At 42.5% G+C, this 144,179-nt stretch overlaps 1 protein-coding gene and 1 pseudogene across 1 annotated transcript; both read left to right on the forward strand.

The window, feature by feature from the left end:
* Window positions 1–37,213: 37,213 nt before the first annotated feature.
* Window positions 37,214–85,768, forward strand: LOC126173427 (apolipoprotein D-like). Its single transcript, XM_049920955.1, has 7 exons — window positions 37,214–37,295; window positions 52,346–52,474; window positions 59,880–60,010; window positions 65,549–65,640; window positions 70,590–70,685; window positions 74,456–74,741; window positions 85,563–85,768. Exons 2-7 carry the CDS (start codon window positions 52,358–52,360, stop codon window positions 85,714–85,716), a joined length of 876 nt encoding a protein of 291 aa, XP_049776912.1. The 5' UTR covers window positions 37,214–37,295; window positions 52,346–52,357; the 3' UTR covers window positions 85,717–85,768.
* LOC126102154 (5S ribosomal RNA) lies at window positions 46,941–47,058 on the forward strand (annotated as a pseudogene).
* Window positions 85,769–144,179: the final 58,411 nt, after the last annotated feature.

Here is a 144,179-nt window from a genome sequence, read left to right on the forward strand (position 1 = left end):
AAAATATCGATATGTTTTTACTGGGCGGTTTTTCCCATACATATTCGATATTCATGTGAGCAGCCGCACCTTCACTACCAACAGCAGCCTCGGAAGCAGATGGCATTCCCTTCCACAAGCACTTCGTCAACCTAGGTATCCCGCACCCCGCCAGACAGGTATGGATCTAATATCAAACCGAGTGCCCGGCCCACAGGAAGCCGTTGACGCAAAATGACGTGGACAGCTGGACGGCGACCTACCGGCGCGAAAGCAACGTTATGTCGCCGTCTGGACACTGTTATGACGACCGTGATTGCCATAATGTTCAGAACGACCACAACTACGCCGCCAACGAGAACGAGAAAGTCCCTTGGTCCGTCTCCAATTGCAGGGCACTCAACGAGAGACTGGTACACGCTCGAAATGTAGAAGCACATCCATGTAGATATTACTGGTGTGTGCGGGACCAAAAAGTTCCCGTGCTCCAATACCAAGAAATGTTTCCAAATTCTCAGTAGGGACTATTAATTCTATTTGGCGTTCGAGAACTCGGAACTGTAAGGAATACGTTACGGAATAGTTAAGCGACAGTGCGCTTAGGACCAACGTTTGCCTATTGTTATGGGAGCAAGACCTGAAGACTATGCACGAACTGGTTCACTCCGCTAAGGAACTGGTAGCGTATTTGCATCAACTTGACACTTACGATGAGCTGTATGATTCTTATTTCCGTTGGAAGGGCATTGGAAAGCATAGAGCCACATACTTCGTCTGTCGCCTTTGTGCATTACTTCATGATGATTTACCAGCGAAGGCATACCGTGATATAAATCAGTGGTGGCGAAGTGCTAATGGATCTTGGTGTAACGCTGTCAATGAAAAATGAAACCTGAGCAAAGAAGCTGATTTGAAAGTGAACCAGTTTCGTGTTACTGACTGGTAACGTGTTTGCATGTTAAGTCTTATACCTGCGACATAATCAAGCCGTGTACGGACGTTTAAACACGAACGGCTGTCATTGTCAGGGATAACACTTCGTCGCTTTTGCCCTTAATTGCGGATTGAAAGTAAAATAAATAAATTTGCCCCTGGTGCTATTAATCAGCAAGACATATAATAAATCGGTGCAAATTAGGTTAAATAACGGGTCTCAACAACAATATTTAATATTTCACTGATCAACTTTAGTGTCTTTAAATATTCTCACCTTTAAGTGGTAGATGAGATTAGTAAGTGACTCGAGCCCCCAATATACTCCTCAGACTTGCGGCAGTTATCATCGATCTGTTTGAAGTAGATCTTACGTAGCTCTTTAACGCAAGATAGAAGGAGGTAATTCAGAAAAAAAGATTATGCAATGGACACTGAGTGACATATAAGCACATAACCCCCCCCCCCCACCCAAGCGTAAACAGGGAAGTGAAAAATGTAAAAGAGAAGAATATTTCATTGGTAGTTTTCATAACAAAATAAAGTTTTATTTGGCAGATATCACTTTATCATACAATGATTATGATTTATTAAAAAAAAGAGATATAAATTGCGACAATCTTAATGTTTGATGATACTCAGAGAAATGGTTGTTTTGTGACGTTAGACAGAGGAAAACTGAAAAGCTTTAGCACTTTATTTTGGTTTACTTCGTGCAGTCAGTTTTCTTAACCTCATGCTATTTTTCAACTCAGCCATTTCTGACAAATGGACTACAGTAGATTAGCGTGACTGTGGGGGTAATAGTGAAACGTCCCCTTAGAACAATTATACAAGACTGTGCTTAAACTGACACACAATATTTTTAGCGCAACGCAATCTGACTATCAAAGATCCCTGCAAAAGAATGGCCCTGAATAACATTAAACTATACCTTTCAGAAATCACTTACCTCACAAAAATCTTCGTTACTCGAACTACTGCAATACAGCGAGCGCCCTTACTGCCAGCTAAATAAAAGATTCAAACTACGAAAGGCACTAACTACTGATAGGGATAGTTAGCAAATGAAAGATATTAATAGAGAACAAACAATGTATTTACCTTAATAGTCATAATATATATAGCAGTTCATGACAAATTACAAAACTCCGCCATCTCTCTCCCCACATCCACCACTGCTGGCGGCTCACCTCCAACTGCGCAACGCTACGCGCTGTTCACATCCAGCTGCCGCTGCCCAACAATAGTCTTTTTCCGTTTAATAGTCGAGTCCGCATCTTCTTTTTCAGGGTGTTGATCCTCCAGCCACTTAACGAACGCTCTGCAGTTCTTAGTTTGAAAACAAGAAACTTCATGTTTATCTTCTTTGGCTCATCATTCACCAAGTCCTGTGCTAAATCCAGCTATCTGGAATTCCCAGATCTATGCAGTGAGAAATAGTTTTCACAGTCCACTTTCTGGTTCTGTTGCAGGTCGTGTAATAACTTACTATCCTGTCAACCAGGTCTCTGCAACCCATATTCTTAATGTAGCTACTGGACGGGGAACCTGAATGTATCTCCCATCTTTATTAGACCAGCTTTTACATTGACGAATAGGATACCTCCCAGTTTTGGTCAGTGCAGTTATTGGCTTTTAGTCACACCATTTTAGCAGTAGGAATTAGATCGTCTTCTCTCACTGTCTCTTCGAAAGACCAACGTCCTTGATTTCCATAAATCTAGTCTGTTGTCAGATGGACTGCTTTGGGTATTCTTGACTTCGTTATTGCTCCCGAAAATGAATGTATTAACTTACTCCCCACTTTGTTTACAAAAAGTAATAAATGTGTATTAGATAATGCCATTTAGCAACAATTACAACAGGAAATTTGTTGGAAATTAGCGAAGATAATCACTATCGGTTCTTATGAACCAATGCTCGAAAACGTGGCATTAAGTCCCAGCGTCCATTACAGTGGACATAACTATTTTGGACCCATAGTTAGAGAAACATGCAGTACAAGCAACACTAATTACACAGCAAAGCCATATAACCAATAGGTACAGATATTTTCTACAACTTGTACATACACTCCTGGAAATGGAAAAAAGAACACATTGACACCGGTGTGTCAGACCCACCATACTTGCTCCGGACACTGCGAGAGGGCTGTACAAGCAATGATCACACGCACGGCACAGCGGACACACCAGGAACCGCGGTGTTGGCCGTCGAATGGCGCTAGCTGCGCAGCATTTGTGCACCGCCGCCGTCAGTGTCAGCCAGTTTGCCGTGGCATACGGAGCTCCATCGCAGTCTTTAACACTGGTAGCATGCCGCGACAGCGTGGACGTGAACCGTATGTGCAGTTGACGGACTTTGAGCGAGGGCGTATAGTGGGCATGCGGGAGGCCGGGTGGACGTACCGCCGAATTGCTCAACACGTGGGGCGTGAGGTCTCCACAGTACATCGATGTTGTCGCCAGTGGTCGGCGGAAGGTGCACGTGCCCGTCGACCTGGGACCGGACCGTAGCGACGCACGGATGCACGCCAAGACCGTAGCATCCTACGCAGTGCCGTAGGGGACCGCACCGCCACTTCCCAGCAAATTAGGGACACTGTTGCTCCTGGGGTATCGGCGAGGACCATTCGCAACCGTCTCCATGAAGCTGGGCTACGATCCCGCACACCGGTAGGCCGTCTTCCGCTCACGCCCCAACATCGTGCAGCCCGCCTCCAGTGGTGTCGCGACAGGCGTGAATGGAGGGACGAATGGAGATGTGTCGTCTTCAGTGATGAGAGTCGCTTCTGCCTTGGTGCCAATGATGGTCGTATGCGTGTTTGGCGCCGTGCAGGTGAGCGCCACAATCAGGACTGCATACGACCGAGGCACACAGGGCCAACACCCGGCATCATGGTGTGGGGAGCGATCTCCTACACTGGCCGTACACCACTGGTGATCGTCGAGGGGACACTGAATAGTGCACGGTACATCCAAACCGTCATCGAACCCATCGTTCTACCATTCCTAGACCGGCAAGGGAACTTGCTGTTCCAACAGGACAATGCACGTCCGCATGTATCCCGTGCCACCCAACGTGCTCTAGAAGGTGTAAGTCAACTACCCTGGCCAGCAAGATCTCCGGATCTGTCCCCTATTGAGCATGTTTGGGACTGGATGAAGCGTCGTCTCACGCGGTCTGCACGTCCAGCACGAACGCTGGTCCAACTGAGGCGCCAGGTGGAAATGGCATGGCAAGCCGTTCCACAGGACTACATCCAGCATCTCTACGATCGTCTCCATGGGAGAATAGCAGCCTGCATTGCTGCGAAAGGTGGATATACACTGTACTAGTGCCGACATTGTGCATGCTCTGTTGCCTGTGTCTATGTGCCTGTGGTTCTGTCAGTGTGATCATGTGATGTATCTGACCCCAGGAATGTGTCAATAAAGTTTCCCCTTCCTGGGACAATGAATTCACGGTGTTCTTATTTCAATTTCCAGGAGTGTATTTTTGTGAAATAATTTTCGAAAAATACACAATAATGAAGAATAAACTTTTAATAACTTTTCTTATGTCTTGACCACACTTTTATTTTTGCAACAACCTTACGCGTTTCGACTTAAGTTATTTTCAAAGGCAGTGTTATGTCAGTGATCTAGAATATTGACTTGATACAATGTATCTAATGAACAATTTTATGTGACTGTCTTTGAAAATTACGTAAAATCGAAACGCACAAGGTTTTAGGAAAAATTGTCACACGGCATTTTCCCGCAAATTGCAGCTAATAATGAATGAGTATTCACCTGTCATGGCAGCGTGTCGTAAAGAAAGCTGCCACTTGGCGCCGAGTGACCGTAGTGACCGTTCCTGCCGCCGGAGGGCTACACTGTATTCTCTATTCAAGTGGACCACAGGTAATACGACGGAAAATATGGAATTCTTTGTAGTAGGAGAGAAAACTGTAAGTCATTGTAATGGACATCAGGTATTAGTACGATATAGCAATCAGCGAACCTGCTTTATACAATTCAATAAGTTAAAATCAAAAGGCAAAACACAGACTGTGTTGAGGATAACATTAATTGCAGCTAAGTGTCATATCAGCTCACATCTAATCAGAGTCCTACCGACACATTATGATGTAACGTAAGTGTTGATTAGTAACCCTCACGGGCAAAATGAGTCAAAATCTAACTCCAGTGTACAGAAACAGTCCCAAACTCATATCGCAAGAAATATTCACAAGTTCTGCCGATCTGATAGCAGAAAACACTCAGAGAACTGGCTAGCGTCGAATGATTCAAAGCCCACCGTGATCCTTCCCAGAATGTTTCCGTCGCGACTACGAATCCAAACGTGCGAGGCTGGAGCATGTTCCAGACCAGCACTGTAGCTGCCCCGATCGGGCCGAACCGAACGCTGACTCTTAACGAGATGACCATTGTTCTTTTATAGTTTCGTTTCACCCCTCCACGACAAAACCAACAGCTACGTCAGTTAACGAGTTTCATAGACACACCAGCCCAATTTTCATCTTTCGATACATAAGAAACGTTGAAATTCTGATTGCGCTATTAGATGCACGCAAAATGCTTGCCCAATCGATATATTACTTTTAATTATACGTGCAATATTTCGCCAAATATTTAAACTGAAAAAACTGCAGAACTTCATTGCAGTATTTGAAAACATTTGGTACTCTCCATCCCGTCAAATATGTGGCACCACTTTCTAATCGGATATTTACGTGTTTGTCCATAGCACTATTCGGAATAAAGATATCTATGATACTTCCCAAAGTTATTGTCAAAAGTACGCAAATTAATTTACAAATAATAAAAACCCACATTGTCTGTATTAACGTCCACGAACGCATATGCTTTGTTCGATATGTACTTGTGTTGTATTGAATTTTGCATCATTTTAAATAAAATACGCTTCACTGGTTAATAAATTATGCTACAAATCATGTGAACATATCGCTGAAGGGCCTCGTTGAGAGCTATAGATTGAGTGCTCGATCTCCTTTGTAGTTAAATTATAATAACGTTATTAAACATTTACTGATTCACGGTTACGTAAACTTCTTAGTGTTATATCTTTTTACACATTCCGATTACGATTAATGTCTGTACACCGGCTTACTCGTGGTGCTTTCCTCTTTAGTGTTTTGATTGCACCTATTACGGTTTAGGCTGTAGGTGCGCAGACGTGAACAATACCTTAATGTGACTGTGTACATTAGCGGCGGAAATGACGTCACGTCTGCCAATTTCAATGTCTAAAAGTTCCATATGGCCACCCGGTCAGCAGTCAGCCGAGCTGGGCTGGCAAGTGGCACCGTGGCTACCGAATCTCACTCAAGGAGCAGTCTCTAATCAGCAGCGGACACGCTCCCCCAGCCCTGAGACTGTTAGCCCGGAATCAGAGTCGCGGAGCGTGCGCAACTCAAACGCCGCTCGCGACCAAAACCAAACCTCTGTGCTCAAATACAAGTCTGTCCTGTGACAATACCTTCGATTACCTTATCTTTCTCGAAGTGACTAAGATGAGGGAGGCAGCACTGGGAAGAAAAACAGCTTATCGAAGATACTCATAAAGTAATCAGCGAATTATAAGAAACATAAAATTGCAACTTTTGGACACTGGCGAGGTCAATATGGGTGGTGCGTATTTTCATCATAATCTAAATATTTATAACTTTCTCGGTGCAATACTTCAATACTAGATAGAACAACATATTTACAAATTAAAGACGTAATAAACAAACAATGAAGCTAGTCGAGAATTTCTATTAGAGCTGAACTTTTGATGAGGTTCTTGTCAAATTCAGCAAATGAGCTAAATTTGTTCTTCGGAGAAATCTGGAAAACAGAAAAAGCCCTAGAGGACTGCAAAGTTGCCATGACACAGCCACTCCACAAAATAGGTAATAAACAGGATGTAAATAACTACAGAGGAATCTCTATGCTGCCAATAGCGTATAAAGTACTTTCAAATATTTAATGAAGCAGAGTAGAAACAGCACTAGACTGCCATTTAGGTGAATATCAAGGTGGTTCTAGGAAGGGAAATATTTAATCTCATGTCAGTAATTTACCACAGATTTCTTAATTCAAATGTCATTGTAATTATATTTGTGGATTTCAGAAAGGCTTTTGACTCTGTTGACAGAGAAACTATAGATCAAATAATTCGAGAATATTGCGTGAAGTCTAAACTGGCAAACGTAATCCGTGAAACACTTACAATACAGTCTGTAAAGTAAAATTCATGGGAGATATTTCATAGTCTTTCCAAATAAAAACAGGTGTACGTCAAGGTGACGGCCGATCTCCAGTTCTTTTTAATAGTCCGTTAGAGAAACCAATGGGACTTAGGAACGAAAAACTTATTGAACCCAACATTTCGCCGAGAACGTTAGAAAGAGGAAGCAAATGTCTTGCATTTACAGATGAATTTGCTTTACTTTGCGAAAATGTGGCATCTGCTGTACCCCAAATATATGTAAATCTCCTGGGAGGAATAGCTAGCAGAGGTGACTTAAGAATTTCTGCAGAAAAACAATTTTTTTACAAACATGCTCCAAAATTCCTGAAAACAGATATTGGCTAAATAGAGAGGGTAAAAAAATTCAACTACCTAGGGGAGATAATAAAAAAAAATGATTTGGAAAAATTTGCAATAGAAGAAAGGTTGCGTAAAATGGATAGAGCTTATGGTATCATCAAAGATCTCTACAATAAAAAGTGTCTATCCAAAAACGCAAAACTAAGGCATTACAACAAAGTAGTGAAGTCAGAACACGTATATGGAAGCGAATGCCTGGAATTAAATTATAATTTAGATAAATTAGAAGCATTCATTGGACAAAAATATTATCCTAGAACTGACATGTGATTACATTTTCACGTAATTTGGGTGCATTGATCCTGAGAATCAGAACCCAGAACAAATTATGAGAAAAACATTGTTGTTGTTGAAGTGGTCTTCAGTCCTGAGACTGGTTTGATGCAGCTCTCCATGCTACTCTATCCTGTGCAAGCTTCTTCATCTCCCAGTACTTGCTGCAACCTACATCCTTCTGAATCTGCTTAGTGTATTCATCTCTTGGTCTTCCTCTACGATTTTTACCCTCTACGCTGCCCTCCAATGCTAAATTTGTGATCCTCTGATGCATCAGAACATGTCCTACCAAACCGGTCCCTTCTTCTAGTCAAGTTGTGCCACAAACTCTTCTTCTCCCCAATTCTACTCAAAACCTCCTCATTAGTTATGTGATCTACCCATCTAATCTTCAGCATTCTTCTGTAGCATCACATTTCGAAACCTTCTATTCTCTTCTTGTCCAAACTACTTATCGTCCATGTTTCACTTCCATACATGGCTACGATCCATACAAATACTTTCAGAAACGACTTTCTCACAAATCTATACTCAATGTTAACAAATTTCTATTCTTCAGAAACGCTTTCCTTGCCATTGCCAGTCTACATTTTATATCCTCTCTACTTCGATCATCATCAGTTATTTTGCTCCCCAAATAGCAAAACTCCTTTACTACTTTAATCGTCTCATTTTCTAATCTAATTCCCTCAGCATCCCCCGACTTAATTCGACTACATTCCATTATCCTCGTTTTGCTTTTGTTGATATTCATCTTATATCCTCCTTTCAAGACACTGTCCATTCCGTTCAACTGCTCTTCCAAGTCCTTTGCTGTCTCTGACAGAATTACAATGTCATCGGCGAACCTCAAAGGTTTTTATTTCCTCTCCATGGATTTTAATGCCTACTCCGAATATTTCTTTTGTTTCCTTTACTGCTTGCTCAATACACAGACTGAATAACATCGGGGAGAGGCTACAACCCTGTCTCACTCCCTTCCCAACCACTGCTTCCCTATCGTGCCTCTCGACTCTTATAACTGCCATCTGGTTTCTGTACAAATTGTAAATAGCCTTTCGCTCCCTGTATTTTACCCCTGCCGCCTTTAGAATTTGAAAGAGTGTATTCCAGTCAACATTGTTAAAAAGCTTTCTCTAAGTCTACAAATGCTAGAAACGTAGGTTTGCCTTTCCTTAATCTTTCTTTTAAGATAAGTCGTAAGGTCAGTATTGCCTCACGTGTTCCAACATTTCTACGGAATCCAAACTGATCTTCCCCGAGATCGGCTTCTACCAGTTTTTTCATTCGCCTGTAAAGAATTTGCGTTACTATTTTGCAGCTGTGACTTATTAAACTGATAGTTCGGTAATTTTCACATCTGTCAACACCTGCTTTCTTTGGGACTGGAATTATTATATTCTTCTGGAAGTCTGAGGGTATTTCACCTGTCTCATACATCTTGCTCACCAGATGGTGAAGTTTTGTGAGGAATGGCTCTCCCAAGGCCGTCAGTAGTTCTAATGGAATGTTGTCTACTCCCGGGGCCTTGTTTCGACTCAGGTCTTTCAGTGCTCTGTCAAACTCTTCGCGCAGTATCGTATCTCCCATTTCATCTTCATCTACATTTCCATAAGATTGTCCTCAAGTACATCGCCCTTGTATAGACCCTCTATATACACCTTCCACCTTTCTGCTTTCCCTTTCCGGAAAAACAGCAGAATGCTAGAAATAATGAAGTAATGCTGAAATATATCAAAATACGGAAAATAATTTCAAACGTAATGAGAAAAAAGAAGACTCATGTTTCTTGGACATTATTTTGAATGCAAGACAGTAGATAACCTAATAAAATTTTCAAATATTTGTAAGGTAAGAAGCCCACAACAAGCTGAGTCTACGAATTGGGAAAGTATGTAGAAAGAAACAAAAAACAGAAGATATAAGCAACAGAGAAGCCTCTAAGGAAAAAGTATGGAAAATGGAAGGGTTACAAGGCAAGGTAAGTAAAAAGACTGGTACAGAATGGTCTGAAGACAGAAAGAAGAAACATAGTGAAGAGATGAAAGCATACTGGAAGAAAAAAAAGGTATAAAGAATGAAGAACCGAAATTGGAACGTGGTCCTCAAATGGTCTATCTGCAATAAAAAAGAAGAAAAAACCTGATTTCGTGTGTACTTGTTTGTGAGTCAGAATAACGCACTGTATACAAATAAAACATTTAATTACCCTAACTGGAAAAAATTGCAGCATCAAAAAATAATTAATGCGGGATAATGAAATTTTGGGAATACATTTATCTAGGTAAAATATTTAAGTGATTAACGTAGCAAGATCACAAGTCAATGTAAGCGCGAAATAAGCCATTGAAAATGTGTAATGTCGGTACATTAATAACCGGTGTAGGACCTAGAATGTTGAATGCAAGAGTGCAAACGTTCTCGTCCGATGATGTCCCACATGTGCTCAGTTTGAGACATATCTAGGCGTCAAGCAGGCCACGACATCTCGACACTCTGTTGGCATGTTGGGTTACAACAGCGGTACGTGAGCCAGCGGTATCCTGTTAGGAAACACTCCCTGGAATGCTTTTCATGAATAGCAGCACAACAGGAGGGATCACCAGACTGACGTACGAATTTGCAGTCAGGCTGCGTGGGATAACCACGAGAGTGCTGTTGGTGTCACGCGAAATCGCACCTCATACCATGCAGGTCCAGCGTGTGTAGCGAGTAGACACGTTGGCTGCAGGCCGTCAATGACCTCCTTCTAACCAAGAAACGGTCATCACTGGCACCAGCGCAAGACCAGCTTTCATCAGAAAACACAACAGTCTTCCACCCTGCCCTCCGATGAGCTCTCTCTTGACACCAATGAAGTCGCAAATTGCGGTGGTTTGGGATTAGTGGAATGCACGCTACAGGGAGTGTGGCTCTGGCCTGTTCTTGAAGTAACCGATTTGTAACAATTCGTTGTGTCACTGTGGTGCCAGCTGCTGCTCAAATTGCTGTTGCAGATGCAGCACGATGCGCCATGGCCATACGTCGATCACGATGGTCTACCCACTCAGCAGTGCCACGTGACAGACCGGAGCCCGGTCTGCTTATGTCTGTACATTCTCGTGACCACCTCTGCCAGCAATCACGTTCAGTGGCTACATTCCTGCCAATCTTTCTGTAATATCGCAGAACGTACATCCAGCTTTCCGTAGCTCTATTACACGACCTCGTTCGAACTCAGTGAGGTGTTGATAACGGCGTCTTTGTCGCCTTCAAGACATTCTTGTCTAAGATCAACTCACCGCGTCCAATCTCAAAGGTAAGTAACATTCACGACCGTTATAGCGTGTATTTAAACAAATCTGATTTGCATATCATCTTCAGATGAAGAAACACGCCTAAAAACTTTCTTTTATGTCACACAACTCCTTCTCGGTGTTGCGATTTTTTCCGTCAGGAAATATCAAGACACTGCATCAGATTTTACTAATCAGTTCCTGGCTCCAATAAAGCTGCTTAAACAATAAAAATTAAATTACAAAAACTGTTTATCTGGCATTATGTGCCCCTTTCTCTCAATGATTTAGCTTTTTGTAGTACTCCACAATTTGTTCGTATTCGTCAGATCAATTAAATTAGTTACACAATTTACAAATCACACTCACTCAAAGTAACACTCTAAGTGACAAAATGCTTGTTGTGTATGCCATGCGTGCGGTGACAGCAGGGCCAGTGCAGCCAGCAATGCTGTGATGCCTTTATAGCTCGGCCACCAGACCAATCTCTAGCAAAGAAACAAACGCAACCCAACTATCTAATCCTCTGATATATGTAAGACAACACGTGTCTGGCGGTTACTGCAGGTTATCAGGATTTATCTGACTTTTTATGTGGTGCTGTAGTCGACGCACGAGTGTTGGAATACAGCATCTCAGAGGTAGCGACAGAGTGGGGATTCGCCCTGTAACAATTTTGGACGTGTGGGGTGTCGCATTGTCCTAGTGGAGCTGCCCAAGTCCGTCGCAATGCACAATGGACATGAATGGATGCACGTGATCAGACAGGACGCTTACTAACGAATCACCTGTCAGAGTCGTATATAGAGGTATCAGGGGTCCCATATCACTCCAACTGCACACGCTCCACACCATTACAGAGCCGCCACCACCTTGAACAGTTCCCTGCTGACATGCAGGGTTCATGGGTTCATGACGTTGTCTCCATATCCGTACACGTCCATCAGCTGGACACAATTTCAAACGAGACCCGTCCGACCAGGCAACATGTTTCCAGTCATCAATAGTCCAATGTCGGTTTTGACGTGCCTAGACGAGGCGTAAAGCTCTGTGTCGTGCCGTCATCAAGGTTACACGAGTGGGCCTTCGACTCCGAAAACCCACATCGATGATGTGTTGTTGAATGGTTCGCAGTCTGACACTTCTTAATGACGCAGCATTGAAATCTGCTGCAATCTGGGGAAGTGTTGGACTTGTGTCACATTGAACGATTCTCTTCAGTCGTCGTTGGTCCCGTTCTTCGAGGATCACCGAGCGAGGTGGCGCAGTGGTTAGCACACTGGACTCGCATTCGGGAGGACGACGGTTCAATCCCGTCTCCGGCCATCCTGATTTAGGTTTTCCGTGATTTCCCTAAATCGTTTCAGGTAAATACCGGGATGGTTCCTTTGAAAGGGCACGGCCGATTTCCTTCCCCATCCTTCCCTAACCCGAGCTTGCGCTCCGTCTCTAATGACCTCGTTGTCGACGGGACGTTAAACACCACTAACCTAACCTAACCATCTTCGAGGATCTTTTTCCGGCTGCAGCGATGTCAGAGATTTGATGTTTCACACGATTCCTGATGTTCGCGGTACACTCGTGAAATGCTCGTACGGGAAAATCCCCACTTTGTCGCTACATCGGAGATGCTGTATTCCATCGCTCGTGCGCCGACTACGACACCACATTAAAACTGAGTCAAATCCTGATAACCTGCAGTAACCGCCAGACACTTGTTGTCTTATATAGGAGCTGCCGATAGCAGCGCCGTATTCTGCTTGTTTACATATCTGTGTATTTAAATAGGCATAGCTATACCAGTTTCTTTGGCGCCACAGTGTAGATCAGGAACAGCAAAGGGCCTATAACACTACCTTGAAGGACGCCAGAAATCACTTCTGCTTTACTCGATTACTTTCCGCCAATAACTACGAACTGTGACCTCTCGGACAGGATATCACGAACCCAGTCGCGTAACTGAGATGATATTCCACAAGCACGCAATTTGGTTAGAAACGACACTGTGACCTCTCTGACAGGATATCACGAACCCAGTCGCGTAACTGAGACGATATTCCACAAGCACGCAATTTGGTTAGAAGCGACTTGCGAGGTACAGTGTCAAAAGCCTTTCGGAAATCTAAAAATACGGAGACAAACTGGAATCTCCTGTCGACAGCACACAACACTTTGTGTGCGTAATGAGCTATTTGTGTTTCACAAGAACGATGTTTTCTAAATCCATGTTGACTATGTCTCAATAGACCTTTCTTCTCGAGGTAGTTCGTAACGTTCGAACGCAATATATGTTCCAAAATCCTGCTGCATATCGACGTTAATGATATGGACCTGTAATTTAGGGGATTACTCCTATTACCTTTCTTGAATATTAGTGTGACCTGTGCAACTTTCCCGACTTTAGGTACGGATCTTTCGTTGAGCGAGTGTTTGTATATGATTATTAATTATGGATCTACTGAATGAGCATACTATGTACAGTTTGGAGCGTAAGGATTGCTTTTATTATGTGATTTAAGTTGGTTGACTATTCTGAGGATATCTACTTCTGAGTTACTCATGTCGGCAGTTCTTCTTGATTCGAATTCTGAAATATTTACTTCCTTTTCTTTGGAGAAGGAATTCCTAACACTCGGTGTAAATTACGTTAAATAACGAGCTGCAACAAAAATTTTTCCTTCTTCACTGATTTAGTTTATTGTCTTTAAATGTTCTCACATTCAGTTGGTGGAAGTGATCAGTAAGTGACCCGAGCCCCCAATATAGCAATAAGTAAACTCGCTGTGTAAAATTAAAGAAATTAAAACCAACTGAAAAAGCACAACTAATATTAATTCATGCTAAGTTTCACAGCAATTCACATCTAATCAGAGTCTAACTGACACATGATGCTGTAACCATGGTGCTGATTAGTAGCAGAAATACTCTAAGTCCCTCACAGTCAAAATGAGTCAAAATCCAACCACAGTGTTCAGAATCAGCCCCAAACCCGCCTCACACAAAAAATTCAGAGCTTCACAGATGCTGCCCCAACCAGGCCGCACCAAACACTGTCCTTTAGCAAGACGGCCACCGCTCTTTTATAGTTTCGGTTCACCCCTCTACGGAAAATGCATCATTAAGCAACGGCTAATTCACAGTTGCAAAACGTCGCGATGCCGTAGCTTTTTACATATTCTGATTATAATTACTACCTGCGCACCGTAAGAAACGTGGTACTTCCCTCTTTAATATGACGTACAGTCCTTCGTTGTATCTATTACGGTTTACGCTTTAGGTGTGCAAATGCGAACAATACAAAGATGACATTGTGTATGCCTGCAGAACTGACGTCACGCCCGCCCGTTTGACGTTTTGAAAGTTCCGCATGGCCGGGCCGGTCAGCGGTCAGCTGTTGTGGACGGCCAAGCGGCACCGGCGCCGTGAATCTCAGCGTAAGAACCAGTGGCTAACCAGCAGCGGACGTGACCCCACGGCCCGGGCTGCACCAGAGGCCGTGTGCACTCGAAATCTAAGTCGCAAACAGCGCACAACTTGAACTCCGCTCGTGACTATACCTGAACCTTCCTGCTCAAAAACTAGTTCGTCATGTCACACACTACTACAAAGTGCTACATTATGTGCCTGCCCCTTGTATCCTGTAATATAGAAAGTAACACCATTCTGTAAAATACATGAAAGAAAGTCAGCTATTTAGAAAAAAATAACAAGTATATATTCTACAAATGATCAACAAACAGAGAACGTGCTATTTAGTGTCTAATGGGAGTAGATCATCTAAGGAAATGTTTTACTTTCTGATGTCTGTGTGCTTAAACTACATTCTATTTCTTTGCAAGTTGGCTTCATAGTAACGGTAATTGGCATAGTTTCACTCCAATATAAATTGCCGGGAAGAAATGCAACACCCACAAGAACAAGGTCACTCTATTGAGAAGTGACGTCACTGGCAGTTTATCTTTATAGGAGTCTATGATAACAAATAACCCAAACAGTCCCTTAAGTGCACAGTGTACCCCTCTCTGCCAGCAACCCAGGCATGTATTCTTGTACTCAAACTACCATAAAAGTGGCGAACTGCATCGTGTCGTCATGCGATAGATCATCCGAAGCATCTTGTGCATATTGTTGTAGTTCAGCAATGCTTCCTGCAGGCCCTGGAGATGTACCGTACATGTTCAATCGTCATCTGGTGATTTTGCTGGTCAGGGCAGTTGTTGTACATCACGAGGAGCACTTTGGATCACAGCAGCCCTATGTGGAAGAACATTGTCCTGCTGAAAGTGAACATCATCTCCCTGTCGAAGGAATGGCAGCATCCCGGGGATAACAGCCTGTGCAGTGTAGCAGGCGCTGCTTAATTTACTCTGCAGAAACACCAAATGTGACCAAGAGTTGTGACTCATGGCCCCCTAACCGTGAAACTGGAATCAGTGTGCCGCGGGCGAATGCACTGTGGAACTGGGAACTCGCCAAGTGTTCGCCATGCGTGATTACACCCATCATTCACATGCAGACAGAATCCACTCTCATTACATACTCGTAAGACAACAGAGCACCATTCAGCTCTCTGGTCAACCCTTTCTCGACACCAGAGCTGCAAAGCCTGGTGCTGTCGTGGTGTCAATGGTAGTCTCGCCAGAGGAACACGTGATCTTAATCTTGCTGCAGATAGACGGCTGCCAGTGACCGTTACCAATGATGATGCAGCAACTGCATCACGTGCCCGCGTTTCATACCTGGATGATGTTCGATCAGTCTTTGCTCCTCGCTAAATGCATTGATTTAAATATGCATCTGTGCTCCCTGGATGACCAGAACCTGGTTTACAGCCATGGAAATATTCTACACACCCCTGTTGAAAGCAGCGATACACCACCTACATATTGTGTCCAACATGTGCAGCAGTCCATCGATACGTCATTTCACCTTCCGACAGGACGACATCGTGACCCCATTCAAATGGATGAACCACTTCAGCATGAGTACCTACTCATCTGTGGGGCAGACTTGTACCTACAATGAATGTTGCAGCCACTGTTCACCGCTAAACTTAAGCGCAGTTGCTGCCTGAAGATTCACAGCAGAGGGTGCACACAGAGGCCTCCTCAGTGCAAGGTGACCGCCAATGACCATGACAAATAAATCACTAACACTTCACCCTGGTGCAGCCGAATATAATCCTTGAAGGTGTTGCTCTTTTACGGTGGTATATGTTGTTGTTATGGTCTTCAGTCCAGAGAGACTGGTTTGATGAAGCTCTCCATGCTACCCTATCCTGTGCAAGCCTCTTCATCTCTGAGTAATTACTGCTACCTAAATCCTTCTGAATCTGCTTAGTGTATTCATTCCTTCGTCTCCCTCTACGATTTTTACCCTCCACGCTTCCCTGCAGTACTAAATTGGTGATCCCTTGATGCCTCAGAACATCTCCTACCAACCGATCCCTTCTTCCAGTCAAGTTATGCCATAAATTGCTCTTATCCCCAATTTCATTCAGTACCTCCTCATTAGTTATGTGATCTACCCATCTAATCTTTAGCATTCTTCTTGTTCTATAGCACAACATTTCGAAAGCTTTTATTCTCTTCTTGTCTAAACTATTTATCGTCCATGTTTCACTTCCTTACATGGCTACACTCCACACAAATACTCGTACTTTCAGAAAGGAATTCCTGACACTTAAATCTATACTCGATGTTAACAAATTTCTCTTCTTCACAGACGCCTTCCTTGCCATTGCCAGTCTACATTTTATATCCTCTCTACTTCGACCATCATCAGTTATTTTGCTCCCCAAACAGCAAAACTCATCTACTATTTTAAGTGTCCCATTTCCTAATCTAATTCCCTCAGCTTCGCCTGATTTAATGCGACTGCATTCCATTATCCTCGTTTTGGTTTTGTTGATATTGTTATTATCTCCTCCTTTCAAGACACTGTCAGTTCCGTACAACTGCTCTTTTAGGTCCCTTGCTGTGTCTGACGGAATTACAATGTCATCGGCAAACCTCAAAGTTTTTATTTCTTCTCCAGTGATTTTAATTCCTACTCCGAATTTTTCTTTTGTATCCCTCACTGCTTGCTCAAGATACACATTGAATAACATCGTGGATAGGCTACAACCCGGTTACTCCATTCCCAACCACTGCTTCCCTTTTATGCCCTTGGTTTCTGTACCTGTATTCGACCCCTGTCACCTTCAGAATTTGAAAGAGAGTCTTCCACTCAATATTGTCATAAGCTTACTGTAAGTCTACAAATACTAGAAAAGTATTGCTTTCCTTAATATATATCTGAGATTAGTCGTAGGGCCAGTATTGCCTCGCGTGTTCCAACATTTCTAAGGAATCGAAACTGATCCACCCCGAGGTACGCTTCTACCACTTTTTCCATTCGTCTGTACAGAATTCGTGCCAGTATTTTGCAGCCGTGACTTATTAAAGTGATAGTTTGGTAATTTTCACACCTGTCAACAGCTCCTTTCTTTGGGATTGGAATTATTATAGTCTTCTTGAAGTCGGAGGGTATTTCGCCTGTCTCATACGTCTTGCTCACCAGATGGTACAGTTTTGTCATGGCTAGCTCTCCCAAGGCTATCAGGTTCTAATGGACTGTTGTCTACTCCCGGGGCCTTGTTTCGACTTAGATCTTTCAGTGCTCTGTCAAATTCTTCACGAAATATCATATCTCCCATTTCATCTTAATCTAAGTCCGCTTCCATTTCCATAATATTACGTTCAAGTACATCGCCTTTGTATAGACCCTCTATACACTCCTTCCCTCTATCTGCTTTCCCTTCTTTGCTTCGAACCTGTTTTTCACATGAGCTCTTGATATTCATGTAGGTAGTTCTCTTTTCTCCAAAGGCCTCTTTAATTTTCTTTTGGCAGTATCTACCTTACCCGTAGTGAGATATGCCTCTACACCCTTACACTTGTCCTCTAGCCATCCCTGCTTAGCATTTTGCACTTCCTCTCGATCTCATTTTTGAGACGTTTGTATTCCTTTGCGCCTGTTTCATTAACTGCATTTTTATATTTTCTCCTTTCATCAATTAAATTCAATATCTCTGCTCTTACCCAAGGATTTCTACTAGCCCTCGTCTTTTTATCTACTCGCCGGCCGGTGTGGCCGTGCGGTTAAAGGCGCTTCCGTCTGGAACCGCGTGACCGCTCCGGTCGCAGGTTCGAATCCTGCCTCGGGCATGGATGTGTGTGATGTCCTTAGGTTAGTTAGGTTTAAGTAGTTCTAAGTTCTAGGGGACTGATGACCACAGATGTTAAGTCCCATAGTGCTCAGAGCCATTTGAACCATTTTTATCTACTTGATCCGCTGCTGCTATCACTATTTCATCTCCCAAAGCCACCCATTCTTCTTCTACTGTATTTCTTTCCTCCATTCTTGTGAATCGTTCCCTAAAGTTCTCTCTGAATATCTCTACAACCTCTGTTTTTTTTTTTCAGTTCATCCACGTCCCATCTTCTTAAAATGTCACCGTTTTGCAGTTTCTTCAGTTTCAATCTACAGTTCATAACAGATAAATTATGGTCAGGGTGCACATCTGTCCCTGGATATGTCTTACAATTTAAAACCTGGATCCTAAATCTCTGTCTAACCAGTATATAATCTATCTCAAATCTTCTATTCTTCCCAGACCTTTTCACTTATACAAGCTTCTTCCATGATTCTTAAACCAAGTGTTAGCTATGATTAAGTTATGTTCTGTGCAAAATTCTACCAGGCGGCTTCCTCTTTATTCCTTACCCCCAGTCCATAGTCACCTACTACTTTGCCTTCCTTTTCCTACTATCGAATTCCAGTCCCCCATGACTATTAAATTTTCGTCTCCCTTCACTATCTGAAAAAGCCGGAACCGCGCTGCTACTACGGCCGCATTTTCGAATCCTGCTTCGGGCATGGATGTGTGTGATGTCCTTAGGTTAGGTTTAAGTAGTTCTAAGTCTAGGGAACTGATGACCTCAGATGTTAAGCCCCATAGTGCTTAGAGCCATTGAACCACTATCTGAATAATTTCTTTTATCGCATCACAGATTTTTTCAATCTCTTTATCATCTGCGGAGCTAGTTGGCATAAACTTGTACTACTGTAGTAGGCCTGGGCTTCGTATCTATCTTGGCTACAATAATGCGTTCACTATGCTTTTCGTAGTAGCTGGTCCGCGCTCTTATTTTTTATTCACTATTAAACCTACTGCTGCATTACCCCTATTCGATTTTGTATTTACGTGTATAACCCTGTATTCACCTGACCAGAAGTCTTGTTCCTCCTGTCACCGAACTTCTCTAATTCCTACTATATCTAACATTAACCTATCCATTTCCCTTGTTAAATTTTCCAACCTACCTGCCCGATTAAGGGACCTGACATTCCACGCTCCGATCCGTAAAAGTGCAGTTTTGTTTCTCTTAATATCGACATCCTCCTGTGTAGTTTCTGCCCGGAGATCCAAATGGGGGACTATTTTACCTTCGGAATATTTTACCCATGAGGATTCCATCATCATTTAACCATACAGTAAAGCTGCATGCCCTCGGGAATAGTTACGGCTGTAGTTTCCCCATAGTTTCAGCCGTTCGCAGTACCAGCACACCAAGGCCGATTTGTTTAATTGTTCAAGGCCAGATCAGTCAATCATCCAGACTGTTGCCCTGCATCTACTGAAAAGGCTGCTCCCCTCTTCAGGGACAACACGTTTGTCTGTTCTCCCAACAGATACCCCTCCGTTTTGGTTGCACCTGCGGTACGGCTATCCGTATCGGTGAGGCATGCAAGCCTCCGCACCATCGGCAGGGTCCATGGTTCATGAAGGGACGGTGGTATATATTGGAGTGAAGCTGTGGTGTTCATCGTTAATGAGCGGCTAACTTGCAAAGAATTTGTTAGAATGTAATTTAAGCACACATAAACTAGACAAGAAAGCAGTTCCATCAGTGTACATGATCTACTCCCATTTGACACTAAATATCACAATTCCTGTCTATTGAGTATTTGTAAAATATAAACTTTTTTTTTACATGGCTGAGTTGCTATAATCTATTCTCTTCAGAATGGTGTGCCTTTTTATCTTACAAGATGAAGTCACTGCATTTCATGCAGTTTAATATTTTTTTCAATTATATTCACAGAGCTGAGTTATTCATCATTTGTCCACGCTTTAATCATGAAAATGGAGATCCTACTAGTTAAATTTTCACTGAAACAAGTGAAATTAGTTATATTTGCAGAATGAATAGATCTAGAATTTGGTGGAAATATAAAGAATTTGAGACTGAACCGAAGAATTTTTGGTCACAGGTTTCTTCACCAGAAAAGAAGAAAGAAAACACAAAAGGAAAATCATACTGATGAGCATAAAGCGTAGAAATGAAAAGTAAAGGCAGTCATAATTATAAGTCCAACAGAAGGAAGGAAAGAAGACTAGACTTTCACACACCGTCTACAGCGATGTCATTAGCGACGGAGAACTGGCTCGGATTTTTTGAAGGATGGGAAATGAAATCAGCCGTGTCCTTTGAAAGAAAGCATCCGGGCACTTTTCTGGAACTATTTACAGAAACCAAGGAACACTTAAATATGGACGGACGTGGATTTGAATCGTAGTCCTCCCGAGTGCAGTGTGGTAATCACTGCGCCATCTTTCTCGCCGTATGTCTAACAGTCACACTCTCGACAATCAGTTAGTAGTTTTATCTGCGGAATTGCCCACAAGAGGTACAGAGTACGAATTAGTTGTCAAAGTATTGTTACTCTCTTAATGCCTGAATAAAAAGTAAAAAAGTCATATTTTTAGCCAGTAATGACATGTTATAGTGTACATAAAGTCAAATGTAAGACACGTTCTACTCGCCAGGTGTAACTGAGTACGTCGCATATTTGAGGCAATTGGTATTTGAGACACTGAACACTTACAACACGTCATTTAGCAAATGATTTTTATTCAACATTTTGATGATATATTGCTGTTGTCGGTTTTAATTGTACATTTCTTTTTTTACTGTAGGGTATGCTGAAACTGTCACAGACTCTCTTCGCAGGTGGTACACGAGATTTGAAATGTCCACTTGTATTTCGTCTAGCATAAACCCTCTGGGATCCATCGCTGGTAAAATGAAAGCTTCATGGTGTTAGTAGTTCATTAAAATCTTCACACTGCAAAAAAATGTGGAATGTGATCATTCAGAACAATGAATTATAATATATTTGTAGTAAATTAACGAATATGTAAGTAAATAACGATCACACTTATTAGTCACTGAAGTATTCTGCTGCTACAAAGGAACGAAAATTTTTGCCTTCACTTCATTTGATTTGGTCTCTTGCATGCGCCCACAAAGGAACACAAACATTGAATGATATGCATTTTACGCTAACAGTGTTTTTGAATTCAGCTGCAAGTACAGCCAGTTTATTACATCTAAAGATGATTTACGCTCCGTCACAGATACTATAGAACAAGCAAATAATTTTCAGAACAGCTCTTACCGCTGTACTTAGTTGCAATTCTCCAATCAATCGCGACAACTTCTAGTGTCTGTGTAATGAGCAAGAATGCGAAAGTCAAGTCGCTGTATGTGTTACCTGAAACATTCAGGAAATCGTAGCACATGTCATAGGCGGTGGTAACTTCGTGTAGATTCTGTACCTATACCCACTGGCTCTCAAAAAGAGTCACTTTTGTTTTTATTAGTGGCGCATTGTTATGATGCGAATTCGCGACACGCGGCATTAAGGGCGTAAAAATTTCAAACGATTAATAACTGAATAATTTACAACGGTGTCTGAGAAGGTAAGTAACACTAAATGCGTAAATGAAAAGAAAATTGCAGTCATTAGGTACAGACTCAACCAAAATTGTAAACTAACGAATGAAGTAGTACTGAGATGGAGAGATAAAAGAAAAAAAATGTTGACTAATTGAAAGGGGATGGGAGAGGGTAAACGCATGAAATGAGTTGAAGATTGGCGAATTAATAAGAAGCCATTATTGACGAAATTTACTGGTTGCAGTCCTCGGACCGACAAGACGTCATTCTCTCTTCTCTCTCGCTGTTTCACCTAACGATTTTCCGATATTATTCCTTCGCAGATCGACACTTTCTGTGACCCTCTTCACTGGCTAGTGGTTTGCCCGTGAACTCAAGGGCGCGCTCAACTGTAGTTCGAACTGGACAATATAGTTACATTTTACCTTTTACTCCTTGTGTACTGTTTCGATCTGGCTCGGATCCCCATAATTCCTAACAGCCACACTGCCATTAGCACATCATTAGGCAATTAAGAGGGGTGCTGTTAGATCTGTTACCGTTAGGTGGGATCAACACGCGAGAGCGAGAGTTATGGATACGCTTCGTGAACCCAGATGGATATCGGAGGACGTTCTTTTCGCGAAAGATTATTCAGAAAATTTAGAAAACCGGTATTTGCTGTTGGTTGCAGAACTGTTCTGCTGCCACCAATGTACATGTCGCGTAAGGACAAGATAAGAGCAATCAGGGCTCGTACTGAGGCACATAGACGGTCGTATTTCCTTAGCTCCCTTTGCGTGCGCAACAGGAAAGGGACTAACTAGTAGTGGTACAAGTTAACCTCTGCCATGCACCGTATCGTGGGTTTCGGATTATGTATGTAGATTTAGATATCGATGCCCAAAGCATGTAACATTTCTTGATCTCTAAGGCCTAGCGCCATCAGGTTTAAACCTAGAACAACTTTTTAAAAAAGTCTGTAATTGTTAAATAAATAATAACACAACACGCTAATGTGACTGTTGGCTACATTTCAGTGTTAACATTTATCTTTCTTAATATACAGAATTATTAATTTAATGCCGTAGTACATCACTCTAACTCAACCTCTTGAATTATACCAAAAGTTCTAGAAGTAAATATGGCACCATATCCAATTATTCACTCTATAATCAGATATTTAAAAAACCTGCAGCAGTACAAAGACAGTAACAGCAGTAAAGGAACAGATGAATAGAAAACAACCTCGCTTTCCCCGAAAATATGTCCAGTGTGGAAACACTACTCTACCTTCGTCCAAAACGCGGTATGGGATTAAGTCGTAAGTAGAACAATTTCTGTGGCGGAAGCCCGTGACCGGGCTATTGCCAGACTTCATACTGAGTATATGCTTTCTTCACCGTGACAACAGAAGTGGGATGGTGGCGAACCCATCACCAAGGCCACCTTTCACTCCCAGGAAAGAAATTTCTCATTTAATAGCAGACTCGGTGGAACTGGGGCGTCCTGGAGGGACTGTAACGAGGAAGACGAGGAATCCCCGCTCCTAACTGGAACTGAACCCAGAAACCGCCAGAGGCGGTGCCTTGCGCTGTGTCCACTAGACCACCATAGCCACAGGTCTTCGTTATGATACAATCGCAAGAACATTTTGCAAGTTGGTCGTTGTGATACGAAGTTAACTACTCCCATGAGGATAGAATAGACAAGCCCTGAAGTTTTAAGATATGGAGTAAATCTGATAGATTACAGACTGAAATCGGAAATGCAGTGTGGTACGTAATGTTTAACAGAATAGTCACACGCAAAAGTTGTGGATCATTAAGATAATGAGCAAGAATTGGTTAAGTGTTTGCTTTCTGCCTATAGCGTCAACCAATGCACATCAGGCTGTCCCTCGAATTTACAATCGTAGATTCGAAGTATGAAGGTATAGTTGTACCATCAAGTTACGAATATGATTTCCATATAGCATCTCTATAAGGTGCCCGATCACTCCGCAGCACCTTTCGTAAGTACTGATCGTCTTAACGGCAGTTGCCGGCCTGCCTTTGTGCATCTGAAAACTAATTTCGTGCTAAAAGACAATACATATTTCTAATGTTCTGCAATTGTAAACTTAAGTCAGTTACTGGCCTCTGATGTACCTAAATATCCGTCGGCCATGATTTGAATCAACAAAGTAGAGGAATACAGTCGTGTAGCAATGTATCACGATTAATAATAAATAGTCGAGAAAGAAAGATGATAGCAGAACGACAGAACTGATTTAGAAGCCCACATAGATCATCAAAGAAAAAGAAACAAGAGTGAATTTCGCAACAACCAAGCTGAATGCTAAGTTCTCAGCACGCAACTTTAAATACTACAAAAACTCTTTCATATTTCAGGAGACGGTGATAACTTCGATCACACAGAGCAGTGGATTGAAAAGAGAAAATTTTTCGTCATACTCAGCTCTCATTTAATCAATAGTGAATAAACTATGTGTTTCTATTTTACTATGTCGAAGAATACAGCTACAATCCTGAATGTGTAGTAATTGTGAATACAGCGTGCATAAATTTAGCAATCCGTCCTGAAGTAACCAAATCACTTCATTTAAACTTACCTGCAGCAAGTAACTGAAATGATCTTACCCAATTGCTTAATCATTTCAGAAGCTCCATATCAGCTCATATTGACTACAGGCAAACTCTGTCTTCCTCCCGAAGCGGAAATAGAATTGAACTTGAAGCGATGCATTAGCAGAATTGCGAAAGCTTCTTCTAATATGGAAGACCGCGTGGCTTTCAAACTGCGAAAGTTCCAATGGCTAATAGAGAAACCTATACTGCAAATAGAAGTTTTGCAATATACTAAGAATAAAATATAGTGGTTGAAAATGAAATCGACATATGATTAGACAACTTCATCATCCCCTCAATGATAAATTAAACAAATTTGTCATTTACTCAGGAGGAGACCGCCAGATGTCATTACAAACAGGTAGATGACATCCTAATGCATTTCAAAAAGATTAACTTATTTAAGAAAATTAATTAAAGTGATTTTTAAATGAAATTGATCAATGTAACCTGATGGAAAAGACCTTTTGCTTGACATTAGATAACACTAACTCATGCTTTACCAAAAATTCAGATTTTATTGTTTAACCATACTAATTATCATCATGATAAAACCTTCAGGTCTGTTAAGCACAAAACCGCAGCCATGTGCATATTTTGTATGCAAGACGGATTAATATTGATTAACTCTGACAATACAAAAAATAACTAGACAATTTGGGTTACGAAAATGTAAGATGCTCAATCTAAATAATATTCAAAGAAATAATGCTGAACAAAAGTGGGAATTTAAGGTGTAAATTAATAACAGAAATCATTCTTTTTCATGGGTAAAATTAATTGCAAAAGGTACAGATACAACATTCCACATACAAATGTTAAGTAAAAACATTATACTTAAATGAAATAATAATAACGCTAGATATTCTGTTGTGTAAATGTTTCCTGTACATATATGTGTTCGTTAGAAATAATATTCTCTTGTATTAAAAGAATTAAAGAGGAGGAGCCCTCTAAAACAAGGATTTAAAGAATGTTTTGAGCTCAAGAATGTAAACATTTTGGAGTGGTACGATATTATGTTAGCACAAGAAGTCGCTCAGTAAACAGTGGCACAAATATGTGTAAAGACATTAGCAAAAGTAATGTAATAACATGGAATTTTGTCCTATGACACTGACTGTCAATTATCTTAAATGGTTCGTAAGCATCTCCACTACTGGAAGTTCATCATAAGCTTCTGCATTTAAAATATATTTTTGACTATATTTTTCAAAATATTTCAGGTTTCACTGCTGTGAATGTCAGCTGAATTACATTTCATACGTGAGTTTTCGATAAAATTACTGAAAAATCATTTAATACAAAAAAACATATTGTTATGGGTGCACTGAAATGTCAAAGAGTTTGAAAGGGGACTAGATTCTTTTGTCACAGTGAAATACACAGTAAAACACAGATATATTCCCAAAAGTTTCATATCGCAACAAATTGTTAGTTATTGTGCTACAGGCCGGAATAACGTAATATTTGATACATCTCCTTGATGTATAGTACTAGTAGTCCATGTCTCTGAATTTGAGATAGTCTGTGACATGCTTCAGGTACAGGTGACTTATTGGAGTTTATGGAGGGATTCAAGACCTCATACTCTACAGGTCATATCAGTGACATGGCTACTACTTCATCTGGGGAACCATGGGTTTGGTATGTGATGAGCTCCATTCTGCTTGGCAGACTCATGGGCCACTGTGTTCCCTGATAGGCTTAGTCATCTGTGGCCTCAGCCAACAGCTGACCAGACAGCATATGTATTGTGTGATAGTGTATCAGCCTGACTGACATCAACCACGCCATGGTTTGACACATGGAAGTATACAAAGAAAATTAATTGATAATACACACTTATTCAGCAGTTATACATATCACCTACGAAGCTGAAAGTTGTGTTATAACAGATAGTTAGTCTACTCCTATACAGTATTTACAAATCTTTTCAGATCATAACAATAAATGTAAGTTTTACTGTACATGCTTTCACTAGTAACCAAATTACGTTATATCATAAAATAGTTCTGACATTACAGCAAAAATAAAACAAATAATATCCACGACAGGTGCAAAGGTACTATCTTAAATGGAAACAGTAGATAAAATTCATGTTATTAATGGTCTGGCATGGATCCATGAATTGGTTAATTATCCTTCATCCCACAACACATAGCTCATTACTGCCACACAGTGTGTAAATTAATCATCACTTATACTTTAATGATACACAGATATAAAATTTTACTGCTACTAGGTAACTCCAGCACCATCTATAGCCTACTTATCCTAATTCATTGGGCCTCTTTTCTGTGGATTCTTCCTCGGCAGGAGAATAACATGGAATCTCAATCAGATTCCCACTACATCATCATAAATTAGATATGATCTGGTCATAATTCCACAGATTCCCCCTTTCAACTTTAAATTAACGAACTCCTGACTACAGTACTCCACCTATAAATGAAAACTGGGCTAATAAACATTTTACATTGTCCTCCGACTCTTCTCTGCTCCCTGAAGTCACAACCGGTATTTGACCTTTCTTTCTATGAAGTATTATTAACGAAGACAATGAGTCACAGCGCAATATTCATTACCAAAACTTAAAATTTCGTGTATAGAAGAAAAATGTCATATATACACGTAGATAGTTAGCACTACACATGGAAATTACGCTATTTATTATCTTAATAAGGGTCAACTTTACTTAACTCTCTTTAGAAATAACTCATTTTCTACTTATAATTCACAATTAAATTTCTTCATTAATCTCAAATCAGTTCTTATTATTACTCTCATTTTCTATGTTTTTAATACTTTGTATTTTTTTTATGTCAATATTCTTCCGTTTGTAGGATGATAGATATGCTGGCAAGAATTCGGTCAAGTTAAAATTTAAGGTGTTCAAGGCAGATTTCGCTGAGGTGAGCTTGACTGGTGCAGAAAGCAAAGGAATAGGGGCCCTAGAGGATGGTCTTGTGCTCACTGACAATAGGTCAGCCAGAGACAGCGAATAAACAATTTTTTTCACCAAGTGCTCCTGGCTGGCAACATGAAAGAGACAATGAAGCAAAAGTGTATAGTGCTGGTGTTAGCCACTTTTTGGAATATGCCGCGATTTGAGCATTTTTTAGTTCTGCAATAATTCGATGGTTCGTCATAGCATAAATACAAACATACCAGTGTAATCTTGGCACTGAGATACATCTATTGGAATATTAATATTGTGTATATCTAAGAATCTGCAAGAATTAGACGTCTGCAGCAAACGAATGTTGTCATGCTAATGAATGAAAATTAAGTGCTTCAAGCCACATGACAGCCATATAAACAAGGTGAGAGATGATAGCCTAACACTATGGCTATCATTCCCCAACGTCTAACGTTCATATTATTTGATATATTGAGATATTACTAATTTTATATCTTTATTACTGAAATGCGTCAGATGACTGAATCCACCAGAGTCACGTACTAAATGAATGCACTGCGGCAAGTCTCACATTGTACCGTACATTAAAATATTGTATTTGTCAAGAAATCATTAAATTATTAATATCTAATTTATTTAACAAATTGGAGTCAGGCTAACATTAAAAACACTCTAACTTAAAGATGGAAAATTAATCAGATAGTGTGATGATGAGAATAGAATGAGTGTGAGACGAAATTTCAGTTGAGCAGGCCAAGATCAGTTATTTATATTTTCTAAATGTTTTGTCTTGTTCATTTGTTATGAGGGCGAAAATGCTAGTTACTTTACAAAGTACTTACGTGTAAACTTTTATAAAATGTTTGGGTAACCTGATGGCAGGGTCGCAGATAAACTACAATAATCCTGTGGAGTCTACCGCTGGTCATGAAAACAGATGTGCAAAACACTACCTTATGACTATACTGCGTCACATTTGTTAGTAACGTCATACATCGTGCGAGTATCAATCCCAAAAGATAGTCACACATCTTAAATTCATTCCACACAATTCCAGAAGTTTCTCTGGAATTTCTCAATCATAATGATATAGTAACCTCGAGAAGCTTCACTTGGCAGTGATAAATCATGCAAAAGTTTCTATCGTCCATAAGTTTTCCACAACAGTAAAGCTTCCCTTACTAATAACTGAATGAAAAAGTGGAGCCAAATTTATAGCAATTTCATAATATTCCTCAGTCCGAAAAATGCAGTTATAATGAACCAGAATTTACACATGAAAATACACATCCCATATGAAAGAGTATATAAACAAAAAACAAAAATCATAGCTGCAAAAAATTTCTATTCTCAGGGCACAAAACTGCTGCTTCAACACTCTGTAAAGTATGTTTCTCATAAGCATGAAATAATTCAATAAGAAAATAGCATTACCTCACCCAGCAACGGTCTGTCGGTAAGCTCTCACTCATTTGATTCTCTACTTGCATATACTTTCAAACAACATGAACAAAAAAACTCGATTATACTCCTATCTCCTTCAAAGACGGTGGTTATCGATGTTAACCACTTATTTTATGAAATATGGTGGCCGAACTCGGCACCAATAGTCGTTGTGAGTCACACAGTTAGTTGAGGGAGTTCTTTTAGATGGCATAACACTGGATTTTACGCATTTCGCTTTCCTACTGTCGCTACATTACAGTTTATTTGTTGGATTGCAACAGTTTTGCTTGGTTTAGTTGGTGTATGTTCTCAAGATCAAATGTGGCGCATATATACTACTTTTATTTTCAAATAAGTACTTTCATATATAAATTTACTTCATGGTTATGAACTTAATCGCAATAGTTATGTAAAACAAGTTTATTTAATTCATATTTTTATTACTTTTATCTCAGTTAGCGCTGCCAACCATCGCTCAATTGGCATACACCTTTCACCCAGTAGGGCTAGGAGACGTCTTACTGACGATGAAATTCGAAAGACTCAAATAGTGAAATAACTTTGTATTAAGACCGTGACAGTGACCCTACATACGTTGTCGACAGTGATACAATTGTGTTATCATCCCTTCCAAAGAAAGTAGGAATGAATCAGATGATAATTTGCCGAAACATAATCGTCACCTGTAGCTCAGTGAAGCAGTTCATGAGAGACAAATCTGTGAAAAGAGGCTATAAAATATGGATGTGCCTGATGGATCTGCATATAATTTTAAGTTCCTAATTTGTATTGGAGAATTAGGTAAAGAGAAGTCTGAAATGGGACTGGGTACATGGGTAGAGACAGATTTATATCAAAAACTTTATGGTAAATATCATATTATTTCTATGGATAATATCTTCACATCTTATAATCTCTTTGTCCTACCAAAAGCCCAGAAAATGTTTGCAGTTGGTACTGTGAACCGTACAAGTAAATTCCTCCCAAAACTAAAGGAAGATAAAAGGATGATATGATGGGACTTTTACAACAGAGTCAGCATTTTACAAACTAGCTGTGACCCTGATCTCCACTATGAATGATGCAAGTCATACCAAAATTTTAAATAGGAGGGATAAATGAGGATTAACTACTCTAGTGGCCTTTCCCCGCGTACCGAGTGATTGTAACAGGAGCATGAATTTTGTTTTCAATTTTGATCGTCTAAAGTGAGATTATAGTTGTGATCACAAAGTAAAAAATGGTGGCATAGGCTTCTCCTTCACTGTACTGATGTGGGTAGTGAATGCATTTAGCACCCACAAAAGGACTGAGATGGAGCAAATCACGAATAAGGACTTCCGAATAAAAGTGTAAGAGTACAAAGGACTGCTTGCTAAAGTGACTGTTCACAGCAGTGACATAAGTGAGAAATGGAAGAACATGACTCTCAATAAACATAAAGCGCATGTGAACAAACAAATCAGTTGGTAAATAGTGCATATCAGCCAAAACAGGCCACATCTAGAAGAAGTGCAGTATGCAGCACACGTGCTGTTCCTGTTAGAACATTACTGATGCGTTCAACATGTATGCGCCTATTGAGACGTAGCGCCTGACATTGCAAAAGCTGCGAACAGACGTGCAGAATGGTTAGGCGCAGAGGGATGGCTTCAGATCCCGGTGTGTATGCTGTTTCTGCTCAGTCTGGTAGACGTCACTAGCTGACGGACACTGAACTGCAGTCAAAAAACTGTCATTTTTATGTGCAGTTCTGTTTGTTTAATTTTCTAATTGTTTATTAATTACTATTATAATTGTGCTTAGTTACGAGAGTGGATGAAGATGTATGTAAAATAATGTTTTATGTAAAGTTTTATAATATACAGTGAAATAACTGGTACCGTGAGCAATGTTCGAGAATGACTTGTGTGTTAGTCATTCGTACTGGGGAATTTGTTATAAACTATTTCGTGCTGGTGAAATGAGATAATGACTTCGGTAAAGTCTTTTTGTTAACAGAGAGTTAATTTTATATTTATGGGATTTCAAAATTTGTCTCTTAATTTTATCCATATTCTGCAGCTTAAAACGTGACTGTATTCAAAACATTGGAGGTATGAATTAAACAACGCCTTCAGTCACAACTTTTTCGTGTTTTATTAACTACACGATTCATTTCGGACCCTGTGGGCATTTCACCCCATTCAGCAGAAGAAATAAAACATGTTTTAAGACAAATTACACCTGACGATGGACGCACAGGGTCCGAAATGCATCGTGTAGTTAATAAAACACGAAAAAGTTGTGACAGGAGGCGTTGTTTAATTCATACCTCCAATGTTATCTATGTTAATTTACTGTTCTGTTTCAGTGACAATTTTGATTGGTTCTGTATACATGCGCGGAATTAAGCTGGTTTGATGCTGCTTTCCCATTGGCTGTGAAGTTTGTCTGCCATATATCTTACTGGCGCGTATTTTGGTAACTAGAAATTTATTTTGTGTAGAGAGAAGGGTAGAATTGGGGCTTGGATCTCGTAGTGATCACATCTACGATATGCGCTCCGATGAAAATTGTTAATATTGTGATACTTTGGTACCGAAATGTTTGAGAAGCAGCACAAAGTGTGGAAGAGAGTTCAATTTAATGCACAGCGTGAAATTCGGAACTTTTGCCGACATTTTAAATAACTGTAATAAATTCCGTGTGGCATGTTGCTTATTCGCGAACTTGAACATTCTGTTACGTGAGACTGATTATAGCAACATTACTTTCATTTAACTATTCCTTCCACCGACAAAACAATTTTTAGTGCGACTTGAGTTACGAGATGTACAGCGCTTTTTTCTATAGATTTTCCCGACTGAGAACTGCATTTCAGTAACTTCAAGGAGGCGTGCACGTGAGAAGAGCGTCACAGCTAGTTAAGTGGAATTTTGCAACGCACCGCGCCGCCCACTCTTTGTCTAAGAAAAGACAATGCTTGCTTTCAGATATTTCAACCTCAACAACAGCGCATTTGTAAGCTGGTTGCGTAAATAATTTACTAAGGAATCTGATTAATGAACTTCTTGAAATTCGTCAAGAAATAAGTAACAAATGTGCATTATGGGCAGTGGTTAACAGAAGTATCCACAATTTGATTGACTGTAATTAAAAAAAGGCAGCAAAATATTTTAAAGTTCTATTCAAACTTACTGTTTTGTTTGTCGAAACGTTTTATAATTTTGGAAAAAAAACCTCATGTTTTACTTTGAATAAGGTTTCTACCCCGCAAACAAATATTCCAATATATTCCAGTAATTATTCACATTATATTACTTACGTTCACAAAATAATTTCGGCAAGTGATCGCTAATAGCCCTTACTTCTCTTTTAAGCCAGCATGAAAATGAATTCGCCCCACAGCATTTCACCGGAGTAGTACTATCTAACCATAAAGTTCTCACATCTGAAATATACGTAAAATACCAAGCTATTATCTTCAGTCAGTTTGACCGACTGTGGTTCTCACAACACCATAACAGGTAACACTTAGGAACTCATACGATGCTACAGAAAATACAGCATATCTTCCAAAATGTAATTACTCTAGGTTCCTTTCAAGGCATATTCGTAGGTGAAGGAGGTGGTAGAATACGATTCTTTACTAGAAAAATGCAATGAGGCTACAAAGAAGATTGCTTACAAAACGATCCTGAACCTATCTTAGATATTAGTGAAATGTACAGGACCGACACGAAATTGCACTAATAGTTTAAGAAAACAGTACTGACGGAGGAGTGTAGCAATAAACTACAACTACCTACGTGTCGGTCCCGTAGCGACCGCGAAGAAAAGGTAACACTAATTACAGTGAGCTCAGACACAGGGAAGAAATCACATTTCCAGTACTCAAGACTCCAAACGGAACGGAATAAAACTTTAATTCGTGGAACAATGGGAAGTGTTCTCTGCCATGCACTTCACAGGGGTTCGAAGAATGTAAGTGTAATTTTAGAGACGCAGCATGGACAGACATCTAGAAACACTGCGAGAATGCTTGCTTGAACATGAACGAAGATGCTAGCCAAGGCTGAAGGTTGCACTGTTATATTTGACCAAGAAAGTCACCTGTGCTATGTCCTCATTATATTGCAAGTGTCAGCCGTGTTCAGAACAGTGTTCTCTGTAGTTGTGAGTGTATTATGTCGTAGCTAGGTAAATGTGAATGTAGACGAATTGCTGGAGCCCTTATGACAGATGCTTCCGTAACGAAGGCAGCCATAATGTTTGGTGTTTCAAGACACATTATATCGAAAGTTGATAGCGCATACAGGGAAAGCAGAAAAACATCGTACTCTGAGTCTCAATGTGGACAACAGTGTATGTTGAGTGATCATGACGGATGATGACTGAAAAGAATAGTGACGAAAAATAGGAGGACGACAGACGAAAAAGTCTCTGCAGAACCGAATGTTCCACTCGCGAACCCTGCGAGTTTCAAACTAAAATAAAGCGAGCTTCATTGGCTGGGAATCGCAGAGTGACCTTTCATTCATCAGTGATGCAAATTCTCGTAGCAAAAAAGCGTGCTGCCGAAGCCATGAAACCTGGACTTGGAGAAACGGGAGACAGTCACTTAGCCGGTTGAGCCTGTTTCACACTATTTTGTAACTTCTGGTGTGGTTTGTGTCCCAAGGGTGAAACATGGTGGGGGCTCGGTGATGATTTTGGCGGGCAGCTATATCGTGGTACTCCATCGGCCCCATGGTTACTGCCAATGATGATTTTTAGACCTCCGTGCCTCAATCTGTAAAAACGGAACCCTTGTAGAATAGCTTTGTTGTTCGTTTGTCTGTTTGTCTGACTGTTCAGAACCCTTTTTCTCATGAACAAGTGGAAATTTATGTCACATATTAAGGTCTATAGTCCCTTGGCAATGTAAAATGTTAAGCTTCTAAGGCTATGCAATCAAAAGATACGGCCATTTATGTCACACACTTTGATACTCTGAAATTCACTCATCAGAATCTATAGGGTTTCATCCTGTTGACCTGTACTCTTGAAATTAGGCAAGGGGCAAAGTTTCACAGTAAAAGTAAAGTAAAAACTCTGAAACTTGTTAAATTATAATTATATGACATAAAAAATATCTTTTGCCATTTGAACATATATTGCATTCACCGTCCGTCTACATCTACATCTACGTTATTACTCTGCTATTCACAATAAAGTGCCTGGCAAAGGATTCATTGAACCACCCTCAAGCTGTCTCTCTACCGCTCCACTCTCGAACGGCACGCGGGAAAAAGTAGTACTTAAATTTCTCTTATTTTATCGTGATGAGCATTTCTCCCTACGTAGGTGAGTGCCAACAGAATGTTTCCGCAATCGGAGAAGAAAACTGGTGATTGAAACTTCATGAGAAGATCCCGTCGCAACGAAACACGCCTTTGTTCTAATGATTACCACTCCAGTTCAAGTATGATGTCTGTGACACTATCTCTCCTATTTCGCGATAATACAAAACGAGCTGCGCTTCTTTGTACTTTTTCGATGTCATCCGTCGGTCCCACCTGATGCGGATCCCACACCGCACAGCAATACTCCAGAATATGGCGGACAAGTATAGTGTAAGCAATCTCTTTAGTAGATCTGTTGCATCTTCTAAGTGTTCTGCCAGTGAGTCGCCGTCTTTGGTTTGCTCTAGCCACAATACCCAAAAGCATAGTGAACAAAAATTACTGCACACAAACATCAAATGTATGTTGTAGTAATACTTTAGTAAGTAAAAAAGAAAGTTTTATTAATCCTCTCTCTCTACATATATAAATTTAAGTCATCAGCTCCTTTCTTTTTGTATGTCCGATTTAGAATGACGAACTATCGTAGAAATTTTCATACGGTCTTGAAATTCACTGGACCGGTATCTATCCAGTATCGACATCGATAACAGGCAAAAATTGTTGAGATTCTCGAGATGCATAATTAAATTTGTACGGAACCATCAGTGCGCAAGTCGTACTGCACTTGGCCAATTTTTGCTGATCAGGTCACCACCATGTTACAAATTTTGTTCGCCAGTGGTGACGCTGTGTTCTGGGACGAAAGGCTCCCGTTCACACAGCTCCCATTGTCCAAGATTAGTTCTGTGAGCACGAGGGTGAATTGTGGCATCTCCCCTGGCGACAACAAACTCAGTATTATTGAACCTCTGTAGACTACTTTGGAGAGAAGGTAGTGTGAATGATATTTATCTCCATATTCGTTACCTGAAACAAAACAAAACTCCTCCCGAACAGGCCATGAAGGCTCAATGGTACCGACCGGCCGCCGTGTCACCCTCAGCCCATAGGCGTCACTGGATGCGGATATACAGGGTGAGTCACCTAACGTTACCGCTGGATATATTTCGTAAACCACAGCAAATACTTACGAATCGATTCCACAGACCGAACGTGAGGCGAGGGGCTAGTGTAATTGTTTAATACAAACCATACAAAAATGCACGGAAGTATGTTTTTTAACACAAACCTACGTTTAGATAAATGGAACCACGTTAGTTTTGCTAGCACATCTGAACATATAAAGAAATACGTAATCAGTCCCGTTTATTACATTGTAAAATGTTAATTACATCCGGAAATATTGTAACCTAAAGTTGACGCTTGAGTACCACTCCTCCGCTGTTCGATCGTGTGTATCGGAGAGCACTGCAACATACATCGCGTTTCTACAGAATGATCTGCGAACGTTGCTCGAAAATGTCCCACTGGAAACGCGTCGATGTATGTGGTATTAGCATAATGGTGCACCTGCACATTCCGCAATTAACACTATGCTGACCCTTGACAGGATGTTCGACGGGCGTTTCATAGGACGTGGAGGACGCATAAATTGGCCAACCCGTTCTCCTAATCTTACATCTCTGGACTTCTTTCTGTGGGGTACGTTAAAGGAGAATGTGTACCGTGATGTGCCTACAGCCTCAGAGGATATGAAACAACGTATTGTGGCAGCCTGCGGCGACATTACACCAGATGTACTGCGGCGTGTACGACATTCATTACGCCAGAGATTGCAATTGTGTGCAGCAAATGATGGCCACCACATTGAACATCTATTGTCCTGACATGTCGGGACACACTCTATTCCACTCCGTAATTGAAAACGGAAACCACGTGTGTACGTGTACCTCGCCCCTCATGGTAATGTACATGTGCGTCAGTGAAAAAGACCAATAAAAAGGTGTTAGCAGGTGGACGTAATGTGCTGTTCCAGTTTCTTCTGTACCTAAGGTCCATCACCGTTCCCTTTGGATCCCTACGTAATTCGGTGCTCTCCGATACACACGATCGAACAGCGGAGGAGTGGTACTCAAGCATCAACTTTAGGTTACAATACCTCCGGATGTAATTAACATTTTACAATGCAACAAACGGCACTGATTACGTATTTGTTTATATGTTCAGATGTGCTAACAAAACTAACGGGGTTTCATTTAAAAAACGTAGGTTTGTCTTAAAAATATACTTCCGTGCATTTTTGTATGGTTTGTATTAAACAATTACACTAGCCCCTCTCCTCAAGTTCGGTCTGTGGAATCGGTTCGTCAGTATTTGATGTGGTTTACGAAATATATCCAGCGGTAATGTTAGGTGAATCACCCTGTAGAGGTGCTTGTGGTTAGCACACCACTTTCCCGGCAGTATGTCAGTTTCCGAGACCGGAGCCGCTACCTCTCAATCAAGTAGCTGCTCAGTTTGCCTCACAAAGGCTGAGTGCACCCCACTTGCCAACAGCGCTCGGTAGACCGGATGGTCACCCATCCAAGTACTAGCCCAGCCCGACAGCGCTTAAATTCGGTGATCTGACGGGAACCGGTGTTACCACTGCGGCAAGGCCGCGTTACCCGAACTTGCCATTATTTTGCAGGAACCCACACAGGACCTCTATTTGTCGATTCCGAGACAACTGGAAGCGGTTTTGAGTGCCAAAAGCTCTCCTACTCATCGTTAGCCGTGGCAGTGTGTTGTGGTCTTGATATTTCCATGTTTTTTGTCCACCCCCTATATTACGTGGTTTTGTCTAAAGTAAAAAGAAGTGTACCACCATAAGATTGGCTTGGTACTCGGCCGCTTTCATTTCGCGGAAGCGGTAGGCACATAAGGGTCAGGATCATAGAGACAGCCTTACGGCTGCGTACGGCGGCAGCACCGTTCGCTGCTGGAAGATGGTGAGGCGGATCCGCTGCATCGGCGACAATGGCGACTGGAGCCGCCGCCGGGGCATCGGCCGCGCCCCACCCACCCGCTGAGACCGGGGCGGCGGCAGCGCCGGCAGCGGCAGCGGCAGCGGCAGGCGCGCTCTATAAAAGACACGCCGGCGGACTCGGCGGCACTCCACTCCGCTGCGGACGCCATCCAGAAACCACTACCAGTATCTGGCGCTGCTGGCCGCTCTCCAATCACACAAACAGGTGAGTGCGGTGCGCTTCACATCTTTGACTGCCGCTCTCTCACTACGGTTACACGCGAAAGGCCTTCCGGAAGACGAAAACCGAATTACGGAAACCCTCGTGTTATGTGTTAAGGCCTGGTTCGGTTTTGCTAGACCAGTGCAATACAGCGTCTAGAAAACAGCTGTCGCCAGCCGGTGTCGCCGAGCGGTTCTAGGCGCTACAGTCTGGAACCGCGCGACCGCTAATGTCGCAGGTTCGAATCCTGCCTCGGGCATGGATGTGTGTGATGTCCTTAAGTTAGTTAGGTTTAAGCAGTTTTAAGTTCTAGGGGACTGATGACCTCAGAAAGTGCTCAGAGCCATTTGAACCAAAACAGTTGTCCCAGTTTCTACTTCAGTGAATGACTCGTTGTTTCCCTTCATTTAAGTACACCGAGGTGACAGAAGTCATGGGATACCCGTTCGTGTCGGACCTCCTTTTGCTCGGCATAGTGCAGCAGCTCGACGTGACATAGATTCAACGAGTCGTTGGAAGTCGCCTGCAGAAATATTGAGCCATGCTGTCTCTATAGGCAAGCACAATTCCGAAAGCGTAGCCGGTGCAGGAGTTTTACACGGACTGGCATCTCGCTTACGTCCCTTAAATGTTCAGTGATTCATGTCTGTCGATCTTGTTGGTCAAATCATCCGCTGGAACTATCCAGAATTTTCTTCAAACCAGTCACGATAACTTGTAGCCTGGTGACATGGCGCTTCGTTGTTCGGGAACAGGAAGTACACGAATGGCTGAAAACAGTCTCCATGTAGCTGAACGTAACCATTTACAGTCAATGATCGGTTCACCTGGAACAGAGGACCCAGTCCATTCCATGTAAACACAGCCCATGCCATTATGGAGCCACCAGTAGCTTGCATAGAGCCTTGTTGACAACTTGGGTCCGTAACTTCGTGGGGTCTGTGCCACACTCGGACCCTGCTATCAGCTTTCGTCAACTGAAATCGGGACTCGTCAGACAGGTGACGGTTTTCCAGTCGCCTATGGTCCAACCGATATGGTCAAAAGCCGAGGAGAGGCTCTGCACACGATGTGCTGTTAGCAAAGGCACTCGCCTCGGTGGTCTACGTCTGTACCTCATTAACGTCACACTTTCCCGCACTGTCCTAACGGATGCGTTCATTGTACGTCTCACATTGATTTCTGCGGTTATTTCACGTAGTGTTGCTTGTCTGCTGACAGTGACAACTCAACGTAAACGCCGCTGCTCGCGGTCGTTAATTGGAGAACGTTGGCGACTGCGTTGTCCGCGGTGAGAGGAATGCCAGAAATTTGGTATTCTCAGCACACTCTTGACACTGTGGATCTCTGAATAATGAATTCCCTAAGGATTTCCTAAGTGGAATGTCTCATGGGTGTAGCTCCAAATACCATTTCGCGTTCAAAGTCTGTTAATTTCCGTTGTGCGGCTATAATCACGTCGTAAACCTTTTCACATGAAATCACTTGAGTACCTCTTATACCTTCTCTACGCGATACTGTAGACATCTGTATATGTACATATCGCTGTCCCATCACTTTAGGCACCTCAGTATACTATATGTAGACAGCTTCATGCTAGCCAGAATGAGATTTTCACTCTGCAGCGGAGTGTGCGCTGATATGAAATTTCCTGGCACAGTAATCTGCCAGGAAGTTTCATCTTCATGCTCGGTCCAATGTTTCTACTTCTTCTTCAATGAACGAAGGGCCCCTGAATAATGAATTCCCTAAGGATTTCCTAAGTGGAATGTCTCATGAGTGTAGCTCCAAATACCATTTCGCGTTCAAAGTCTGTTAATTTCCGTTGTGCGGCTATAATCACGTCGTAAACCTTTTCACATGAAATCACTTGAGTACCTCTTATACCTTCTCTACGCGATACTGTAGACATCTGTATATGTACATATCGCTGTCCCATCACTTTAGGCACCTCAGTATACTATATGTAGACAGCTTCATGCTAGCCAGAATGAGATTTTCACTCTGCAGCGGAGTGTGCGCTGATATGAAATTTCCTGGCACAGTAATCTGCCAGGAAGTTTCATCTTCATGCTCGGTCCAATGTTTCTACTCCTTCTTCAATGAACGAAGGGCCCCTCCGTCCAGATTAGCTGAGAAATTTTGAAAACAAGATGTAACTTTTCAGAAACTAATGTGCGTTTACACGGAGTAGAAAAGCGATTGTGGAAGAGCAAAACGGGCGCCTAGAACCGGATACCCAGAATCGATTTTGGAGTGTTTAAATCAACAACCAGGAGCCGTATTTGGAAGTCGGTTTACGAAATCCAGTTCCGGTAACCCGATTTAACATAGTGTCTGGCGGATAACTCATACCTAACCTTAATCCTAAAGGAGACCTCGGAGTTCGAGTATTAATCTCAGTAATTCCTAGAGCGCTAATCCCTAGACTATAGTACAGTGAAGAATCGCAAGAGTTCAACGGTCTATTGACGTCGAAGTAACTACAAACGGGATACAAGTACACTTACGGTGCTCCCGGCTCATCCGTTAAGTGCTGCAACTGGTAACTGTTGGCGTAATGAATGATGGGAAGTGAACATGACGAATAGTGACTCGGTAGCAAATTAGAATGATCGTTGGCAACTTCCTACGGTTCGTAAATAAAGAGCTGATATTTTGTTTCTGTACGTTAGAATTTAACCACAACGGTGGCATTTTCGTCAAAATCTGAAATAAGACGTACAAGTACGCTATTACAATTACGTACGTGTGTATCTCGGGGTACGTTATACTCACTTCTTTACTACAATCGTATTGTCGCGATCAGTTTCGCTGAATGCCCTAACTTAAAACGTAACTATCAGATTAGAGCCTAAAAATGCCTCGTGCTTCGCTATAACCAATCTGTTAGCACAATTAGTTTTCTTTCACTCACATTCGTTGCCTTCGCCAACATACAGACAGACTGTAACATTTCGCCGGCCATTGTGGCCGAGCGGTTCTAGGTGCTTCAGTCTGGAACCGCGCGACCGCTGCGGTCGCAGGCTCGAATCCTCCCTCGTGCATGGATGTGTGTGATGTCCTTAGGTTAGTTAGGTTTAAGTAGTTCTAAGGCCAGGGGACTGATGACCTCAGATGTTAAGTCCCATAGTGCTCAGAGTCATTTGAACCATCTGACTGTAACATTTAAGCACATCAGTGCATCGGGCTGTCGAAAACAAATCAATTACCATCTTCCGCCAAAAGAAATCTTTAGATTCAGCGATTCTGATTGGCTGCCATACACTATCACCGGACTGGCTACGACCGACGGAAACAAAATGGTTACAGCAACACTCAGCGGTAGGGTGCAGAGCACCGTATGCTCACTTCTAACAAAGACTGACTTCCACATTATCTGGACAAAGATTGGCTGGTAGGTCGGGGGAAGGGGGACTAAGTGAACATGCCATTCATCTCAAGTCAGCAAACCACTATGGCGTGCTTGGCGGACGGGATTTCTCATTGTACGATGTACTGAGGTTTCCTCACGCTCTATTTGCCTTTGGAGAGCGGGAAGAATGATTGCTCAAAACGCTCCGTGAGCGCTGAATTATTCTGATCTTGTCTTCGCGTTCCTGGCAGCAACAGTACATGTCGGCCTGTAGTACTAGTATTGGTTCTTGAAGATATGTAAGCAAGCTTTAACATGTATCTTGAACTTGTTTGCCACTTCAGATTTTCCAGCACCTGTGGGTCAAACAGTCCTTGTATATCTGAAACCTTAGATCCTCCCGGCGTATAGCATATTCAAATAACTTACGCGAATACAAGCGGGTGATGTTTTGGACAACCGTCGATATTTCGACAGGTGCACACCCCTCTTTCTCAAGGCATCAAGGCACAATTTCAGCAATGAAGCACTATGTAAGGGAATTTAAAATTTTGGTATGCAGATCATAACCGGAAAGATAACATACAAACAAACACAAACACAAACACACACACACACACACACACACACATACTGTAAGCACTAGAGCCACCAAACAGTCAAAATGATGGCCGGTCTTCGAAGATATCAATAGTGAATATCAATAATATACGGGTGAGGTAGCATTGTCTCTGAAACTCTTGTTTTTTAACAAGGGGGAGAGCAGTATTTCACGCAGAATTTAGGTGCATACGTTCAATATCCTCTGTTCGTCCTATTTAATTCGAATCCAACCCTCTTGAGCAGTGCTCTAGGGTAAGTCATAGTAGTCTTTCGTAATGAGTTTCTTTCAACCAATGAAGAAGTCTGTCTCTTGCTTTACTTACGACTGAGTCTACGTGATCATTCCGTTTCACGTCCTCAATAATTGTTGCATCCAGCTATCTGAATATGTTGATTGATTCCAATTGCGACTCATGGTTATTGCACTCATAGGATATCACATTTCTGCCTTTTGCGAAGGGCACAACTTTATAACCTGAACAATTAAAGGAAGTTATCCATCTTTGCACCACTTTCAAGTCTTAGCTACATTTGATTGAATAGGAAGTAATTATACGCGTTCCAAATTATTTCTACTTATATACATCTATGACTCTCCATCCAAGATAACACGTTGCATTCTCCCTACCAAACCGCACAAAAAAAAAAATTCTTCTGAAACCCCAAATGATGGTGCTTTCGCTGATAAGCGTTGGTGTAGTCGGACAAGTCAAATGATTTTTGAAATCTAGGGATACTACAGCTACCTGGCTATCTTGATCCATGGCTTTCAGCACGTCATATGACATAAGTGCGAGTTGGGTATCGCACAACCGATATTTCCGGATTCCTTACTGGTTCGTATGTAGAAGGTCGCTATATCCGAGATATCGCTTTCAGTTTTGGTTTGCAACATACGAATGACAGAGACAGTCAAGTGAAGCAAAGTAGCGATAGTAATAGGCAACTTAAACGTGAGAATACGGTCACTATCCTGTTAGAAAAGGAGTTATGTGGTTTATGGCACTGTACATGTATTCTGAGGAAGCAGTGCTCATTGCTGTGCATGGCCATCCTCGTATACGTTTTCCATCACTTCTCTAAAGCAAAAAAATGCGATTAACTGTGTGCTTCTCTTGTAATGCACACAGATTGTGCTATGTCTCTAATGAACTCATCGTCGACGAAACAACAGTCTTCGATATTTCTTTTCATCCTTTTCGAAGTCGATTCCAAGGCCCTGCCAGCTGCGGCTCCTCACCTGGTCCTGTTATCGAATAGAAACTTGTGTTGAGTGTTTCCAAATATCAAAATTGCATCGTATGACACATACCTGTAATTCTTTATTTTTATTGAAGACGATCGATTTAGATCATGAATCTCATCATCCTCGGGTTCAGATTGATGATCAAAATAGATTGTCTTTAATAAAAATGAAGAAATGCAGTTGTGTATTACAAAATTATACGACGCATTTTTATCCTTCGTTAACGGCGTCCCGCACCGTCTACAAAATATTTTTGTAATGTCTTTCACTGGCTATAGCGCACTGCTCGCCTTCCCCCTCCCCCCACCTCCACCTCCCTTCCTTGCCTGAAGTCATGATTATGGTGACTAATATGTAGTGGAGCCCGAGGTCCAGGTTAGGTTCAAGGTGGAATCTGATTATGAGATGGCGAAAACACCTATTGTGAATGCGAAATAAAGGTGGTGGTAACGGACTGATCTTTAGTTGAGCCTGATACCTACGCTTTCCCTTTATGTAAAACACTTTGCCATATTTTCCGAACTTTGCCATATTTCACGAACTTCACCATTTTTAACGTACTTCGTGGTAAATTCATATATTACATGAGGGACAAGCCTCTAATGATTATTCTGGTGGATATTTTGTACACATATTGTACATAAGTTACGAAAACTGCAAGGGAGTACAACGTAAGTTTTACCATTTCACTATTCAATTAAACCGCCCCGGTAGTGAAACCTACACGTCACAATAGTCTGGCGGACGTGGGTTCAAAGACATATTTTGACTGCCAGAGGAACACCCTTACCAACTGATTTCGTCGAACATATTAAGGAGGACCGAGGTAGAGGCAAGTGACTGCCTTCAAGGAACCATTCCAGATTTTTCGAGAAATGATTAAAAAAAATGGTTCAAATGGCTCTGAGCACTATGGGACTCAACTGCTGAGGTCATTAGTCCCCTAGAACTTAGAACTAGTTAAACCTAACTAACCTAAGGACATCACAAACATCCATGCCCGAGGCAGGATTCGAACCTGCGACCGTAGCGGTCTTGCGGTTCCAGACTGCAGCGCCTTTAACCGCACGGCCACTTCGGCCGGCGAGAAATGATTCAGGAAAACCACAGAAAACTGAATGAAGATGCCTGTTATGGTATTTAAATACTATTCGCCGATTAAGTGTCTACTACCTCAACCATTGTCACCCTTAAATTAGTTATATGGAAAGACCATCTAAATCAAGCCGTGTGAAAAGTGTTGCCAAGACTGTTGTTTCTTAGGCAATGTCACTAAACAATGAAAGTAGTTAGCCTGATTTTATCCAGCGAATATCGTTCATAAATTTAAGTTTTGTTTTACAACGAAAATGCTGTCTTTTCATAAGATCTTACGTTACATCTGAGTTGCCTTGGTACTGCGTCAAGTTGTCGGTGTTGCAACTAGCATAGTGCATACGTAAAGCATGTTAAGCTTTTTGAATAAAACAGCAAACAATATTTAATCACACCGGAGGTACCAGTATCATACTATCACCACGCAATACCACAGCAGTCAGGTTTCTAAGGCTTTCACTCCGTTTAAATAAAGAATGCGAACATTTTAGCGAATCGCTACCATCGTTTTACCGTACGACTACCCTTTCTCTGGCGGGGTATTGTCTGTGAAATTTATTTACTGTTATACGCTTAGTATCAGTAATGTGAACTAATATTTTCTCAAGATCAACGGTATAAATTCGCATTCAAGCACGCTTGAACGTTTTATGTCCATAGATGAAACACCAGTCTGAGATATTCTTTAATAGCAGTTTCAGTGACTCAACAATATGCATCTCTGACTTCCCAGATTGTGCGGAATTTATTTCTGCTCATTTCTCGTTCTAAGGAAATTCCTCATCAGGCTTTACAGCCAGAGATTTGTCTGATAAACATTTCAAGTCTACAGTATTTTGCTTTTAATATTTGGAAACAGGAATAAGATACTGTAAGTGGGAGAAGATAGCTCTACACCACCCCAGCTATCGAGATTTAGCGTTTCTGTTGTTTTAGTGAATCACATGAAACGAATCCTGGGAGTGTTAACTCAATAATGACGCAGCCGAGCTTTTCCCTAATCTTCTCACATAAAGTCAGTACTCTGAGACTAACGCCATGGGTATTTCAATTTATTTATACTTCAGTCAAGTATTTCATTTTACTTGTTTGTATGCTATTTCGTCATCGTATTCACACTGACAGGAGGAACCACGTGGAATATTAGAAAGAAAAGGTGGTAATCATGTTAAGCTAACACAACGGTATTTAATTGTATTTCCTACTGCCTTGAAAATTCCGTATGACCCAAATTTAATTATGATACGTGTCTGAGGAAACAACGAAGAACCAGCACTACTAGAAACACAGTAGCCAGACAGCTAATGGCAGGAAAGCTGGAACCCCTCCAGTACATATATGCTTACACCGGATTATCACACCCGTGATGCGTGAGATGCTATTGTCAAAACATGTGATCTCACGACTGAAGAATGGTGCTGACACCAGATATGCATGTTTTATGTGTGTTTGTGTCTGCGTGACTGTGTGAGAATGCATTACTAAAACCGTCGAAACAGCGGAACAGACTTCGTGGAAGTCTGTGTTTGTTTGTATCTCATTGACTCCGTCGGTCTACCTGGTCGCAGCGGCTTTCATAACATTGTTACAGGCATCAACGATAACTGTCGATTTTGATTAGCTCCAGATGAAATAAAGATTATGCATCACTCAGACTCTATGTGCACAGTGGAACAGAGCACTTCACTCTGCTTTTTGTACAAATACTTGTGTTCTTTTCAGTTTTTTTAAAGGTAGCAAACATTTAGTAAAACTCTCCCATCCCTTCACTCTCATAACGATCCATATTACAGATACAACACAATACATTTTAAGCACTTAGACATTATCAACGTGGTACACTTACACATTTCTGGTCCATCTAGGTAACAGAGGAGGAAATCGTCAAACCAGTTACTCAAGAGCATTCGTAAGACGGCATTCACGACTTTTCTCATGTTATCACTAATTTAATCATTTTCTGTCCCTACAATTTTTACTTTTTACTACTCTTTCCAGTGTGAAGTTACCTATTCTTCGATGCTACAACACACCGCAGAAGTCAATCCTTAACTCTGATAAAGGTATTTTAAAACCATCTTTACTACCTTATGGTTTGTAGTGATTCTAAATGCCACATTTATTGCCCTCTTTAACGTCCTTCTGTGACGTCACGTTCCACATGCATCCTGTTTCTTCTTTCTGATTTTCTCACTGTCCACATTTCACTTCAAGACACTGCTGCGCTCCAGTTGTAAAATTTCTGAAACTTCATTTTCAATTCTCTATTGATATTTGATTTCGTTGTAGGGTTGTTACTGTGAAAAATGTCTTCCATTTGCGCCAATATACCTCCAATACTTGCCTTTCTTCGACCATCCGTATAAATCTGCATTCTATACAAATTAATTCCTTCGCGTCATACCTAGTTCTGATGTTAAACAAGTCCCTATCGTTCTGCCATTCTTTATTACTGTCGGCTTTGACTTCTGTATCATTTCAAGATAATCTAAAGGTCGTTAGTGAGCGTGGAGCGCAATAGGATACTTCAGTGATGTCATCGGAAGTTTTACCATGTGTAGTGAAGTTTCACGTGCGTATCTGGTAGAGTGGAAGACAGCAATGGCAGCGTTGTGAAATATACTATCATATTTGTGTTGTTAGTAATGATAAGAGGCAATGAAACTCAGCATAGACACAGTCAACATCTCTCGAATAGCACCAAGGTATCGTCATATATCAATCGGATGAATCACCGAATCTTCATCAGAAACGTCACAGCCTCTCACGAAAGAAACACTACGGGGATTAGCTACGACGTCGGTACACTAGATAAGCATGAACTGAGTTGTGTTACCTCGATAAAGGTAATAACATTTTCTTCCTCTATCCAGATTCGGATCGTCTCCATGACGCTACGTGAGGATGAAGTGCTATCAAACCTGAATGCATTAGGGATTTCACAGACACATCTGTGTACCTTGGCGGAAAACGAGAGGTGGACACCTCTCAACGTGACGTAGGCACATTTGTATATGGCACTGATGTATGTCGTTCAAACAATCGTCTTGTGAACGAACTAGGATCTACTGAGTGTGAAAATAATTGTATATGACGTGTTGAATATGTGTTCCGTTGTTTTGGGCATCGTACTGGCTTAGTAAACATTGTAAACGTATCAGGACGACGTCCGGATGTGCGATGAACTCAAGAAGAGCTAACTGTCATTGTGGGCTTGCGGAAGGTGGAATGTACGTTGGACCCGAAGTGTGGACTGTAGGTCAATGTCGATGCCAGTGAGCTAAGGACGGTGTACGCCCACATCATCTTAGTTCCTTTTATAAAACAGTGAAGAGTATATGTAGCATGCGGCAACGGCCTTGCCGCAGTGGATACACCGGTTCCCGTCAGATCACCGAAGTTAAGTGCTGTCGGGCGTGGCCGGCACTTGAATGGGTGACCATCTGGGCTGCCATGTGCTGTTGCCATTTTTCGGGGTGCACTCAGCCTCGTGATGCCAATTGACGAGCTACTCGACCGAATAGTAGCGGCTCCTGTCAAAGAAAACCATCACAACGACCGGGAGAGCAGTGTGCTGACCACACGCCCCTCCTATCCGCATCCTCAGCCGAGGATGACATGGCGGTCGGATGGTCCCGATGGGCCACTTGTGGCCTGAAGACGGAGCGCATGCAGAACATCAGCCAGCCCAGTCTTTTGTCATTCCTGTAACGTCAAGGAGACATGCTTCCTCCCGAAAGAAAGTGATCGCGTGAAGAAATTATTAAGCAAGCTCTCTAAAGTGTTCGGTATCTCTCTTGACCAGCGCTAACGCCATACCTGTTTGTCCTCCGTTAAGCAACTTGGACGGTCTGCAGTTTTGAGGACATCGCCTGACAACAGTCGGAAATAGCTAGATAGCTATACCGAACATTATATGTAACATCTCTATGACAGCCTCTAGTCTCGAATATAGCACTATGTCGTAGCTACAGCTGGTTCGTTTCCCATGCAGAATAAAATGAAATACTTTGAACGGTAAAAATGAAGAAATTCAGTTTTTATTAAGTCAGGAGGCCAAATTACTTTTAAAAATATCTATCATCACTATCTCGTCAGACTGGTTATTTATTAGATAATTAACCAATTGCTAGAGTCATCGCATGACTCGGTGCAGGTGCAGGTACCGGTACCGGCTATGAAAATAATTCATGAACAGTACTATTCAAAAGACGTTCGTGATCAGCGATGACAACAAAACTTACATGTATATATGCAGACTGAAACGACGAATGAAAATTTATACAATCGCCGGGATTCGAACCTGCGTCTCCTATCTTACCGCGACGTGTCCAGTGTGGATTGAACGTGTCGTCGTTCACGTTTACCAGTCAGTTATTTGCTCGTTGACAGACCCAACGAACACTCGATGGGAAAGGCAATATCGAATTCACTAGCTGTTCAACGCATTTTAGTTTGTTTCGCGAGAGAAAGACGCAGACGACTGAAATACTTTTCTATGCTTAGGGCAAATATTGGTCAAGAACTGCTATGTTTGTGATTGACAATCGTTCACCTTCGGAAACTGAGCTGGTAGGTGCATAATTTGTAAAAAATTTCTGAACTGTTTGATTATGAGGGGAGTGGTCTATGGGTTCATGGTTTGTTAGATTCATGGGTTGTTACTGGAAAGACATAAGATGCCAAAATAACAAGTAATAGATTTATTTCCAAATTTATAAATCTTACTGATTCTTTAGAGAAATAAACAGGCTTAATCTTGTGGTATATATTGTGTAGTTGACGACGTTTCGATATTTCCAGAACTGGCAATGATGCTCGATGCAAGCAAAAAATAAATAAATAAAAATAAAAATAAAATGCTCATTCAAAAGTGAATTAAGTCTACATTTGTCATCATAAATAGATTCCTAGTTTGAAAAACCGACAATTTTATTCCTGATTTCAATGAACGAAGAATTGTTTTCAGCTGGTGGTATTCAATCCACATTTTGAACTTCTTGGATTCTTTACGAAAACATACCGAAGATAAATTTTGATAAATATAAAACTGGGAGCACTTCCGCGAAAAGCTTATGGGGACTATCCATCAGTATAGGGAAATTGCTCAAAAACACTGATTCCATTCGCCACAACTTACAGGTATAAAAGGTATTTCGTAGCCATAGTGGCAAGAAAAAGAGAGAACCAAAATCAAGCTGGAGCATGACACGTGACGTACGTAAAACAGATTGTTGGAAATGAGCAGCACCAACCGTCTTATCTGCACACTGTTCCTTATTTCAATGAAATACCAAAAAGTTATTTGAGTTCCACTAGTTTGAACTAAATATTATATTACTTTGCGACACTTTTAACTATAGAAATGTTCAAAAATTAAACTTTTTGTAGCTGAGTGCTAAATTTTGTTAGAGCATATCAAGTCTTGTTTAGGGGAAGGTTGAGTTACCATTGATGCTATACAAAATACTGAAATTATTCAAACTGATAATCTGTACTTAGTTACGTGGACCTGAGACTATGGTCACCTGCAGTGTACAGCGTGAATAAAATCCCGTCAATTCCAATGATTGCGTCTAGGTATTCATTTTTATTTTCTACTGGTCTATTTTCCTGTGTAGTAAAGGGACACTGAAGTCTTGCGAAAAGTTCTACTTCGTTTTCATCCAAAACGAGACTGGCTGTGGCATCTCTGAAACCAGTTATTGGTATTTTTCTCCTTTCGTTTCTTTTTCTGTTCTGCAATTTGCGTATGAGCGTAGTGAGGAAATCTGTGGGAACGGACGACGTGTTCGCTACGAATGAGAGTAGGAGTCCGGTCATGTCTGCTGGCAGCCGGAGCGCCGCGGCCGCTACAGTATCCAGCTAGCGAGGTGTGAGAGGCAGAGTTCCAGCCAGCTAACGGGACGCGGCGCGACGCGCCCTCTGCTACACGCGGGTCACGCATCTTCCCAGAACGCACCGCGCCGAGTCGTGCTCCGTGTCGTTGACCCCTTCCGACAGCTTTTCCTGCCCGCAGCTGTAACTGGAGCGCGAGCAGCACACTCAACGAGGTTTTCCTCTCAGCTCCCGGCTCCTGAAAGAACATAGTCCGCACTAGCTCCATTCTTGTACATGATTCGTTTACATTCTTCGCAACCTTGGAGCCAACAAAAAAGGGAAGAACCAGTCCGAAGACTGACGTTAACTCAACTGCGCTTCGTTACGCGTGGTTTACTTGAGGTAGTACGGTAGTGTCTTCCTCGACCTATGAATTTCAGGCTGTCGATGATGTAGCCAATGGCCAGAAACGCAAATTTGATACAGTCGGCACGACAAAGTATGGTATACCGTATCAGATCTGACACTGCCTGCCAAAGGAATGCCGTACACTGAACTGACAAAAGTCGTGGGACAGTGATTGCACATACGAGGTGCATTCACGTTCTGAGGCCTCCGATTTTTTTTCTAATTAACTATTCACCCGAAATCGATGAAACTGGCGTTACTTCTCGACGTAATCGCCCTGCAGACGTACACATTTTTCACAACGCTGGCACCATGATTCCATGGCAGCGGCGGAGGCTTCTTTAGGAGTCAGTTTTGACCACTGGAAAATCGCTGAGGCAATAGCAGCACGGCTGATGAATGTGAGGCCACAGAGAGTGTCTTTCATTGTTGGAAAAAGCCAAAAGTCACCTTTGGAACGCAATGGGTAAGGATTACGCCCTCGCTGTCCCAGAACATGGACACCATCATTTTTTCAGCACTGGCGGTTACCCGAAATTTTTTTGGTGGCGGTAAATCAGTGTGCTTCCATTGAGCTGACTGGAGCTTTGTTTCTGGATTGAAAAATGGCATCTACGTCTCATCCATTGTCACAACCGACGAAAAGAAAGTCCCATTCATGCTGTCGTTGCGCGTCAACATTGCTTGGCAACATGCCACACGGACAGCCATGTGGTCGTCCGTCAGCATTCGTGGCACCCACCTGGATGACACTTCTCGCATTTTCAGGTCGTCATGCAGGATTGTGTGCACAGAACCCACAGAAATGCCAACTCTGGAGGCGATCTGTTCAACAGTCATTCGGCGATCCCCCAAAACAATTCTCTCCACTTTCTCGATCATGTCGTCAGACCGGCTTGTGCGAGCCCGAGGTTGTTTCGGTTTGTTGTCACACGATGTTCTGCCTTCATTAAACTGTCGCACCCACGAACGCACTTTCGACAGTCTATGAATTTCAACTGGTTTCACACCATGCAAATTCAGAAAACGAATGATTTCACGCTGTTCAAGTAAGGAAAACGTCGCCATTTTAAGTATTTAAAACAGTTCTCATTCTCGCCGCTGGCGGTAAAATTCCATCTGCCGTATGGTGCTGCCATCTCTGGGACGTATTGGCAATGAACGCGGCCTCATTTTAAAACAATGCGCATGTTTCTATCTCTTTCCAGTCCGGAGAAAAAAAAATCGGGGGCCTTAGAACTTGAAAGCACCTCGTATACAGATGGCGGTAGAATCTCATACACAAGGTATAAAACCACAGTGCATTGGCAGAACCTTCATTTCAACTCAGTTGATTCCTGGAAAAAGGTTTGCGAGGTGGTTATGGCCGAGTGAGGACAATTAATCGACTTTGAACGCAGAAGGGTAGTTGGAGGGGACATTCCATTTCAGATACCCTTAGGGAATTCGCTATTCCGAGAGTTCAAAATGGTTCAAATGGCTCTGAGCAATATGGGCCTAACTTCTGAGGTCATCAGTCCCCTAGAACTTAGAGCTACTTAAACCTAACTAACCTAAGGACATCACACACATCCATGCCCGAGGCAGGATTCGAACCTCCGACCGTAGCGGTCGCGCGGTTCCAGACTGTAGCGCCTAGAACCCTTGGCTATTCAGAGAGTCAAAGTGTCAAGAGTGTGCCGCGAATACCAAATATCAGGTATCCCCTCTCGCCACGGACAACGTAGTGGCCGACGACCCTCATTTAACAACCAACAATAGCGACGTTTGCGTTGATTTGTCAGTGCTAACAGACTAGCAACACTGCCAGTAATAACCGCGGAAGTCAACGTGGAACTTTTTTTTGTGACTCTTAGTGTGTGTGTGTGTGTGTGTGTGTGTGTGTGTGGACTTTTAATTTTTTCCTCTTTTCTTTTTTCATTTTTTACTAATTTAATTTTTTCATTCATTTATGTTCTAGGGAAGGAAATTGGATTTTGTGGTCAGCCATTGGGATTACTCTCTATTATATAATCAATCAGTGTTAACAGTGAGCAGTTAGACATGTTAACTTGGTCAAGTAGCAGTATATTTCTTTGAGCTATTGTTTGGTGAATGTGGTAATTTTATTGTAAGGTTAGGAGGCGTCTTTCATTATTTATTCTAACCTTTTCATGTCATCCTCTCTTGCAGTAGGTCTATGATTATTTTCTCTTAAATTTCTGCAAAAGTTGAGTGGCTTGTCCTATATTTCCCTGTTCTCACATGTTCTTTGTACTGGGTGTTGATGTTCCACTGCTTTGTCCTGCGTGTCTTCCATCACATGTTCTGCATTGTAATTGCTACCAGAAAGCAGGAACACCAGCAACAGGTAGTTTATGTAGGAGATACCAGTAGAACATTCGACAACCGGTACAAAGAACATATCAGAGCATGGATAAATATATCACTTTGCTTCTGTCTGCTACACGTGAAGGAGCGTGAGAATAAGGCTGAACAGCGGCGTGTATGTGTTTCTCTTAACCCAGTAGTCTTGTGTTGTTGCAGCGCGACTCCGGCATGAGATACTCGTGGGCCTTGTGTCTGGCGGCGGCGCTGTCGCTGGCGGCCGGCCAGGTGCCCGGCTTTGGCGGCTGTCCGGTTTACCAGCCCATGACCAACTTCGACCTCTCCAAGGTGGGTGCCGCCTCAAAAACGATCCCCTGGTTTTGACACCTGTCAGGTAACGGACAGCTCTGCAGATCTGGTAGCACCAGAAACAGTCCAAGCTTACTGATACGTGATTTATTTTCAAACTATACAGGGTGTTACAAAAAGGCATGGCCAAACTTTCAGGTATCATTCCTCACACACAAATAAAGAAAATATGTTATGTGGACATGTGTCCGGAAACGCTTAATTTCCATGTTAGAGCTCATTTTAGTTTCGTCAGTATGTACTGTACTTCCTCGATTCACCGCCAGTTGGCCCAATTGAAAGAAGGTAATGTTGACTTCGGTGCTTGTGTTGACATGCGACTCATTGCTCTGCAGTACTAGCATCGAGCACATCAGTACGTAGCATCAACAGGTTAGTGTTCATCACGAACGTGGTTTTGCAGTCAGTGCAATGTTTACAGATGCGGAGTTGGCAGATGCCCATTTGATGTATGGATTAGCACGGGGCAATAGCAATGGCGCGGTACGTTTGTATCGAGATAGATTTCCAGAACGAAGGTGTCCCGACAGGAAGACGTTCGAAGCAATTGATCGGCGTCTCAGGGAGCACGGAATATTCCAGCCTATGACTCGCGACTGGGGAAGACCTAGAACGACGAGGACACCTGCAATGGACGAGGCAATTCTTCGTGCAGTTGACGACAACCCTAATGTCAGCGTCAGAGAAGTTGCTGCTGCACAAGGTAACGTTGACCACGTCACTGTATGGAGTGTGCTACGGGAGAACCAGTTGTTTACGTACCATGTACAGCGCGTGCAGGCACTATCAGCAGCTGATTGGCCTCCAAGGGTACACTTCTGCGAATGGTTCATCCAACAATGTGTCAGTCCTCATTTCAGGGCAAATGTTCCCTTTACGGATGAGGCTTCATTCCAGCGTGATCAAATTGTAAATTTTCACAATCAACATGTGTGGGCTGACGAGAAGCCGCACGCAATTGAGCAATCACGTCATCAACACAGATTTTCTGTGAACGTTTGGGCAGGCATTGTTGGTGATGTCTTGATTGGGCCCGATGTTCTTCCACCTGCGCTCAATGGAGCACGTCATCATGATTTCATACGGGATACTCTACCTGTGCAGCTAGAACATGTGCCTTTACAAGTGCGACACAACATGTGGTTCATGCACGATGGAGCTCCTGCACATTTCAGTCGAAGTGTTCGTACGCTTCTCAACAACAGATTCGGTAACCGATGGATTGGTAGAGGCGGACCAATTCCATGGCCTCCACGCTCCCCTGACCTCAACCTGGGGGCGTTTGAAAGCTCTTGTCTACGCAACGCCGGTACCAAATGTAAAGAATCTTCGTGCTCGTATTGTGGACGGCTGTGATACAATACGCCATTCTCCAGGGCTGCATCAGCGCATCAGGGATTCCATGCGACGGAGGGTGGATGCATGTATCCTCGCTAACGGAGGACATTTTGAACATTTCCTGTAACAAAGTGTTTGAAGTCACGCTGGTACGTTCTGTTGCTGTGTGTTTCCATTCCATGATTAATGTGATTTGAAGAGAAGTAATCAAATGAGCTCTAACATGGAAAGTAAGCGTTTCCGGACACATGTCCACATAACATACGAGGGCAGTTCAATAAGTAATGCAACACATTTTTTTTCTGAAACAGGGGTTGTTTTATTCAGCATTGAAATACACCAGGTTATTCCCCAATCTTTTAGCTACACAACACTATTTTTCAACGTAATCTCCATTCAATGCTACGGTCTTACGCCACCTTGAAATGAGGGCCTGTATGCCTGCACGGTACCATTCCACTGTCGATGTCGGAGCCAACGTCGTACTGCATCAATAATTTCTTCATCATCCGCGTAGTGCCTCCCACGGATTGCGTCCTTCATTGGGCCAAACATATGGAAATCCGACGGTGCGAGATCGGGGCTGTAGGGTGCATGAGGAAGAACAGTCCATTGAAGTTTTGTGAGCTCCTCTCGGGTGCGAAGACTTGTGTGAGGTCTTGCGTTGTCATGAAGAAGGAGAAGTTCGTTCAGATTTTTGTGCCTACGAACACGCTGAAGTCGTTTCTTCAATTTCTGAAGAGTAGCACAATACACTTCAGAGTTGATCGTTTGACCATGGGGAAGGACATCGAACAGAATAACCCCTTCAGCGTCCCAGAAGACTTTAACCATGACTTTACCGGCTGAGGGTATGGCTTTAAACTTTTTCTTGGTAGGGGAGTGGGTGTGGCGCCACTCCATTGATTGCCGTTTTGTTTCAGGTTCGAAGTGATGAACCCATGTTTCATCGCCTGTAACAATCTTTGACAAGAAATTGTTACCCTCAGCCACATGACGAGCAAGCAGTTCCGCACAGATGGTTCTCCTTTGCTCTTTATGGTCTTCGGTTAGACAACGAGGGACCCAGCGGGAACAAACCTTTGAATATCCAAACTGGTGAACAATTGTGACAGCACTACCAACAGAGATGTCAAGTTGAGCACTGAGTTGTTTGATGGTGATCCGTCGATCATCTCGAACGAGTGTGTTCGCACGCTCCGCCATTGCAGGAGTCACAGCTGTGCACGGCCGGCCCGCACGCGGGAGATCAGACAGTCTTGCCTGACCTTGCGGCGATGATGACACACGCTTTGCTCAACGACTCACCGTGCTTTTGTCCACTGCCAGATCACCGTCGACATTCTGCAAGCGCCTATGAATATCTGAGATGCCCTGGTTTTCCGCCAAAAGAAACTCGATCACTGCCCGTTGTTTGCAACGCACATCCGTTACAGACGCCATTTTAACAGCTCCGTACAGCGCTGCCACTTGTCGGAAGTCAATGAAACTATACGAGACGAAGCGGGAATGTTTGAAAATATTCCACAAGAAATTTCCGGTTTTTTCAACCAAAATTGGCCGAGAAAAAGAATGTGTTGCATTACTTATTGAACTGCCCTCGTATTTTCTTTCTTTGTGTGTGAGGAATGTTTCATGAAAGTTTGGCCGTACCTTTTTGTAACACCCTGTATTCTTAAGAATTTATTTTATTTAGTAGCGATTCATCAAGAACATTAACACATTTAATCACACTATGTAAGCATGGAAATAGTTGCCAGGGTGTAACTGATGAAATCACAACCAAATTCCTTTTAACAAATGGGAATGTTATTCACTTTAATAGTGCCTAAAAGCATTTTTTAAAAGAAACAGATTTAAAATTATAATCACAAAGCACCCTCTAAATATCAAAGTTACAATTTATTCAGAGGCAGAAAGAAACAAATTTTGACTGTATGAGCTTTCGGGCAGAGAACCTTGCCGCTCCCTTTTTGACACGGCCGTAGTTACGACCGCTCAGAACAGCCTCTGAAAGACTACACTGGTGCAAATCTGCAACACACCAGATAACTTTAAACTAAGAGTTTTAACAATTTACACAAGCACAAAAACTATGACCCCCCATAGGAGGGATGGAAATGGTAGAAAACACTAACAGTTAATATATTAACCTTGCCACCAAAGGTGCAACTTGATTTTAACTTCCAAGAAAGTCTTATGGTGAAAGGGTGGCAACTTTATATACTAGAATGATCATTTAAATAAAAGCCCATGAAATGCAATCTTATATAAACTTCTACAAGGTGGGCCAAACAATAGTTAAGATGCTCTACAGTACACAGTCAACATCATAGGCAATAATATCAAAGTTTCCAAAGATAAAAACATATTTCAGGTATTAGGCCGTTACACTCCAAGCAATAAATTCGTCAACACACCAAATCTGAAAAACATGACAGAGGCAGCTACTAACGTACGGTACATTGATAGGGAGATTGCCGAACAACCCGAACTGCTGGTTGCTCTAACCCGCCCCCACTCCATAAGGGAAAAACGGACCAACCAACTGATAAACAACCATCTTCCCGCGGGTGGGCAAACGGAGAAGAATGGTGGGACGACCCCAAGCAAAACGGCTGGTGACCCCACCAAGAAAACAAGTAGAATTTAACAAGAGCAAATCAAACAACATATCACCTATGGCTCAAATGGCTCTGAGCACTATGGGACTTAACATCTGTGGTCATCAGTCCCCTAGAACTTAGAACTACTTAAACCTAACTAACCTAAGGACATCACACACATCCATGCCCGAGGCAGGATTCGAACCTGCGACCGTAGCGGTCACGCGGTTCCAGACTGAAGCGCCTACAACCGCACGGCCACACCGGCCGGCCATATCACCTATCACCTATCACTTCTAATAAACTGCGATTTCTCGAGAAGACCTGGCGCAGCACCCCCAAATCGCTCTCCCGAACCGTCCGCTGCCAGCCGCTTCAACGGACGCAGGAAGGCGCGCCGATCTCCCGTCTCACGGCGTCGAAGCTCGCACCGGCCAGACTGATGTCGTGAGTTGACTCCTGTTGCTCTCGTGTCGACCGCGAAGCCACTACCCCTCGCTATACGCTGCATCCCACTGGACTCACGTGGCGACCTCACATGCGCCGACGCTCGAGACGGACAAGTCATCCTGTGTCTCAGTGCGCGACCGACCAACCGATCGATCCAACCACCAATGACCATTGCCTGAGCAAACTCAAGCAGATTGGCGGCCTAACGCGCAGACTCAAATGTAGGAACTAAAACCAGACCGGGCGACCACTCGCTGAGTTCTCTTACTGGTGGGGTGGATAGACTCTCATTTTGCCGGCTTTAAAGGTTGATCCGAACGACAGACATACTAGCACTCCGAACGACAGAAAGACACTAACTGCCTAACAAATGCGGACGAGAGACAGACTAGCAAGCTAGGGACGAGAGACTGGCCCAGACTAACCCACTGGCTAGCTCATAGCGCCCCTTAAATGCACGTGAACAGGCAACTTTTCCCCTTTCCCACCAGAGGGAGACACCAAAGCTGCGATTGCCACAGCGGCGCCACCGCCAGAAACGGAGGACGACAGCTTCGCACTACGCGCTGCGGCGCGCTCTTCACAACAGCAATTTTTACCACGGCTCACTTACACTGGCTACTGTGCGATTTAGCACCGCCGAAAGCTGCCAGTTTTAGTCAAAAAAATGGTTCAAATGGCTCTGAGCACTATGGGACTTAACATCTATGGTCATCAGTCCACTAGAACTTAGAACTACTTAAACCTAACTAACCTAAGGCCATCACAGAACACCCAGTCATCACGAGGCAGAGAAAATCCCTGACCCCGCCGAGAATCGAACCCGGGAACCCGGGCGCCGGAAGCGAGAACGCTACCGCACGACCACGAGCTGCGGACCAGTTCTAGTCACTTACATCAGCTACATCTACAAGATTACTATGGAATCTGCAGTTAAGTTCCTGGTAGAGGGTTTACCGAACCACCTTCAGACTATTTCTCTACCTTTCCACTCTCCAATACTGCACGAGAAAAACGATTATTTAAATCTTTCCGAGTAAGCTCTGATTTTTCTTATTTATTATGATGATTAGAAAGTTGGTGATTGAAATGTAATGAAGAGACCCCGCCGCAATGACTGCGTCGCCAATTCGCGTATCATATCCATCTCTCCTATTTTACGATAGTACAAACCACTCTGCCCTTTTCTGAACTTGCTCGACGTCCTCCGTTAATCGTATGTACGATGCGCATCACACACCTAACAGCAATACTCCAGAAGAGGGCGGACAAGCGTGCTGTAAACAGTCTCTTTATTAGACCTGGTGCATTTTCTAAGCCTTCTGCCAATAAAATGCGGTCTTTGGTTTACTTTCCCTACAACATTATCTGTGGCATCGTTAGAGTTGAATTATTCGTAACTGTAATCCCAAAGTATTCAGTTGAATTTACAGCCTTTAGATTTGTGTGATTTATAGAATAACCGAAATTTAGAAGAATCCTTTCAGCACTCGTGTGGATGATTTCACATTTTTCCTCAGTCAGAGTCAATAGCCACTTTTCGCATCACACAGATATCTTGTCTCAATCATTCTGCAATTGATTTTGATCATCGTATGACATTACATGACGCTAAATAACAGAAGCATTTACAAAAAATTTAAAAGGGCTGCTCAGATTGTCTCCTACATCGTTTATGTAGATCAGGAACGGCAGAGGACCTGTAACACTTCCTGGGAGAACGCCAGATGTTACTTAAATTTCACCCTATGACTTTCTGTCTGTTACTACAAACGGTGACCTTTTTGACAGATAATCACGAGTCTAGTCGCAGAACTGAGGCGACACTCCATAGGAACACAATCCGATTAGAAGTCGCTTGTGAGGAACGGTGTCGAAAGGCTTCTGGAAATCGAATCTAATTCAACACCTCCTGTCGATAACATACATTATTTCGTGAGAATAAAGAACTAGTTCTGTTTCACAAGAACGTTATTTTCCGAATCCATTTTCGCTGTTTGTCAACAAATCGTTTTCTTTGACGTAAGTTATGTTGTTCGAACACAGTATATGTTCCAAAACCGTGATGCAAATCGACGTAGGTGATATACGTCTGCGATAGTGGTACAACAAATATTCACTCCTAATAATTATCTGGTAGGCGAAACGGAAGTTTGTGTGTCATTATTTAAATTCCACACCCCTTCGCAATGTGCCACGGGATGAAAGTATGTTGAGGCTTTCATAGCGTCATCGCAGTGTAATGCAAGAACCGGCCATCAACCATTACGAAGTTTCATCTTTTTCCTGCTGTTCGTTTCCATGCACATCCGCAACAACACACAAATTTCACCGCAGTGCACAAGTAGTCATAACCATCGGTGTCCCACAGACAGTATTTCATTATATGTAATGAACTGCCATGGAAATGAATTAAGAGCTAGGGTTTGGAATAGACGGCAAGAAATACCTTGGCTCCTGTAAAGCAATGGACGGGGGACAGTAACAGACACATTGAGGGTTTCAGTGATGTTTAAGTTAGCAAGTGGACTTTTGTTGCTTAGATGCGAGTAAAGAAGATCAGACATAGCGTCTAAGAACAGCTGTGACTGATTATCACAATCAGATCTTTAAAAATATCTAATCACTTTTTATTTGTATAACTGATTGCATGTTGTTTTGATGAGCAAATTGTACTTATCACTATGTTAATCGGATTGACATTGCTGCTATAATTGTGTTCATCACTGTAACTATTGCCATTATTATTATTATTATTATTTTGCTTGCCTCATTTACTATACACACTGCAAAACGTAAAGAGGATCTCGAAGGATGCTTGATTAGATGTAAGAGAAGTTCTGAAGGCATTAATCTTGCCTGAAAATATTAATAGATAAACAAGTAAAACTAGTTACGCACATCTATTAGGTAGACTGCCTATTGGAGTTAGAAAATACTGACAAAATGATGCAGAGATCTGTAGTCTGACGAAGTGGCTTTATGTGCAGTACATGGGCACGTGGTACGAGGCGGAGCGCATGTTCGCCGTGACGGAGGCAGGAGCCCGTTGCGTCTCCGCTACATACACCAAATTCCCGGACGGCAAAGTGCGTGTGGCTAACCAGATCACCAACAGACTGTAAGTACTGTGGCGCATAATTATACAGCCGTTATTGTTGTTGTGGTCCAGAGACTGGTTTGATGCAGCTCTCCATGCTACTCTATCCTGTGCAAGCTTCTTCATCTCCCAGTACCTACTGCAACCTACATCCTTCTGAATCTGCTTAGTGTATTCATCTCTTGGTCTCCCTCTACGTGTTTTACCCTCCTCGCTGCCCTCCAATACTAAATTGGTAATCTCTTGATGCCTCAGAAAATGTACTACCAACCGATCCCTTCTTCTAGTCAAGTTGTGCCATAAATTCCTCTTCTCCCCAATTCTATTCAATACCTCCTCATTAGTTATGTGAGCTACCCATCTAATCTTCAGCATTCTTCTGCAGCACAACATTTCGAAAGCTTCTATTCTCTTCTTGTCCAAACTATATATCGTCCATGTTTCACTTCCACATATGGCTACACTCCATACAAATAATTTCAGAAACGACTTCCTGACACTTAAATCAATACTCGATGTTAACAAATTTCATTTCTTCACGAACGCTTTCCTTGCCATTGCCAGTCTACATTTTATATCCTCTCTACTTCGACCATCATGAGTTATTTTGCTCCCCAAATAGCAAAACTCATCTACTACTTTAAGTGTCTCATTTCCTAATCTAATTCCCTCGTCATGTTCATCTTATATCCTCCTTTCAAGACACTGTCCACTCCGTTCAACTGTTCTTCTACGTCCTTATCTGTGTCTGACAATGTTAATTTTAATTTTAATAATCAACAGCCTCAGTTACACCGTTTACCTAGAATTTACCTAGGTTTCAGTCGGGATAATCCAACCCTCTTCGGAATAACAGTAACCACCATTTGTCCATAGTGGAAATCGTCAGGTTAAAACTACAAATCCATAAACTATCGTCAGACTGTAAAACTTATCTGAAACTGCCACAGCCCCACTTCGCGACCGCGATGCGGCAGCCACGAGAGCTGTACAGGTTCCAGTACAGCACTCGTGGCTGCCGTATCAAGGTCGCGAAGTGGGGCCGTGGCAGTTTCAGATAAGTTTTTACAGTCTGACGATGGTTTATGGATTTGTAGTTTTAGCCTGACGATGTAATCAAAATTTGTTCGTCTCTGAGGGAGACATCCAACGATATAAGACTCGACCCCCCGCATCTCAATCCACGTGTGTGTGTGTGTGTAAAGAGGTGGGAGGTGAGCAACATTGAAGCTTTCAATGAAAATTCCCATTTTTTAAATTGTAGGTTCGGAATCAACGGAAAAAGGACAAAAATTCTGTATGACACATTTTTTATCATTTCGGGACAGATGACGCTGTAATCGAAAAAATCAAAATTGATAGAAAATTGTATATTTCAAAATGCTATCGGGTTACAATTGAATTAACACCCCACCTCCGTGCTGCGAGGATCGGATAGGCAATTATTTCAAAACTTTTAATCGGAAGTCTCATTCGCAACGCTGTATTCCTCCGACAGAACGAAAAGGGTACTGCTCGATGCCCCACTGTGGCCGCGTAGCGAACTAACGCTTATCGTAATAGACGATGCAGTGAGATCAGAGCTCACTTTTCTTTCAGAAGAAGAACTGAAAGCATCTCTAAACATTTCATTACGTGAGTTGTTTTTATTGCTTGCACGTTACCCTTCATTTCTAGAACAGAAATGCAATCGGACAATGACTGTTGCAACGGCGGAAGAAAATTCTGAAATGATACCGATTTATCGAGAACGTAGTATTTTTTTTACTAAGCTGTGAATCCGTAAACACTGAAAAAGGGAAACGAAGAAAAACTGTTATAGAAGAAGGTAATGAACTACTGTAGCTATATTAGCTGCTGTTCACCAGTGCCGACAGATAAGCACTCGGCATTACAATGCTATTCCGAAATTTCACTAGGTAGTACATTCAATTTATTTCATCGCTATAAGTATCATCCATATCCAGTTTCACTGACTAGATGGCGAAGATTTTCATAATCGAGTAGTATTTTTTGAATGGGTACTACAATAAATTCAGACCAATTTTTTTGCTGATGTGCTATTTTCAGATAAGTCTGCGGTCACAAAACGTGGTAGAATTAAAATGCCTTACTACTGTGTAGCAAATGTGCACTGGTTACGACGAGCTGAACAACAATGTCCTTGGTCAGTTAACGTTTGATGTGGAACCATAGGGAAAAATCTCATTGGTTCTTAATTTATTCATGGTACTTTGAATGGAATCAAATATCGACATGTTCTGTACAAGAACTACCAATACTATTTGAGGATGTTGCGTTGGACTTCCGACAAAGTAGTTTCAGCATGATGGTTGCCCAGTGCATTACTCGATTCAAGTACGGTGAGTATTATACCGTGTATTCAGTTGTAGGTGGATTGGCAGTCGTGATCCAATTAATTGGCCTGCTAGGTCTCGCCTGATGTAACTTCACCGAATTTCTTTCTGTGGGGTTTTCTAAAAGGTAAGGTTTATCAACAAATGCCAACAGACCGTAAAAACATCGTAGGACGCATAAGAAACGCTTGTGCTGAAACTCTCGCACATATTCTTTTGCCGTGTTCACTATCATGTGAATAATGTATCAATAAGTGTATTAAAGCTGAAGGTCAAACGTCCGAACAATCACTCTGTAAAAAAAAAAAAAGCGCTCTTATATGTGAGAGGTAAATAGACTCATATTAATAAATGACCCAAAGTGAACGTAAAACTATTTAGTCCACGTAGTTGTCCATGGGTAACATTGAACTTAATATCTGACTTCGTGTTAAACGAATCAATAAACCCTCTCTGATTGCACTGTGCTGCTTTGTATGATAAGTCGTACATATACACTCCTGGAAATGGAAAAAAGAACACATTGACACCGGTGTGTCAGACCCACCATACTTGCTCCGGACACTGCGAGAGGGCTGTACAAGCAATGATCACACGCACGGCACAGCGGACACACCAGGAACCGCGGTGTTGGCCGTCGAATGGCGCTAGCTGCGCAGCATTTGTGCACCGCCGCCGTCAGTGTCAGCCAGTTTGCCGTGGCATACGGATCTCCATCGCAGTCTTTAACACTGGTAGCATGCCGCGACAGTGTGGACGTGAACCGTATGTGCAGTTGACGGACTTTGAGCGAGGGCGTATAGTGGGCATGCGGGAGGCCGGGTGGACGTACCGCCGAATTGCTCAACACGTGGGGCGTGAGGTCTCCACAGTACATCGATGTTGTCGCCAGTGGTCGGCGGAAGGTGCACGTGCCCGTCGACCTGGGACCGGACCGCAGCGACGCACGGATGCACGCCAAGACCGTAGGATCCTACGCAGTGCCGTAGGGGACCGCACCGCCACTTCCCAGCAAATTAGGGACACTGTTGCTTCTGGGGTATCGGCGAGGACCATTCGCAACCGTCTCCATGAAGCTGGGCTACGGTCCCGCACACCGTTAGGCCGTCTTCCGCTCACGCCCCAACATCGTGCGCCCGCCTCCAGTGGTGTCGCGACAGGCGTGAATGGAGGGACGAATGGAGACGTGTCGTCTTCAACGATGAGAGTCGCTTCTGCCTTGGTGCCAATGATGGTCGTATGCGTGTTTGGCGCGGTGCAGGTGAGCGCCACAATCAGGACTGCATACGACCGAGGCACACAGGGCCAACACCCGGCATCATGGTGTGGGGAGCGATCTCCTACACTGGCCGTACACTACTGGTGATCGTCGAGGGGACACTGAATAGTGCGCGGTACATCCAAACCGTCATCGAACCCATCATTCTACCATTCCTAGACCGGCAAGGGAACTTGCTGTTCCAACAGGACAATGCACGTCCGCATGTATCCCGTGCCACCCAACGTGCTCTAGAAGGTGTAAGTCAACTACCCTGGCCAGCAAGATCTCCAGATCTGTCCCCCATTGAGCATGTTTGGGACTGGATGAAGCGTCGTCTCACGCGGTCTGCACGTCCAGCACGAACGCTGGTCCAACTGAGGCGCCAGGTGGAAATGGCATGGCAAGCCGTTCCACAGGACTACATCCAGCATCTCTACGATCGTCTCCATGGGAGAATAGCAGCCTGCATTGCTGCGAAAGGTGGATATACACTGTACTAGTGCCGACATTGTGCATGCTCTGTTGCCTGTGTCTATGTGCCTGTGGTTCTGTCAGTGTGATCATGTGATGTATCTGACCCCAGGAATGTGTCAATAAAGTTTCCCCTTCCTGGGACAATGAATTCACGGTGTTCTTATTTCAATTTCCAGGAGTGTACATCCGGCCATACAGGCACGTCGAGTAGTCCACGTTAAGTTTTGTCAGAGAGATACAATGTTGAGAATGAGGTTTCCCTTTAAAACTTATGAAAAAATTGCCTTTCCTACCATCGTGGAGGATTAATTCAAGGGTTATTGGATAGAATTTTGAAACATACGATTTTTACGAATTTTGGTTTTTCCGACTGCAGCGCCATCTCTCGCGAAACGAAAAATATATTTCAGACAAAACTTAAGTATTTTTGTCCGTAGAATCCGTATCTGCAGTAAAAAGTGGGGTTCCCGTTTAGAAAGCAAAGTTGCCCCCCTCCTCACACAGACACTGGGGTAGGATGGGGCGTCTAGTTTAGAATCATTGGATGTCACTCTCCGAGACCCACCAGGTTAGCCAAGAGCACTAATGCTCTGCTTCCTGGACTCGGGTACGCGCGCCGGCCACGGATCGAACCCGCCCAGCGGATTAATGGCGAAGGCCGGTGTGTCGGCCAGCCTGCACGTGGTTTTTAAGCGATTTTCCTCATCCTACTAGATGAATACCGGGCTAGTCCCCACGTCCTGCCTCAGTTACACGGGTCGTAGGCATTTGAAATACGTTCGCTCTCTATCACTACACTACACTAGACGCAGACAGCTGGGGTACACTGATTCCATCTTGGGGGGGTGGGGGCGGGGATAGAGGGTGGCAGCAGGAAGGGCACCCGGCCACCCCTTCAAATTAACCTTGCCAAAACCGATTGTAACCAAGCCGACCCTGCGAACACTGTGCGATACAGGCACAAGCGAAATAATGGAAGGATGTCGCTCTCCGAGAGGAACAATTTTTAATTACAATTTTTTGCATTCGATGGGTTGTTTTCGAGATATTTCAGTGTCTTCAGATAAACTGAACACCCTGTACATGTGTTTGCTTCTTCATTTAGAGCAGTTAGAAGCATGTGGTTGATTTTAAAAAAGAAGGTGATCCATGTGGAGAAGTCCTAAACCTATAACCAGAAATGAAAATGACAGGAAATTGCACATTGTGGTGCTGAACGATCGAGAGTTAAATTTGTGAAAATAGAGAATGATACAGGAAGAACTAACCATGAGAAATCTTTATGCAAGAGTTTGATAATAACAGACTGCAATCCAGTGTTACAGTGTGCCTATTTGGAGGTGCTGCACAGGTACAGAATTTCTAATAATGCAGTGAAATCGCTAATCAGGGTGTTCTCTATATTTGTTTCGTATAATTAATGTAAACGGAAACAAGTATCACAGAAGCTGCCTGTTGTTGTTACAGCACTGGACTGACGCGGCAGCTGGACGGGGAGATCAACATGATAGGGAAGGCAGGCGAGGCAAAGCTCTCTGTGAAGTATTCCTCCCTACCAGGTAAGTCAGGCCAGACCTTAACACTGAGGCCTCTATATCCTTATCACTGACAGTCGAGTGGGGAGTAATACAGAGAGTGGAGTTCAAAAGCCTCTCTATGCAATGTGAATTAGTACTTCTTGCTATTTCTTAATTACTTTTGAACATTGTATGCATAAGTGGTCTGCTGAACTGATGCTATCAGTGACTTAGATATCCACAGATCGTTACATGCTCTAAAAATGTTACTGTGGCACGGTATGATGATAGTGGCCAATAGTTGCAAATGCAATTGCAGCTACAAGGAAGAAAAATGTGATTTATGTACACTGAAATACCACCTGGTAATCAACTACTGACCTACTGTGCTCTTCTGGGTTAGTTCCATTAGCCGACCGGCTACAGACGACGTGAAAAGTCCTTGCTTCCACTTCTCAAACTAGTCATCTTAAGCCGAAACATAACATCATCATTGTGCTTAAATATTTCTACAGCAGAAACATATTCATTAGTTACAATCAATAAAGCTCCTAATCAAGTGAAAAGAAAAAATAAGCAGTACACAACAAAGGTGAAATTTAAAAGCGAGTGGTGATATTAAATAGCACCCACTGTTTATTAACTGTCGAAGACGTCTAAACATTGCTTCTTTTGTGACATACACTTTGGCCATATCACATGGACTTTTCCTCAGCCACGAACTTTCTATTGAACAAACTGTGCTTATCATTTTCTGACGTCCCCCTAACTTCCCTCGCTCAAATTGTTCCACTGATTCAACGTCTAAAATATGAACGAACGCGTGGCTTGTACGTGGGTCTGAGGGAACCAGACATGGAGCCGCACGAAAAGAAACCCCAGGGAGGTAATGTCCCATAAGACAGGTGCCAAAAGCCAGTTTCGAAAACTAAACTAAACGACCGTTTCTCTACTACAAAGCTGCACCAAGAGCGCCCACCTGAATTCACCAAAGTCCATGTGTTTGCAATTGCATCCACGATCATACAATCTAGCAGTCATCCACATTTAGGAAAGATGGTTAAAGGTAAATGGTGCACTGAATATCAAATGTATTAAAACTGAAAACAAAAGGGACTGAAATCGGTTCTCAGTGTGATTGTTTCTTCCTGCAGAACTTGCCAAAATTACAAAATTACATTGAAGGATGCACATATATCCTATGGAACACGTTCCGATACAATCTACACAACACGCCAGCAGGGCAGGGAAGCCCAGATTTCGGATGTTACCAACCCTTCTCACTCCTTTTCCAACCCTATAGGAGCTAGGGAGTACTTACACCCACAGTAGTTCTTCCAAGATAACATGGAGTATGTGTACAAAATTTGGTTGAAATCGATCCAGTGGTTTAGGAGGTGGTGTGGACCATACTACGCATATATGATTAAAAATCTAGAGGATTATCGACAGTTATGTGAATACGGAACTGCATGTCTGAGGCAGGTGTGTTTTAATGATTTTCCCTTTGAAGTCAGTAGACAAGGAGCACTTTGTTAATTCGATGTAAGGAACAGAAGGGAGGATTCCCTATTCGAAGGAATCATGCTATCAGTCACTTGATGTTATTCAAGAAATTCACATGGAAAAGTTAAATCAGGGTGTCCTGTCTGAGTCCGCAATCTTAATTGTTTGTTACATCAACTGGATAGGTTATGTATAACGAAGAAGCAACTTTATTTGGTTCTACATTTATATCTAGACGTTTTGACACTGACGCATGACACAAGTAACGGGCCATGGGACATCTCTAAAGTGGCTATACAAAAGATAATTTCCGTATTTTGTCGCTGTAATGCGAACATTAGTTGCGTTGTTGGTGTCCAAGCTCCTAGGACAAAATGTTAACAGTTAATAAATTACGTTGTTAAGCTTGATACTTATAAGGTCTGTTGGTGTATTTATGTTATTGTCAGCTTTCCGTATATGCCTCTTATTTTTCTTTTTTTAAATTTTGGTTACCTGACTCTGCAATTAGGGCAGTCACTTAAAATTATGTGTGAATTTTCAAGGCTCTGGTAGTATAAACTGCCTCTCATTTTCTTCTGGTAGATTGTAGCCGTGTATCTGTTTCCCATCTATAGCTGTAATTAACAGGCCCTACTTGTGAAGTAGTCGTATAGTATTTTGTTAATATCTTGTCAGAAAACATTATAGAAAAAAAGGAAGGTTACAGGGTAACACCGAAGGGCTGACAGCATCAACGATGTCGCAGGCTTGCGAGCTATAAAAAGGTAGAGAGGCGGTTGTGACTTAACCCAGGTAGTCGGTGTCTAACTGTGTAGTAGAACTGTTTTGATAGTTGGTTAACAATTCAGGAAGGTGCCAACTATAAAAAATATTATTAGACAAGTTTCTTAAGATCATAATAATCATTCAGATATAACAGACGCTGAAATTACTGTCCTTGCTCCAAATCCAAACGTGTTTAGGTATGAACTGGATTTTCAGCAAAAAAGACATCATTGACCTTTTTCCTTTACTTGTTGTACTGATATACTATTACACGAGTTTAATTTAAATACGGGGTTAGCTATTTAGTTTTTATCGAGGAAGGTCAAGACTTGAAATGTAGTCGAGAGCGTGGTCATTATGGTCGGAGCACTCGCTCGGTTTCAGAATAGTGGAGGACGGAGTCACGAGCTCTTATCAGTCTGTTCCCCATTAAGTGACTTCAGAAGATTGCAGAAAACCTATAACCAACTGCTGTACCGAGATTTGAGAGCCGCTTCTCGCGGGTAAGAGTCCTCCTCCATACTTCTCTCGGAAGCTGTTTCTCACTTTTTACAGATGCAGCTTCTCAGACACGCTTCCCGACTTATTCGATGCAGCAACAGCTTCTCAGAAGATTTTTTGATCACTGATACCGCATTCCATAGAGAGCTGTGAAGTAGTGGAAGCTACCTCGTTTCCGCTTTTGAGATCCCAGCCGAGCCCCTACGGACAGGCTACGGTCTGGAATGCAGTCCCACCACACGTGAGAGCGATCAACTACAAGCCCCGTTAGCTGGGCCTCGCCGCCATTCATTACGTGTGTTTACTAGGCGGCCACGGAACGGGGAATCTTGTCTCGCATTTCCGTACTGTGTAGCGGGGCACTGAGTGGGATAAATGACGTCGTAATCTCTAAAGCAGGTGTGTCCAACCGTCGGCCCGCGGGTCGCAGCAAGTATCAGTGCGGTCCAAGAAGTGAGCATCTATCTGCCACACCACCCGGAAAACAATCTTTAAAATACCGTTTATGCAATGTTACAATAAACTGAATATTTTCGATTTGAAACTCCCGCCACACGATGCTTTTGTTTCGTAGGTCCATCCCATTCTTACAGCACTGCCGTCCGTGCTCTAGTGAAACCCTCAGAGCCTCGGGCAGTCCGTTAGATGCCCTAGTCTGTTATCTTACGGCTACTCCAGCAGCAACTGCGGAACTAGAGAATTAGAGACATAAGCTCAAAGACAGGGTGAAATAAAAAGCTATTCATTTCAATTTGATGCAGGGAATTTGAAAATACATTTCATTTTCTTCGAAAAAAATAGTCAAAATCTTAGTATTTGTGCATCTTTTACAAACGATACAGATACATTTCAAAGATGGTTCAAATGGCTCTGAGCACTATGGGACTTAACATCTATGGTCATCAGTCCCCTAGAACTTAGAACTACTTAAACCTAACTAACCTAAGGACAGCACACAACACCCAGCCATCACGAGGCAGAGAAAATCCCTGACCCCGCCGGGAATCGAACCCGGGAACCCGGGCGTTGGAAGCGAGAACGCTACCGCACGACCACGAGATGCGGGCATTCCAGAAGATTTCCAGATGGAATGCATAAAGTTGCAATCTGACATCCAGCTACAGGAAAAGTTTGATCATATATCATTTTTGGACGTTTACAAATAGTAACTGCCCAGAGACAAATATTCCTTTCTGCACAGTCGTGCATTATACATGTCATCTATGTTTGAGAACGATTATTTTCAAGAGTGTAGCTTACGAAGGGTACAAATAAACGTCACAAAAATACTGGAGTTCTTCCAATGCGGCCGGGGTAAGTTAGAAGGTTGGACGCTCCTATTCTAATGGCCCGTACACATTTATTTTAATAATCTCAGTCCTTCGACTAGTTACCCAACTTCTCTATTTATTTGGAACGTGTACAGACTTATTTTTCTCGTTTTACCTAACATACCCCAAATCTTCAGTAATCTACATTACGCATTCGAACATGCTGTCACGTGCGACTTATCTGCCTACGTTTGCTTGCCCTCCTCCTTTACAGTATGCTATGGACATTGTTGGATAGCTGGTTGTGATAAGTCTATAAAACGATACTTTCAGATATGAGTACGTTACATGGTGACACGACGCTCCTTTCAGCCGTTTCTGCTATGGGCAGGACAGAAGGAAGAAGACACCTCTTGATCACAATGTTTCATACCCTCCCCCTTCATTGTTTCACGTTTTCCCCATGAGAACACAAACACAGCAGTACAAAGAACAATGACTAGCCATAGTACTCTGTCCTATTACACGTTTGACAACTCACACAAAAGTCTGGGAAAAGTTGTTACAGAACAGCTGAGTTAACGTTAATGTGAAAAGTAGCTTCCGTCAGGTGAGTAGCGATATAAAATTATTGGTATAGCACGAGAACGCAACATCTACGGAAATTAAGCATTAAGTCACACATCGTAACTTTTTTTCAACGCAAAAGATTTGCAGCTCTTTAATTACATATTTTACTTCATGTTCATCACAATTTAGGAAGTATATCAGTTTTAAATAATATCGTACAAGAAATATTATTGTCTCTACATCACTGAATCTTGAAGGGGCCAGTCAGTAACGATAAGCAACCCAAGGAGAGTAAGACATGAGAATGTGTATTTCGTGTGTCGTTTACACCAGCGGCAAGCTGAGTGTAACCGTTTGCTTGTTTGTCTGTTTCAGTATCGATTGACTCTGAGTACATAGTGCTGGACACAGACTACGATACCTACTCCATCGTGTGGTCGTGCAGCTCTCTCGGACCCATCGTGAACAGGCGTAAGTATCGCCACTGACCGCCACTGTCTCAGCCACGCCCGCATAACAGGTGGTGCTACGTTGATTACTAAGCAAGTCTGTACTGAGTGCAACAATTATTCATCTATAGGTTTCGCAAAAAAATTTTGAGAGGAGTCTATTTGCTTTATCTTCCAAGTACATTAATTCAAAAGCTTACAATAGCGTTATTTATACAAAGGGTGAGGCAGCTAATACAGCCCAACATAAATAAACAAAGAACGAGTGAATGTATTCAGGTGACGTTTTCGATAAAGTGATTTTTAACGTTTGCAGCTGCCCAAACCGACATCGAGTTTTTAATGGAACTATACACTTTTCTCTGGTATTGCAAACAGCCTTGGAAGTAACGCGTAACTATGGTAGGGTTAGCGTTTTATTACGACTGTTACAGTAGGACTTTCTCAGAGGAGCTACGTTTACTGTAGCGAAGAGAACTGGAAAACGTATTTAAGTGAGTACCGTACTGAGGTTTGTGAAAATTTAATTTAAACTTTTCTAACTTATTCGCTTCATTTTTCATCATGAAACTCTTCGGTAAGTCATTTATGTGCTCGTTGTTTTGCCGGTATTTAGTTACACACAAATTTAGACACTATTTTAATCCTCCGCCACACAAAAAAATCATGTTTAACTAGTACACAAGATTAATTATCTTTGATTTCTGATCTTGGATTTATTAACACGGTCGTTCATCTGATTGCCTTAGGCGTCTTTAGTTGTTCTTTATACCCACATACCTGCTGTGTACGTTCCTTGGCGTTCTGCTTTTTATTTTGCAATCGAAACCACGAGACTCCCTTTTACATGTGAACTTCTTGCACCCTTAACTATAAAGTTTATTTTAGTCAAATGATCAAGTAAATTACTTAATGGCTCAAACGGTTTCGAACGACTAGTCATTGTCAGTTGCCCAGAAGTACTTCTTTGTCTTCTAATAAGACCCTATCGAAATGTTGACTGCCAACATGGTTTGACGCAGCAGTACGCCAAGAAGTACTTACGGCCTATTGACTTTGACTACTCAGTCAAAACCGGCGTAGCCACTAAAAATGTACTTGATCATTTGGCTGAAACAAACTTTACACTTAAAATTAATGTTCTCTCTCATGCTAGGTATTCACTTGTTACATTTTACGGAGCGGCGTTCAGTCATACGGAAAACTTTGAAGGGTTGGGCATGGTGGTCTAACCATAAGGCGCAAATCGGTAATGCAAGAGGTCGCGAGGTCGAATCTCGATCGCGCTATGAAATTTTCTGTCTCTCTTTAATCTAGCGTTGGCCTCTTAAAATGTGAAGAGTAGCGAGAATCAGGAGGTGGATCGGAATCCACGTTAAACTGGAGGTTCCTTTTCTTCTGTTGGATAGTAGGGGTGAATAAGAAACACACAAGTTGCTGAAATGACGTCCAATCGAAAGACTTGCACCTTACCTTTGAACAACACGAAATTTCGTAGCTTCGAAGGACAATAGTTGGACCTTTGACTGGCAGTAAGCCTGCAGTTTGAATGTTATGGGCATTATTGAACGGAAGGATTAGAGCTTACTGACAACCCCAAAAAAATATTAAACGGCCTCTTGCATTCATTAACATTTCACGCCGTAGCCAACACAGTATAAGCAGCAGAACCCAACAAGTTATCCAAACCATGAATCTATACATACTGCAGCAGTACAGTGGTTTGCTGACGTCTGTTAAACTGGTGCGGTAATGTTGAATTCTATCATCTGAATCTTGTTCACTATGGCACGAATGTTGTGTGTGCAGGCGTAGATTTAAAATTTCCATACGAAATGATGTATGCCCGGGAGGGCTTTAACATTTTTAGATATATTCAATGGCATGAAATCTTTTACTGAAAATGACTCTGAGGTAGACGCTATAATCACGGCGATGGCAGACAAGCTGGGAGCTGAGGGAAAAACTCTTGTTTTAAAACAAAGAGCCTGCTGTTTTTATGAGGTTTTTAATCAGAGATTTCCCGTACTGGTGCCTCCTAGTTAGCTAGTCAATTAATCTTCTACGGATAATTTGTACAATTAATCGTAATAATGTGGAACGAGCCATTTTACCATTTGCATTGCACACTCATCGTGTGTAAATATGGTTAAACGCTTTTTTAATACAGATTTAAGTTAGTAATTTCTATAAACCACCTTTTCAGGTCATAAACATAAAGTCTTGTACAGAGTATACATAGTTTTCAATAACACACTTTTTCAGTTTTTTTTCAAATGTAACTTTTCTCTCTGTCACACATTTTATATTATTGGGCATGCCAGAAAATATTTTGGTGGCAGTCTTGCGCATCCCTTGCTGAGCTTGAGAAGACCTTAATGTGGATTAATAAATGTCATTTTTCTTCTGGTATCGTAATTATTTGCCTTTTGAGCTGAAGCGGGTTATTTACTGAAAGCTTCATGAGGGGGTGGAGGGTAAATATACAGTGAAACGGGAGCTAAGTTGACCAACTAGTTGAACAATTTCGGCAAGACTGTTGTGCATAAACACCACATATTATTCTTATAGCACATTTTTGAGAAATGAACATTTTCTATCTTAAAGATGAATTACTCCACAACAGTATTCCATACCATATTATTGAATGAAAATACACATAATATGTGATTTCAGTCTCCCAAAGTTTGGCAAAGTTTCGAAGTGCAAACGTGGTTGAGGTGTGTTGTTTTAGGAGTTCCAAAATGTGTTTTCTCCAGTTTAAAGTATCTTTATTTCTTGTATTTTGTTAAGAAAAAAAACTTATTTATTCTCAATAAATATCAGGTGCTGACAAAAAGCGCTGATTTTGGTTTTCAGATGCTTAGATTTATTTCTGAATCTGGAGGCACTGTCTACACAAGAAGTCACTTGACCAAGGAGGTTCTAAAAACACCTAAGAGTAAAAGTGCGAGTCTTGTGACTCAAACTAAAAAACAGAGATGAACAAAACTTTATGCTCATATATGATGTTGATTAATAATTTACACAAAACTTCTTTTTCAATGCGTTAATAAAAAGAATTTACTTTAACATTATTGGAATAAATGATGTACACCGCGTAACCTAGTAAGATATCTGACTTCGTAAAAAATAAGATCTCTGCGGGTTCAGTTAAACGGGAGATAGAAATAATGACTATTAAGACTGGAAATACTTTAGTACCAGTCTGCACAATCAAAGTAGCTTCCTCTAGTCCAATTACAGAAGCCACATTTAATTTTAGGTACTGCAGGGTTTATAAAGGATAAGAATTGACGCAAAGAAGGTTTACTGAATCCTTACAATAATTATTATTTCAGTCAGAAGCTACGGTTACATTCATCAGAACAAGGGCAGCAGTCGAACCGATCGACTTAAGATCAGAGCAGACAAGATAACGAAAGAATAAAGAACGACTCACATACACAACAGAAACAGGAAACAAACAAGAAGAGCTAGCTCCACACTGTATGCTTAATCTTAGACAAAATGACACTTTAAATAAATTGTTAGCACTGTAAGCTACAGTTATTTTGTTAATGTGTGCTTACCATTATTTTAAGAACGAGAGTCTTTCTTAAATTATTCAGCGATTCAAAAGGAGGCGCCACAGCATTCAGTTACACTTTTAACAACATTATTTACCATTTACCTAAACGCCCGCCGTTCTTCCTCAAACGATTCGTGCACAGTCAGGGCAGCAAATACAGTAGAGGTTCGCCCTGTAACGCGGCTGGGGCCTTTTGACACTGACGGCGGCCGTGTTTGCAGAGAACGCGTGGATCATGACACGCGAGCGGCTGCCGCCGAGCCCCGTGCTACAGAGAGTCTACGGCATCCTGGACGACTACAAGATGCGGCGCACGTTCTTCGTGAAGACGGACCAGGAGAACTGCGACTACGTGGCCGCGCCCGGCGCCTCCGGCGACGCCCCTCCGGCCGCCACGACCGCAGCAGCAGCGCCCGCCGCCACCGCCGCCCCCGCGGCCGCTGCCAAACCTGGCCCCGCAGCCGCCCCCGCTGCTGCTCCTGCAGCGTCTTCCAGAAGGTTTGTCAGGTAAACAACACTTCTTCTTCTCGTACGATAACTCTTTAAACACGCTGCCTTTCATTTTTCACGTAAACACCCAATTGGCAAATATACAGTATTGCCACACCAAGAAGAAATGCATATGATAAACGGGTCTTAATTGAAAAAATGTATTATACTAGAACTGACATGTGATTACATTTTCACGCAATTTGAGTGCATAGATCCTGAGAAATCAGTACCCAGAACAACCACCTCTGGCCGTAATAACGGCCTTGTTACACCTGGGCCTTGAGTCAAACAGAGCTTGGATGGCGTGTACAGGTACAGCTGTCCATATTGCTTCAACACAATACCACAGTTCATCAAGAGGAGTGACTGGCTTCTTGTGACGAGCCAGTTGCTCGGCCACCATTGTTTTCAATTGGTGACAGTTCTGGAGAATGTGCTGGCCAGTGCAGCAGTCGAACATTTTCTGTATCTAGCAAGGCCCGTACAGGACCTGCAACATGCGGTCGTGCATTATCCTGCTGAAATGTAGGTTTTCGCAGGGACCGAATGAAGGGTAGAGCCACGGGTCGTAACACATCTGAAATGTAATATCCACTGTTCAAAGTGCCGCCAGTGCGAACAAGAGGTGACCGAGACGTGTAGCCAATGGCACCCCATACCATCACGCCGCGTGATACGCCAGTATGGCGATGACGAATACACGCTTCCAATGTGCGTTCACCGCGATGTCGCCAAACACGGATACGAATATCATGATGCTGTAAACAGAACCTGCATTCACCCGAAAAAATGACGTTTTGCAATTCGTGCACCCAGGTTCGTCGTTGAGTACACCATCCTACGTGCTCCTGTCTGTGATGCAGCATCAAGGGTAACTACGGCCACGGTCTCCTAGCTGATAGTCCATGCTGCTGCCAACGTCGTCGAACTGTTGCAGATGATTGTTGTCTTGCAAACGTCCACATCTGTTGACTCATGGATCGAGACGTGGCTGCACGATCCGTTACAGCCATGCGGATAAGATGCCTGTCATCTCGACTGCTAGTGATAGGAGGCCGTTGGGATTCAGCACGGCGTTCCGTATTACCCTCCTGAATACACCAGTTCCATATTCTGCTAACAGTCATTGGATCTCGACCAACGCGAGCAGCAATGTCGCGATACGATAAACCGCAATCGCGGTAGGCTACAATCCGACCTTTATCATAGTCGGAAACGTGATGGTACGCATGTCACCTCCTTGCACGAGGCACCAAAACAACGTTTCACCAGGAAACGCCGGTCAACTGCTGTTTGTGAATGAGAAAACGTTTGGAAACTTTCCTCATGTCTGCACGTTCTAGGTGTCGGCACCGGCACCAACCTTGTGTGAATGCTCTGAAAAGCTAATCATTTGCATATCACAGCATCTTCTTCCTATCGGTTAAATTTCGCGTGTGTAGCACGTCATCTTCGTGGTGCAGCAATTTTAATGGCCAGTAGTGTATGTCTCGCTCGTATCGACAGTGACGTATCGTCAGTCTGCGAAAAGAACAGAGCTAATAAGGTGTTTTTATGTTCTGTAATCAATAACCTTTAGTTTCAGCGTATAAAATGTTATTATCTATAGCCAAGGTAACATTTTTTGACTGCTACATTTAGGGCGATTGAAACTCTTATGTTACGTAAGTATCTCAATCATACTGGAAAGAAACAAACTTTTTTGTCCGCATTGAATGGACTTACAACACGTCATCATTAAAACTAAAAAATTCAAACAAGTTAACTGCAAAGTCATTATTAAATATGAAACAAGTGACAAGATTTATTTCTACAAATGCTATATGTCGATTAGTCAACTTCCGCCCATATTATTCAGTTGATATCAACTGCCGTGCCTCCTCATGCACTGCACTTACAAATTTTAACATTTACGTTTGTAGAGTCCACACGAGTACACTTGCTTTATCTGAACGGAAAACACTAAGAACTTTTTATGTTTATAGAATTATAACATAATTATTATTACTCTTTTTTTTGGAAACATGATCAACTACAATCTTTAAAAATAAAAACGACAAAACGAAACGAACATTTTTTCTTTTTTTTGGAAATATGATCAACTACAATCTTTAAAAATAAAAACGACAAAACGAAACGAACATTTTCAACCTACCTCCTCAGTTATTTGCTCTAGGTATTCCAATCTCTGTCTTCCTCTACAGGGAGCAAATGAAAGCATTAAAATAAAAGTGGCCAGACATAAAATAGTTGATTAAGACACGCAATTACTTTATGGTTCTAATAACGACTCATAAGAGACGAAACAGGTAAGCTGTTGTTAATCCGTTCAGTGCAGTGAAAACAGTTGTGAACCAAGAAGCATTTTCAAGATAAATCCGTGCTACATTCCGACTATATCACATTCCGAAGACATAAGCCTCTTGAGGCACATGCAGGATAATTACGTTTCTTCAGAACGCTAATATTTCCACGTGCGCCATCCATTTCCCAAAAGTGTCTGTACCACAGCGATGGTACTGTATCTTCAGATAATCCCAACGCAAAAATTAATAGAAGCATCACGATTAAAGAGAGAATATATGCCTTGGCTACGCTTTACTCAATGTAAAACACTTAACGCAGGTTACTCATGACGTGATAAACAGAAAACTTTGTGCAGTTATTCTTAATAAGAAAACAATAGTGTAGAGTGTGTTGTATGGTTTAGGGAAGTATTACACACACTGCGTAACACAATTACATGATCACTTTTTGGAGACCCCGTAATTGTCTCCCTCTAGTTTGGCGACGCTTCAGTCGCTCATGCGAAAAAAGGCTAGAGTTCAGAAGTTGATGTGAGGTCTAAGGTCGATTGGTTCGACGACGTTTCGTCGCAACGCCACCGTGGACACGCACCCGATGAGAAGGTCGTCACAGCCCCTCTTAGCCACTTTTCACAAATTCTTTTTGACGTCCCCGCGATGGATGTCGGAATCGCGATGCCCAGCGTTGAAATCACACACTTTTTTTTACATGTGGCCGAGGAAAACAGTTCAGACACAGTTCCGCTAATACTCGACACGAAAGGACATCAGAGGGTGGCATAAAGCGCGTCAGAATAACCCATTTTATTTGTAGCCTTTATTCCAGAAATTTGGCACTCGAAAACGACAGTTCACGGTCTGATGAGCAACAGGACGACGTTTTTGACATCATTTGTCAATGCTGACCCCCACGGACGTTTCAGGCCTTTTCCAAGGATATCATGAGCCACCAATACTACTGAACGCGGCCGCATCCCTTTGGAGTGCAGTGCGTCTACAGTTTTTGCTCTGGTTTACAAGATGGAACCAGTAAGGACAGCTCAAAACCATTCGACAAAATATAAACGCTTTCTGATGCAGCAAAGGGTGCTTATGATATTTCTTCCTTCCCATTTCTTGTGGCGTGATCACGGAAAAATGCCAAATTCACACATGTGTTAGAAAACGGCAAAGGGTCCCTCTAAGACCCCCAGTTCAGCTATATCTTCAGTGACAATCGGCCCACTTTTCTTGAGCACCTTAAAAATCTACCTGTAGAGAGACAACCTGTGACGAAGTCCTAGGATCTTCGACACCGTACGTGTTCAGTATGCCTACTAGCAGATGCTAGAGCAGCGGCGTAGTCTGCCTGCAGGCGCCTAGCACTCTCGTCACAGGTTGACTCTCTGCGAGTACATTTCTAAGATGCTCAACAAAGACCAAAGATGTGTGGGCGGTACCCAAGGTATTGCTGAACTGGGTGGTCTTACAGGGACCCATTGCATTTTTATTCACTCATGTGGCAATGTGGGAGCGAAACAGGAAGATCACGTTTCAAATTCCGTCGAATAGCTTTGAACGGTCCCTAGATTTTCCACCGGCACACCACAGCAAAAACTACAGTCGCATTGCTCTCCAAATGGGTGAATTCACGTCCAATGGCGTTGCTGGGCCACTATGTGTTCACAGAAGGGTTTAATTTTCCGGGAGAGGGACGGGGGTTGTCCTCAGTGTCAAAGAATGTCAAGAACGTCGTCCTGTCGCTCACTGCACTATAAACTGTGAGAAATACGTGAAATGAACGCTCCAAAGAAAGAGATGGTTTCTTTGACACCATTTATGCTACACGCAGTGGAATTTTTTTGTCGATTTTGGGCGACGATGTGTCTGAAATGTTTTTCTCGGCTACCCGTAAGAAAACTGCGTGATATGAGCTCATGGCGTCGCGGTTGTGACCTCCATCGCGGAGGCGTCAAAAGATGGCATGAAATGATGGGTAACAGGGGGTACGACGACCTCCACATCGACGTCGTTCCTTTTCCGCATACCTACTAGCAGATGCTAGAGTAGCGGCGTAGCCTGCGTTGGGCAGAATTATAATGACATTTCGCCCCTATGTGACATCATTAGTTTACACTTCACATGAACATCTGAGCCGTGGCCTTTTTTTTCTTCCTGTCTGAAGCGCCGCCGAACTCGAGAGTGACTTCGTAGGACGCCACAGTTTTATATCCTTACAGAGGAAGTTTGTAGGTATCTTTGAGCAAAATTTCAAACTAATGTGCTGCAGGTGGGTGTGGGAGGGGGGGGGGGAGAATTACAAGCTTTCGAAAAAGTGATCCTTTAATGTTGTGTGCGTTTTGAAGAGAAACTCTGAAAGCCTTTTTTTTTACAAACATTCGACATGCGAACCATGAGTGACCCAGAAGACATCAATATGGTAATCGAATTCTTGCCATACCCGTCCCAGCATGGCATCGCCGACTGTGGTTGTCGCTTCCCTTATTCTCTCCCGGAGCTCTGCTACATCACGTGGTAGAGACGGTACATACACCAATTCTTTAACGTGCCCCCACAGAAATAAGTCACATGGAGTGAGATCTGGTGATCGGGGAGGCCATTTCATGAAACAGGTGTCTCCTCCTGTGGCACGGCCGATCCATCGATGCGGCAACTCCGTGTTCAGGTACCCACGAGCTTCACGATGAAACCTGGGTGAAGCCCCATCCTGCTGAAAGACGAACGTAGATTCCGATTGCATTTGAGGCATCAGCCATTGCTGCAGCATGTCCAAGTAGGAATATCTAGTGACTGTGCTCTCGGCGAAGAAGAATGGCCCAGACAGTTCTCGACATGATAAGGTACAAAAAACATTTACCTTTGGGGAATCACGCTCAAATTCAATGCTTTCGTGTGGATGCCTTTGCACTCCGGATTCGACAAGTATTCCCGTTCACTTTCCTGTTAGTGTGAAAAGTGTCTTCATCGCTAAAAATTAAGTGATCAACAATGCCATCCCCATCCTCATTCAATTGTTGCAACTGCGAACAAAACTCAAAACGCTTGTCTTTGTCGTCGTCATTGAGCTTGTGCACTAGCTCCAATTTGAATGGTTTCATAGACAACTTCTGTCGCAGGACTTTCCACACTGTCACTGGAGCCATTTAGAGTTCACTGTATGCTCGACGCACCGATTTCTTTGAACTGCTTATGAATGTCTCTCGTACGCACTCCACAATCACTTCACACACCCTGGGACGTCCGCTTCACTTTGCCGGGCACAAGAAACCCGTTGCATCAAATTTGTTATGCCAGTGGTAAATGGCCTTCCTTGTTTGTTGCTTCTTACCGTACTTGGTTCTAGACACCTGTTGAACACCTGTAGCACACTTGTTTTTGTCGAATTCCAACACACAGAAAGCTCGCTCCGCACCTGAACTCGCCATGTTTGCGACTAGCGCTGACTATCGGGAAATTACCAAACTACGCCTTGGCGGTATACATAAAAAAAACCTTTCAGGGTTTCTCTTCAAAATGACATATGTATGATATCTGTAAAATGTTTGGTTCTTGAGCAATAAATAATTGAAAGCGTTCCCGGACTTTACGTACACCTTTCTATGAAGAACTGTGAATGGCTTGTAATTTGTGTTTAGGTCTACTGATGAGGATGCGTCCATATATATTATGTACTTGACAATGAGCAGCTCTCTAAATTGTCTAACAACGTTTCGTAAAGTACTGTCTGAAAATAAGCTGGTGGAAAAGGTGTCGTTCTTTAAAAAAAATCTTCTTTCTTCGGCGTCCCCTACCTGTTTGACGACACTGCCTGACAGAAAAAGCTCCTATAATGGGAGGAGGAAACGAGATGAAACTTCACGGTTTGAGAGGATATGTGATGTTGTCGCAGTGATTTCAAAATCAACCCAAATCTTGGCAATATGAACCCATTTGTAAGTAGGGTGTTGCAACGTCCCTGGCCTGGAGGCATGCACTGATTAGGTTGGGAAGGGTGTGATGAAGTAGTTGTATCCTATCCTGAGGCAAGCTGGCATGCAACTGTTGTAAATGGTCCTTGATGACATGGATACTAGCACCGGGACGAAAATGACATCTGAACTGGTCCCAAACATCTTCTATTTGGGACAAATCTGTGGATTTTCACAGAGGAAGACTGCACTGTAGTTCCTTCTCTAGATTGTCGTACAGATGACAAAATAGTAGATATCGAAATAGATGACAGAGGGATAGAAAAAAAATTAAAATCTCTAAACAGAGGAAAGTCCGCTTGACCTGGTGAGATACCAGTTCGATTTTACACAGAGAACGCGAAGAACTTGCCCCCCCCCCCTCCCGCCTTCTTGCAGCGGCGTACCGTAGTAGGTCTCTAGAAGAGCGTAGCGTTCCAAAGGATTGGAAAAGGGCACAGGTCATCCCCGTTTTCAAGACGGGACGTCGAACAGATGTGCAGAACTATAGACCTATAACTCTAACGTCCATCAGTTGTAAATTTTGGAACACGTATTATGTTCGAGTATAATGACTTTTCTGGAGTCTAGAAATCTACTCTGTAGGAATCAGCATGGGTTTCTTAAAAGACGATCGTGTGAAACTCAGCTCGCGCTATTCGTCCACGAGACTCATAGGGCCATAGACACGGGTTCCCTGGTAGACTTCCGCAAGGCGTTCGATACAGTTCCCTGCAGTCGTTTAATGAACAAAGTAAGAGCATATGGACTATCAGACCAATTGTGTGACTGGATTAAAGAGTTCCTACATAACAGAACGCAGCATGTCATTCTCAATGGAGTGTCGTAGGACCGTTGCTATTCACGATATACATAAATGACCTTGTGGATAACACCGGAAGTTCACTGAGGCTTTTCGTGGATGATGCTGTAGCATATCGAGAGGTTGTAACAATGGCAAATTGTACTGAAATGAAGGAGGATCTGCAACGAATTGACGCATGGTGCAGGGAATGGCAACTGAATCTCAATGTAGACAAGTGTAATGTGATGCGAATACATAGAAAGAAATGTCATTTATCATTTAGCTACAATATAGCAGGTCAGCAACTGGAAGCAGTTAATTCCATACATTATCTGGGAATAGGCAATAGGAGTGATTTAAAATGGAATGATCATATAAAGTTGATCGTTGGTAAAGCAGATGCCAGACTGATATTCATTGGAAGAATCCTAAGGAAATGCAATTCGATAACAAAGGAAATACGTTACAGTACGCTTGTTCGCCCATTGCTTGAATACTGCTCAGCAGTGTGGGATCCGTACCAGACAGGGTTGATAGAAGAGATAAAGAAGATCCAACGGAGAGCAGTGCGCTTCGTTACAGGATCATTTAGTAATCGCGAAAGCGTTACGGAGATGATAGATAAACTCCAGTGGAAGACTCTGCAGAAGAGACTCTCAGTAGCTCGGTACGGGCTTTTGTTGAAGTTTCGAGAACACACCTTCACCGAGAAGTCAAGCAGTATATTGCTCCCTCCTACGTATATCTCGTGAAGAGACCATGAGGATAAAATCAGAGAGATTAGAGCCCACACAGAAGCGTACCGATAATCTTTCTTTCCACGAACAATACGAGACTGGAATAGAAGGGAGAACCGATAGAGGTACTCGAAGTACCCTCCGCCACACACCGTCAGGTGGCTTGCGGAGTATGGACGTAGATATAGACGTAGAGCGCAACATCACGCAGACTTTTCTTAGAGACACACACCATGTGGGAGCGAACATTGTCCTGCTGAAAAATGGCACAACGATACCGTCGTATCTGAGGTAAGACATGGATCGCCGGACGTTCTCTCACTCAGTATCAGTCATGACATGAAGACAAACCCGATGGCTACCAGCACAATGACGCCACGAGTAACACCACTGTGCCTCTTCATACTGGCGGCTGAAGAACTGTTCGCAAGGCGCCACTATACCGATGACAATGGACATCTAGTGAAGTATAGCGCAGCGATTCATCTTTATCACAATACAACACTATTCATAAACAGTCTATAGTTTCTGGCCACGGCACCACTGTAAATTCAGTCATTTGTGTAGCGGTGTTAACAGCAGCCTACGCTTGGTGCAATAATTCTCTAGTCCGGCTGCTGCCAGCCTCCGACCACTGGTTCAGGATGACACAGAATGTTACCGAAGCCTGTTACTGTCACAGTTTACTTGGTGGAGGAGTAAAGGGACTACCATGTGCTTGGTGTACGTATGGAGATTCTCCTTTGTGATGAGGTCGACTGGACCCTTGACGATGAGGACGCCTGTCCTTACGATCCCACGCTCTTCGACACTGGGTCACTGCCATACCCGAATGCCCCATAACTCTGGATATTTCATGAGTCCAGTAACAAGCCACACCGAGATCCACAAAGCGGCCCTTTCAAACTCTGACAGATACTGCCGACGCTGTTTTACACGAGCTCGCGTCATCTCCACGTCCTTCACACTGATCACTCAACATCTGTCGCTGTTCACGCCCCTTACATGCGCTGCCATACCTGGTAACAACTCCACACACGAACCACCCTTACGCACTCTGGTCACCGTTAAACCACTTACGGAGAATTTGTCCGAATCGCGTGGTCCGGTAGCTAGCGTTGCTGCCTCTGGATCACGACGTCCCGGGTTCGATTCCCGGCCGGGTTGGGGATTTTCTCTGCCCGGGGATTGGGTGATTGTGTTGTCCTCATCATTTCATCATCATCATCATTCGCGCCAGTGGCTAGAAGAGACTGTATCAAAAACTGGGACTTCGTACGGACGCTGATGACGCGCAGTTGAGCACCCACAAATCAGTCATCATCATCGCTAACGGAGAATCGCAACCCCGTTGAGTTACACACCCGCTCATGGGGTGTACGAGTATGAAGTTACACTGATCTCCATCGATGACTTCTGCGTGCTTCAGTCTTTTTGCCAGGCAGTATGCCCTGATCAGCCAAAACAATATGACCACAGTCCACTGCAGGACTGGATGCCTACTGGTGGCGTTGCGAGCACGTGACGCAGTAGGAAATGTTTGTAAGCCAAGCAGAGAGTGATGGGGATTACCCTACTGAAGATATTCGCTGCAAATGGAGGAAACCACTGAGATAAGGGACGTTGCCAAAGGGCAGTTTATTATTACACAGAGCCTGTGAACGAATATCCCGGAAATGGCGAAGCTAGTCGAACGTTCACGTGCTACTTTCATGAGCATCTACAGAGTGTGGTAAAAGTGCAGAGAAACTACCACTAGTCGCTAAGTGTTTGGACGTCTACGACTCTTTAGAGAACATTGGGTTTGGAGAGTTGTCTGCTCTGTAAAGTACCACGTCTGGCAAAAGAGCATAATGCCGGTGAACGCACATGTGTTTTGGCGTACACCATTCAGCGCACACTGTTGAACAAGTGGATTCGCAGTAAAGGACTCCTTCATGTTCACATGTTGGCCCAACTTGATCGCCAATTACGATTGTAGTGGCCTCCGGAGCATCGAGATGGAGCCGTGTATCACTGAAAAACGTGGCGGCTCGTCGGATGATTCACGTTTTGTTACAACAGGTCGACGGTCGTCTCGTCAAATGCCCTCATCCTGGCGAATGGCTGTTGGAAATGTGCACCGAGACCCGTAAAGAGGCCGGCGGGAGCAGTATTATGCTCTGACAGACATTCTCCTGCGCTCGCTTGGGATGTGTGCTAATGATCGAAGACATCATGTCGGCTACGAACCATCTGCGTCCCTTCTTCCTTGACGATGATGACGATGGTGATATTCGGTTTGTGGGGAGCTCAACTGCCTGAACAAAGTTCCAATCCTTACAGTGTAAACTGAAATGATGAGGACAACGCAAACACCCAATCCCCGGGCGCAGAAAATCTCCGACCCGAACGGAAATCGAACCCGGGACCCCGTGATTCAGGGTCAGCAACGCTAACCACTAGAACACACGCTGCGGACTTCATGATTGATGTCTTTCCTGACGACAATGTCTCCTCTCAGCAGCATAATTGTCCGTGTCTCGAAGCCAGAATCGAGCTACAGTGATTTGAGGAGCGTGATAGCGAAATGACAGTAACGTCTCGGCCACCAAATTCGACTGATGTGGATCCAATGGTTCCCATCTGCAACGGTCTCGAGCGCCATCAACGCGTATACAAATTAGCGGCCAGTTATTTGCGGGAACAGTCTTATATTGCGTTACAAAGACGGCTGGCCGCTGTGGCCGAGCGGATCTAGGCGCTTCATTCCGGAGCCGCGCTGCTGCTACGGTCACAGGTTCGAATCCTGCCTCGGGCATGGATGTGTGTGATGTCCATAGGTTAGTTAGGTTTAAGTAGCTCTAAGTCTAGGGGACTGATGATCTCAGATCTTAAGTCCCATAGTGCTTAGAGGCATTTGAACCAGTTCGTTACAAAGATGGCCCACAAACCATTAAGAAGATGGTCGTAATGTTTTGGCTCAGTGCATGAAATTTGAGTCTGCTAGTGTGATACAGGACGTGAACCGTGTTGTCTTACCGCTGCTGTTCGCTTTGCAGGGAGACGGCAGCCCTGGACAAGGAGGAGGCGAGCGCCGGCCACAAGAAGCCCCTGGTCGACGTCGCTCGCGAGAAGAGGCCGGCCACCAAGCCGGACAAGGAGCAGGACAAGGACAAGGCCCCTAACAAGAAGGCCCCCAGCGGCGCCGCCTAGTGGGACACAGTCTCTATTTATTTCCTAGTTTGTAGTCACGTACTATTTATTTGATCGCATTCTTTTTGTACGAAATAAAAAAAATCTTTTTTCCAATAAAATGACGTTCGTTTTTTTTGTCGATCATAAGCGGTGATCTTTGTTAGCCAACTGCTTCAGCAGTCAGCTGCAGCGCGGTTGTCACATATTCTTTCTTACAAGGTGATTGAGATTTTTACTTTGTTGAACATCTAACACTTCCTCATCTGCTGGCATTTGCTCCTCTATCAGTCCGCTCGTCAATAGATCCTAATGTCAGCAGTGTTTGCCCCTACAAGCAACGCCATTTCAAGTACACGCTTTTACACACCATCTGTCCTCGTACCATAAACTGCCAGTTTTCGATGAGGCTAACATTATCAACATATCCCATTCTCCGCTCCCGAAGTATCCGGAATGATTTCCCTACATACGCGACACATTAATTGCGTTTCATAATGCACCATATACAGTCGTACTCAAAAGTATCCGAACGACCTGAATTGCATTTCGCCTGATTCGCATGCAACCGGCATAATGCAGCTGTCTAGCAGGTCCTCTAATCGCTCCTTGGTACAGTCGTTTGACTATTGAAAATGGTTCAACAAGTCACCACTAGAAAACACTGCTCTGAATCGCAATAACTCAAGATGTAAAGTAATACCACGATACTACAAATATCAGGGAACACCTTATCACAGATAAGACTGTCCTTAAGGTTTGTAAGCTCCCATTTATTACAATAAATGACATACCTGAAACTTTACCACTCTCATTATTACGTCAGATAGGTAATGCACGTAGTATGTTCGTCGTATTCATGATTTACTCTTGGAAGTAACATACCGTACTTATTATTTAACACAAAATGACATTAAAAATTTAAGTTATTCACGAGCAGCTAGTTGAGAATATGCACGAACTTCAAATGACACGACGAACCGTCTCGTTCTGCATATGGATTCAAACCCAGGTCATGCAGACTAAGCAAAGATTTCGTGACTGACGGAAAGTAACAGTCATTCCTGATTAGGCATACAGAGAGTGATATACCTCGATTTTAGACAGTATCAGTTAACAAATATCAACTATAAATTACACAACGCAGACATTTTTAACGGACGCGAATTCCTACCCCACCATCTACTGTCCCTGTTAACGAACTACGAGAGATGTTAAATATTGCTTCTTCACAAGTAACTTACTTCAAATGCCGTGAGGTAAAGCTTTGTGTTGGACAGGGATTCGAACCCATAACCTAATCGGATTGATATCGAAGCACAATCAACTTTGACATATTGGATTTTCTCGGCAGTAATTTATGTTTTAACTGAAATGACGAGACGAAACATTAATTTTTTCCTTCCCAGAACTCCAACCAGGCACCTATCGCTGTAATAGTCTAGAGAAAACGAACGTTAAATATGGGTTTGTTGCAACAGCAACGACATGTGAGCATGTTTGAACTAGAAATAATATGACGAAGAGTTCAGTGCTGACTGGGAATAGAGCCCAAACATATCGTTGTTGACTACACACAAAGAGACGTCAGCTACCGAATTTTTCTCCACCAGCAGCTCGGAATAACATCTTGAACTTACAGTGATCTCGCAAATAGTTCTGTGTCTCACTGGGAGCCAAAAACGTCAAATATCGTTAGTGTTGACAACGAATTAAAATATAGTAAACATCAAAATTATTATCCACCAGCAGATAGGTGTTCTCATGCTAGAGCTTGATAATACATAATGAAATCTTTAGTGCCGGACCAGGATTCGAACCCATTCAGGCGCAACATGTGGAGATGTTGAGGAATCTGCAGTTTTGAACAAACAACAAATTGCAGCCGAGCTGTATTGTCACGAAAGGACACTTCACAGTGCATTTTCTCAAACTAAGAAATTTGCTGAATTTGTGAAAATTTCAAAATGGCTAGCCTATGATGCCTAGAAGAGTCTTTACATCCTGCTGACATGAGAATAGCATAATCTCCGCGACAGAAGCTTGGGTCTACTTAACCATTGAACAGACTCGCATTTGTTCCACCGTGACTATTTTTGTAAGCTAAGCACATTATCCGTTACAGCACACTCCTGGGGCTGGGAAATGTGGCCACAATGGTCTGGTGGAACGAACTGTCACAGGTGCAATGCGTGGGTTCAGGCATTTACTTTTAAGAGGCGCAAACCGATTTGCTTTACCACTGGTAACCTCAAGAGAAAGACGTTATAATCCACAATCCGAATTAAACATCACGTTCCTTCATTACCAACTGGGCAGAGCCGGTTTACGTTGGGAAATGACATAGCGGAAGTCATGGTAAACAGAAATACAGTCGCCAGTAAGCTTACTTACATTAGAAAATTTTATTTTATTTGATGAACCGATAGCCATTTAAAGGAACAGGGCTCTTATTTTACTGATACTTGATTGAATTAGAGACGTTGAAAATTTGGTGCTGGACTGTGATTCGAATTCGTATCTCCTCTTTCAAGGATCTGAATCTCTCGGAATAGTATAGTTCAATCATTTCATTCCTTTTCCCAAGACTGCAATCTTCTCTAGGTCTCCTCCAAAGGTAAGTATGTGGGTCCGAATACTGATCCAATACAAAAATATTCATAATATCATTTCAAGCCCTATCACGTGCTTACCGGCCTGCCAGTGAAAATTAATGTGCATTTTTAATGTCTGTTTATGTGTTGCCAACAATCGCATTAGGTGCTGTTATTTCTGGTCAAACACGCACACATATTACTGTTGGTGAGTAAGCAGCTGAGACTTAAGCTATATTCGTGGATGCACGGTAGGTGTGCAGTTCGATTGTCACTTAGGCACGAAAGTATGTATCCTTATTTTAGATTCAAACACCTAGCAGCTGGTAAGGAAAACCTATACGTAACATTTGATTTTACTTAGTTAACAATCCGATTATGTGTTGGGTTCGTATCTCCGTCACAGAACTCCACATCATGCACTTCATCTTTAAATACATGCACACTTTGTTACTTCAGAATGTAGGTGTATCAGACATCTTTCGTGGTTAGTTAACAGGGACGAAGGGTCTTGATAGGAGTCCCGGTTTATTACAAAAATTGTCGTCTTTTATTGTCAAGTTTAGATTTGGTTACTGGAATTGGAAAAAGTTTCGGTAATTCATGACTCTTCATTGCTATTTCTCAATATGATATGATTAGATTAGATTACATTAGACTAATTCTTGTTCCATAGATCATGAATACATTTCGTAATGATGTGGAACGTGTTATTTTAATGAAAGAGTTCTTTACATACCATGATTTAATTTCTTTACAACAATTTTTTACTCTCTCTCTCTCATCCTTTTTATTTCTCTCTCTCTCTCTCTCTCTCTCTCTCTCTCTCTTTCTCTCTCTCTCCCCCTCTCTCTCTCTGTCACACACACACACACACACACACACACACACACACACACATACACACACACTTTTTTTTTTATTTGTTTGTTGTGCTCGACTATCAGCGAGGCACGAAAATTTCTGTGAATGAGTCCCTAGTTTTGAGTACACTTACGAAAGAAATATAAATACAACTACGAGAGTTACTGATTTATGATGCTTAGTTTGCAGTCAGTTCTGAGTATTATTAGTAACTATGCTCCAGTCCCTAAACCTAGTTACAGAAGTGTGAATCAGACGCATTACGTATTCCAGGCCGTAGCAGCCACGACTTGGAGACGCCAGCTATGGTCACTTCCCAGCCCGCTGTAGGATCACATCGGTTCGTCTTCTTCCTGCTGGTACTGTAACTGAGATTTGGCAACAAGGCAGGTTATGTTTGGCAACTCTGTAATCGACGAGTTACTTCCTGGTGTGCACGGAAATAAGCATCAAACTTCACTTGATTTTACCTGTCATTTCCATTGAATAATCTGAGTTATTATCGCTTCAGATGTAATAAAAGATTAAAAATTTACGGTTTTCAGCACAGAAAAGTCGCTGCACGTGGAAATTGCAACTAATCTCGTCCTTTAAATAGCGGTTTACGAGTTCTAGTAACCATTGGCCTCGTTAGATGAAGCGAAGACACATAACTCTTCGCTAGCTCTTTGGTAACTTGCTGACCTGTGAAAAAGCGTCCTTTATGGTTCACAGTTCCAGCCTCACTAACTGTTACGTTTTTATCCCTTCTGTAGAAGAGCTTCAAGCAGTCAGGTCAGACATCGATAAGGAAATAGCAAGAAAATACTTTCGGCTAATAGTGCAATGGTGAAAAACTTAGAATGCTACACAACAGGTAACGCCTCTTTCCGCTGCTGGCAAGCAAATTTTGGGTTCTAGGAATATGTAACTTTATCTATGAAATGCCACATTTGTATACCCCTTTAGTATGTCACAGCATACCAATTAAACCCAGACCCAATCTAAATGCGTAGTATTTTACTAATTCGTGTCCATAGAGGCACGCTTGTGTACACATACTCAGTTTTATTAAAACAGACTTTCGTCGTAAGGTTATCTTGGGTAGTTTTATTTCATTTCTTATAACACAGTGCACAATTTTCGTAAGTTTTCCTTTAGTGTTGTTAAAACAGTAGTAAACATGAGAGAGATATTAATCATCAAGGATATATGCGAATTCTCTGATGTTATCTATAACAGTCTGACAATGCACATGCAGTTTATTGATAACATCATGTAGAAAACTTGTTCTGAGTTAAAGCTGTCAAACAAGGTTTGAAGAAGAATAAAATGCCATTACCACACGACAGCTAATGTAGAAAATACTTTTCTGACGTATTTTGGCACGATGCGCTCTCCTCATACATAATACAAAAGTTTCGAGATGCATCTGCTGCCTGGCTATCTATTAAACCTGAAAAGAACAAAATGTCGCAAAAGTTAGCTCTTTTTTGACATGTGACTATTTTGGGTTGAGAAGTGAAGGGAATTATGTTCAAAGTTCCATTAGATTGGTAACTTTAGCAGACAGCTGAATTGCGTTTTAAAAAACGTAGAAGTGAATGTACGCGAACTAGATACTACAGTGCACGACAATTACCATGAACTCAACAATTCCTACGGAACTTCTGCTTTCCAGTGCACTGTTTGATAATGCACATGGCCGGGTCTACACTTCTGAGAGACAAAGAGTTGCAGCTTTTCTTTTGCTCTGCACGACGTTTTCAACAAACAGAAAGCGCAGTACAGTAGCTCAAGTGGAAAGGAACACTTCTATTTAAATTTCTGCATCCTACACAGTTGGTTGTTCTGTGAAGGTGGCATTTACGTGACTTTATTTTGGTGATTACAAAATAGAGTCCAATGTATGCACTGGGTAGCCGAGGCAGCTACTTCATGGTGCTTCGGTCAACCAAGTAAATGAATTTACTGAACATGCTGCATATTACTACAGGGAGCCTGTGTGTAAGAATTCTCATCCAGAGTGGCGCAGCCCGCATCTCGTGGTCGTGCGGTAGCGTTCTCGCTTCCCACGCCCGGGTTCCCGGGTTCGATTCCCGGCGGGGTCAGGGATTTTCTCTGCCTCGTGATGGCTGGGTGTTGTGTGCTGTCCTTAGGTTAGTTAGGTTTAAGTAGTTCTAAGTTCTAGGGGACTTATGACCACAGCAGTTGAGTCCCATAGTGCTCAGAGCCAGAGTGGCGCAACGGCGTTACGATAGAAAAATGAGCCACGGAAAAGAGGATTTGGTGGTCTGTTGGACTGATGATAGATTCGTATACCTACAGTCTGGGTTCGATTTCAACTCCTGTCACTGATTTTATATAGGAAGAGACAGATTCCTTTCTCTTCTGGCTACACCAAGTGTAGAAGATATAATGGCACTGTGGTCTGAAATTCACATTAAAAATGATATTCCTTCTCTACTAAGTAGACGTTAGTTTGAACCACAATAAAGTCTGGAGTGGCGACATGTAGAAACTCTATCACCAGTAACCTTACTTATACTAGTTATTTATTTCTAGTGACGAAAAAAACGTTGTGTAGGGTCACAGGACACTTATTCCATCTTTTATTTGAGCTACTGTATGTCGATAAAATTGGTCCTGAACTGGGAATGCAATTCAGACCGCCCTTAACGCGGAATTTGATCCCTTCGTGACAATACAGCTCGGCTGCAATTTGTTGTTTGTTCAAAACTGTAGATTCCTCAACATCTCCACATGATGCGCCTGAATGGGTTCGAATCCCGGTCCGGCACTAAAGATTTCATTATGTATTATCAAGCTCTAGCATGAGAACACCTATCTGCTGGTGGATAATAATTTTGATGTTTACTGTATTTTAATTCGTTGTCAACACTAACGATATTTGACGTTTTTGACTCCCAGTGAGACACAGAACTACACTCCTGGAAATGGAAAAAAGAACACATTGACATCGGTGTGTCAGACCCACCATACTTGCTCCGGACACTGCGAGAGGGCTGTACAAGCAATGATCACACGCACGGCACAGCGGACACACCAGGAACCGCGGTGTTGGCCGTCGAATGGCGCTAGCTGCGCAGCATTTGTGCACCGCCGCCGTCAGTGTCAGCCAGTTTGCCGTGGCATACGGAGCTCCATCGCAGTCTTTAACACTGGTAGCATGCCGCGACAGCGTGGACGTGAACCGTATGTGCAGTTGACGGACTTTGAGCGAGGGCGTATAGTGGGCATGCGGGAGGCCGGGTGGACGTACCGCCGAATTGCTCAACACGTGGGGCGTGAGGTCTCCACAGTACATCGATGTTGTCGCCAGTGGTCGGCGGAAGGTGCACGTGCCCGTCGACCTGGGACCGGACCGCAGCGACGCACGGATGCACGCCAAGACCGTAGGATCCTACGCAGTGCCGTAGGGGACCGCACCGCCACTTCCCAGCAAATTAGGGACACTTTTGCTCCTGGGGTATCGGCGAGGACCATTCGCAACCGTCTCCATGAAGCTGGGCTACGGTCCCGCACACCGTTAGGCCGTCTTCCGCTCACGCCCCAACATCGTGCGCCCGCCTCCAGTGGTGTCGCGACAGGCGTGAATGGAGGGACGAATGGAGACGTGTCGTCTTCAGCGATGAGAGTCGCTTCTGCCTTGGTGCCAATGATGGTCGTATGCGTGTTTGGCGCCGTGCAGGTGAGCGCCACAATCAGGACTGCATACGACCGAGGCACACAGGGCCAACACCCGGCATCATGGTGTGGGGAGCGATCTCCTACACTGGCCGTACACCACTGGTGATCGTCGAGGGGACACTGAATAGTGCACGGTACATCCAAACCGTCATCGAACCCATCGTTCTACCATTCCTAGACCGGCAAGGGAACTTGCTGTTCCAACAGGACAATGCACGTCCGCATGTATCCCGTGCCACCCAACATGCTCTAGAAAGTGTAAGTCAACTACCCTGGCCAGCATGATCTCCGGATCTGTCCCCCATTGAGCATGTTTGGGACTGGATGAAGCGTCGTCTCACGCGGTCTGCACGTCCAGCACGAACGCTGGTCCAACTGAGGCGCCAGGTGGAAATGGCATGGCAAGCCGTTCCACAGGACTTCATCCAGCATCTCTAAGATCGTCGCCATGGGAGAACAGCAGCCTGCATTGCTGCGAAAGGTGGATATACACTGTACTAGTGCCGACATTGTGCATGCTCTGTTGCCTGTGTCTATGTGCCTGTGGTTCTGTCAGTATGATCATGTGATGTATCTGACCCCAGGAATGTGTCAATAAAGTTTCCCCTTCCTGGGACAATGAATTCACGGTGTTCTTGTTTCAATTTCCAGGAGTGTATTTGCGAGATCACTGTAAGTTCAAGATGTTATTCCGAGCTGCTGGTGGAGAAAAATTCGGTAGCTGACGTCTCTTTGTGTGTAGTCAACAACGATATGTTTGGGCTCTATTCCCAGTCAGCACTGAACTCTTCGTCATATTGTAACGTTGTAACTTTAATTTGGTATGCTGATGTGTAATATTGTAACTTTAATTTGCTATACTGAAATCGGTGCTAATTGACAATGAAAGTGGGTTAAAAGCCGTGATCTGTCTGGGGACATTAACCGTGGATTACTGGGCAACTGTTTCATCAGATATTTAGCAGACTAACACTAATGATAATCTTTTAATAGTCATACAAAACCGGTAAAATATATATATAAAAAGGAGAATTTAAATAAAAAGAAAGAAATCAGTTTATACTTGGAAATTTATTTTAAGATTGTTCATTGAAATTTCAGCATATTATACGTGAGTTATAACTGAGCTGGTGCCTTATTTACGATTGAAAAGAATGTGAGATTGTAATCTTACGGAACACATAAAATATGGAGCCAAGATTTGGGAAACTGCATACAACACTCCATTCATAAAATAACACACGAAGAACATTGAAACATAAGCAAGAAGAAATTAACCACAACCAACAGATTCAGTTTTTACCCAAAGAAATTACGTTCATATCACAATCCTGTCCGTCATGTAATTACCACACACTGGTATACTAAATTCATATTAACTCTTTGTGAAGTCTTCGCAAAAAGAATAGCTGAGGGCTACTTTGATGATTACACCACATGCTCCACGTGGTCAACTTGGTTTACACAAAGCATACAACTCCACAATAATTTTGATAATTAAAATACATTATATCGAAAAGTAATTGACAAAAGAAAAACCTTGAACTGGTTACTAACGTCTTACTATTAACCTGATAGGTCAAACAGTTATATAAGCACGTGGTACTGGTCTCGCAAAGTACACCCCACGTGGGTTGAACATAAAGAAAAGCATAAATAAAAGTTGCTATATTAAAAAAATATTCTCAAGACGAGACGTTATAATCTCACGCACATTCGGATTTAAGATTGATGAACTTAGTTAGAGTTACCGATCAACACGTGGTTCCACTTTACTCACAAAGTAGTAACAAAGCAACTACCGAAAAATAATCTGAACTTCACACGATAATTACACTGCGCTGCAATTTAAGATAACATCGGATATTTTAGACCTAAACCCGAAATAAAGGTGATTAAATTTTCAGTTAGGCTGAGCTTAAGAAATCCATTGTCCTACGGACTTAACAGACACGCGCTTAGCCGGAGATCTTACCACTTCAGACGCTCGCCACGGCCACACTGCAACTGCCCTACTGCCCAGCGTGCTTCCTGAGAGTTGGCTCACAAAGACCAACGGAAGTGGCCAGAGGGGCAGCTTCCTATACCAACATGACAACGGACGGACAGGACCATACTAAGGATAGAAACCTCTTTGCTTTTAGGAAGAGTAGCTACCTGTTCCGACGTTGGTCCTACTGTTCTCTAGCAGACAGCCTTGTCTGCTACCCTCAAGCATGCAACTAGAAATACATATGCTCATTCATCCTCTCACACAAAAGGGAAGGGGGATGACAGTATCTTATCATATACAGTATATGAAAGAAAGCGGATGTAGGTTCCGTATGAGACTGTGTGACATGAATTACATATAAGAATTACATATAAACAGTGCTTTAAAGTGTAGTAGTGTGACAGATCGTTCTTGTTTATGTGTAAAAGTAACACGTTCCACTGCTCAGTCTCCTCCCAGATAGTCAGAAACGCCACAGTACATTTAGAAGAGGAATTTATTCCATAAATGGCAACAGATTTAAGAAATTAAACATGAAAGGAATCCAACAGAGACCTTTCATAACCCCAACGCTCCGGGAAAAGACTGTGCAGGGAATTTTCTGGCCATGCTAGGACATTCCCAAGCAGGCTTCTCACACCCTACTTAAACCAAAAGTGTAAAGGAAAAGGCAGAAGGACACCAGCTACTTGCTAAAACACAATAATTTCAACACATCTTTAGAATCTACCAATTCCAAGGAGGAAACAAAAAACAATCTGTGACACCTATTTAAAAGATATTGTAGACCTAATTCGGTCAGCAAGTAAAAACAATGGTTCCTGTGTCATTAATATGAAAACAATTTCTGGTTGTTACCCTTATGGAGTTCACCAGTATTTGCTCATTGCAAGAGCCAACTGATCACAGGAAAATTTATGACTGTTTATTAACAAGCTAAATTTATGAAAATAGCAAAGGTGCCACAGCAATTAAAAAAAGAACATCAAATAACATCGGTATTAAAAAGCAGAACATAATGCACAAAACCATCAAAAGCAACTAAATGATAAGAGAAAAAACATGTTTTACAAAGTGGTTATCGCAAAAAAATTCTATATCGTATAAAACTAATAATTTGTAGAATTAAAATAACTATGTGGCACTAATTTAATCACTCTACTATATTTCAATTAGCTAGCAAACAATGAGCACTGTGTCATTATACTGAAACTACAATAATTATGTGATTGTTACCCTTAAGGGGTTCCTCACAATAAATATGTCCCATGCAAAGGCTAATCGATCACAGTTCAATGAGAATAAAAAGCTATCTGACTGATCAACGAAGCAATGCCACAGCAATGAATTTACGAAACAAAATATCACAAATCTAATACATCACACAAAAACAAACATTGATAAATAAAACAGTACAATAGTCAACATCTAAAACAAAATAAAAACACCTATAAATAAAACACCTGCAAAATACAAGAGTCAAAGTCTAAAAAAGATAAATAGAACACCTGCAAAATACAAGAGTCAGTCTAATAAACACCAATAAATCGAACTCCTGCAAAACACACGAGTCAGAGTTTCTCTGACAGAAACACACGTATATGCACTGGACTAAGAACCGTATAATCACTGTTCACTGGCACTCAGTACTTCCACTGTTCCGAGGCACAATATAGGGGAAAGAGGGGGGGTTCGTCGCCGCAGCTGTCAGTAGGGATTTTTTTTTTTTTGTCCATCTGTTGCGTGCGATCCCGCCGTCTCTGCCCTCTCATGAAGTTTCTCCCGTGTCACGTCATCTCAATTTGGTTCCATGTTTGTGTTGTCAAATTCGTGCGGTATCCTCGTTTGACATTCCAGGTTGATATTCTCGGGCAAGGATGACACTTAATGGCTCTTCTTTTGTGCCACCCTTAGCGACCAGAGAACATCGAACCAAGATTTACTGTCGCTTGACAGTAGGCATCCATCAGGAAATGTCGATAGGCGTCGTTGACGTCTGCAAGTTTCTCTGGGCAGTACCTGTCAAAAGGCTCCACGCCCCTTGTGTTGTTTCACCGCGGCCGTCTCGTCACGGTCGCGTGCGTGTGGTGCGTTGCCAGCAGATGGATTTCCGCGCGGTGGACCGCTCGCCCATCTCAGGTCATCGCCTCGAGGAAGGGTCGCCCGGGGCGGCCGCCCATTAGCTCCAGGTACAAGGGAAAGTGTTTGCCGCTTACTCTCCTTTTGTTGTCGGCCGCGCTCCCAAAGTGGCCCGGATGACAGCGTGTCCCGCTGGGAAACCCGCCAGTTTACAACTAGTCCGGCTGCTCCCGCTGTCTCTTAAGAGTTTTGCCGGTTCGCTTTCAGGTTCTCAACTGCATTCACAGAAATTTTTCATCATCCTTATGTGATTACACAATGTCATACATAATACCACTTAGTATTGTCTTTCACAATTTTTAAGGACAAAGTGAGACTTAATATTTTTTTTTTAAATAAAAAAATTAGATGAATCGACAATATAAAATAAAATTTAAATGACTTGACAATGTAAAAAAAATAAAAGTGAAATGACTTGACAGTATAAAAATAAAAATTTAAATAAACTGACAATATAATATTTAAATCCACATCACTAATGTGGTTCACTTACGTTTTAATAAATCAAATGCTATTTATTAATTCACTAAAATGAATAGGATTATGCCTTGTGCAAGTATAGGTCAGGACAGCATAGGGTTCATATGTTATTTACACACACATACATGCACACCTGTTGTCTATTCTACAAACTAACTACACATAAACATGCATTACTCAATATTCTACTTCTATCCACTACTAGTTAAGCCAATAAGCTACTTCAATGCTATTTCAAAACCGTGTATATACCACTACAACATTGTTCTAATTCGTCCTCTTCTTGACGCTCGCGGCATACGTCTTGTCACATGATAAATATGGAGAACTTTCCTTAAACATACACATTAAAAAGAACAATGGTTATTTACACGCCAAAACATTTATACCAGTTCGCACACCTGAAAAGAGACTCGCAATTATACATTTATCATACTCATATATTCACACATAAAACAGTAAGAAAATTTCACCTAAAATTACGTTATCACAACAATTAATCACGCAGATGACTCTGAGAAGGTTAAAAATATTTGCATTATACAGGTTATATTACATTTTCTTACCCATTTTGCTGCGATTTCGTTCCTTCTTTAAGTTACCTTTCGCTTCCAAATCAGTTATTTCGCCTGTGGTGGTTATTCTGGATTCATTTCTCATGAATGGCAAAATTGTGGTCACCTCTATTCTGTAAAACAGTATCATCTTAACATATTGAACTTACAACAGACACAAAAGATCCGAATCCTCCTGTAGTTTAAATGACAAATGTTTTGCTTTATCCTTATTACCTTAAACCAAGCTTTCCTTCGTTCCCATAATCAAATTATTTAATCATCCTCTACCTTCAAGAGGGAAATTTCCTCAGTACAAATCATATAGGCTGCAGTGCATCCCGCACCAGCGAAAACAGTAAGCTGTAATGCTCACAGCATCAGCAAAACACATAAACGTCGCTTTTCTAGGACAAGTATTAACGCAGAATAATTTTTTAGGCTTTGGCTCAACATCAAACAAGACTACAAAAAGGATCCATATTTCCGTTCCATTCTCCATTTGCTGAAAAGCTGCTCGTATTTGACTACCACAATAATATTTCAGAGCCACGTAAATTACACAAACCACAATTCTTCTTTCACCTTGAAGGGAATCAATATACTGACGAAATCCACAGACAGCACTTTACGTACTCAGCTATAAAGAACAAAAAAAAAGACATATATCATCAATATTAACATATCATCGCATATTGGAAGCCAATGGTTCAACAATCGTATTATCGCATCCTGTTTTCAAGATTCCAAACTTACTCATTCCTTTCTCAGAGTTCTCCTATCTTAAAATATTCATACAGCACGCATACTATAGTAAGAGATCCTCATTTATACTGACAGATATAGAATAGTAATAGATAGATAGTAGCACTGAAAGCAGAAAATCGGAAACAAGGCTACTAACAGCTGGGGACCTGGGTTTGCCAGACCCATAATACCCACAGATCGGATATTCCCCTGAGTTTTCCTATCTTAAAATGTTCATACAGCACGCATACTATAGTAAGAGATCCTCATTTACACTGACAGATATAGAATAGTAATAGATAGTAGCACTGAAAACAGAAAATCGGAAACATGGCTACTAACAGCTGGGGACCTGGGTTTGCCAGACCCATAATACCCACAGATCGGATATTCCCCTGAGTTTATGCACTAATTCAGCAACGATCTTGCTTCTCTCAGGAGCGACTCCATTCAATTTACACACAAAAAAAACATAAACAGCATTTTACTCGTTCACAAAGAAACCTTTTATCTTCACGTTTGAATCAAACTAAATCCTAATTGCACAAAAAAAATTTAAAACATCACTTCAATCCATCACATAGAAACATCTTTATCACTATTTTTACCAACATATTATTCAAAATGCATGTTATAAATTTAAACTAATCAATTGTCTCTCTTCACCGTCCTCTCTACTCCTCACTGCTCTTTCTACTCAATGTATGGTTTTACATTTGACACATGGTGTAGTCCTTTTGATTTCTTCGATCGAAGAGTTTCCACTTCTATGGCGTTTTTATGGGGAATCTTCCTTATCCGATACGGGCCGTTAAAGAGATTAAAAAATTTCTTGCAGACACCTGACCGTTTGTTAGACAGCTCGTGTGATCTGATAAGAACTTTTTGTCCTACATGAAACACTGTTTTTCTCACGTGTTTCTTATACGCCTTGACTCTGGCTTCTGCTGCACGCTTGATGTTGCGTAAAGCTAAGTCAACAATTGCGTTCCGGCGTAGTCTCGGCTCTAGTGGCCAAGGCACCACCTCTTTGAATTTGCTTGGGGGCTCCTTGTTTTTTAGCACAGTGATTGGCGGAAGCTTTGTTGACGTATTAGGCAACTCATTAATTATGTTCTGAAATCCTTTTAGGTGTATGTCCCACGATCGGTGATCACGACTGCAGTATAACCTACATAATTTTCCTAATTCACGCATAATACGCTCACTGGGGTTCGAGCTGGGGTGAAAGAGAGATATATATATAGGTTTAATTCTTCTTCTTCGAAGCATCCGCTGCCAGTATTGCGATCTAAATTGTGGTCCATTATCCGAGATAACCCTTTTCACGCTCCCAACTTCATGCAGAAACTGCTTTGCAAATGCAGTTGCCACTGCCCTTCCTGTGGCTCGCTTCAACGGAGTCAGACACACAAACTTGGAGGTTAGCTCCACCGCTACAAAAACGTATGCAAAACCTGCTTTAGATCGTATTAGTGGCCCAAATAGATCCACGGCCGCGAGGTCACAAAGTTTGCTTGGTATTATCGGGTGCAATGATGCAGCATAAGTCACTGTGGCCGCCTTTGCTCGCTGACAAGGTCCGCACACTCTAAGTACACCACGAATACGCCGTAGCATGTTATTAAAATAGCATGTCTCTTTCAGTTTTTCACAACATTTCTGTGCTCCGAAGTGACCATAACTCAAGTGTATGTACCATATAATTTTGTTTACGAGTTCCTCCGGAATCACCAACACCCATCTGGAGTCGTCCGGGGCTCGTTTCTTGAATAATATTCTATTGCGCACTAAGTAGTACTGGCGTATTCCTGCATTCTCCTTGTCCTCCCACTTCGTCTTTATATCTTTCAGTACAGCGTCCTTATCCTGTTCGTCCGCTATACTCCCTAAAGAGGTGGTAACAAAATTCTCGAACGCTACATTCTGTAAGTATAGGATGCTAAAATTATTTTCACCCAGTTCCCTTTCTTCTGTGTGAAGCAAACCTATAGGAATGCGCGATAGAGCGTCAGCAATTACATTTTTTTGTCCAGGAATGTATTCTACAGTGAAGTTATATTCCTGTAGGTATAGTGCCCAGCGTCCTAGTCTCCCATGCGTGATTTTTGTGCTCATAAGAAATTGGAGTGCACGATGGTCAGTGTACACCTTGGTGGTCCTCCCAAATAAATAATACCTAAATTTTGAGAATGCCCAAACTATCGCGAGTGCTTCGAGTTCCGTCACTGAATAATTTTTTTCACATCGAGAGAGCACCCTGCTCCCAAACGAGATTGTTTTCCAAGTTGTAATATCATCATTTCCTTCCGTTTGAAACAGTACCGCACCTAATCCTGACAAGGAACTGTCCGTCATTAAACAGAATTCTTGTGTCAGGTCGGGATGCACGAGGATGGGAGCCTCTACCAATGCCTTTTTCAATTTATAAAATTCATCCTGTGCCTCTTGATCCCAGACCCACAAAGCGTTCTTCCCTGTTAGTCCACATAGACGGGGTGTACCAAGTACACTAAAATTTATAAATCGCTTATAAAAGTTACACAGGCCTAAGAATGCGCGCAACTGTTTTTTATTTGTCGGCATTGCACACTCCGCTATCGCCGCAATTTTCTCCGGGTCAGGTTGTATTCCATTTGCTGAGACAATATGGCCTAAGAATTTTATGTTCTCTCGTCCGAACTGTGACTTATCTAAGTTGACTGTTACACCTGCCTTCTCAAAAACATCCAGTAGTCTGTTCAGAACGTCATTATGGTCCTCCCACGACTTTTCCGCAATTAATATGTCATCCACGTAAATAGTCACTCGCTGTTTCAAATCATCAGGTAAAATGCTATTTAATCTCCTTATAAAAGCAGCTGATGAGACATTTAGTCCGAACGGGAGGCGCCGGAATTGGAAACAATTTCCGTAACACAGGAACGCAGTATATAATCTGCAAGATGGGTGTAGCACGATTTGCCAAAAACTCGAACGGAGGTCGACAGATGATAGTACCTTTACCCCGTGGAAACGTTGTAAGAGTTCCTCAAGGCTCTCAGGCCTGTCCGTTTCCGACATAATAATTGTGTTTATCTGTCTCGAGTCTAGCACCAAACGAACCGAGTTGTCGCGTTTTGGCACGACAAGCAAGGGTGAGTTGTACGAGCTTACTGCCCGCTCAATTATTCCTTGTTCTAACATCTTGTTTATTTCCTTCTCCACCTGGGCTTTATATGCCACGGGAATAGGGTATGGTCTAACAGAAAACTTCTGATGTTCACGTACCCTGAATTGGTAAGTAAAACCCTTAATCGCCCCGGGAGTCTCAGAAAATACCCGTTCATGATTCCTAAGTAGGCAATACAATTTCTCCTTTTCCCTGTCCGTGGTTCTGACACCCGCGATGCTCTTTCTCAGTGCATCAGCAAAAGCAACATCTTTTCCCTGCTCACCAGACGTAGAGCACGACTCACTTACGTAGTTCACGAGTAGCTCCAGTCTGGGTTGCGACTCGGTTTGAGTTTGAAATTTTAGGCAACTAATTTCTGATTCGGCACGTAATATGCATTCATCAAATACTAAATTAATTGGCTGATCCCCAACATGAACTGTCATTACTCCTCCACCCATGTCAATTACTGCATGGTGGGCATTCATGAAGTCATTTCCTAAAATCATTGCCACATTCAGCATTGGGAGCACAAAGAAATTGTACTCAAACTCTCTTCCCTGGCAGGTAAAATTAAGCCGAGTCTGCCTTCGGATTTCTATGCTCTTACCGTAGATTGCGCCCTTCACTTTAATTCCTCGCACTTGAAAAACGGGCCAAGTCCCAGTCCCTTCGCATTTTTGAAATGCTGCCTCGCTCACTATCGAGAAAGGGCTTCCAGTGTCAATGACACACTTAAAACATATTTCGTTTACTGCAACTGTCACGACTGGATTTACTCCCGAAATTTTAGTACTCGTAGTTTCTTGCAACAAATCCTCTCTAATATCTTCCCTCTCTATATACCGTATGCACTCCTTTGCCATGTCGTTCATTGTTTCCGATTGGGCGCCTTCTGCGCTGATCGTTTGTCATTGCCGGTTTTGTTCATTTCCATTTGCTGGATTATGTCTAGGGTTAACTGGCCGAATTTCAACACCATGAGGTGCTCCGCCTATAGTCCTATTCCCACTGTGTTCACCGTAGTATCGATTCTGGTTGCCGTAACTGTTCCGTTCACGATTCTGTCTACGTCCTCGATCATTTCTGTTGTTCCACCTGTGTTCGCGACTGTCACCCCAGTTTCTATACGGCCGGTCCCGATTATTGTTCCGTTCGCGTCGCGACGACCAGTCACGCCGTTGATTAGTAATACGGCCACGACTGCGGTCGCGCTGCTGTGCCCCGTAATAACTTTGTGCCTGATTAGGCGGGCATTCTCCTGTATTGTATTCCAACTCTTGGAGAAGCGTCTTAAACGTTTTCACGTCCTCTTTGCATCGTCCCGCAAGAATGACGTGCCGCAAGTGCATCGGCAATTTGGTGATGCATATCCTAATTAGTTCCGCAGGCCCGTATGGGTCGTATAGGAATTGATTTGCCTGCAGCATGTGGTCGAATAGGCGTGCAGGGCTGCCGAAACCAGACTGGTTCAAATTTGGCAGCATAATTATGCCATGTTTGACCCTATCTTGTGCCGCTTCCGACCGATAGGCGGACAGAAAGGCTTGTCGAAACTCCCGAGTGGAGTTGCAGTGACGCGCTGCCGACCTCATGCGAATCGCCGGTTCGCCTTCCAAATAGCCACACATATATTCTATCTTATGTGAACTTGCCCAGTCGGGAGGAAGACAGAACTCAAATTGCTCGAGCCATGCTCGTGGATGTATTCCTTTTTGCGAATTTCGGAATATTTCAAACTTTCTCACCGTAAGGAAATGTTTGAAATCAAATCCCCGCATTTCCTCCTGGCGAGGCCCTTGAATGTTTCTGTTTCTCTCATGTCTGCCCCTTAAATTACATTCTTCCCTGTCGTCAAAATCTCCCTCGTGGCCGGAGTCCCTCTCTGCACTGTTCATACGGCTATTTTTAGTGCTATTGGCGAGTTCGGAATCACACGCCATGCGGTTTTCCAGATGCGCCACGCGTTCTTGTAATTCGCCTGTTACAGCTTTGTGTTGTCTGTTCACTTCAAACTGTCCCTTCTGAAATCTAAGAAGCGAACGCACTTCTTCGGTCTCTGCGGCCGCTACCGGTGTAGTATTGTTCTCGCTTTCCGTCAGCTTCATCGTGCCTACAGTGTCCGCTAATGCCGCAATCTTATCATCAATTTGTCTCTTGTCCTCCGCCCCAGTCTGCTTCAATTGTTCTATTTGCTGTTCCAACGCGTGGATCGCTAAACTGTTGTCCGCTATTGTGTTGCTAACGGACGTGGGACAATGCGTTTCCGCCTGCTGGACCCTCGAGATTACCTGCTGGTGTTCCCTTTGGCATTCTTCCCTCAGCTCTTCGAAATTCCTAAGTAGCCGTTCTTCGCTTTCTTTAGATTCGGTATCGCCCCTCCGCTTGCTCTGTTCTAAAGCTTGCAGACGATCATCGATTTGTTCAAATGTACGGCCTAATTATTTCATAATATCACTTTTTATCTCACTTGCCAGATTGTTTATTCATTGTGAGATATCATCGGACACTCTCTGCATCGACTTGTCGACTTTATTTGTCTGCTGGATTAGTTTTTCGTCTATTTGTTCGCCTAGCTCCCGGATCGATTTTTCAGATTTCTGCGTCATTTGTTCCCCTAGCTCTCGGATCGATTTTTCAGATTTATGCGTCATTTGTTCGCCTAGCTCGCGGATCGATTTTTCGGATGATTCTTTTTGTTCTCGGAACGATTTTTCTGATGATTCTTTTTGTTCTCGGAACGATTTTTCAAATGATTCTTTATTTTGTTGCAATAAGGCTTTCATGAGTTCTGCCAAATCAATTTGGTTAGTTGGAGGCAAATTAATTTGTGGCTCTGATGTGAGCCCGTTCGTCCTGTCTTGCATTTCGTCTGAAGTATTCCCCATTGCATTTTCGGAACCGCTCGACGCGTTAACATTCGAAATTAAATTATCCCCTTGGTCCATGTTGGTTAGGTTGTCGGACCGCTTACTTTTAGTTTGGTTACGTGTCTGCATTAGTGCAATTTATAACCGGTATGCGACACACTAATCAAAATAAATGTGTCCCACAAAAATTACGACAGTCACACGAAAGATACCCAACCTAGTACGCACTTTTTTACACGCAATACAAATTTTTATCTTAGATCGAAACAGTGGAATTTACAAGCGAGAATAAAAAACACACAGACATATAAAACACACAAATATAAAAAACAAAACAAGACAAACAACGCAACGCCGATCAACAACGCCGTGAATCTTTTGAAAGTCTGCTCGGAAACAACGCAGAAGTTGTTTGAGCGCTGTAGGGAAAAAAAATTAAGATTATAACACGCTCGCAATCTAACATTTCAGAGATTCCAGAGTCTAGCGGAATCACAGAACAGGGTCGCCATGTGTAACGTTGTAACTTTAATTTGGTATGCTGATGTGTAATATTGTAACTTTAATTTGCTATACTGAAATCGGTGCTAATTGACAATGAAAGTGGGTTAAAAGCCGTGATCTGTCTGGGGACATTAACCGTGGATTACTGGGCAACTGTTTCATCAGATATTTAGCAGACTAACACTAATGATAATCTTTTAATAGTCATACAAAACCGGTAAAATATATATATAAAAAGGAGAATTTAAATAAAAAGAAAGAAATCAGTTTATACTTGGAAATTTATTTTAAGATTGTTCATTGAAATTTCAGCATATTATACGTGAGTTATAACTGAGCTGGTGCCTTATTTACGATTGAAAAGAATGTGAGATTGTAATCTTACGGAACACATAAAATATGGAGCCAAGATTTGGGAAACTGCATACAACACTCCATTCATAAAATAACACACGAAGAACATTGAAACATAAGCAAGAAGAAATTAACCACAACCAACAGATTCAGTTTTTACCCAAAGAAATTACGTTCATATCACAATCCTGTCCGTCATGTAATTACCACACACTGGTATACTAAATTCATATTAACTCTTTGTGAAGTCTTCGCAAAAAGAATAGCTGAGGGCTACTTTGATGATTACACCACATGCTCCACGTGGTCAACTTGGTTTACACAAAGCGTACAACTCCACAATAATTTTGATAATTAAAATACATTAGATCGAAAAGTAATTGACAAAAGAAAAACCTTGAACTGGTTACTAACGTCTTACTATTAACCTGATAGGTCAAACAGTTATATAAGCACGTGGTACTGGTCTCGCAAAGTACACCCCACGTGGGTTGAACATAAAGAAAAGCATAAATAAAAGTTGCTATATTAAAAAAAATATTCTCAAGACGAGACGTTATAATCTCACGCACATTCGGATTTAAGATTGATGAACTTAGTTAGAGTTACCGATCAACACGTGGTTCCACTTTACTCACAAAGTAGTAACAAAGCAACTACCGAAAAATAATCTGAACTTCACACGATAATTACACTGCGCTGCAATTTAAGATAACATCGGATATTTTAGACCTAAACCCGAAATAAAGGTGATTAAATTTTCAGTTAGGCTGAGCTTAAGAAATCCATTGTCCTACGGACTTAACAGACACGCGCTTAGCCGGAGATCTTACCACTTCAGACGCTCGCCACGGCCACACAGCAACTGACCTACTGCCCAGCGTGCTTCCTGAGAGTTGGCTCACAAAGACCAACGGAAGTGGCCAGAGGGGCAGCTTCCTATACCAACATGACAACGGACGGACAGGACCATACTAAGGATAGAAACCTCTTTGCTTTTAGGAAGAGTAGCTACCTGTTCCGACGTTGGTCCTACTGTTCTCTAGCAGACAGCCTTGTCTGCTACCCTCAAGCATGCAACTAGAAATACATATGCTCATTCATCCTCTCACACAAAAGGGAAGGGGGATGACAGTATCTTATCATATACAGTATATAAAAGAAAGCGGATGTAGGTTCCGTATGAGACTGTGTGACATGAATTACATATAAGAATTACATATAAACAGTGCTTTAAAGTGTAGTAGTGTGACAGATCGTTCTTGTTTATGTGTAAAAGTAACACGTTCCACTGCTCAGTCTCCTCCCAGATAGTCAGAAACGCCACAGTACATTTAGAAGAGGAATTTATTCCATAAATGGCAACAGATTTAAGAAATTAAACATGAAAGGAATCCAACAGAGACCTTTCAATATTATTTCTAGTTCAAACATGCTCACATGTCGCTGCTGTTGCAACAAACCCATATTTAACGTTCGTTTTCTCTAGACTATTACAGCGATAGGTGCCTGGTTGGAGTCCTGGGAAGGAAAAAATTAATGTTTCGTCTCGTCATTTCAGTTAAAACATAAATTACTGCCGAGAAAATCCGATATGTCACAGTTGATTGTGCTTCGATATCAATCCGATTAGGTTATGGGTTCGAATCCCTGTCCAACACAAAGCTTTACCTCACGGCATTTGAAGTAAGTTACTTATGAAGAAGCAATATTTAACATCTCTCGTAGTTCGTTAACAGGGACAGTAGATGCTGGGTAATAATTCGCGTCCGTTAAAAATGTCTGCGTTGTGTAATTTAAAGTTGATATTTGTTAACTGATACTGTCTAAAATCGAGGTAATCACTCTCTGTATGCCTAATCAGGAATGACTGTTACTTTCCGTCAGTCACGAAATCTTTGCTTAGTCTGCATGACCTGGGTTTGAATCCATATGCAGAACGAGACGGTTCGTCGTGTCATTTGAAGTTCGTACATATTCTCAACTAGCTGCTCGTGAATAACTTAAATTTTTAATGTCAATTTGTGTTAAATAATAAGTACGGTATGTTACTTCCAAGAATAAATCATGAATACGACGAACATACTACGTGCATTACCTATCTGACGTAATAATGAGAGTGGTAAGGTTTCAGTTATGTCATTTATTGTAATAAATGTGAGCTTACAAGCCTTAAGGACAGTCTTATCTGTCATGAGGTGTTCCCTGATATTTGTAGTATCGTGGTATTACTTTACATGTTGAGCTATTGCGATACAGAGCAGTGTTTTCTAGTGGTGACTTGTTGGAACCATTTTCAATAGTCAAACGACTGTACCAAGGAGCCATTAGAGGACCTGCTAGACAGCTGCGTTATGCCGGTTGCATGCGAATCAGGTGAAATACAATTCAGGTCGTTCGGATACTTTTGAGCACGGCTGTACCATCCTCGAAACTGTGCTACACCTCTTTGCACGGTGGTTTGTTAGTCATAAGGTTCGAACTCAGAAAAAGAAATGTTCATTAGAGGACATACATTTTGTAGTACGCTTTCCAATAATGCATTTTGGGTTTCCGGTAAGCTTCAACAGTAAATATGTAAGTTACTGTAGATTTAAAATAGTTCATTAATTTTTCGTGACAAAAGATACATGTACCACTTTATTTCATCTTACTGAACAACAGGAGTCAAATACAACTGTTATAGCACGTTCCTTACAGTACTTTCTCTAGCTGTTCTTATGTTAAATCCACGTCGGGATGCATAGGCCCTGACGAAACAAGTTTACCATTACAGTGCATCAGATAGTTTGTCAATCAGGTGAATTAGTCATTCTACTGCATCACATTTGTACTTTGGTTATTAAATTTTAAGGAGTGTGGGATGGGAGTATGGCTGTAGTTCAGAGTCAGCAAGTGGCTGTTCCAACATGTAGTCTTGATTCTATGAGGGTGGAAAGCGGGACGATCCTCCTCGTGGGAACACGGTTGTAACAACTAATGAGATGGCGGAATCCGCTAGCGGTTAGAGCACTAAAATGGAATACTACCATATTAAATTTAAATAAAATAGACAACGACCACAGACACGGACCACAGGATTTTATTTTCGATTACCTGTAGACAAAAGTTTTGATACCATCGACGACGTGTTGTCGATCTGTATAGAACCAAAGTTCGTACGAAGAATGTCGAAATTCTTGTACTAAAATTCAATGCGATAGGAAGGCACTCTTGGCTCGGGCCTGGTGTCGGACGTATTACTGTCATTAATAATACATTTAGCACTGCTCTTTAAATGCTTACCACGTCTTTAAAGCATCAGTGCAAGTTCAAATAAATTTTACACAACTTTCACCTTGGATAATGCATCAGTTTTCAAGTATTGAACTCAGGATAACGCAATTTGACTTGTAAAAATTACGTAAGGAGGTGACATAATGTTGCAACCGAAACATGGTTATTTTATGTGAAGCATTTCTAACCAGCACGGCATGAATATTATGCACAGTTGCTGTCTAAACTAAGACCAAACCTGTACCTAATCTTGCCTTATAAGCTCTACTCGTCTGGGGCAAATGTGCTAGCAGAATGTTATAGATATCACTTCAAAATTATTAAACTATGAAATTTGGTGGACTTTAAAATTACCAGACTGCTGCTCCAAAATGCGTCTCGCGATATGCGTCACCGTGTCCTGGCATAATTGCTGGAAAATCTCACAAAAGATAGCAGGTGTGAGCATTGCAAAGGGAATAAATGCTTTGGTTGCAAAACAAAATTCACAGAAGAATGGGATTAGGTACCATGGGGTCACTTCATGTTAGTATGAATGAGCGAAGACCCGCTGCTACAGGAGAGGGGCCGGCCGCGGTGGTCTCGCGGCTCTAGGCGTGCAGTCCGGAACCGCGCGGCTGCTACAGTCGCAGGTTCGAATCCTGCCTCGGGCATGGATGTCTGTGATGTCCTTAGGTTAGTTAGGTTTAAATAGTTCTAAGTTCTAGGGGACTGATGACGACAGATGTTAAGTCCCATAGTGCTCAGAGCCATTTGAACCATTTTTTTTACAAGAGAGGGCAGAGGAAAATTCTTTACGTCTATGAACATGCGATAAAAAAAATCTGAAGAAATGAACGCTATAACGTTTGAGAATAAATAATACAGAACATGTTCCAAATAGAAAGTGTAAATAATCAATACAACTGACGTATAATTTCAAAAAACAGTTTATCACCTGATACTATCCGTAACGGAAGCTATCAAACGTTTCCATTCAATTTGACGAGAGAGACAAAGAGATACCGTAAACAAGTTCTACTCATGGATGGAAAAGTTATTACTGGACACCCCAACTACTGGCGCTCATGGATTCTGAAAGCTCACTAAGAAATAACGAAGTCCTATGGCAATTCGTCAAACACTTGAATCGAGAAATTAGTTTTAAAAAACATTATTCGTAATTTACGTTTGAAACACGAGAACTCTGAACATTTCTCGAATGAATGGCACAGCTAGCGCCTGTTACAAACAGAAGCCTTACCCAATTGCACCAGACACCATGGTGAAGCAGCAAACACCACTATCTTCCTCCAGAATTTCTAAGCTACAGAGAATCGGGACATATGAGCAAATGTATAATTTTCTCCGTTCAAAGGATGGTCGACATAGCTAAATTTAGCAATCTGCCCTCTCATTGGCCACTACTTGTCAAAGTACATGAGCTGACAAGATATAATACGAAAAACAGCACAGAGATCTCTGCTACTGGTCTAATCGACTTGACAAGCAACACAAAACTGCAAAAAAAAAAATGATTCATGCAGGTCGTGCTCGTGTGGAGTACTGTATATGAATTACGAAGCATGTCAGAGCCCATGGCATGTCGTTAACTTGATCGGTACTTGAGAGGGGAATAGGAGTTTTGGACATATCATGGGTGATTACTGAAGTATATAGACAGTTTGAGTCATGGTAGATATATATTAAGTAATGATAGTTTCTACGAGTTCTTCAGTTCAAGAGGGCAGTGCATTTGGCCATGTCCAATAAATATCTATTAATGGCAACATTTTTTATAATTCAAGACATCTGCACTTCTTCGACCACAAGTAAACAGCACTATTTTCAGCCTAAGGACTCTATATTTGTAAGAGACAAGGAGCAACAACAGGGTGGGTCGTAAGTCACTGCCGCAGTCGATGCCAGCTTCTGGGTAGTACAGGTAAGTACACAATGTGATCAAAAGTATCCGGACACCCCCAAATATATACGTTTTTCATATTAGGTGCATTGTGCTGCCATCAAATGCCAGATACTCCATATCAGCGACCACAGTAGTCATCAGACATCGCGAGAGAGCAGAATGGAGCGCTCCGCGGAACTCACAAACTTCGAACGTGGTTAGGTGATTGGGTGTCACTTGTGTCATTCGTTTGTACGCATGATATCCACACACCTAAAAATCCCTAGGTCAACTGTTTCCGATGTGATAGTGAAGTGGAAAAGTGAAGGGACACGTACAGTACAAAAGCGTGCAGGCCGACTTCGTCTCTCGACTGACAGAAACCACCGACAGTTGAAGACGGTCATAATATGTAACAGGCAGACATCTATCCAGATCACCACACAGAAATTCCAAACTTCACCAGGATCCACTGCAAGTATTATGACAGTTAGGCGGGAGGTGAGAAACTTGGAGTTAATGGTCGAGCGGCTGCTCGTAAGCCACACATCACGCCGGTAAATACCAAACGAAGCTTCGCTTGATGTAAGGAACGCAAACATTGGACGATTGAACAGTGAGTAAACGTTGTGTGGAGTGACGAATCACGGTACAGAATATGGCGATCCGATGACAGGATGTGGGTATGGCGAATGCCCAGGTGAATAGCATCTGCCAGCGTGTGTAGTGTGTGTGTGTGTGTGTGTGTGTGTGTGTGTGTGTGAATTGCTAAGTGACCAAACTGCTGAGGTCATAGGTCCCTGCGCCGGCCGCTGTGACCGAGCGGTTGGTGTTAAGTCCCATAGTGCTTAGAGCCATTTGAGCCATTATCGGTCCCTAAACTTACACACTACTTACACCAACTTACGTTAAGAAAAACTCACACACCAATGCTTGAGGGAGGACTCAACCTCCGGCGGGAGGGGCCCGTGTGTAGTGCCAACAGTAAAATTCGGAGACTGTGGCATTATGGTATGCTAATGTTCATCATGGAGGCGGCTTGCACCCTTGTTGTTTTGCGTGACATTATCACAGCACAGGCCTACATTGATGTTTCAAGCACCTTCTTGCTTCCCACTGTTGAAGAGCAATTCGGGGATGGCGATTGCGTCTTTCAACACGATCAAGCACCTGTTCATAATAAACGACCTGTGGCGGAGTGGTTACACGACAATAACATACCTGTAATGGACTGGCCCGAACAGAGTCCTGACTTGAATCCTATAGAGCACATTTGGGATGTTTAAGAACGCCGACCTCGTGCCAGGCCTCACCGACCGACATCGATGCCTCTCCTCAGTGCAGCACTCCGTGAAGAATGGGGTGCCATTCCCCAAGAAATCTTCCAGCACCTGATTGTACGTATGCATGCGGGAGTGGAAGCTGTCCTCAAGGCTAAGTGTGGGCCAACACCATATTGAATTCCATCATTACCGATGGAGGGCGCCACGAACTTGTAAGTCATTTTCAACCAGGTGTCCGGATACTTTTGATCACATAGCGTAAATATGTCCATACAGTACCTCCGTGTGCGACGCATACGTGAGTGTGTAAATTGAAAAACTAGCATTTCGAAGTTACGTAGCATCAATGAATCTCAGCTCTGCCTTTTATTGTTTCGTGTGCACTGATACGATACATTTAAATGTGGAAATAGTGCAGAACATTATTGTTCATAAATTTTATAAGCATAGGTGTGGAATAGAGAGCCATAGATTTGGCAGCTGTGTCAGTATCATATTATACAAAATTGTACTTCAATGAATGAACATAATCTCAATTGCAATGTATCGCTGTGAATATGAAGTTGTTGAACTAGTTCATACAGAAATGCGGTCTGCTTTACACGTTACAGGAATATTATCAGCACTGCTGATGACAGTATATCATTAATACAAGTTACAGAATCTTTCTGAATTCACTTCACTCTGTGAAGTGAGTGCAAAGCGTATGACAAAACTTCGTTAATCGTCTTGATCACTGGCCGTTGATGCAGCGTGATGACTAGGGTAAAGATAAGCTAATAAGCGTCATATAATATGGCGAGGTACTGACAAGGACATCAAAAACATGCAAAGGACAGGAAGGTCACAGGAAAACAGCTCCACGGTGCACACTGCTGATAAAATTAATACGTCTATAACGCTGAAGAAAATGTAGGCCTGGTATCAGGGTTACTGGTGTTACATTTTCGAATATCGTTTCGAATGGCGTGAGAAAATATTCGTAAGCGTATTGCAAGTGTGAAAGACAAGCCTAGACTTGAACTTTAAACGTTTCTAAACACGTATAGTTTGCAAAATGCTAAAAATGCAGCAACAGGAAGCGACAACTGTTCTATACCCCACACAAAGAGACTTCGGCAGAATGCTCTTTTGAAAATTTACCCCCGCATGGACATAATATGTTAGCATCACACCATAGCAGTTGCAGAAAAACTCTCAGCCTTATCCTGCCCGATGAAAGGTTGGGACTTCGCCTTTTCAGATGTGTTGAATCCATACGTGTCTCCATCTTGCTTTGCTACTTTGTATGTGGGTCTAGTGGTACCCCCAGTACTTGTCCATAGTGATCAGGAGGCTAAAAAGATCATCTGAAACGGCCTGACACGACTACAACAAATCCGCAGCTTCCTTGGTTCGGAGGCATTTTCGGATGGGTGCGAGCAGTCGTAGGACCCCAGTACTGGTGATTGTTATCATGTTCAAAATTGTATGCAAAACAGATCTATGACTGATTTTCACTTTTTCCACTGTTGGTATGAGCCCTAAGTCATCAATTTCTCTTTTGATTCCTGGTTCTTCACAGAGATGGTCAGTCACTTCATTCATCAGCTCACCATGGATTGCTGGAGCGTTGTCCCATGCCCCCCTCCCCCCCCCCCATCCTCCATCCACTCCAAATGTAGAAAGCGAATCACCAATCACCGCTCAATACTCCACGTTATCTGAGTGTCTTTTTTTCTCGATTCTCTGCAGGTATGCCAACTTACTGTGGAGCGAGGACTTCATTGTGTACCAGTACTGGAAAGATATCTTCAGACAAACAATGCATGAAAACGTAACTTTATGTCATATTTTGGCAATTTGACAAAACGCATGGATATTTTCTCCCAGACACACCATGACGCGTTGCGGGTTGTTCCTACAAGCAAAAACTCTTAATTCAGACTTTCCGATGCCTGTCAAGTATTCAGCATGTATGTCATACTTTGCTGAGCTGAGTCAAATGTATTAGCAAGAAGCATGACCTATGTTTCAAACTAAATTCCGAAAATGGTATCCTCTGCTGGTTTTCTTGCAATCACTATGGTGAGCCACTTACGTATTTTATCTTGTGATTTTTAACAATCTGATGATGGAGAAGATATAGTGCTAGTCAAGGCAAACATGGAAACATAATGTAGAATAATGTCAATTATTGGGTCTTCTTCCTTCCATTTCTGTAATACTCAACATGGTGAGTGCAGCCACAGTGGCTTTCTAAATGTAAGAGACGTAGCGCTAGGATATTAACTTCATTTTGGAGTACAAAACATTCGTTATCTTCTGCTCATGACGTTAATTTATGCTGTTGTAGAGTGAAGACTACAGGGCACGTCACCTCCATATATTTTCGTGTTACAGTAGAAGTGTATAAATTACTCCATGAATCACCATTTTATACTAAAACTGCAACAAATTGCAGCGTACGTCACTGGCTAAGCAAACTGAGACTGTTTTTTAGAAGTCTTAAATATTTTAGGAGGTGGTATTATAGGCAATATGGAATTTAAAATATTAAAACTTGTACAAGAAGCTACTACAGTTGATTTAAGTTGACGCAGTTAGTTCCTTCAATAATATTTTTCTGGCTTAAGTCAGGAGGGCAATTTTTTGTTTCAACTTATTGCCAGGCCCTCATCAGAACATTTGATTTATCAGTTTTTATACCGGCTATGTAATATATGTTTGCGGTCGCCAGGCACTAGTTTGCCACTTGATGATTGCAGCCGCAGGCAAGTGTTGTACACCTACAGTTTCCAATGGAGCTGGCAGATATGTATAATGTATGCACAGCACACATGGCATGCGTTGTCGTAATGTCGGGCAAAGTTTGACGTGTAGCGGACTGCCGACTCTGTAGCGTCTGCCACAGACAAGTCAGCAGTTTACTGTACCGAAATTGTGTGATCTGCCATTTACGTAACTCACTGCAAAGGCAAACGCAGTGTATCCTCCAAATGCAAGGACGACACTTGAAACTCTCATTTAGCAAGAATGATTGAGTAGTAAATTATAGCATGCAACTGCTGAAGCGGCGCGGTATTTCTTGTTGAGGTAGTAACATTCGAACACAGTTCGATGAGAACTTGATCAATTCCGCTAAATTGGGCGATACTTTTTGGTTTGGGGAATAAATAATAAATGCGTTTTGGATCATGAATGACCCACAATTATCATATTGTTATTTTTTATATGCAAACACAGACTAATGGAAGAGTTCGAAGATAAAATTAATGTCACTTTTCGCTATTAATTGCGATACTCCATGTGTCGTGGCGCTGGGAGAGAGGTGCAAGGGGAGCATTTGCACTCCCCTGTCTTGGAAGAAAATACAGACAGAAAAAGATGGGAAATAAAAATTTATTATTGTATTATTTAAAGAAATTATTATTTCATTGTAAGCTTTGGGGACAATCGTCATGCGTATAGAAAGTTGAGGCATCTAGGCTGCTTTTCAGAACTGTTTGACACCTTGTCAAGAAATTTCATATCCTCCTTCACCCTTTTCGTGTAAACACTGAACATTTACAGGACGCTGAGCCTTGTATCTCTCGTCAATTTCACTTTCTGATACGTCGTATCGTAACACACTAAATGAGCGTTCAGTACTGTGTGTTGTCGCTGGAATAGTCAGGCCAATCTTGAATGCCACACATACAGCTGGGTAAAATACTATGACTTGATCAATCACATCTGTATACTTCATGGATTTATTCAAGGACACACCACTGGCACCATTTGCCTTAAACTTTTCGTACCATGTCGTAGCCTCAGGAACAAAATTCAGTGAAAAACCTCCGCAAAGGTTCTGTACATCTTCTGCAGTGGATGAAAATTAACTCCTTCAAGGATTTTTCGGGGTGCGAATGAAGCACATTCGTTAATTTATTTATATAGTCGTGAACTTTTGTTATGTTTATATTTACTTGGTGTGTTTGGCTGCACACGTGTTCAGAAGAATAGGAAGCAATCACTAGAAGGATCACAGCCGTGTAAAGCTGATAAGCTTTGATTTTCGTTTTCGTGTTTTATGCATAGTGAGAAAGCATAGTGGGAAAGATATTTGAAGTTTCATGTTGCAGCAATGTTCTCTCTCTAACACAAAGTGTGATATCCTTTATTTCGCCAGTAGCATTTCTCACTGGATTCACATCGTTCAGGTCGTTTATGACAACTTACAATATCGAGTAGTTATAATTAAAAGGAAGCTACTCACAGAGGTCCAACGTGGCTGTAATTATCGTATGGTAGCGTAACTTGATAGGTATGCTAATGCGTTAATGCGGTACCGATTTACGCTGGAAAACGAATTAGTTCCAACGGTAGCAACCAGGTGCAAATCTGGCACTGTACACTGTTCGTCTGACAGTACGACATCTAAGCTGAGACCGTGCACTGTTAGTGAAACTGTTTCATATGAACGTCAGCAGTTACAGAGCTGTATTGAGAGAGAATCGCCGACTGAAAAATCTAATGGAAAGGCCGATGTCATTAAAGGGTTGAAAGAAGATGGTAATGAAAGTCTAAAACATGGATGAGAGTGGTGTGACACCTGGAAGCGGAAGGCGGCCTGTCCCAGTGGAAGTAATTGGTAAGACTGCTGTTGCTGTTGCTGTTGCTCTAACTGACCATGCAGCACGTGACGCGAGTAGTGCTAGTATTCGTTCAGTGTGACGAGAACTGTCCATCCCATGGTCAACTGTACGGAAAGTTTTACGATCTATTTTGCACTGGTACCCTTACAAGATCCAGAAGGTGGAGCAACTGAAACTATTTAGCCACCATCACGGCTATCTGACTGAGATCACCTGCCTATTTTTAATTTACCTACTCCGATTTGCTAGTGCAAACAATCTTGGTGCGCTTGAGAGATTCGAAGCTGACACGGTCTTGAAAAAAAGAAACCAGGTCAGTTATTTCGAGAGCTTAACTATATTACATGCAAAAGTAAGATTTCTATTCATCGTCGGTTTAACTCTGGTTATGGAGGTAAACTGACGACGGCTCGTTGAGCTAGTAAAATAGATCATTAGTATGCTGTATATTTATTTCAAAATGTGTATGCTTCATGATTGTTTCTTCTTCATGTAATCCAACAATACTGACGCGCGATGTCGAACAATTAATCTATGTTTTTTTTTGAAAGATTGAAAATTGTATGTATAAATGAAAAGAATTTATTTTTAAAAAACAGTAAAATCAAATGAACGTATATAAAACAACAAGAAATCAAAATTCATGAATTCCTACATAAACATTAGAACACGCAAGCGGCCCGTCTTGTATCAGTACAATAGGACTGACGGAAACCCGAATGCTTACCGTTTTCCCAACTAAGACACGATACACTGAACCTGACATATACACATTCTACGACGCCTTACCCATAAAACGAATCAACAGAATGGGTGGGGGCAGTTTAAATCTAAATCAGTTACTTGTTTGTGTAGCCCACTGCCAAAACGTTTAAGGTGTTTATTTGGTATATTTTCACTCAGCACAGTACCTTAAAGGAAATAATGGGCTCAGGGATTACATTTCTTTATATAAGGTCATATTTGTTAGTCATTCAGCTAAGATGCGTTGAATGTTTTATAATTTTGGCTGAAATAACGCAGAATAAAAGTGAACAGGTATTGTCCTATTCTTATGAAGTGAACACGTCTTAGGTTGCCTCTGAAATGCTTTAGCTATGTTCTGCTGAAGGACTCTTAATACTGTTTTACAAGCGACTAGAATAAATTGGAGGCTAGTTGCTGTTATTCAGTAGGTACACACTTGATATGGTGAGTAAGGATAGATATATTTTCACAGAAGAAGCTGAGTAGCACCGTAGTGTAGTGGTTATGACATATTAAATTGATGCGTGGAGGATCGTGAGTTCAAAACTCAAGTGGAGTGTATAACTTAAATTTCTATATTAGCTTCGAGTACATTCTGGAAGTATCCACAAATGTCAAGAATCATTGTACTGGAATGTTTTGTAGCTGAAGATATACTCTACGCGTTCTGGCCGGAGGCAGTTCACTCCGCGCTCTTGTATGTGCAAGTGCTGAATAAACCTTCATTAAGGAAAGTTAGTGTTCGTCATTCAACTAATTATACCTTCTTCTACTTGACGTTATTCCGGTAGAGGCGCTGGGTACTGGAACTTGTGATATCGCACATAATCGACGACACAGTGGCTCCCATCAGGCCACGACAGAGCCGCCGTTTACATGGCGAGAAACCCGAGTTCGAGCCATATTCAACAGATCCCAATCTATAGGAGACAGAAGAAGAAGAGGAAGTTACGATGACAGCAACTGAGTGCCACCACATGAGACACCCTTCCGGGTTCTCTGGCGACGATGGCCGAGATACAAACAAGTGTCTGAAGGTATATTAGCGTATAGCCAAATTTAACGAATGGGATGACGCCGTGTGTTTAGCTAACGTATTTTTCTACTTGGACAGCACTGCTAAGCAATGATATGAGAACAACGAGGAGAAGTTCACAAGCTGGGAAGTATTCCAGGTGGAACACACAACGATAGAAGTGCAAGGTGGAAGATAAAGTGCAGGGCACAGCGTCCAGGAGAAACTACAGCATCCTACATTCAAGACGTCTTGGAGCTGTGTGAAGTAGTGGTTCCTAGAACGAAGGAAGAAGATAAGGTTGCATGTCTCATAAAGGGTGTTGTTGAGGACATTTAGCAAGCCCTACTCCTGAAGGAGGTTTCGACAGAAGAAGCCTTCATCAAATGTGCCAGTATATCGAGACAATGCATCAAAAAATAATTACACGCAAGAAGTTTGAACGGCTTCCAAACGTCGTATCGGTGTCTGTGATGGAGGAAGCAACTGATTTCACAAGTGTTCTGCTTCAGATAGTGGGAGAGGAAGTTCAGAAAGCACTTGGACTGCACGGCGAGCAAAAACCGAGACGCTTCAAAAGGAAATAAGGCGGAAGTGGAACAGAAATTGAATCTAATCTCTCGTCCTTCATTTTCCTTTAAAATGGTGAAAAAGTCGATACCCAGGCGGAGTTACGTTTCTACAATGCCGCATGAGGAACCTGTTTGGGCACCAAGGAAGACTGATGTCTGGAGGACCCAGGATAACCGAGTATGTATCCACTGTGGACGACCGGGACATGTGGTGCACTATCGTCGAGAAAGCAGCGTATATTTGATGACGCCCGCGCCAGAAGGCAGCAGACCGATCTGAGCCGACGCCAACTCTGGGACGACGAAGATGAACAAGAAGATGTTGGTGCAGGACGACGTAGGTCACCATCGCCGCAAGCTAGCCGCCGGAGAGGACGCTCCACAACACACAGATCAAGGTCTCCATCACCGTTTCGAGGCTCCAGCCGATCGCCTTGCCACCGCAACCTGGAAAGCCTGAAGGATGTGACCTTCCTTGGAAGTGAGGCCGCCGAAGAGAAAAATCCTCCGCCGTCGATCACCATAAAAATGATAGGAAACTACGTCGATATCCTCCTGGATGGCCGACCAGCTCAAGATCTTGTGGACTCTGAAGCATCATATTCAGTCATTTCGGAGAAGTACCGTCGTCAGTAGCAGAAAACCGTATTCGTCGACAGCAAAACATCTCTGCTGAAGGTGGCTAATGGGAAATATGTAAAACCTGCAGGAAGATGTACCATTCGTGTGGGTATAAGTGGCCATACACAGCCCTTAGAATTCATCGTCTTACAAAAGTGTAGACATGATGTCATTCTCGGATGGGACTTTTTGAAAGCTTCTCAGTCAATTATAGATTGTGGTCTCTCGATGATTATGCTAGACGAAATGACATACTGTGGACAGGAAAATGCGCATCCGAGTGTGTCGTAGCTTTCTGTACTGGATGAAGTGATCATTCCTGCAGTCAGCGCTAGATAGGTAACTGTCGTCATGCCACGCATCAACCCATGGATCTTGTAATGGAATCTAAGAGAAGCATACCACTGAAGAATAATTTGGTCATCTCAGCCTCTGTCGTCTCGTTTACGAAAGGATTCGGTGAATTGTGGATAGTTAACTGTCGCCGAGAACCGCAGATCCTTCCAAGAAGCAAGTGCTTAGCAAACACTGAGCCGTTAAACTGAAGAACAACCGAGCGCCATAGAGATCTCCCAATTTTCTCAAAATGAGTAAATTCAATCAAAGTACATTTCTCTCACCAGTGGTGGGACGTTGTGGAAGCGACCGGCAAATGCCGTCACAAAAGGAGTCTTCGCTTCGTCCAAAGAATATTTCTAAATCCTGTGAATTGCTGGTGGTACACTAAATCAGCTTGTGTGTACACCGCCGTCAATGTGGCAGTATGGCGCAATTCAGTCGGCTGGTCAGTGCTTACGTAAGACTCAATTGTTGTCGGTATTCTGATTCAGACGACTATATTCTTAACGTTCAGCGGACAAATAAATGATGTTTTAAAAAACGATGTACAAAGACACTTTATGCTATACCTATGTTTAGTTATCCTGAGACTGAACGCTCATTAAGCAAAATGAGAAGTACTATGTCTAGACCGAGCGCCTGCAATCCGGCTACCCGCTGAAGAGAGTTGTAAAGCGGGTCCCGGATCGAGTAGGGGTCAGCTTTGCTGTCCTCCCTGTACACTCACTCATCGGCGGCCACCAGCCGGCCTCACCTGCGGCAGGCTACAAGGAACATTTCTCACTTACAACACGTAAGTGGAAATAGTCCACAATGTATCCTGGAGCGAGTGTCCTATGTAGCCACGGAATGTGGTCACACCGAGTGAGCCGCCTGTGCCAGGAGCCGAGACGTTACGCTCTTCATCAATAAGGTGCTTGTCCCGGTGCCATCGTAGCAGCCACGGAGCAGTCAACAGTCAGCCTGTCGCCGAGACGTCGACCGACACAGAAAATCCTCACGTTATCGGCCATTCATTAAAGTTACGCGGTCTCCAAAGCCGCTCGTCAAGAATAACCAGAGCAGCTGCTTTGTTGCTGAAGCTTTCTGGCTTGGTCTAGAGGTACTCTGTCGTTGTGTTACGGGAATGGTGGTTTTTGTATTTTTTCATTCCTTATCGTGGTACTCAGAATCGGCCTGTAGATCAGTTACTTTGTATGTCAGAAGAGACACTGTGCAGACAGTATAGAGATAATAAAATCCTTACAAGTGACTTGGAACCTTTTCTGTTCGTAGTCCGCGGACATAGCAAGAAGTATATACAATATTTCGTAAATAAATTGCGCGAAAGTAGGACTGGGATAGCCATGCAAAAAAATATGACAGCCTCAGATTTATAATCACTATAAACTCTTGTAAATAAATGCTGAGACATGTGAAAACGATTATTGTCGGATAAGGATAAATCATTTGTCGCACACGCAGGTATCTCGTGTGCGCAATTGTTCTAATACGTGTGTGTCTATTTCTTCACGTAATTCACCGGATGTGGACGTCGTCATAATCTCCTGGAATCGTGTACTGAACGACCTCGATGCATGCTGGTCATTAGTTCCGAAAAATCCTTTGTGGATGGTTGCGGCTCCAAATAGTGGGTACTGGGACATCACGTGGTAGCGTCTATAGTCCTATTCGCCGAATCCGTCGTCTGAAACGCACGCATCACCTGCCCTACCCAGATGACGTCCGCACTTAGAATTCACATGGATCCTATAACTAACAATTTTTACCCCAACCTTTTAAAGAAAAGACAAACTGTAAACAAGCCACTTGTGTTTTGGTGTTACGCATTGAATAATTTAAAGGACTAAGTGTAGTGTACAACTATTACTTGCAATAATTGTGTAATTGCTGTGACTCTTGAAGATATAAAAACTATCAAGGCAGTTGACAACTCAACGTAATGAAGAACAGTATTACTTTCTGTCTATATATATTTGACAAATGCATGGAGTGTGATAAAGCAAATAATGCAAGACTTTATTTCAGCCTACACATAATAACTTCCTTGAACTCTTCTTCTATTTGACACAGTAAATATTAGTTGTTTATGGAATTTGCAATTACTGAAGAACACTTGGGTCTTATTTCGTCAATTAAATGTGATCATTTCTTTGCCTCAATCCAAGGGGCTTTCTAACGAGATGTTAGTTTCTCCCTTTTTTCCTTGTTTTAATAAAACTATCTACTTTTAGGGCAAATATAATAGTTTGACTATAAATGTGTTACTTGTGATGAAGAAAAAACGCTTGTATGTGAGACATGCCATCATAACGCGTAAAACCTGGAGTAACCAACTTAGTAAATGTTTTTGTTGTAAAGCAATATCCGTATTTTGTCTGACATACTTCTCTTCTTACTTCCCTTTCCTCCTTTCTTTCTCCTAGCTCCAATCTGTTAAGACGCATGTATCGAAGCAAGTTTCTTTAACTGGGGTTAACACCTATTTCTGCTTAAATCTTGCGTCATGTTACTTCATTTCGTACAACTAACACTCTCGGTATATCATTGATAGAATTTACAGTGCAAAAGTGAGTGGGTCTGGTTGTACAAAGGCGAATAACCGGCTTCCAGGACGTCTGTTTAGCCACTATTACGGCTATCTCACTAAGATCGCTACGAATCGTAGCAGTTATTCATAAGCCGCCTGATTTTTTATTTGCGAAGTCCACTTTGCTATTGCGAACAGTATCGGCGCACTTGAGAGATATGTAGCTGTCACGGTCGTGAAAATAAGAAACCAAGCCAGTTATTCCCGAAACTTACAGTAGTTCGAGCGAAATTAACATTTGTCTTCTTCGTGAATTCAGCTCTCCAGCTATGGAGTTAAAGTAGTAACCATTTTATATACATATTTTTTGTTTTAAGTTATAAAATTTACAAGAAATACACAAGAAGTTAAACGAACAGGAAAAAATTTGAGAAAAAACAAGATGTTGGTGTAGGTTAATGAATTAGAAAGGCCGCTCAAAATTTTAAAATACATTTCAGCACACTGGTCATCAGATTAAAGAATGGGAATAAATCAGTCCCGAGCTTAGGAAAGAAATGTGCAATTCCTCCCCCAGCACTGTAAGCTTTTCCTGACCACGTCGAAACACCAGAAGCTACAGCATGATGAAAAAGCGATTTAATAAGCAAGCACTTCGATACCCCTCGAGGCATATTTATCAAATATTGCAGAAATTGATTCAAGAACGATAGCTCTTCCGAAAGAAGGAGACAGATCAAGACAAAGAAGACAAAGAACTTAAAGCAAAATGTGAGGGTCAAAGAGCAACGGGCAAGTAATTGGCGTTATGGGAGTTAAATGATCTTAACTTGTTGTATTAGTTACTAGGTTAGTCCATAAAGAGAACTGGGAGAGCCGAAATGTACGGAAATGTGTGTTAGTACAAGGTTTTTTATATGTATTTCTTTTTAAAAAAGGATGTAGTCTGGGTGCTGTGAGATTTGCCGCCAGTGCTAACAGAGCGGTACGAGTTAATGCTTGTCTTCAGCAGTAGCGGTCTGTGTCAAAGATTACATCTAGCGGGAGCTGACTTCAGAAGCAGGAGCAGATGGCTGCAGAACATAATGAACTGATTGTTAAGAGTAACAGTTTGTACGTTTGTTTGTTGAATGGGACCTAGATGGCTTTAACATAGAGCTAATGGCCTGTGGAGTACCAGACTTTGGGCAGTACAATTCAATATTAGATTTTGTACAGGACCGTGGGGTTACGGCAGAGAAAACTAACTGGTGGACTGTCGTATCAACGGTCATAGTTTGACTGCTCCATTGGGTTTGTTCAGAGGAGCAGTTTCTGAGTAAGTTTAAGGTTGTGTTTGGAGGATTTTATTATGTTGTTATACGGTGCACTGAATTCTGATCGTTGTTATTAAATCACCATCAACGGAAAATCTCTGTAGATGATTGTAGGTTTCACAGGCTGTAAGAAATGATTGATTGCTTACTACGATATAAGTTAATTGCTGTATCTAGACCAGACATGGATAACTGGAGCTTAGGCTGCGCTGCAGTCGGTCGTCGTACTGATTAGTTCTGTGCATATTGACCAGTGCCCCTATTCGTGCGCTTCAAGGAATTTCATTGTTCGCAGAATTTTTGAGTATGTGTGTAACTCGACGGTCACCACACTCAGAAGGTAATTGACTGCGGTTTTATTGGTTGTTTTGTCACACACTGCTTCAATATGTGATCGTCGTAATTGTGGATAGCTGAATTCAGGTTTCTTATTGAGCAGAGGACTCAAACTGAATTAACTGTCAAACAGGTACCAGTTTCTTCGATAACGCAATTCTAGAAAAAAAATGGCTCTGAGCTCTATGGGACTTAACTGCTGAGGTCATCAGTCCCCTAGAACTTAGAACTACTGAAACCTAACTAACCTAAGGACATCACACACATCCATGCCCGATGCATGGTTCGAACCTGCGACCGTAGCGATCGAGCGGTTCCAGACTGTAGCGCCTAGAACCGCTCGGCCACCTCGGCCGGCGCAGTTATAGAGTTATGGTCGTTAATACTTTTAATAAAGAAAAGATACTAGTAGTTACCGAGCGTTAGATTTTTGCAATATTTATCATAGATATTCTTTGCTTGAAAATGTTCAAATGTGTGTGAAATCTTATGGGACTTAACTGATAAGGTCATCAATCCCTAAATTATCCTAAGGACAAACACACCCAACCATGCCCGGGGTAGGGCTCGAACCTCCGCTGGGACCAGCCGCACAGTCCGTGACTGCAGCGCCTAGACCGCTCGGCTAATCCCGCGCGGCTCTTTGGTTGAGGAACGTCAATAACGATGAAATAATTTTATTAGATGTATTACTTTTCCCACTAATAAAAGGAATTACCATCATACCAATATAGGGAAAGCGACTGAGAATAGCAGACTTCTAACAGTTTCTTTTTATAAGGGAAAGTGAATATAAATTTACGTAGATTAATTAAAAACAAAGCTAGAAGTAACGTTAGAAGTTACAGAAATACCGCTGGCTTTTATCTCGGTACTGGCGAGATCGGTAACTGAGCAACTGGATAACTTATATTTTACGTGTATCGTGAGCAAAAATAGTAATGGGTAGTTCGTTATTTACTGATTAGCGACTTGCGTACACTTTAGGAACGGAAATAATTTGTGGCTATTAGTAGACTCGTTTCGCCTACTCACCGAGGTAGGTATAGTTTCTTGTGGCTTCAGAAAGTTGTGATATAATTTTCGAAGAAATTTTGTTTAGTGGTGAACGTCAAGATTTTGTTTACTTAACACGTTTGAGTTAATCGAGATTTTGGAGAAGCCTGAAGTCTGCAGCATGTAGTATCGAGACGTAGAGAAAGGAATTAACGTGTTTATTTCTCGTTTACTACGCTGAATGGTTTATTTTCATTTTATAGAACATCACTCATTAGAGATAAATCAACCAAAAGTCAGACAATGCTTGCATTTTATCCCTCCCTACGTTCTGATAACTGAATACGTTATATGAGAATATTTTGATGGCGAGTTGTGATGGCGTCTATGGTTATTAGTACGTTATTTGACTAGAAAAGTGTACTGGAACGGTATATTATCGTGTCACATATGCAGGGCACACCATCAGCAAACATATGCTCAATGCTCAAGCAAAATAACTCTACCAAAGGTGCGTGTGGTGATTGTATCTAATTTCAGAGCGCAGTAATCATATAACAGCAATCGTGTATTATCCCGCCAAGGTACAATAGTGGCGATCCGCAGAATCCAAGTTATGTCTACACATGAACATGTCCTGAGAAGGCGTAAGCAGAGCATGCAAAAAAGAGTTAATCCGATGATGCTGTCTAATTGAATAGAGAAGTAATCATGTTCCCAGTATATTATTAAAGAAGTTGTAACTGTTATTCGAGAGAGAATAATAATTAGCTCAAGAAAGAGATATAAGGTATATGACCTAATATCGACATACAGATATTGCTAAGCAGTTGTAGGATCATTGTTTGATATGATGGTCTAGTCGTAGTTGTAAGGTCTGTCTAGATCTTACAAAGAGTGAGCAGTGGATCTACTAGCAGCAGCGCCAGCAGCACACACATCGCCATCGACGCGGACACTGGCATCATGTCAGTCAGAATAAGGAGGAGGCCGAAGGGGAGAAAGCTTAAGTGCTGAAAGCAAATTTGTTTTTTTTTCTTTCCTTTATCCGTGCTGTATACATCGTGTCAAACTCTTATGTGAATTGACACTCCCACTTCCTATAGTTTGGAATGAAAAGCACCTGTTCGCTTGAAGCTCGTTTTTCAGTAAACTTATGTCGGGAATACTAAATAAAAACTACTGATACGTTAATTGCATAAGGGTCTGTAGTAACGTGACAAAATGGATGATTATGCGAAAGCGTCGTTGACCCAATCAAGGGCGCCCATAACTGAGATTAATGCCATCCTCCTCCTCCCCTCCCCCCACCTATCTGTCAGGGAATGGAAAAAATAGTGTTGTAAGGTGTTTTGCTTTCGAGAAAATGATTTAAAAATCTGTATAACACAGATTTTTAACAGGGACGGATCTGGAACTTTTTTTATAACTACTTAAAAGTCAACATTCGTCTTTCAAAATATTAAAAATACTCCATATCTCTATGTCAAGCAATCCTTACAAAGTATGATATGGGGGCCCTTGGATCCAGTTGTTAGTGGGACAAACTAAAGCGAAGAAGGATAGAGAGGAAGCGAAAAAGGTTACGAGGAAATCGAAGAAGGATAGAGAGAGACTTTAAAAAATGGTCAGGAGGACATAAGAATGGATTTAAAGAAAAAAATTAAAGGAGGTCAGGATAGGTTGAAGAATGAAGTCGTGGCTTCGAATGACGAATATGAACAGGTTGATACTAAGGTAATCACTGTAGAAGAAACATTGAGTGGCTTGTCATCATTTTCTGCTGAGTTATAAAAAGACTAGAGTGTACCAGGAAATGTCGATAAATTTGCTACTCTAGGATATATATGATCAGATTGTGGTTAATAATGATACAGTTTCAAAACAAATTAAAGGTCTGAATAAAGTAATGTATTAAAAACTAAGTAAAGCGCTAAAAATGGGTGATTGAAAACGTAAAACAGGCCATTGTAACTATGAATCAAGTTATTTTTTCAGAAAAAAAGATAGACTGAAATAGAGTCAGATGTGAGTAGGGATGATCCATTAACTTCCAACCCAAGTAATACGAGTAATCACGTTGTAAAGTCACCAGCTGTAAGTAGAGATAATTTATCAGTCCGAAAGTTCGTGACCTCTGAGGTTTCTTGTGAGCAGGGGTATCAATTTGAGAAAAGTAAGTGTAATTTGACAGAAGCATTAAATCTAGGTATGAAGAATAGTGGTAATAATTTTCCTCGATTTAAATCTAGAGGCACGTAACACCTTATATTTTTAAAATAATTTGAAGGCGCTTTACCGTTGTTTTGGGACAACACTCGAAATACACACATCAAAAAAAGTTTTGCATCACCCTGGCTGCCAGAACTCCTGAAGATAGACGTTGACTGCGGATATTGTAACACAGACACAATCCCTTTGACTGTTCAGAGAGGTCACTAAACCCGCCCAAAGATATAAACAACCATGCCTAAGCAGCGCCTATTAGACGGAGGGGATGCGACAGCCGATCAGTTCCAGTCATTCCAACAGGAAAGAGGTACACGGCTCGTGTTGTTGTAGTTCAACAATGCCTAGACGGTCAATACCGCGGTTCGATCGCGTCCGCATTGTTACTCTGTGCCAGAAAGGACTCTCAAAAAGGGAAGTGTCCAGGCGTCTCGGAGTGAATCAAAGCGATGTTGGTCGGACATGGAGGACATACAGAGAGACAGGAACTGTCGGTGCCTTGCCTCACTCAGGCCGCCCAAGGGCTACTACTGCAGTGGATGACCGCTACCTACGGATTATGACTCGGAGGAATCCTGATAGCAACGGCACAGTGTTGAATAATGCCTTTTGTGCAGCCACAGTTACGACTTAAACTGTGCGCAATAGGCTGCATGATGCGCAACTTCACACCAGACGTCCATAGCGAGGTCCATCTTTGCAACCAAGACACCTTGCAGCGCGGTACAGATGGGCCCAACAACATGTCGAATGGACCCCTCAGTATTAGCATCACGTTCTCTTCACCAATGAGTGTCGCATATGCGTTCAACCAGGCAACCGTCGGAGATATGTTTGGAGACAATCAGATCAGGCTGAACGCCTTAGACACACTGTCTAGCGATTTCAGCAAGGTGGAGGTTCCCTGCTGTTTTAGGGGTGGCATTTAGTGGCATCGACGTACGCCAGAGTTGGTTATGAAAGGCGCTGTAACGGCTGTACGATACTAAATTCCATCCTCCGCCCGATATCGGCAGCATATAGGCAATGCATTCGTCTTCATGGACGACAATTCGCTCCCCCATCGTTCACATCTTGTGAATGATTTCCTTCAGGATAACGACATCGCTCGACTGGAGTGGTCAGCATGTTCTCCAGACATGAATCCTATCGAACATGGCTGCGATAGATTGAAAAGGGGTGTTTAGGGAATACGTGACCCACCAACCACTGTGAGGGATCTAGGCCGAGTCGTCGTTGAGTAGTGGGACAATCTGGACCAACAATGCCTTGATGAACTTGTGGATAGTATACCACGACCAATACGGGCATGCATCAATGCAAGAGGATGAGCTTCTGGGTATTAGAGGTACTGGTATATACAGCAATCTGGACCACCACTTGTGAAGGTCTCGCTGTAGGGTGGTACAACATGCAACTCTCGGAACCAAGGTGATGCAAAAATTTTTTTTATGTGTGTATAAGGTTTACCATCAGCCACCTCGAGAAAGTTGTCTCGCAATGGGCTATATTGAACTTAAATCGTTTTTCAGTTCTCGATGATTTTACCTGTGCTTTTAAAGCCAAATACTGGTCAGAGATCGCCTGAAGGAAGTTTAGGACATAATGGTTCGGTTCTCAGAGATGTAGTGAGAGTTGAGGTAGATATTGAAGCTTTGTAGAATACCATCCCGCACAGAATTTCTATTTAGTCAAACCAGTAAAGGAGCTGCACTTAATAGAAGTTCTCATCAGGCATTTACCGGACAATATGAGAGAGAGATTGGTGTGTGAAAGGTGGTTCCAATACCTACTGCTTTTGAAATTACATGATGAGTTGGATTATTTGCACAGAGCAAAAGATAAACCTGAAACAAAGACATAAAAGTGTGTAGAGGTTAATAATGGACAAAGAGGGTCCAAAAAACTGTAGAATCCAGCTGGACAGATGTTAATGAGAGACAAAGAGGGTCCAATAACAGCAGAGGAAGGTTCTGCAGAGAAAACAGGAATACTCAAAAATACATGAATTAGCAGTGATAATAGCAGTCCTGGAGATTTTAGACCTAAGGGTAGAGGTGGCACGAATAGAGGGGGATGGACTGAGACCAGTCGTAACTACAGCGGTAGATAGGTTAACAATGATTGAGAGCATAACCAGAACTGTAATATGAGTCAGACAAATATTATAGGAGAAATGACAGAAATGAGACTGATCAGGTGGCAAGTAGAAATCATTCAAATTGTCCATCTCATAATGAAGTTATGATACGAGATGTTTCAGATCGTAATCATGCTATTCCGAGGGCAGGTCCAGCCCATAGTTCGGAATGAAGAATCATTATTAGAAAAGAAAGAGCAAGTTCGGCGTATATCTACTTTAATAGTACAGGGAGTGGTGAAAGATCTAGCTATGGCTTTAATTTTAGATATAGAGTGTCAAGTGAGTCTGTTATCCAAGGGAATATGGAAAAGAATATCAGTCAGCAGCAGTGTCGATCATTTCCAGTAACGACTGTCCAAGTAGTAGGATCAACCGGAACTGAAGTCAAGAAGGTGGAAGAAGAAGTTCTTTTGACATTTGCTATTTCAAGAATAACTTTACAACAATCTGTGTTAATGGCTAACGTTGATTTGCCAACACTTTTAGTTATTGATTGGCTAGTTAAGTATGGGACATTGTTACACTAACCTAATGAGGCGTTGGGTATTAAGAATGAACAAATATGTGTTAAACTGTGTCCAAGTCATTTGCAGCCCAACCAAGAAGACAACTGGATCCGTTGCAATCTATAAATCCTAAGGAATAATAATAATCTTAAAATCGAACTGAAGGAGGCAAAACAAGAATGAGAAGAAAACAGTAATGTGGGCATCTCATCCCCATATGATGAAGATAGCTCTGAACTAATAGTAATCGTAGAAGGAGATGAGGTAGATAGTGTATGTCGCACTGCAGATAAAATTGTTGGCTAGGAGATGGTAGCAGAGGAAAAGGAAATAGGGAAGTGCGGAATACAGTATGTAGCGATCTTAATCGTGAAGCAGTAACAGTTATGGAAGAAGTGCCAAATGAAGTGTGTAATTCATCATGTGATGGTGCTGCTACCGACCTGGAAACAGAGGTGGAATAGGAGATTAATTGTAACCTGATATGTGAGAAGATTATACATGCAGCTGTGATATTAAACGGAGCAGTGATGGATGGGTCTAAGTGGCGAAAGAACTAGCGATACTTGACAAAGGAGTTACTTATCCAAAATTACAGCTAGGAGATTGTGTTTGGAATAAAAGATATTCTAAATCTATTAAAGATAACATCTACTTAAAGGCTCATTCGATTGTTCTGTAGGATCATTTGAAATTAAGGCTATTCAGAATCCACTGCTTCTATGTTTCAGGAAGTGCTTTCAGCTAGGGAGGAAGGAAAGTATTATTTATGTGAAAGATGTAAAAATGTGACAGCTCAGTTTCAGTTTCAGTTCATAGATAGAAACCAGAACCGATAATATGTATGTCAAAATATCATGTTTAATGGAGGTGTTCCATATATTTTCTGATAATCTGGATTGTATGGATGTAAATAATATCAATAAGACAAGAGACTTTACTAATACAAAAATTTGGATAGCGAGTTAGAATCTATAACTAAGGTTGTGAGCATATATAACAGCCACGTCGTGTGAGCTAGTTATTACTGTTTAGACAAAGAAAGGAATAGATGGGAGATGCAATTGGTAGTATCTGTGGGATAAAGGAAGAGTTAGTTGTCGAAATGTTGGGGCCAAGTAAGGCCTAGAGCCGACCAAAAGAAGTCAAGTTGTTGTGTGGTTCAATAAGTATGTTAGATTTCTGAAAAAATATTATGTATGTTCTTTGCTTGAGAAACGCCAATTTCGACGAAATAATTTGATTAGATACATTATCGTACAGGTAAAGCGACTGTTAATAGTAATGCTAAATTTCCTTTAATGTGTTCTCTCGGTACCATGTTGCATTTTTTTTTTTAAATTCCACGATTAGCATCTTATATTTTAAAATTTCGCATTATCGCGAACCTGGATTTGTGACATCATTGCCATCACACGTTTCAATACCATGTTTAAGTGCAAAATGGCTGCTATCTTGGATTGTGACATCAGTGGTATAGCCTACTTCAATACCGTATTTTGTGCGAAGTGGCTAGAGCATAAACAGCCATACTACTTATGTGTCTAACTAGTCTATCTCTTCGTTTCATTGCGTTCTATATCAAACTTTTTGTTCCTCGCTGACTCGGTGCAAGATTGCTTCATCCGTTATTCGGACAGTACCCCGGATCTCCAGCAGGTTTCTGAAACGCCACAGCAGCCCTACCTGATACATTCCTTGCGGTTGTCGACTCTTGCGTGCACCACTACATCAGTACTGAATACTCCTGTCTGCTTCGCATAAAGAGAGTGGATTATCCTTCTAATACTTTTCCTGACATTGCAAAATCTCAGAATTCTCAAAACAAAAACTTTTTTTCTTATCCATATATAAGAAGCCTTCTGCATATGCAATATATTCATATATCCATGTTTATTTTCTCTCTGTTATTAACCACATACCTAAAGTTTCTTCTCTCAAATAGAACGGGTCTTCTAACTTAGTTTCAATTTTCTATTCCATTCTTCGAAAAGGACTCTTTTGAGTCCAGAATGAGATTTTCGCTCTGCAGCGGAGTGTGCGCTGATATTAAACTTCCTGGCAGATTAAAACTGTGTGCCGGACCGAGACTCATAAGCAGGACCTTTGCTTTTCGCCGGCAAGTGCTCTACCAACTGAGCTACCCAAGCACGACTCACTCCTCGTCCTCACAGCTTTACTTCCGCCAGTACCTCGTCTCCAACCTTCCAAACTTTACAGAAGCTCTCCTGGTTCTTTCTGAGCGATTGTGATGGACTTTTAGGTGAATATACCTGGCAAGCAATCGGTGCTCTATTTCATATTAATGACATACCAGGGTGTCCTTTTCACGGTTCTGAACAGGACAGTACAATGAATTCAGGAATTGGTTTTCTAAATGGTTCAAGTGGCTCTGAGCACTACGGGACTTAACTGCTTTGGTCATCAGTCCCCTAGAACTAAGAACTACGTAAACCTAACTAACCTAAGGACACCACATACATCCATGCCCGAAGCAGGATTCGAACCTGCGACCGTACCGGTCACGCCGTTCCAGACTGTAGCGCCTAGAACCGCACGGCCACTCCGGCCGGCAATTGGTCTTCTAAATGGTTCAAATGGCTCTGAGCACTATGGGACTTAACATCTATGGTCATCAGTCCCCTAGAACTTAGAACTACTTAAACCTAACTAACCTAAGGACATCACACAACACCCAGTCATCACGAGGCAGAGAAAATCCCTGACCCCGCCGGGAATCGAACCCGGGAAACCGGGCGTGGGATGCGAGAACGCTACCGCACGACCAATTTGTCTTCTAACCATGTGTTATGAACACTACGTTAATAGAACAAAAGTCCCATTTCAAGCCATGGTATGGTGTGAGATGCATCCCCTCACATAATTTCCTTTCAGAAAGACACACGGTTTGTCAGAGAAAATGTGCATTCAGCGGTTATAAAAAAATTATCGCCAGGGTAGATTGCATACATTTCTCAAGTTTGTGACCGGTGGCAGCTTCACCGAACTGACCTCAGATCTGAGTAATCCGGCTGCAAAAGTAAGAATTAAATTATATAAGTAAGATGCATACCATTCAGTAGAATATATAGTAACATGTTCTGCGATGTAGCATGTCATTTTCGCATGCCGTACTGCGGCATGTCATATACTAGGTGGCCGGCCGAAGTGGCCGAGCGGTTCTAGGCGCTACAGTCTGGAACCGCGCGACCGCTACGGTCGCAGGTTCGAATCCTGCCTCGGGCATGGATGTGTGTGATGTCCTTAGGTTAGTTAGGTTTAAGTTGTTCTAAGTTCTAGGGGACTGATGACCTCAGCAGTTAATAGGAATATAAAAAAAGGGCGGAAGGTTTATCTGTTTAGCAAGAGTAATAGAAGGCAGATTTCAGACTAACTAACAGATCAAAACGAAAATTTCTGTTCCGACACTGACAATGTTGAGTGTTTATGGAAAAAGTTCAAGGCAATCGTAAAATGCGTTTTAGACAGGTACGTGCCGAGTAAAACTGTGAGGGACGGGAAGAACCCACCGTGGTACAACAACAAAGTTAGGAAACTACTGCGAAAGCAAAGAGAGCTTCACTGCAAGTATAAACGCAGCCAAAACCTCTCAGACAAACAGAAGCTAAACGATGTCAAAGTTAGCGTAAGGAGGGCTATGCGTGAAGCGTTCAGTGAATTCAAAAGTAAAATTCTATGTACTGACTTGACAGAAAATGCTAGGAAGTTCTGGTCTTACGTTAAATCAGTAAATGGCTCGAAACAGCATATCCAGACACTCCGGGATGATGATGGCATTGAAACAGAGGATGACAAGCGTAAAGCTGAAATACTAAACACCTTTTTCCAAAGCTGTTTCACAGAGGAAGACCGCACTGCAGTTCCTTCTCTAAATCCTCGCACCAACGAAAAAATGGCTGACATCGAAATAAGTGTCCAAGGAATAGAAAAGCAACTGGAATCACTCAACAGAGGAAAGTCCACTGGACCTGACGGGATACCAATTCGATTCTACACAGAGTACGCGAAAGAACTTGCCCCCCTTCTAACAGCCGTGTACCGCAAGTCTCTAGAGGAACGGAAGGTTCCAAATGATTGGAAAAGAGCACAGGCAGTCCCAGTCTTCAAGAAGGGTCGTCGAGCAGATGCGCAAAACTATAGACCTATATCTCTGACGTCGATCTGTTGTAGAATTTTAGAACATGTTTTTTGCTCGAATATCATGTCGTTTTTGGAAACTCAGAATCTACTATGTAGGAATCAACATGGATTCCGGAAACAGCGATCGTGTGAGACCCAACTCGCTGTATTTGTTCATGAGACCCAGAAAATATTAGATACAGGCTCCCAGGTAGATGCTATTTTTCTTGACTTCCGGAAGGCGTTCGATACAGTTCCGCACTGTCGCCTGATAAACAAAGTAAGAGCCTACGGAATATCAGACCAGCTGTGTGGCTGGATTGAAGAGTTTTTAGCAAACAGAACACAGCATGTTGTTATCAACGGAGAGACGTCTACAGACGTTAAAGTAACCTCTGGTGTGCCACAGGGGAGTGTTATGGGACCATTGCTTTTCACAATATATATAAATGACCTAGTAGATAGTGTCGGAAGTTCCATGCGGCTTTTCGCGGATGATGCTGTAGTATACAGAGAAGTTGCAGCATTAGAAAATTGTAGCGAAATGCAGGAAGATCTGCAGCGGATAGGCACTTGGTGCAGGGAGTGGCAACTGACCCTTAACATAGACAAATGTAATGTATTGCGAATATATAGAAAGAAGGATCCATTATTGTATGATTATATGATAGCTGAACAAACACTAGTAGCAGTTACTTCTGTAAAATATCTGGGAGTATGCGTGCGGAACGATTTGAAGTGGAATGATCATATAAAATTAATTGTTGGTAAGGCGGGTACCAGGTTGAGATTCATTGGGAGAGTCCTTAGAAAATGTAGTCCATCAACAAGGGAGGTGGCTTACAAAACACTCGTTCGACCTATACTTGAGTATTGCTCATCAGTGTGGGATCCGTACCAGATCGGATTGACGGAGGAGATAGAGAAGATTCAAAGAAGAGCGGCGCGTTTCGTCACAGGGTTATTTGGTAACCGTGATAGCGTTACGGAGATGTTTAACAAACTCAAGTGGCGGACTCTGCAAGAGAGGCGCTCTGCATCGCGGTGTAGCTTGCTCGCCAGGTTTCGAGAGGGTGCGTTTCTGGATGAGGTATCGAATATATTGCTTCCCCCTACTTATACCTCCCGAGGAGATCACGAATGTAAAATTAGAGATGAGAACGAAGTTTTTCGCGGCGGCACTTATGTATAAAATATTCTCGGTATTCTTGCCGCGTCAGTTCTAGATAAAATCTCGAGCTTTCGACGATTACCTCCATCGTCATCGTCAGGAGCTGACTGTCTCTACTGCTGCTATGGTAGCCTCTATATAGCCCGAAGACGGCTTCTGATTGGTCGGCTTCTGATTGGTTGGCGATTACGTGCTGCTGTCTCAGACGGTGTCACTGTGTGCGCCGGTGGCGCCACCGCTTCCGTTTAAACGTAAACCTTGGAAGGAACGCCTCTGCTGCTTCTCTGCATCAAGCGCTCGTTTCCACGCACAGCTCAGATGGTATCCGCTATCGCGGTTAAAGTTCTTTTGGCTCATTCTGATTTCAACAGCCTCCTTAATAACCGAATCCCAGTACGTGGAGGCATGGGACAGAATTTTAGTTTCATCGAACAATATTTTGTGTTTGTTCGTGAGGCTGTGCTCCGCAATTGCCGATTTCTCAAGCTCTCTATTTTTAATGTGGCGTTGGTGTTCTGCGCAGCGTTCGGAAACGGTACGAATAGTCTGACCTATATAATTGCTTCCACACTCACAGGGTATATTATAAACACCAGGGACCCTGAGGTCGAGATTGTCCTTAACAGGGCGCATCATCTCCTTAATTCCTGCGTAGACGTGGTATTAGACCGATTTTTCGTCCTCCTAAGAGAATTAAGGAGATGATGCGCCCTGTTAAGGACAATCTCGACCTCAGGGTCCCTGGTGTTTATAATATACCCTGTGAGTGTGGAAGCAATTATATAGGTCAGACTATTCGTACCGTTTCCGAACGCTGCGCAGAACACCAACGCCACATTAAAAATAGAGAGCTTGAGAAATCGGCAATTGCGGAGCACAGCCTCACGAACAAACACAAAATATTGTTCGATGAAACTAAAATTCTGTCCCATGCCTCCACGTACTGGGATTCGGTTATTAAGGAGGCTGTTGAAATCAGAATGAGCCAAAAGAACTTTAACCGCGATAGCGGATACCATCTGAGCTGTGCGTGGAAACGAGCGCTTGATGCAGAGAAGCAGCAGAGGCGTTCCTTCCAAGGTTTACGTTTAAACGGAAGCGGTGGCGCCACCGGCGCACACAGTGACACCGTCTGAGACAGCAGCACGTAATCGCCAACCAATCAGAAGCCGACCAATCAGAAGCCGTCTTCGGGCTATATAGAGGCTACCATAGCAGCAGTAGAGACAGTCAGCTCCTGACGATGACGATGGAGGTAATCGTCGAAAGCTCGAGATTTTATCTAGAACTGACGCGGCAAGAATACCGAGAATATTTTATACGAAAATTAGAGAGATTAGAGCGCGCACAGAGGCTTTCAGACAGTCGTTCTCCCCGCGAACCATACGCGACTGGAACAGGAAAGGGAGGTAATGACAGTGGCACGTAGAGTGCCCTCCGCCACACGCCGTTGGGTGGCTTGCGGAGTATAAATGTAGATGTAGATGTAAGTCCCATAGTGCTCAGAGCCATATACTAGGTGTCAGGACAGGTATCTCTAGTGATGAGTTAGGACGGGATACTGAACAACGTTACATCAGTATTTACTTGAGTTACGGGCTAATAATCATATCTATCAAGAGTAGCATGTTTTTAGGTTGGTTAGTTCCTTTAAGCACATGTGGAACCAACAGCCCATTAACGTTTACTTTCCCCTGAACAGCACGTCATGTATTGAAGTGAGGCCGCATGGACACAGAACGGATAGTCTGTAGTGACATGGACAGTCAACTTCAGGGTGCAGTTACAATGGTGAAGAAAATATCGGGTAGTAAATTGTGTGATGTGTTTGCGGGCAGACTGTTAGCCGCAGAGCGAAAACAGCTAACTGACTTAAGTCAGTATATAGTAAGGTAACAATGATCATAATATACCCCAAACACCCTGTGTATTGCTTGTAGCAGTGTGACGAAAGAGTGGACTGTTCCTGTGAATAACATCTACAATAAGCACACTGTCTTTTTCTATTTGGTTGTTTTGGGGAAGGAGACCAGACAGCGAGGTCATCGGTCTCATCGGATTAGGGAAGGACGGGGAAGGAAGGCGGCCGTGCCCTTTCAAAGGAACCATCCCGGCATTTGCCTGGAGCGATTTAGGGAAATCACGGAAAACCTAAATTAGGATGGCCAGACGCGGGACTTAACTGTCGTCCTCCCGAATGTGAGTCCAATGTGCTAGCCACTGCGCCACCTAGCTCGGTCATCTGTCTTTTTCTATTTCTATTTCTTTTTCTAACATTTGCTACCGTACTTGTTCCACCCTTATTAATTTGCTTTTAATAGTTTCTACAAAAATACCTGCTTCTTTGATAGTATCATGAAGAGGCAGAAATAAAGAGACTGTGTTTAGCAGATATTATATAAGATCCTGACTGTGGGCACGTGATAAAATTATGCTCTAGAAACGCTCAATGAAAAGGAAAAATATATTGTCTGACGACCTGAGTGCTCACGATGAATAAAATTAACAAGATTATATAGTAGTGGAATTTGAAGCCACTTACTCTCAAACAGGCACACGAGTACATGTGCTCGGGAATTCTTGAATTTTACTTTAAACATTACGAAAACTCTGGCAAATACTATTTCTTTTAGATCTGTCTACCTCATACAATCCATCACAACCTGTGTAGCCACAAGCGTTAGTACGCCGCTATCAGGCTTTGAGGAGGCAAGCTGGCGCCAGAACGATTTGTCCGGTGGATTAACGACGATGACAAGTATGTTAGTCAGCCTGGATGTGGTTTTTAGGCGATTTCTCACATTCGACTAGGCGAATGATGGCCTAGTACCTACACCCAGCCGCGCGGGATTAGTCGAGCGGTCTAGGGCGCTGCAGTCATAGACTGTGCGGCTGGTCCTGGCGGAGGTTCGAGTCCTTCCTCTGGCATGGGTGTGTGTGTTGGTCCTTAGGATAATTTAGGTTAAGTAGTGTGTAAGTTTAGGGACTGATGACCTTAGCAGTTAGGTCCCATAAGATTTCACACACATTTGAACATTTTGAACCTATACCCACCTCTGGTACACGCTTCCCAAATATTTCTAAAATCGTTCACATACTTTCACAGGGGGACAGATGGCTTACACAACTTTCGTCCCAGGGGGAAGACGTTGTGACAAGAAGGGCACCAGCCACCCTCTGCCACTGACACTGACAAACCTTACTAACATACTGACCCCGTGAAGACACGGGGTAATGCCAGGAAAAAAAAGAAGACTTCATAAACTTTTTAAGCAACTTTGGAACCATCCTAATGTGTTGTATAGTTTGTGTCAACCACTTTACCAATAGCTTTTTGCCCACAGGAAATCGCTTCTTGTACTGTATGTAAAAATGAACTGGCACTCTGACTGCAATTCAAAAGAGCGCGTTGTGTCTCCAGCAGTGAAAAAGATACTACGTTTTGTGTAGACCCCGTTTTCCCAAATTGCGTTCGGCAGAACGCAGTGTCCATGGGAAGTGAGTAAGTGTTCCACAAGAAACTGTTAGTAACATGGCTTTTTTTTACATTTTTTCTTATTTCTTAAATTATTACGATTTCTGCGCTTTAGTTATGAGTTAAAGGTGAAGAAAGTAGTGAATAAAACAATTACTTTCATTTTAAATTTTTTTATTAATTTTACTAACCTTCAAAATAATCAAGGAGTACCACTGACGGACGAGTATTCTTGAAGTGTTCCGTCAGACGGGGTGTTTGGTAACCCTAGTGTAGACTGATAAGGCTATCAGTGGGAAGTTCTGCACCGAACTTGTCTACTCTGCTATGTCGCCATTCAAACATTTATTCGCTTTCGTGAGACACAATATAACGAAGATCCGTCTCATAGCTGTCGCACATGTTCAACAACACCAGCTGATTACTACTACCAACGAATTGTGGGTCGAACTAAACAGCACATTAAAAGTTTCCAGGCGGAGGGGGGTAGCCGTGCGGTCTAGGGCATCTTGTCACAGTTCGCGCGGCTCCCCCCGTCGGAGGTTTGAGCCCTCCCTCGGACATGGGGGTGTGTGTCGCCCTTAGCGTAAGTTAGTTTCACTTAGATTAAGTGGTGCGTAAGCCTAGGGACAGATGACATCTGCAATTTGGTCTCATAGTCCTTACCACAAATTTCCAAAAGTTTCCTCACCATTAAACTTTCTCAATAGATTTTAAAGAAAATATTTGGTAAAAAAAAAATAAATTGCTCCCATCAAAGAGCCTCATTTATCGACTTCAAAATGAACTTATTATCATTTCATTAGTGGTCATAGTTATTGTCATATTTCGATATTAGGTAAGTTACTGTCTAACAGTTTGCAATGAGAAATGGGGGTCACTGTGAGTTTGCATTTGGTGCATGTTAGGTCATACACTGCAGCATACCAAATGCAGCTAACATATTGAAGTCGGATATAAATGAATATGTATTTCCTATCTCAAGGAAACGGGTTGTATTTAGTACGCACTCGCTAATATGTGTAAACGATACAGTGAAATATTCATGATGTCCCTTTTATCCCATAAAAGGTTAAAGATAGTAAAACTAGGATTTGGCTAATGATAGCCCATGAAGTGGGGAGTACTTTGCTGTGTAATTTATACATGAAACTTTTTTATTTACCTCGAGCAGTATAGATTTTTTCAGTTCAATGTTACAATAATTTGAAGCGCTATGAACAACTGGTGAAATGAGAATTAGTATGGGTTTACACGTTTGTTGTTATACTGAACATGAGCTTTCCATATGCTGTTGATCTGACTTGACCTCAATTGATTGTTTACTAACAGATTGTTTCAGTGTCACATCGCAGTTTACAACTACATTACCATGAGGTAAAACTGTGTAAACCCCGCTGAATTTTGGCAAAAGAAGCCAATCTTAATAGGGCAACAGGACAAAGAAAAAAGTTTGTAAGTTACCAAAATAAATCTCTCCTTGCGTTGCAGTTTCAGAGTAATCCTGTAACTCGATATGTTTTTAATAATAAATAATTGATTGTACAATTATTTGCCATACTGAGATAATCCATTAATACGATCGTTTGTAGACTCACTAGCTATAGCTTACAAACCATGCTTTTGAGTAACCTTCAGCTGTTGAGCTACATTTCGTCTACCGTGTGGTGCCTGCCCATATGATACCCCCAACACTATCGCTGTTCACTGTATGGAGGTAATTTGAGGGATGAATAGTGCCGGGACAGAATATTCGAACCTTAGAGTAAATATTCCAACGATGAGTTTGTGATTCGATTATGCACTAGCACATTGTGCCCACCTAGAGAATTCCTCCCTTCAAGAAGATGTTTTGGCCGGTATCACGTACGGATGTCAGGCACCTCACATCACCATCAAGGGTAATTTGAGGGATGAATAGTGCCGGGACAGAATATTCGAACCTTAGAGTAAATATTCCAACGATGAGTTTGTGATTCGATTATGCACTAGCACATTGCGCCCACCTAGAGAATTCCTCCCTTCAAGAAGCAGAATGAAATGGCCTTTAGCATATGCTGAAGTGAACCTAAAAGTGCATGTTTGAAATGAGCTGACTCTTGCAGTGCTCTGTCGCAGGAACTTCTCACAGTCTGGGTCAGCTCATCAGCGCTATCCGTAAATACTTCGGCAGGCTCGAGCAACAACATCTCACCCACATTGTGGATGTTACTTTATATGTGTGGTGCCCGTTCTTTTAGACACGTCCGAAACAACAGACACCATACGTTCAGGATTCTGCGGCCACATATGCACATAGTGAAAGAGAGAATCTTCTGACGTCAGCCACATGAGGGCACTGAGATAATTCAGTGGTGACAAAGGAAAATTTGTGTCGGACCGGGATTTGAGCCCGCATTTTCCACTTTACACGGCCGGTCATCATAATCGTTTCGGCTATCTGAGGAAACTTCCCATTCAACCCAAATTGACAATTTGACGTGCACAACTTTCGTAGAACCCTTATGTCCACAACCCTTATTGCTCGCAACATTTAGCATGATTCCCACAAGATGTCGGACCTAAGGTTCACCAACACTGTAGATATCATAAAACGCCATCAAGGCAAACATATCTGAAATAACAGACACCGCACACATCAAAAAAAGTTTTCCATCACCCCGGTTCCCAGAACTCCTGAAGATTGACGTTGACTGTGGATATTACATCGATAGTCAACCTTATCTTTGCTATGGATTATCACTGCTCATCACGTGTCACCTGAGCCACGCCCCCCTTTCTCACAATATATAAGTCGCTCTCAGACACCCGACCAATCAGTCGGCAAGACTCAGCGGAGCAGCGCCTCTGAGGAAGTCCAGCGCAGTCCTGGACGAAACGTAAGGAGCAGAAAAGTTCTTGGACCACGACCTCACAACCCGGAAAATATATCTACAGCCATGTCACCCGGTCGTGAAAGCCTTCATTCTACAATCAGAAGACTCTACGGGGAGGATTTCTCAAAATCAGTTAGACGCCTGGAATTTTTACGTAAGAAGAGAGCACATTTAATTTGCACTTTAATTTTTTTGTTACGTTGTAGAGACTCGTCTTCTATACCGCATTTTTTAAAGCTGAAGAGGATGTTCCGGACAGCTCGTGTACACCGGATTTATGATTATACAGAAAGAGCATTACTTCGAGAAAGGATACATTACACAAGACGAGAAATGGATTCTGTTGACTGTGAGTTACTGAAGCTTCATTTATTCTTAGCTTGTAAGATACAGATAGACCTGTGGAATAAAACTGATTATCTTACGTTTACAACTATGGAACCTACGATAGACATGACTACTAGTAGACATAAGAAAAAGTTCGGAAAGTCACAAGCTCATGTAACAACTACAAGTAATACGATGATGACTGATACTGTTATAAACAAGTCAAAGAAAGTGTTATCTCAAGACGAGATTTCCGTCCTTGCAAAAGGAGGAAATTACGATATAACACCTGTAAAAGTACCACTTGAAGATATTATCGCGAATATACACTCCTGGAAATGGAAAAAAGAACACATTGACACCGGTGTGTCAGACCCACCATACTTGCTCCGGACACTGCGAGAGGGCTGTACAAGCAATGATCACACGCACGGCACAGCGGACACACCAGGAACCGCGGTGTTGGCCGTCGAATGGCGCTAGCTGCGCAGCATTTGTGCACCGCCGCCGTCAGTGTCAGCCAGTTTGCCGTGGCATACGGAGCTCCATCGCAGTCTTTAACACTGGTAGCATGCCGCGACAGCGTGGACGTGAACCGTATGTGCAGTTGACGGACTTTGAGCGAGGGCGTATAGTGGGCATGCGGGAGGCCGGGTGGACGTACCGCCGAATTGCTCAACACGTGGGGCGTGAGGTCTCCACAGTACATCGATGTTGTCGCCAGTGGTCGGCGGAAGGTGCACGTGCCCGTCGACCTGGGACCGGACCGCAGCGACGCACGGATGCACGCCAAGACCGTAGGATCCTACGCAGTGCCGTAGGGGACCGCACCGCCACTTCCCAGCAAATTAGGGACACTGTTGCTCCTGGGGTATCGGCGAGGACCATTCGCAACCGTCTCCATGAAGCTGGGCTACGGTCCCGCACACCGTTAGGCCGTCTTCCGCTGACGCCCCAACATCGTGCAGCCCGCCTCCAGTGGTGTCGCGACAGGCGTGAATGGAGGGACGAATGGAGACGTGTCGTCTTCAGCGATGAGAGTCGCTTCTGCCTTGGTGCCAATGATGGTCGTATGCGTGTTTGGCGCCGTGCAGGTGAGCGCCACAATCAGGACTGCATACGACCGAGGCACACAGGGCCAACACCCGGCATCATCGGTGTGGGGAGCGATCTCCTACACTGGCCGTACACCACTGGTGATCGTCGAGGGGACACTGAATGGTGCACGGTACATCCAAACCGTCATCGAACCCATCGTTCTACCATTCCTAGACCGGCAAGGGAACTTGCTGTTCCAACAGGACAATGCACGTCCGCATGTATCCCGTGCCACCCAACGTGCTCTAGAAGGTGTAAGTCAACTACCCTGGCCAGCAAGATCTCCGGATCTGTCCCCCATTGAGCATGTTTGGGACTGGATGAAGCGTCGTCTCACGCGGTCTGCACGTCCAGCACGAACGCTGATCCAACTGAGGCGCCAGGTGGAAATGGCATGGCAAGCCGTTCCACAGGACTACATCCAGCATCTCTACGATCGTCTCCATGGGAGAATAGCAGCCTGCATTGCTGCGAAAGGTGGATATACACTGTACTAGTGCCGACATTGTGCATGCTCTGTTGCCTGTGTCTATGTGCCTGTGGTTCTGTCAGTGTGATCATGTGATGTATCTGACCCCAGGAATGTGTCAATAAAGTTTCCCCCTCCTGGGACAATGAATTCACGGTGTTCTTATTTCAATTTCCAGGAGTGTAGAAGCAGGTATACGAAATATCCCTAAGGCAACCGCGAATGCAATTCGAATTGAAACCACTAGAGTTTTAAGCCACAGCAGACCTCTAGAAAGTAATTTAACAAAAGGTGAGAGGAAGGCTCTTAAGGATTTGAATGCAGATGAAGAAATAGTGGTTCTTCCCGCAGATGAAGTGAACGCTACTGTTGTTATGAATACAGAAGATTACCGAAGGAAAATTTTGAACCTTTTAACGTCAGGACAGTATAAAAAACTTGCGAGGGATCCTACAGCCAGTGTACTTAGGAAAACAAATAATGTGGTTAAGTCATCTACCTCTATCCGAAAAGACGATAAAAGAACTTTATTGAAAAGTGAAGCTATGTGTCCTCGATTGTATGGTGTACCTAAA

This window comes from Schistocerca cancellata, chromosome 1 (genome assembly GCF_023864275.1).
Source record: "Schistocerca cancellata isolate TAMUIC-IGC-003103 chromosome 1, iqSchCanc2.1, whole genome shotgun sequence".
In the NCBI taxonomy this organism is placed as follows: domain Eukaryota; kingdom Metazoa; phylum Arthropoda; class Insecta; order Orthoptera; family Acrididae; genus Schistocerca; species Schistocerca cancellata.

Bases quoted from the DNA above. Each gene is read 5' to 3' on its own strand.
- LOC126173427 (XM_049920955.1), top strand. From the start codon at position 52,358: ATGAGATACTCGTGGGCCTTGTGTCTGGCGGCGGCGCTGTCGCTGGCG. The intron at 60,011-65,548 runs GTAAGTACTGTG...TTGTTGTTACAG, and splicing joins AACCAGATCACCAACAGACT to CACTGGACTGACGCGGCAGC. The intron at 65,641-70,589 runs GTAAGTCAGGCC...TGTCTGTTTCAG, and splicing joins GAAGTATTCCTCCCTACCAG to TATCGATTGACTCTGAGTAC.